At 31.3% G+C, this 140,972-nt stretch overlaps 17 protein-coding genes, 1 long non-coding RNA gene and 2 pseudogenes across 35 annotated transcripts; 11 read left to right on the plus strand and 9 right to left on the minus strand.

Annotated features, from left to right (window-relative positions):
- Positions 1–22,495: 22,495 nt before the first annotated feature.
- On the plus strand, positions 22,496–24,581 carry LOC111283139 (uncharacterized). Its single transcript, XM_022871564.2, has 2 exons — positions 22,496–23,300; positions 24,199–24,581. Exons 1-2 carry the CDS (start codon positions 22,661–22,663, stop codon positions 24,504–24,506), a joined length of 948 nt encoding a protein of 315 aa, XP_022727299.1. The 5' UTR covers positions 22,496–22,660; the 3' UTR covers positions 24,507–24,581.
- Positions 24,582–26,902: 2,321 nt separating this feature from the next.
- LOC111282884 (defensin-like protein 1) lies at positions 26,903–27,843 on the plus strand. The gene is made up of 2 exons (XM_022871169.1): positions 26,903–27,014; positions 27,674–27,843. Exons 1-2 carry the CDS (start codon positions 26,951–26,953, stop codon positions 27,841–27,843), a joined length of 234 nt encoding a protein of 77 aa, XP_022726904.1. The 5' UTR covers positions 26,903–26,950.
- Positions 27,844–29,561: 1,718 nt separating this feature from the next.
- Positions 29,562–30,551, plus strand: LOC111282850 (defensin Ec-AMP-D2-like). Its single transcript, XM_022871112.1, has 2 exons — positions 29,562–29,624; positions 30,225–30,551. The coding sequence occupies exons 1-2, from the start codon at positions 29,562–29,564 to the stop codon at positions 30,390–30,392; spliced, it is 231 nt and encodes a 76-aa protein (XP_022726847.1). The 3' UTR covers positions 30,393–30,551.
- A 2,698-nt stretch (positions 30,552–33,249) lies between these two features.
- LOC111281496 (lignin-forming anionic peroxidase-like) lies at positions 33,250–41,066 on the plus strand. The gene is made up of 3 exons (XM_089760370.1): positions 33,250–33,462; positions 33,581–33,772; positions 39,768–41,066. Exons 1-3 carry the CDS (start codon positions 33,250–33,252, stop codon positions 40,317–40,319), a joined length of 957 nt encoding a protein of 318 aa, XP_089616496.1. The 3' UTR covers positions 40,320–41,066.
- Positions 41,067–41,137: 71 nt separating this feature from the next.
- Positions 41,138–48,323, minus strand: LOC111283020 (PPR containing protein). Of its 5 annotated transcripts, none has more exons than XR_016342095.1 (10): positions 47,263–47,399; positions 46,871–47,076; positions 46,656–46,782; positions 45,907–46,254; positions 45,657–45,819; positions 44,409–44,532; positions 43,957–44,022; positions 43,226–43,483; positions 42,419–42,608; positions 41,138–41,156 (listed from the first exon to the last, which is right to left on the minus strand). XR_016342095.1 is itself a non-coding variant. In XM_089760607.1 (9 exons), exons 2-9 carry the CDS (start codon positions 47,030–47,032, stop codon positions 42,507–42,509), a joined length of 1,350 nt encoding a protein of 449 aa, XP_089616733.1. In that variant the 5' UTR covers positions 47,033–47,076; positions 48,225–48,323; the 3' UTR covers positions 42,203–42,506. The 5 variants fall into 5 exon arrangements, 3 of the variants coding, with proteins under 3 accessions (XP_089616733.1, XP_089616732.1, XP_089616734.1); XR_016342094.1 differs by lacking the exon at positions 41,138–41,156 and adding an exon at positions 41,607–41,871; XM_089760607.1 differs by lacking the exons at positions 41,138–41,156; positions 47,263–47,399 and adding an exon at positions 48,225–48,323 and having other exon boundaries at positions 42,203–42,608.
- On the minus strand, positions 48,258–51,748 carry LOC149518684 (uncharacterized; annotated as a pseudogene). Its single transcript, XR_016342093.1, has 2 exons — positions 49,145–51,748; positions 48,258–48,394 (listed from the first exon to the last, which is right to left on the minus strand). The product of XR_016342093.1 is annotated as an uncharacterized LOC149518684 (transcript).
- A 357-nt stretch (positions 51,749–52,105) lies between these two features.
- Positions 52,106–56,688, minus strand: LOC111283019 (zinc finger CCCH domain-containing protein 17-like). The gene is made up of 3 exons (XM_022871368.2): positions 56,269–56,688; positions 54,884–54,994; positions 52,106–54,314 (listed from the first exon to the last, which is right to left on the minus strand). Exons 1-3 carry the CDS (start codon positions 56,431–56,433, stop codon positions 52,413–52,415), a joined length of 2,178 nt encoding a protein of 725 aa, XP_022727103.2. The 5' UTR covers positions 56,434–56,688; the 3' UTR covers positions 52,106–52,412.
- Positions 56,689–58,886: 2,198 nt separating this feature from the next.
- Positions 58,887–63,132, plus strand: LOC111282497 (uncharacterized). Of its 2 annotated transcripts, XM_022870609.2 has the most exons (6): positions 58,896–59,072; positions 59,289–59,394; positions 59,470–60,084; positions 60,853–61,345; positions 61,781–61,862; positions 62,581–63,132. In XM_022870609.2, the coding sequence occupies exons 1-6, from the start codon at positions 59,043–59,045 to the stop codon at positions 62,779–62,781; spliced, it is 1,527 nt and encodes a 508-aa protein (XP_022726344.2). In that variant the 5' UTR covers positions 58,896–59,042; the 3' UTR covers positions 62,782–63,132. The 2 variants fall into 2 exon arrangements, with proteins under 2 accessions (XP_089616735.1, XP_022726344.2); XM_089760609.1 differs by lacking the exon at positions 61,781–61,862 and having other exon boundaries at positions 58,887–59,072.
- A 105-nt stretch (positions 63,133–63,237) lies between these two features.
- LOC149518685 (uncharacterized) lies at positions 63,238–66,238 on the minus strand. The gene is made up of 4 exons (XR_016342096.1): positions 65,532–66,238; positions 64,637–64,771; positions 63,811–63,867; positions 63,238–63,399 (listed from the first exon to the last, which is right to left on the minus strand). It is a non-coding gene; the product is annotated as an uncharacterized LOC149518685 (long non-coding RNA).
- Positions 66,239–66,703: 465 nt separating this feature from the next.
- LOC111282357 (uncharacterized) lies at positions 66,704–73,479 on the plus strand. Of its 3 annotated transcripts, none has more exons than XM_022870406.2 (13): positions 66,704–66,788; positions 66,941–67,652; positions 67,872–67,988; positions 68,099–68,291; positions 68,519–68,685; positions 68,797–68,971; positions 69,483–69,544; positions 70,349–70,430; positions 71,419–71,476; positions 71,686–71,810; positions 72,474–72,557; positions 72,661–72,731; positions 73,186–73,479. In XM_022870406.2, the coding sequence occupies exons 2-13, from the start codon at positions 67,186–67,188 to the stop codon at positions 73,313–73,315; spliced, it is 1,731 nt and encodes a 576-aa protein (XP_022726141.1). In that variant the 5' UTR covers positions 66,704–66,788; positions 66,941–67,185; the 3' UTR covers positions 73,316–73,479. The 3 variants fall into 3 exon arrangements, with proteins under 3 accessions (XP_022726141.1, XP_089616737.1, XP_089616736.1); XM_089760611.1 differs by having other exon boundaries at positions 66,704–66,783; XM_089760610.1 differs by lacking the exon at positions 66,704–66,788 and having other exon boundaries at positions 66,931–67,652.
- Positions 73,480–74,395: 916 nt separating this feature from the next.
- LOC111282459 (BTB/POZ domain-containing protein At3g19850-like) lies at positions 74,396–76,803 on the minus strand. Of its 2 annotated transcripts, XM_089760613.1 has the most exons (4): positions 76,522–76,798; positions 76,189–76,399; positions 75,266–76,056; positions 74,396–74,975 (listed from the first exon to the last, which is right to left on the minus strand). In XM_089760613.1, exons 1-4 carry the CDS (start codon positions 76,582–76,584, stop codon positions 74,565–74,567), a joined length of 1,476 nt encoding a protein of 491 aa, XP_089616739.1. In that variant the 5' UTR covers positions 76,585–76,798; the 3' UTR covers positions 74,396–74,564. The 2 variants fall into 2 exon arrangements, with proteins under 2 accessions (XP_089616739.1, XP_022726281.2); XM_022870546.2 differs by having other exon boundaries at positions 75,266–76,399; positions 76,522–76,803.
- Positions 76,804–78,543: 1,740 nt separating this feature from the next.
- LOC111282460 (transcription initiation factor TFIID subunit 15-like) lies at positions 78,544–84,155 on the minus strand. Of its 4 annotated transcripts, none has more exons than XM_022870548.2 (8): positions 83,939–84,155; positions 83,472–83,618; positions 83,037–83,383; positions 82,721–82,915; positions 82,424–82,507; positions 80,821–80,902; positions 80,612–80,738; positions 78,544–79,032 (listed from the first exon to the last, which is right to left on the minus strand). In XM_022870548.2, the coding sequence occupies exons 2-8, from the start codon at positions 83,589–83,591 to the stop codon at positions 78,794–78,796; spliced, it is 1,194 nt and encodes a 397-aa protein (XP_022726283.2). In that variant the 5' UTR covers positions 83,592–83,618; positions 83,939–84,155; the 3' UTR covers positions 78,544–78,793. The 4 variants fall into 4 exon arrangements, with proteins under 4 accessions (XP_022726283.2, XP_022726282.2, XP_022726284.2 ...); XM_022870547.2 differs by having other exon boundaries at positions 83,472–83,628; positions 83,939–84,137; XM_022870549.2 differs by having other exon boundaries at positions 83,472–83,615; positions 83,939–84,061.
- Positions 84,156–85,151: 996 nt separating this feature from the next.
- On the minus strand, positions 85,152–89,383 carry LOC111282396 (SEC14 cytosolic factor-like). Its single transcript, XM_022870463.2, has 6 exons — positions 89,015–89,383; positions 88,683–88,938; positions 87,479–87,515; positions 87,189–87,306; positions 85,914–86,024; positions 85,152–85,543 (listed from the first exon to the last, which is right to left on the minus strand). Exons 1-6 carry the CDS (start codon positions 89,084–89,086, stop codon positions 85,406–85,408), a joined length of 732 nt encoding a protein of 243 aa, XP_022726198.1. The 5' UTR covers positions 89,087–89,383; the 3' UTR covers positions 85,152–85,405.
- Positions 89,384–92,221: 2,838 nt separating this feature from the next.
- Positions 92,222–97,894, minus strand: LOC111282734 (microtubule-associated protein 70-2-like). The gene is made up of 11 exons (XM_022870971.2): positions 97,337–97,894; positions 97,113–97,198; positions 95,818–95,883; positions 95,565–95,735; positions 95,275–95,445; positions 94,997–95,152; positions 94,747–94,893; positions 94,588–94,659; positions 93,984–94,499; positions 93,719–93,900; positions 92,222–92,769 (listed from the first exon to the last, which is right to left on the minus strand). The coding sequence occupies exons 1-11, from the start codon at positions 97,593–97,595 to the stop codon at positions 92,730–92,732; spliced, it is 1,866 nt and encodes a 621-aa protein (XP_022726706.2). The 5' UTR covers positions 97,596–97,894; the 3' UTR covers positions 92,222–92,729.
- Positions 97,895–102,503: 4,609 nt separating this feature from the next.
- LOC111282067 (glutamyl-tRNA (Gln) amidotransferase subunit C) lies at positions 102,504–104,412 on the plus strand. The gene is made up of 3 exons (XM_022869990.2): positions 102,504–102,724; positions 102,814–102,890; positions 103,422–104,412. Exons 1-3 carry the CDS (start codon positions 102,642–102,644, stop codon positions 104,231–104,233), a joined length of 972 nt encoding a protein of 323 aa, XP_022725725.2. The 5' UTR covers positions 102,504–102,641; the 3' UTR covers positions 104,234–104,412.
- A 680-nt stretch (positions 104,413–105,092) lies between these two features.
- LOC111282571 (E3 ubiquitin protein ligase RIE1-like) lies at positions 105,093–109,739 on the plus strand. Its single transcript, XM_022870706.2, has 5 exons — positions 105,093–105,841; positions 106,862–106,981; positions 107,434–107,566; positions 107,661–107,819; positions 109,317–109,739. Exons 1-5 carry the CDS (start codon positions 105,327–105,329, stop codon positions 109,476–109,478), a joined length of 1,089 nt encoding a protein of 362 aa, XP_022726441.1. The 5' UTR covers positions 105,093–105,326; the 3' UTR covers positions 109,479–109,739.
- A 334-nt stretch (positions 109,740–110,073) lies between these two features.
- LOC111281870 (protein VAC14 homolog) lies at positions 110,074–118,236 on the plus strand. Of its 5 annotated transcripts, none has more exons than XM_022869629.2 (20): positions 110,182–110,662; positions 110,780–110,893; positions 111,001–111,066; positions 111,394–111,483; positions 111,574–111,693; positions 111,787–111,815; positions 111,939–112,081; positions 112,166–112,260; positions 112,507–112,593; positions 112,814–112,921; positions 113,032–113,123; positions 113,318–113,399; positions 114,065–114,130; positions 115,144–115,259; positions 115,438–115,558; positions 115,750–115,911; positions 116,042–116,170; positions 116,862–116,930; positions 117,192–117,482; positions 117,837–118,236. In XM_022869629.2, the coding sequence occupies exons 1-20, from the start codon at positions 110,573–110,575 to the stop codon at positions 117,930–117,932; spliced, it is 2,166 nt and encodes a 721-aa protein (XP_022725364.2). In that variant the 5' UTR covers positions 110,182–110,572; the 3' UTR covers positions 117,933–118,236. The 5 variants fall into 5 exon arrangements, with proteins under 5 accessions (XP_022725365.2, XP_022725364.2, XP_089616741.1 ...); XM_089760615.1 differs by having other exon boundaries at positions 110,239–110,662; positions 113,032–113,150; XM_022869630.2 differs by lacking the exon at positions 111,394–111,483 and having other exon boundaries at positions 110,074–110,662.
- A 1,113-nt stretch (positions 118,237–119,349) lies between these two features.
- Positions 119,350–121,110, plus strand: LOC111282074 (putative calcium-binding protein CML25). Its single transcript, XM_022869998.2, has 2 exons — positions 119,350–120,573; positions 120,913–121,110. Exon 1 carries the CDS (start codon positions 119,936–119,938, stop codon positions 120,548–120,550), a length of 615 nt encoding a protein of 204 aa, XP_022725733.2. The 5' UTR covers positions 119,350–119,935; the 3' UTR covers positions 120,551–120,573; positions 120,913–121,110.
- A 141-nt stretch (positions 121,111–121,251) lies between these two features.
- Positions 121,252–126,315, plus strand: LOC111282076 (uncharacterized; annotated as a pseudogene). Its single transcript, XR_016342097.1, has 6 exons — positions 121,252–122,220; positions 122,832–123,009; positions 123,360–123,662; positions 123,772–124,031; positions 124,568–124,953; positions 125,835–126,315. The product of XR_016342097.1 is annotated as an uncharacterized LOC111282076 (transcript).
- LOC111282075 (uncharacterized) lies at positions 125,226–125,841 on the minus strand. Its single transcript, XM_022869999.2, has 2 exons — positions 125,491–125,841; positions 125,226–125,385 (listed from the first exon to the last, which is right to left on the minus strand). The coding sequence occupies exon 1, from the start codon at positions 125,791–125,793 to the stop codon at positions 125,542–125,544; it is 252 nt and encodes an 83-aa protein (XP_022725734.2). The 5' UTR covers positions 125,794–125,841; the 3' UTR covers positions 125,226–125,385; positions 125,491–125,541.
- Positions 126,316–140,972: the final 14,657 nt, after the last annotated feature.

Here is a 140,972-nt window from a genome sequence, read left to right on the forward strand (position 1 = left end):
TCAAAAAAAAAAACCGATCTTATGAGATCGGATCGCCGACCCTAATTATAAAGGAATGTTCATATCACTACAAAACAACACAGTTTCCCTCAACTCTCCCAAAGTTCTTTTTCACCGCAAAACACTGAAATCGTGAAACGTGACAATCTCATATCTAGGATATATAATTTTCTCTCATGGATTCAAGTCATATCATCAAAAACAGTAGAAACTCACGGATAAGTGATAAAATCATGCAGTTTCCGACTGTTGCTTCCTACTCAATTCTGTCGCGCTGTGTAACACTTTGTCTAGTATAAAATTTAATTCCTAATATCATTTGTATATGTGAAAAGTGTGCAAATTTGCTGCCTAATCCTAAGGCTGCATGGTTGGAAAAGAAAGACAATGATGATGCACGATCAAGAGAAGACATAAAAACAATATCACCATGCTAGAATGGTTCAAAATCATACTTTTTCCTTTCCGTTCTTTATTGCATTGTGGTTTGAGAGAGTAGCTAGCTTGTTCTCTCACTTGCAAGGAAGCTTCATTGAGCTACTTTTACTACTCCTTCACCACCCCAAAGTGATGAGTATGTTTCTAGTCATTTTTATAGACACGGACAATCTTGTTGGTTTATAATAGAGGGCCAAATTCTTTCGTCCTTTCCTCTGTCAACCTCCATGAACAGATCATGTAAATTCTCTTAACATAAAAAAAAAAATGTATGTATTTCAACAATAGATGGGACCATAGCCGTATAAATGTCTCAATTCAAGAAAGATATACAAAAATTTAGAAAGAAAATTGAGGGTCACAGCTCAGTGGGACAACAGGGTGGGGGGGGGGGGGAGTGGAAAAATCTGATCTAACGATCATTATTTGATGATGGGGGGATCAAATATTTTCCTGTTTGTGGTGTAATTGATTGAGACTTGATAGTCACTCCAAGACAAACAGATTCTTGTGTAACCACCATATCCAGCTACGATTGCTTAATCACTCATAATTGTCACCCCAAACAAGTGGGCCGCGACTAACATGCACAGCTAGCTGTTTTGTTTAGCATCCAAGACAATTATTCTTCTTATCTGCAAACACCACCCATTGCTGCTGCTTCCTGAAGCCTTACACCATTTGTCAGAAACAATGAGATATATATGATAAGAAACTCAAAACTTTTTTAGGGTGGCTGAGTAGCTGCATGGTCATGGTCATTCATAATTGATTTATAATATTTACCAAAGAATTAAATAATCTTCATCATGTTGGTCTCTGGAGTGAGCAACGGTAAGCCTAGGTATATAACTATATATATCAACTCCGTAAGGAAACATGAATTCTATTGTACGGAGCATTTCAAAATGTGAAATTTTAGAAATACCAGGATTTGAATATTGGCCATATTTCGATTAATTCCATTACCTATGAGTCTGTGTCACATTATTTTTTTTTTTATATTTGATTCAATAATAGATGCAATATTCTTATCTCCTCAAGAAGCTAGTTCAAATCTCTTTTCCCTAAGATTAAAAGAAATTATTAACTATTTCACTTCACATATATACAAAAAAAAAAAAAAAAAACCTGCTTTTTAAATCATTTATTCTATTTGTTGAAATTAAGATCTTTTTTATGCTCATCAATACTAGAAAAAAAAAAAGAAAAGGAAAAACAAGAGATAGAACATGCACGTCTGATCGATTATATGTAATTTCATAATAATATTATGATTATGCATGAAATCTCAAATTTATATGTACTTCAAGTACTTTATTATTATTTTTTTGTGGGTACATTTCCAGTATCACTTGAAAATAATGGAAATTAATATCGGAAATGCATTATTAATTACAATTTTTATCAATATTATAGCACCAATTAATTGTTGCCAATGGGACCAAAAGTGTTTTGATTTTGAATAACAACATTTATCAGTGGTTAAAATGTCGATAGTTCAGTGTATATTTGGTAATTATGTTTTCTCTGGATACAACTTATGACAATTCCATCATCACCATAGAAAACATCATGCCAAAATTAAAGAAAAAGTTAAAATTATAATTTTCTAAAAATAGAAAAATTGAAGAACAAATTAATGATTTTAATAGGACAATAAAAAGATTCACTCCAACATTAATGGTGTGTTTTCTCTTCAAATAACTTTCACACAAGTTTGCTTATTTGAGGGAAGTCAACAAGGATCCCATGTTACTCATGACACTTAGTCCAGTTGACAAGAGTTTATTTTTTGTTAATAAATATTGAGCTTCGAACTTGTTTAGCCAACCCAATACCCAATTGGCCTTTTCATTAGTCTTTTTCCAACTTCGCACAAACAACCAAATACTTTAAACCATTTGTCAAACAATAGATTTTATTAAATGTCAAACAAAGAGTCCCATAAGGACTCTTTTAATACGAACTAGTGTGGACACCCGGCTTCACTCGATTTATTTTAATAATTTTTAGCATTCGCATTTGATATCATCAGTTATGGTAGAAATCGTTTCCACATATGTCAATTTTTTTTTTTTAATTCAGAAGAATAAAATCTTATGGTTCAAAGTTCAGTGATGTTCAATAATTAAATTATTATTATAAGATCATAAAATAAAAAACTTTGGAGTGTAGATGATACATCAAAATAGTTACCTTATGAACTGTAAAGGTTTCACCACAAAGCCAAAAACAGCGAATGAAAGCATCAGCAATACCTCTCCTCAGAATGCATAGCGCCTGTGGAAATAGCCCCCATCCTAAATGATAAGCAAGCAGAATTTTTAGTTAATCATCAACCATCCAGCACACATGTCTGCACAGTACAGGACCCCACCAACTACAATTTAACAATACATTATAATTTTCAAATATGAGTATTTTTAACAAACAACTTATTTAAGACAAAAAAACCAGCCACCAAGAATTCCATAACTTGAATTCAGTGACTAAAGAAACTACAGACTGCAGTATAATTATAGCTTCAACCAATGTATCCTCCACTAACAGGATTCATGACTAAAAGTAACAATTCAACACACAAAACCAAATATGTGATTGCATAAAGCCACTTTACATCCAGTTTTATTGGCTAAAAAGAAATTTTCAAAAAATGTTTTTATGTTACATTTCAACAAATATAAAAAATGAAACATCTTACTTTCAAGCTAAGTGACATTAGAAACAATACCGTAAATTTTATGAAACTTTATCACCTATTAAAATTAAAGCTATAAAAACACTGAGCAACCATGTGAGATCAAACTATATACCAGTCATCTCGTATGTAAATGGATGTGGAAAGTGTTGAACATATGGAATAAATCATAGCTCATATTTCTTTCAGACTGCCTTTGTACTCAAGAAATAACAGCTGCTGTTGATAAATTGAAGAAAAGAAGTGAGTAGACAATCATATGAATAGTAAAAGCAATAGCCTATTAATAAAAATAGTAAATCAAAAAAAAAAAATTAGGTAATGTATAGCCACTAACTAAACCATAAGGTTTTTTAGATTACTGTCTTGGAGGGTATTGGACCATGTCCATAGAGTAATGTGATAATAATGCATATATAAATAACCATCAGTACAGCCTGTTATTAGTTCTTAATGAGTTCAATACAAAATATTAAGAGATGAGTTCAGATTGGTACTTTATGGATCTAGCGTGGAGATGATTTGAATTGAATAAGTTTTATCTACATTTGCAGTGATGGAATCCCTGCTCCAAAAATTTTAGACGAACCTCTTGAGATAATTAGTACTATGCATGACAACAAATATAAGCCAAATGTATGTTGAACATGCAATATTATCAACCATGTTATATTCATACAATGTCTTGACACAGAGTATCAAAGCCAATAAAAAACAACATAATAAAAATATATAAATGATAACAGTAAAATATAATCATACCTTTTTCTCTGTCATCAGCACGGGTAATTAGTCTAGCTTTAATTTTGTCCAAGTTAGGAGGGAAATTTTCAAATGATAAATTTTCTCCGTCACTGGGTCTAGCCTTGTACCAACACATCTGTCGATTAGAATTTCATCAGCAACTTGAATGTTACAAAATAAAATAAATGTAAAAAGCATGTTTTTCAGCAATGATTGTCTTATTAAAACGAAAGTCAACGAACTTTTCAGAGATTGAAAAAGATGATCACTATTTTCTCTTTGAATTAAAATGCTTAGAGGCAATATAAATTAAAGATATAAATGCAAAAGAAAAAAAGTTCTTTTTAAGTGTTTGTGGAACAATGCCTTGTAGCATTGAATTGAGATTTTATGCACACAAATAGCCGCTTTAGGAATGATATCATTATTACCAAAAAGTCATTTGATGGCAAAGCAACAATATATGTGAGTGTTTGTGTCAAAAGAGACCGTAAAATATCACTTTATGTGGAACCAAAGTTATTAAAATACTGTTATGGATAGTGAGGCCCCGAATTCGACCTGACCTGATGATTTTTTTATTTTTTATACTCGAATTTGACTTAACCCAACATTATATAAAATCGTACCAGATCCGATTCAAAATTAATAAAATAATATTTTTTAAAAATATATAAAATATTATTTTTTTAATATAAATATAAAATTAAATAAATGATCAAAAAATAATTATATTTATCGAGTCGAGTTTACCTTAAATTCGACCTCAATTTTTTTCTTATATTATCTGATCCGACCCAACTTGATACTCCATTTTCAAAAAGAAAATCGACTTTAAAAGATCGGGTTAGGTCAAAACTTGTCGGATTTAGGTTGAATGGCCTTCTCTAATTATGGAAGCTTATGTTTCTTGGACACGAGTGTCCATGTTGGACTCAGATATGTGTCTAGTATGAGACTATTTAGTTTTTTTCTTTCCAGTTTTTCCCAAAATTCTCTTTTCCTAAGCTGTTGAGTAAAGTCCTATAAGAGTTAGTATCTTATGATACTTGCCGTTGGTAAAAATTCAGTAAATTTCAAACAACTTTTGTGCAATAACATAGAACAAACATAAATATATAAGATACATACATCTAATTCAATGTAGATATCAAGGCTAACATTCAATTCTTCCAAACTTTGTGTTTGGGCAAAACTCATTGGGTATCCATAAAAAAGCTACCTTTTCTCCTTAGCATCTTTCCCTAAACTTCTTAGCTATCACATAAGATTACTTTCTCCTTAACCACCCTTCCACTAATATGGCATATGATTATTTTCTCCTTAGCCACCCTTCCACTAATATGGCATCTGATTACTTTTTCCTTAGCTAAAGCAAAACTCCTTAGAGATAGCAAATGGAATGTGATGGCTCCAAAGTTTCAATGCTTCCAAAATAATAGTTATATAAACCTTTAAGGAATTCATTTGTCTTTTCTGGTGCTGGTAGTAGATAACTAATATATTTAGCTATCACTAAACCTAGATTTCAATTAGATCTACAGCCATGACCAATGTTGTACACCAAATTGAGTCATGCCTTTGTAAATTTTTATATTACCAAGGCAATATGATTTTTACTAAAAGTCAATGGTCTATTCCATGACATAGATGTTAAAGTTGTTTTTACAATCAAACATGAGAAGAAAAGAAAGGGACTCATTTGGGAAAGAGATCCACTCTGGTAAACAACAATAACCATAGTGAGAAGTGAAGCCTAAAAATTAATCCAACTACTCCAACCTGTTTGAAGGGAAAAATGGTAATTAGAACTAGCCCCAAAATAAAAAATTTCAGTAGATAAACCAAACAAAAGAACGAACCTTTAAAATGCCAAATCTTCTCACTAAGATTGTAGATAAGAAAATTGTTGCAACACCTATAAGAGCACATATTCCACTAAACCCCCCAATAATAGATGGATTTAAACCTGTTAAACAAACTCATATAATACTTTGGAGTCAGAAATTTATCTATTATTGCTAATGGTAAAAGATGACCAAAAATTGAACATTGATGAAATAAAGGAATAATCTTATTAAAGACCAAAAAATAGCCAGAATAGTCATAAACCAACATGATAAATAACCTGTAAAATATATCCAAAAAGGAGATAAGTGTCCATTATCTAAAATAGTATTTTTTGTAATGAATCCTATATAGAATATCTGACATTCTAAAAGTCTTCCTCTACAGTTCTTCATTTGAGAAAAGAAAAACCCAAAAAATTAAAAAAATCAAACATAAAAAACATGATTTAACAAAAAATAGCATGTATAAAAAACAATCCAAATACAAAAACAAACCCATAAATCACTAAAGTAACAAAACACCCACTAAAATTCAACTTAATCCCTAGCAACATTCAACAACACCTAAAAAAAAAAAAACACTAATTAAACAAAAAACAGAAACTAATCCATAAAAAAAAACCCAATCTTATTACCATCCATGCAACATAAAATAAATATTTTAGACAAACATTTAAAAAAAAAAAAACATGTAACCTCACAACAAACATTTTAAACAAACTAAAAACCAAAAAAACATAACACCTAAAAAAATTTCTTCAATAACACAATCGTCCCAAGAAATCCACGTCTGTAACACAAAATCATCTCGAGAAAATAATAAAATAAAAACCCACATTTAATTAACACAAAATCATCCCCAAAAAACCAAGAAAAAATAAAACACATATTTAATTAAAAAACCAAAAACAAAGTATTAAACCCAGTTGAAACAAACATAAAGATATCTTTTTCTAACAGACAACATGCAAACCTCAAGTTAGAACACTCTGAGTTTTACTCTACCCTTGCTCTCTTAAAAACCACATAAAACAAAGTCAAATAATACACTTGTCCAACGCCAAAAGAAACACACCTGTCAAGAGAAATAACCTAAAAAAGAAACAAAATGACAGCTGTCATCATTAGGATAATTTTTATGTAGAGTAGTATATATATATATATATATATATAGGTATAGTTAGATGTCAAACAAAGAGTACCATAGGGTCTCTTTAAATATATAGGTATAGATGCAAATCATGGACACTAATTAATGTATCTAATTAATGTATGTTAAGTTATTAATATAACTAACTTACTATTCTTGTGATGCACAAATTAGATATATCTATGTAAATATACATAGATACATAAATTAATATTATTTAATTTTATCAATTCATAAGAAAATTAAAATTTCTAAGAAAAATTTGACAATATTCAAAATATATGATAAACAATAATAAAATTAAAGTTTTTAATAAAAAATGACAAAAATTTACAATCCATTACTGTCCACGAATTTTAAGATTGCCACAATTTTTATTCTCATAAGCATTCTAAAAATCAAATGCAAACCCTCATGATAGATATCCAAAAAAATACTATAATGGAGATTTCTAAAATACAACTTAAAAAAAGAGGTGATGGAAATGAAATGTTTTTGTGAAGGTAATTTAGGCTTAAAAGCCCATTGTTTGATCTATTTGGGTTCATAAACCTAATGAAAATTTAAGCCCAAGCCCATAATCTTTTTTCTTTAAGTTTTAATTTTAATTTTAATTTATTTTTTAATTTTATCTTTTTAGTTCTAATAATAAATAGTCAACAATAAAAAAAAGACTAAAACTAAAGCATTGGGCCATGCACAGCAGTAACCATTCTGCTTTACAGAATTGTCATGCACCACCATACCCTATCATTACCTAACTGCCCACTATTAGCCATAACTACCATAATTGCCTTTGTAGCGTGGATTACTAGGAAACGTGGGGGTTTGTTCCTCGTTTAAGCCTTATAAATTCAATTTCATAAAACATAAATAAAAACAAAAAAAAAATGCTACCATAAAATAACAAAAAAAAAACCCAAAAAAATGCTTTTGTCAAACAAAAAAAAATTCTCTAGTCTATAAAAACAAAAGCCAAAACCAAACATAGAAAACTAAAAAAAAAAAAAAAAAACCACAATCTCTCCAAGCGAGGAACCTAGTGCCAAGAAAAAAAAAACTAAAAAGTAAAACAAAGATTTTTTTTTTGTTTGAACCGAAAGGGGTTTATTTATAGCTAGGAGTTTTATTACGGTTTTTAGTGAAAATGAGGTCAAAACAGGGACCAAGAGACCAAATGAAGTTTTTTTTTATGTTTTTTAACTATCGGAGGCGACAACCAACGACAAACTGGGCGACGGCTAACGCGAAGCCAAACGACCAATTTTTGAACTTATTAGTTGGCTTCTATTTTTGTTTGAGAGAAAAGAAGACTTTTTTTGTGAAGGGGAGAAGGAAATGAACAGAAAAAAAATGGTTTATATATAAGGAGCAAGCTCAAAACGACATCGTATAGGACCTTCAGGGTCTACGTGCCAACTCGGTTGACTTAAAACCCACGTGTTCGACCCTCATTTAGTTAGCCTTCAACAGGTTCAACTGAACTGCTTTCAAACCATTATCGTACCAACCAAATCGATTAGACCAACAGTGAACCATCCATTTTTCATTCAAATTAACATCAGTTCATTCAAATCAGACCAGACCCAGCAAACCACTTCAGACCAGCTGATTTAGGTTATTTTTTCATTTTTTTTGTTTTTGCTATTTATTTTTTTTATTATTTTGTTATCTTATTTTTAATGTTTATACATATTTTAATTTTCAAATTTTCCAAAAAAATAAGAATATATTACCTTTTTAAAAATAATGAAAAAATTTTCAAACTTTTGATAATTTTAAAATTGGAAAAAATAAAAAAATGAAAAATAAATAAATATATTAAAAATAAGAAAAGAAAATTTTTATTCAATGATGAGATTATAAGATATTCCAAGTAGTGATGCCTACGAAATCTCTAGATTATAAGATTTTTTTAAACTATTACTAGTGTAGTGGAGTATTTATAAAAAATTATAATATAAAAAAATCTTCCTTTTTTCTCTAAAATAAAAAAACTAACTAAAAATTATTAATAAAAATAATAAAAATGAGGGAAAAGAAAATTTTAACCGACGATGAGATTTTAAAGTATTCTGAGTAATGATATCTTAAAAAAATCTTTAAGTGAGAAGATTTTTTAAATATTATAAGAGTATTAGAGTATTTATAAAAAAATTTCAATATAATAAATTTTTTTTTTCATGAAAAAATAACAAACTAAAAAACCAATAATTTTTTAAAGGAAAAATAAAATATATGCATCAGTATATTATCATTCACATTGCATGCATGTCCTTGTTTTATGAAAAATAAATACGAGCCACCGAAGATGAAATTTTAAGGTATTCTAAATAGTGATACTTAAGAAATCTATAGATAAAGAATAGTTTTTATAATGTTACCAACGTATTATAATATTTTAAGAATTCTTTCAATAAAAGGTTCTAATTTATTTTTCTTAAATAAAACAGAATAACAATAAAAAACACCAAAACTAAAATCATTTTTGTTAGGATTAAAGAATAACACGCAATTAATTTGTATCATTTTTTAGCGGGCACTGTAAGGATGCTAATCCTCTCCACGCATAATTGACTTTCTGAACCAAATTGTTTTGCAAACTCTAAAATTATCTTTTTAATAAAATTTAATTAATTTTAAATTTTTATTAAAAATGTAAGTTTTGATCAATTGTATCTAACCAAAAAAGATTAATGACGATTCCATTTTCTTTTTGTTTCCAAATTCGTCGATCAATTCCAAAAATTGTTCTTACACATCATACTAAAACTTTATGTTTTCATACTAATGATAAAAAAAAAAAAAAAAAACATATGTGTTTTACAACTAAGGGTCATGCAAAAACCAAAAAATGCAACATCTTGTCCATCAAATTTGCTCACTAATAGAATTTTTAGCACCAAAAAAAAAGAAAAAAAATGAAAACTAAAACTATATAAGCCAACTTTACTTTTCAATACAACGAAAAGTTTAATAAGAAACAATCAACATAATATCATGAAAACCATATCCACTAACTGCTTTAAAAAAAGAATATTAATGTAGAAGGCAAGTTAATATTGAACAGAAAGCATGTAATGGACTGAAAGAGCCCAAATCTTATAGAAGCAATCAAGACAATTTATTCTTGTGTACATAAAAGGATTTATTAGCATCCCAAGCGTGTTATCAAAGAAAAAATAGACAGACTGGAGTTCCACCCTTAAAGATTTTATGCCTTTTTATAACTTATCTTACATTAAGACTTGTCTTAATTATTCGCTTGAGAGTTGCAATTCAAAAAGTTACATTCATCCCACTTCTTAATAGTAAAAAGAACATGTTCTAAGGAAGAGGTAAAAATTTGAAGTACTTTTAGTTGCAAACAATGATGAGAAAATCAGAATAAACAACAAATTGTCCCACCATACATAGATTCGCAAGGCTATATCAAAATCATTATTGGCAGAGCTGAATAAGCTTATCAGAAGCATTTTTTTGAAAAGCCTCTGTTGAGTTTGGCAAATATGGTGCCTATTTCGCTTAAATTATCTTATATTTCATGCTTTTGTTGGGCTAAAAACCTCCAATCCAATCACACCAGCGGAAGTGAAATCAAACATACAAGAGACAATAATTTAACGTGGTTCGATTCAACTAACCTACATCTACGGATGAGAAACAAGATCCACTAGTTGTAGAGAATTACAAACATACATCAAATCATCAACCTCACTCAATAATTAATACTCATAAAACACTAACAATCTACTCTAGTCCTATGGAGTATTCTTAACCCAAACAAACACAAACCCAAATCCTTGTGCACCCTTTCAACATAACCGAATACATACCCATATGCTCCCATACATCATACCTATATGGACCCTATCGGTCTCCTCTAGTCCACTCACTAACAAACATACACACCCATAAGACGTAAAGCCCCAATACTCCTATTAGGTATCTATCCCACAAAATCCGACAACTCTTTTATATCTTTTTCTCATACCTAACATTGTAGAGACTTCACCTATTTATAACCATACAAACTTGTCCATTAAGAATCCCTTTCATCTAGAATTCTTCTCCTGTAAATCAAACTTGCCTATTAAGAATCCCTTTCCTTTTAGAATTCTTCTCTTGCAAGTCAAACTTACCTATTAAGAATCATTTTTCTCTTAGAATTTTTTTTTTGCAAGTCTTCTTATCCATCAATCAATATCTGATAAATCTCAAACAAATCTCAAACAAACCTCTTATGGGATTTGAGTCATTATTTCCAACAGCTTTTTAGTTGGATTTATTGGTAAGTCTTCTAATGCTTGAGATGTTTCATTAAAAAGTATAGTTTAATGATAATGCACATCATTTATATAAGATAAAAGAGATTTATAAAATTTTAAATTAAGAATTAAGATATGTATGTGATTTTACGTTGAGATAACATTATTTTCTTTTATTTTGAATCATAGGAAAGAGAGGTAAAAATTTTGATAAACCATAAGGTAAGTCAACCATAAATTTTATGAATTTAAATTTATGAGATATTGATTTAGAGTTATATGGCTTTTATTGTTTTTAAGATGTAGGGATTTAGCTATTTGAATTTCATATATATATATATATATATATGTGGGGGGGAGGGGGGGGGAGGGGGCAAAAATGAGTTTTGAGATTTATTTTATCTTAATTAAATTCATATTAAAATTTATATAGATTAAAAGATTTGGATAAACTTAATTTTTAAAAATTTAAATTTTTTTAAAATTAAATAATTAATTGAATAAAATTACTTATAACTATTCTATATAAAATTACATGTAAACAGATCTTATTGTATAATTATATATGTTGTAATATATGTATATATATCATAAAAAGAAAAGAAAAAATTTTACAACTAATTTGTTTTTGTGTATTTAAATTTGTCCAAATTGAATTATGAGCATTAAAATTAAAAATTAAACACTTCATCAACTAATTATATGATTTCGTAGCTTACAATTAATTTCATTTCATATAGAGTATTGTAATTAATGTCACTCCATTACAATTAAGGCCCTTAATTTGTATAAAATGTGAAAAAATACTAGATTTTTCTCCAACTTTTTCATGAATCAAATAGGTTTTTCATTTTAATTATCTTTATTAATTTTTTTATTGAAAATTATTGTAATTATAGCTAATTGGTGCCCTTTAAGTACTGTCAAAATTTACTTTATTACTCCATCGATAAATAAGGTTAATATCTAAACTTATGTCGAGCGTGGCTGTGCGCCTTAATTTGGTAGTCTTTCTCAATGAAACTTCAATTTCTCATCCCAATATTAGCTGCTTTATTTAAAATAAATAAATTTCTATAAGCTTTCCTTTTTTTTTCCCCTAAAAACTTCAAAGTCAAACTTTGAATCTTTAGAAAATTCACACTTACTGGCCATTACTGTCAAATTTTGTTCAGAATTTATATCTAGCAAGGATAATTCAGATAGGTATTATTACAAAATGAATTTCTATGCATATATATATATATATATAAGCTAAAAAAAAAAGCAAAAATTAGCCTGACGGTGGGCCCTTGAAATAGATAAATGGGGTGGGATTTGAGGTTGAGAATGAATTAAGCCATCCATATGTTGGCTGTAGCAATCAATTTTCTCATAGTCCAAACAAAATTTTAATCCTTTTGTCCATATATTTGATGCAAGTCTTTGTTTCAAAATTGTCTCATTTGATCTGCTTCATGTTCTTGAACATGTTTTGATAAAAGTATGACTACAACATCTCCATACAAGTGTTTGCTATATTGAAAATTCATGTAACAAAATAGCCACATCGTTATGTTTTCACTAACATTTCTTTTAACAAATCAAAATGTCTTTAAATTGTTATATATATTTGTTAACATTTCTTTTAGCATAGAATAAAACAATTGATAATTTGACTCTTTTCGGTTTTGTGATATGCCAAAGTGATGAAAGTACATTCATCTGCCAAAAAATCATATACCCTTTGAAAGCTTCAAGCTCGGTGGAGCACAATTGCCCATTTTTGAACTTGGATGATCACTGATAGCAATAACAGTACTCGTCTCTTTCAAAAGCTTTGAAAGCAATGAATCGTAATTATTGATTTCTTTTTTTTTTTTTTTTTACAAAAGGGTAAGGGATAGAAGAGGTGGGCATGGAATGGATTTCATTTTTTCATTGTTTTTGTTGCAATAAGCAAATGTGAAAGTGAACATATAGAATACATACAAGAAATGCAGGACGAGAGAGATACAAAAAACACAGGAACATGTGATTTGCCTGCTTTGATGCATGTGAGCCTATGGTGACATTGGAAGGACACTTGGTGTCGGATCATCCATTGGGGTTGGCTCTCTTTTTTCTACTCTGGTTTTCCCTTGGATGCATTCAAGCATTAAAGTAGAGACAGGTTTCTCTTGCCTTTTTCCTTTTACAGGGGTTTAAAACAAAACCGCCTTTTCTGTGTGTGTTTTAAGGGTGGTTATGAAGAGAAGGAAAGGGTTCACGGGCAGCCAAATTCCTTCATCGATCATCATCAAAACCGTACGTAGAAAAGATTCTCTAACCAAAGAGAGAAGGAAAGACTGTCGTTTAGAAAAGATGGTGGCGATGATGCCAGAAATATCTTACTAAGGGAATTATGACAAACATGACATTGCAACTAACAGCTATTCCATTTGTTTCCTTGATTGTCCACACCCAGTTTAGCTATAAGTGTTTTGGAGATCAGATATATATACCATGCATGCATAAAAACAACTTATCTTGATGGACTTCCAAGTTTCTGCTCATGCATCTACGACTACGGGGAGTATGTATGGGCCATTGGTTCCAAAGATTACTTACCCAAAAAAATCCATGACAGCATTATAATTTATAGGCTAGGATTTAATGTTTGGGTTTTTTAACTTTCAATTTGATTCAATTAAAGATTAAACATTTACGAATGTGTTCGAATAAAAATCTGTTTAACGGACGTGATTTATATGCACCATATTGATGATACCAAATCTCATTTTTTTTCTTTGTTTTAGCCTTTACAATCCCAATTTTACCATTTGCAATAACAAGATCTATTTTGGTTTATGAATCAATAGAGTTATATTTTGGTTTTAGTTTGTAGGTCATGTTGAATTTATGAATCAATTGAGGCATATTTTCATCTTCAACAGCATTTTTGGATAAGTTAAGAGTCAAGTTTTTTACCATTTTGATTCTCTCATTTCTGTGTCTAACTAGCATGACAAGCTTCCAAACTTTATTTAATGGTTCTTTTCCATAATATCAGTTACAAAAAGGTGCAAAACCTAAATTAGCCATAGATATCACTGAAAAAGAAAAAAAAGAGAAAAAAATCACCTAAAAAAGGAATAGTGATAACAATCCCAGTTTTAGTTCTCACTGTCGCAATCTTCCTATTCTTAATCTTTATCTTCCCTTTCTTCTTCTTCTTCTCTTTGCCCTTACTGTCCCTCTGACTTATGGGGATTTACTAATATTTATATATTTACCCTCTGAATCAGGAACAAAACTTACATTAAATTTTTTGAGTAAAGTTTTTGAAGTTTCTTCTTAAAAATGATTTAATAAAAATTTTAATAAAAAATTCAAATGATAAATTGATAGAATTCAATGTAAAGATTAATAATATATAAAATAAATTATTAAAAATATTATTATAATTTAAATTTAATTGATACGTATTCAACGATAAAAATTTTATCAATACAAAATTTTTATTAAAAATATCTATCTAAAATTATATATCAAAATTTTTTCAAATTTTATATAATTTATGTAAAAAGATCTTTTAATTTATCGATTTTAATTTTTAATTTTAATTTTTATTTAATCATTTTTAATAAAAAAATTTCACAAATTTTATCCAAAAAATAAAAAATTTCATCTATATTTTTTATTCAAGACATAAACAAAAGACCGAAGGACAAAGGGCCTTTTCCTTTATGTTTTTAATAAATGTCTTTTTTATTGGGCTTTGGTACTGAGACCAGTCCAACAAAGCCCAACAACTAAACTTTTGCTCAATGACATTTTTGTTTTCCTTTTAATAAAAACGAAAATCAGGCAATATTAATGTGTAAATCCCATCCATAATTCCTACATAATACTACATTACTGGATAAAGAAAAGAAGGAATAACTTCAAGGAAAAAAAAAATCCATCCAATATCACATATGCTGTTTTACAAACACGTCTTGATTCATCTCTATGTTCTGTGTGCAATTTAAGTTCATTTGCTCAAGTGTTGACTGATGAAACCATTGAAGACGAGGAAATGCTAAGAGCAGTAGCAGTTTTCGATGGAGAACGTGAAAGACTATTAAAACAACTTCAGATGATAAACTTTTATCCACTACTGACAAGGAGGAACCATGCTCGACTATGAAGCCTACATATCCACCTCTACCTGAAGAACCTAATGGTGATAAGAACATCTTATGGAGGCTTGGATTCCGTCTTACTGATGGACGACGTAGGGAACAGAGAGATTTTCTCAGTGCTGAACCGATACAGGTAAGCAAATTTAGGGAGCTTATGTTTCGTTTTCCTTTACTGTGATTTGTTACCATTTTTATGTTTGAATTTGACTCCTTGTTTTTAACTATGGATTTCCATTGATGATCCCGGTCTGAGCAAATAATTTGTATATTAAACGATATTTCCTTTGGATGCTTGCTGTACGTAGGCAAACTATCAAAATGTGTCAAACTGATTTGCAAATGTTGTTGCCGGTGACTAAGCTAACAAAATCTTGGATCTGGACAATAGGCATCAATGAATCATTTGAACTAATATTTTCTCACATTCCTTCCCCCTCTAGGCTTCTAAGCCCTCTACCCCTTGTTCTATTTCCAAAAGTAATAAATTTAATCCTGTATATTCAAACTATTAGATATTAACTCAAATTTTAATTAAGAATCAATTTAAATTTTAATAAAATTATATTAGTTAAAGAATTATTTGATAATTAAGTTTATTTAAAGATAAATATTCTTAATAAATAAAAATTTTTAGTAAATTAAAATTCTTAACGATCAAGTAATAAAATTTTATAAATATAAAATAATTATTAACTTTTAAAATTATGAAAAAAATATGAAATTTTTATATGAAAGATAAATTTATAAGAATGTGAACAAAAATTTATTTAAAAAAAATCGATTGCATGGAATAAGAAGGTATATTTCATAAGTTATATCTTAAGGAATATAAAAATGTAAAAATTAAAATTGTCTCTATATTTTTATAATAATTTTTTTCTTTCATCCGTCGATTCTGGTAATTGAACCAAACTATTTTAAATATTATCTTTTATATATGATTTATTTTATCTTAATCCCTTTACGAAATTTATTCTACTTAAAAAATCCCAACATGAAGTAATTACAGGTATTGCTTTGACTGACATGTATACTAGTTTAAACTGATATACATGTTTAAATGGATATTTCATGTTATCACCTTTTGGGAGTAGGAAGTAGGGACCATTAGATTTAACTTGAAAATTTGGGACAAAAATGTGTATTGTTTCCTTGGGCAGAGTGATGTGCTAATGTCCCGTCCTCAGGACTGTCCTAATTGATGGGTTTATATATTTCTTTCTCATTTCTTTTTGTCATTTTGCAGCAACTTTCATTCTGCCATTCTCAACTGGGTAAAGCTGAATCAAAGCCATTTCACTTGACCCAGCCGATCCCCAGGAGCTTCAAAATCTCTAGATTATTATAGTAATTAACGTTTGAGGAGTCGGGGCTTGCCATTTCTATAATCTCAGTTGCATGGGAATGAATATTGTAAAGTCGGCAGTGGTTTTCAAGTTTCTTCAACCAGCTAGCACTTAAAGATTTTTGTTTACAAACTCTTATAACCCTGTTTGTTGCTTTGTATTGCTCTTCAAGGAAACCATCAACTTCATTATATACACTCAGAACTCTTAAGTCTTTAATCCTATTGATTTTTACAAAAAAAAAAAAATCACAACCTAAAATTAAGAGATAGGGACACAGAAATTAAATTTTAAATTTTAATTTATTAAATATAGTCTCTTAAACCTAGTAAATCAATTATTCTTTTAAAATCAAACTTGTAAGCTTCATAGGCACTACATTGGTCACCATTATTCTCCGAACAGTCGAAATCTTGTGGATGATATTTAACGCTCAAGGACTAAGCCTTGCTGATAAAATCAAGGGATTTTCACATCCATCTGCTCCCACTATCTCTTCTCCATATAGCTTTTCTGTGCATGGGTCCGACTCAAGACTATTGTTTCCTGTACAAGAAAATAAAGCCTTTCTTTTGCTCGCCATGTAAATCAATCAGCAGTGTTGGTGGTCCTTTTGAAAGTGTGGGACTGTGGGGGCAAACAAAGAAAGTAATGAGAGCTTCCCACGCAATCCCATTCCCAGGGCTGCCCCTCTCAAGGGAAACAGGATAGGAGTTACAGAAGTAAACTAGCATTAGACAAGATGTGGAAGAAAATGCTGTTTTCTCTCATCACTAATCCAAACGAATTGAGCAGGCCGGACAGTGTTAAAAGTGTACTCCAAATCCAAACGATTTTGAAAAGAAAATAAAAGAAACTCTGATGAGATCAAAGTGTGTTACTTTTAGAAGATCCAGCCACGTGATCTTCTTTCTTTCTTTTTCATTTGTAACTGTCCTACTAGCAGTTTTTATTCTTGCATTACTATTAACACAATATTTAAGTCTTAAAAAAATAAAATAAATTTTTAAAATTTTTTGTGAGTTGGCGATTTATCTGATTTTAAAAATAAATTAATTTTTAAAATATTTTTAATCTCAAATAGGATTTTTTTGTTAAATCATACTAAGTAATTATCTTCCAACTATATATCCCATCCCTTTCGTCTTAAATAATTTGAATGATCCTTCATAAGAGAATCTCAAATTCTTATTATTAAGATTTCCTTAGACCGGTTCACGCCCACGGATTGGGTTCTTTCATATTAAGTTTTGGAAAAAAAAAATTTAAAATTTGGATTCCATTTAATTTAAAATACTAAATTATTAATAAAAATATTTTTAAATTTAATTTTACTCTAAAATATAATAAAATCAAGCTTGCTACTAGTGCAATACACGAATTATTTTTATTTTATTTAAATTTAAATAAAAATATAAATTAATATTATTGAATTATTTACATATTCAAAATATATGTAACATATAAATAATATAATTAAAATATCAAATCATAATAAAAACAAAGTTTTCTTTTTAAATTCTGCTGAAAACTATAAGAAATTCTTTGTTTCATAATTGTAGAGTTATCATATGATTCATATTTTCCTTTTCAGAAATCTTGATGAAATCTTTTATGGTTCTAAGATTTTTTTAAACTAAAATATAAATAAACTTAAAATTAATACTACTGATAAGATTATCCTTGAATTATTTCTTTTCAATTTTAATTTTTTATGAAAAATAATCTCTTATTTGAAATTATGTTACATATTTTATAATGGAGATATCAATTGAGAAATTATTCACTTTTTGAATGTATAATTGGTACATAAGTTTATGTTTATGGCACATAACTCTATTATATCAACTAATCAAAGCATCGCTTTTATTTTATACGAATGGAGAATATTGAATAAATAATTAGTTAAAAGATAAAATATATTACCTGATTGAGTGAAGAATTCGCATAAAAATAAAAGGTTTACAGACAACACCAATAAAAATATAAAAATATATGTATTTTTGTAGTTTTTTTTTAAATATTACAACTCAAAAAAATATTATAGCTTATTTGAAAAATAAAAAATCCTACCTGGTGGAACGAATAATTTGTTTTGTGAAATAGTATCTCCTACTTAATGGAGTGAATAGTATGCTTAGTGAAATAGTACCTATAATAAAAAAAAAAAACATGTTAGTTCCTATAGCAAGAATATGCTAATAAAAATAAATGCTCAATTAATAGTTGAAAAAAATACGTTTAATTAAGTGAGACATTGTGAAAGCTATATAACTAAGAGTTATTAACAATGAAAGCTTTCCTAAAGTTGTTATGGTATTTATATTTTTTTCACATATTTTTTGTGAAATATATTTAAAAACTAAAGATAATGCAATAATTGTTTATAAAAAAAATTAAAGATATTAAATAATATGTTTAAAAGTTGTAATAAATTTAAATACTCATGTTAACTGTAGATAAATTAGAAAAGATAAATTAGTTTTAAATTGAGATGAGGTGATATACAGGAGAAACTTGATATACAAGAGAAACTTTCTTTAAGTTGTTTTGGTATTTATATATATATTTTTTTCACATTTTTTCACATTTCTTTTGTGAAATATATTTAAAAGCTCAAGATAATGATTATTTATAAAAAAAATTAAATATATTAAATAATATTTTTAAAAGTTGTTATAAATTTAAATACTCATGTTAACTGCAAATAGATTAAAAATATATAAATTACTTTAAAATTGATTTTAAATTAAGATAAAGCGATGTATAAGAGAAATTTTTCTGAAATTGTTTTGGTATTTATATATCTTTTTCACATTTCTTTTGTAAAATATATTTAAAAGCTGAAAATAATGTAATGATTATTTATAAAAAATATTAAAGATATTAAATAATATTTTTAAAAGTTGTGATAAATTTAAATACTCATGTTAACTTCAAATAAATTGAAAAAGATAAATTACTTTAAACTTAATTTTAAATTGAGATGAGTTGATGTACAGGAAAAAAATTTCATTAAAATTTAAATTAGTTTTTTATTAAATTTTAAAATTTAAGATAATTTAATAATTTTTAAAATGTATTTTTTATAAATAATTTAAAATTAATAAAATCTTAGGTGTTATCATAATGAGAAGTTTTAGAAATTATTTTACATGGCAAAAAAAGAAGCTGTCAATATAAGCATATATGTCAGTAATTACTATCCGATAGTTATGTAAGTTGTAATATAATATATACATATATATATAAATATATTATTTAATATTTTAATATATAATTTTTTATAATTATGAAATTTTTTGGATTTGATGATTGAATCAAACCTTGGACAACATTATTAAAAAGCTTATGAGCATATCGATTCATGTATCGGTTTAGATTTCGTTATGAACACATTATTTTGTAATTTATAAATTATTAGATGAGTTTTAGGACAAATTAGGGGATTCAAAGTGAGGAGAGAATTCAAAATATTACAATGGCATTGCACGTAAATATATAAATTGTAAGGATAAAATTTTAATTTCTTAACTAAGTGTATCAAATTGAAGCAAATCCAATAGGAAGACTCTTTGATATATTAGCAATGAATGTGAAAATATTGTTTTTTGGTGAAATAAATGTGAAAAGTGTTTACCTCCATTCCACTTAGTTACTAAAATTTTTTCATTACTTCAAAATTAGGCTAGAAAATAATTGTGATCATTTTGGAAAAATAGGTGTTTTAAAAAGGCATAAAATTTGTTCATCTTAATTTTTTTTTTATGAGATTAGTATACTTTCAAACTTATTAAATTATTTTTATTGTTGAAAATTTTGTAATGTCATTTTATTAACTTTCTTTTCTAAATTTAATTATTTTCTGTTTAATTGAATATTTAATACGAAAATTAAAATATTTTATTTAGTATTTTACATTAAAATTAAAATTTTATAATATTTAGTGGTTTTATTGTGAAAAAAGTAAAAAAAAAAATGCTATGTTAAATAAAAAGTGTTGATGTAAAAGATTAGAAATATTAGTTGAATTTATTTTTTTTTCTTATTTGATTTTTGATAATTATAATTAAGAATTCAATATTTTTATAACAAAAGTTTATATTTAATGTATTATTAGTATACAAATTCTATATACTGTCAGTGAATAAGATAATACTATCTTATTAAATGGTAAATATCAACTCTTAAAATATATATATAAATTAATATTTAAAAAATTTTACTTATTAATGAGGTGATATTATCTGATTTACTTTATTACTAAAGTGTCATCATTCAATTCAATTACATTGTATAAAATTTATACACTAATAATATATCAAATATAAATCTTTATAACAAATCACATTACCATTGAGTTAGCTAAAATTTTTGGCAAAAAAAATATATAGTTAAAAATATTTTAAAAATAAAAAATTGCCTTGCTCTATCGTAACCTTTAATAAAATAAAATAAAATAAACAAAATAAAAAAATTACCCTTTCTTTCTCTAATCTCTAATGCTTGGATAAATATTTATAAAGGAAATGAAAGGAAAGGGAAGGAAAAACAAGGAAAATAAAGTTTTTTAAAAAATAAAAGATATATGTACCTTTTATTTGAATAATTAAAATTAATAAAGAAAAGAAAAGAAAAAGAATTATAACACTCATTGTTTGGATAAAAAGTGAAAAAGAAAGTAAATGATTCATTATAATAATTTTTTTCAATTATAACATTTCATTGCCTATAATTTTAGAGCGTTTTTTTACCATGATATATTTACTATCTTATATGGCTTCACAATCGTTGCTATATCAATAATTTTTAATCAAGTAAAATAGAAAAATATTTTACAAACATGCATTGATAGATTTTTTTACCATTGCCAAAATTTCAACAAACTATCACTTTGGCAATGTATTCATATAAAAAGTATTAAATATAAAAAATACAATCACATAAAAACATTACATCTCATAAACTTCAAAAATGTCTATGTATATTTAATCATTCATCAAAATCAAATCACCATAAAATTAAAAATTTTTATATTAGAAGAGACATATGAAATTTATTTGAAAAAAAAGATAGCTTTGAAAAAGTTACAGAAAGATTGTGATGTGGTTAGATTTTTTTTTATTAGGTTTTTAATATTAATAAAATGATGGATAATAATCCTTTTATAAAAATAATTTTTTTTAACTTTCATTTTCTTAGCTTTTCCCCTAAATTGGGATATTAAAAAAGTGATGATTATAAGTAAAACCAAAGGCTATTGAGTTTTTACTTATTTTTCTTTCTTTTAAATTAAAAATTTATTCAAACAAATGAAAAATTTTTCTGTTTTTTTTTTACTTTCTTTTATTTTACTTTCATTTCCTTCATTTTTCCTCAATCCAAACATAAAGTAAGGCTAAAAATGAATCAAATATGAATGAAAAAATGTTTAGTTGTAGTTTGTTCATTTTATTTTTAGAGGTGTTTTGGCTTAGTTCTTGTTTGGTAAAAAAGATTACTTTATTCATTCGGACTCAATTTATTTAAATTGTAAAATTCACATTTGGTTCATATTCGATTTGATTAAGTTAAACGAATTCATTAATAAATATTAAATGAATATGTTCACAAATATATATAAATGATTATGTTCATAAATAATAAACAAATCATAATCAATCAAATTTAAATAAATAAATATTAAATAAATATAAATAAACTTAAATAAATATAAATGAACTTAAAATAAAAAATTAAAATATAATTTTATTATTATAAATAAATAATAAATAAATAAATTTTGAATGAATTTATTCATAAATTAAAAGGCCTCTATTCATATTTATTTGTTTAATAAAAAATTATAAAAATATTATTTAACATCATTTGTTAAATTTAATAAAAAAAATCAAATATATTCACAAACCTCTGTTTAATGCTCTAGCCGTTTAGTTGCATCCATCACAAACCAACAAAACCACCCAAACCCAATTCACAGAATTCCCCCCTTTCCTCCCTTTCACACATGCTTAAACCATGTCCAACCCTCCACCGCCTCAACCTTCAACCCTTCACCACCAAGTGCCGTACATCACCACACCAACCACCCTCACCACCACCAACCGTGAATACCGCAAAGGGAACTGGACAATCCAAGAAACTCTAATCCTCATCACAGCTAAAAGACTAGACGATGAACGCCGTATCAAACCTTCAACAAGCTCACATTCAAGACCTGGAGAACTGAAGTGGAAATGGGTTGAAAACTATTGCTGGGATCATGGCTGTTACCGAAACCAAAACCAATGCAACGACAAGTGGGATAACCTCCTCCGTGAGTACAAAAAGGTCCGCCAGTACCAATCATCCCAATCCGAGTCCTCTGATCACTTCCCTTCTTACTGGTCCATGGAAAGACACCAACGTAAGCTCCATAACTTGCCTACCAACATGTCTCCTGAAGTCTTTAAAGCCCTCAATGATGTCCTTCAAAGAAAAAACAACATCCATCAACAGCAACAGCAAGAACAGCAACCTCAGCAACAACAACAACAAAGTACCAGTAGCATTCACCAACAGCAACTAAAGCAACCTTCTATTTCTCAACCAACAGACCAACTAGCTGTCGGGACAGATCAACAACCGCCGGAGATTGAAGCTCCGATAACAGTTTCAGGTACTGTATTTTATTTATTTATTTATAATTATTTTTATGTTGCAGTCCTTGGAGTATAGCATAGTAGTAGGACTGTGTCAGAATCACAAATGAGAAACTTTTTCGTTTTTTGTCTTTCAGCGATTATATTATTTTATTATAATTATATTTGTTTTTAGTCAAATTTGCAGGTTTGAAAGCTCTGCTCCTTTCATTTAGTAGGGACCCCATTCTTTTCACAACTTACATTCAATTTTATTTAGTCCTTATTTGAGCTTAAAACAGTAACCGTTGGATTCTTATACGTTTTCATTTTAACTGTTAGATGGGTTTTTTAGTAGACATGATAATTCGCATCAAATCTAGATTTTACCTGCTAATTTCCTGCAAAAAATAATTGGATTGTTTGATATCAAATCATTTTGGGCACTGGAAGAAAAAGAGAGCTGCCATTGACTTACAGCATAGAAGTCACACTAACATGATTAACCCACCAGGGCTAACCATTTTGTTTTTGGGGGTTCATTTTCCCTAGCTTTTTAGATAAGATTATTACTAATTTGGAAGGGAAAATGAAGTGCAATGTTAATGTCTAGGCACTGTTGCCTTCTTTTTAAGTTTGGGACCAAAGCTTGTGGTATCAGGGTCATGAGTTTCTGCAGATGCTGACCCATCATTTGCAGAAACCTTTATGATCTCAGGGTACCCATTTATTGATCTTTCTTTCATTACCAATAAAAAAAAAGGAAAATTTCTGATACGAACATTCCAAAATTAATCATGAAATTTTCAATCTTAAAATATTTTAATCCTCAGAATTATTTTTTTTGATAGTTTTGCTTGAAGCTGGCAATGATGATCAGTTGATGAAAAACAATGGCTAATTATATTTCATTTTTTTATACATTGTCATTCATAGAGGAGTCAGATTCTTCAGAGACTGAGTCAAGTGAAAATTTGGATTCGGAGACCAAACGGAAAAAAGTTCGGAAAATTGGTTCAAGTATAATGCGAAGTGCTTCAGTTTTGGCCCAAACCCTCAAAAGTTGCGAGGAGAAGAAAGAGAAACGACACCAAGAAGTGATGAAGCTTGAACAACGTAGACTTCAAATCGAAGAAACTCGAAACGAAGTTAACCAGAAAGGAATCACTGATCTTGTTGCTGCCATGACTAACTTATCTGGTGCAATTCAGTCCCTTATTGCCAACCATTACGATCAAACATGAAATATGTTAAAGTTTTACGTGCTCAAATTATTCTTAGACTTAAATTCATTTGGATGGATAATGGAAAATTTTTCATAATACCATATATATTTTTTTGTTTATTGGATTTAAATTTTTTTAAAAATTCAATCACAAAACACAATTATGACGTGGTGAGAGTCCTCTGATCATGCAACAAAAAAACTCTTAATTTGCTTTTATATATATATATATATATATATATATATATTTGGTGATTTACTAACTATTTTTATTTTTAGCTAGGTTTTTAATTAATTATATTATTATATAACATTTATTTATTGGAGAGAGCGAATTTAATTTTGGAAATCATGTCATGCATGGTTATCTTTAATGGCTTCCTTTCCAAGTGCTTGTGGGTATTATAATTGTTGTTTTTCATTTTTAAATAAAAAATTTATGCTTCTACTTTGCTGTTTCTGCAACTAATAGATAATATGTACTGACAATGATTTATTTGCCGTAATTGATAGCTGTGATTAAGGTTTTAAAATTTAAGGATACAAAATTTGAAATTTAATTAAGTTAATTTATTATATAATTATTTTTAAAAAATTATATCTAACAAATTTAATATTCAAATTTTTATACCTGCAATTGTTTTTCTATTCTCAAATTATGATATTTTGTAAAAAAAAAAAAAAAATCTAAGCATGCAGAATGCAATTAAAGTAATTTTTTTGTCATGACTTACCCTTTCAATTTCACATTTCATTTTCTATGTTTGAATTAGTATATTTAAATTAAAATTTCAAATTTTAATCATTAAATTAATAAATCTTGGATGCATACCGTTAAATTAATATTTTCTTAAAAATAATAATACTAATACTTATTTCTAAAATTTAAGATCACAATTAATCCAATAAGAGAAATATAAATAATTAACCAAAATTTCTCCATTGGAATATACAAATAAGAGGATAGAAACACTGACATAATTACCAAATTTGAGCTCATATAGACAATGATTACTACAATGTAAAGGGCAAATGTAACTAACAATTTTTAAATTATAATAAAATATTTAATGTGTTATTAAATTCTAAAATTTTGTGTAATATTTAAATTATAAATTTATTAATTAAATAATATTCACGTTTAATATAATTAATTTCAAATAATAACACATAACATACATATAATTTTTTAATTATTACATTAATTAATGATTTATAATTTAAAAATTTTATTAAAAACTTTTAAAATTTAAATATTATATTAAATATTATATTATAATTTAAATTTAAGAATCATTGTAATATTATTACTCATGCAAAACATTTAAACAATTTTCCCTGTTGAATATACAATAATTAAGAGAGAGGGAGAGATAAGAGTTAGGTTTCTATCTGATATTGCTGCATGAGTCCTCTCACATATCTATGTGCCAAAGTACCCTGTTGTGTATGGGCTATAATAGCTGTTTAGCTCCATGTTCTTATTTACACAGGCTTGGACCTGGAGGATGGATTTATTGGGCTTTAAAATTAATAGGTCAGAGCATGTATAACCATACTTTTAATTTTCATTCATTAATTTTATCTGTTTTAGCTTCAACAATTCTAATTTCACAATCAAAATTCATTAACTAAATGGAATGAACCGAGAACACTACGGAATTTAACCCAATAAATTCTTTCCACCAATTTAATTTACTGAATTTTAACCGACTCATATGCTTTCGCCATTTTCTTATCTCATCACTCATCAATGTATTTAGCCAAATTCATGCAAAATGTATGTATATTTACCTATTTATAATCGTTTTACAACTAACATATTGTCTTTCGTGATTATTTCAAAAAAAATTTAAACTCTTGATTGGAATTCTGTATTTTATTAGTTTCTTAATTAATTATAGTTACGGAAGATGTGACATACTTATAAACCTAATTGTTAATTATAAAAATCCCACCACCTCTATATGAATTATTTATTTTCCATAGAAATTGAGAATACATTAATAAAAAGAAAACATACATAGAAGTAATGGACCAAAAGCATATATTCAGAAAATGATATATTTAAAAATATTAAAATATTATCACATAATTATTTTAATATTTTAATTATATATATATATATATATATATATAAATGTGCGAGGCAGAATTCAAACTTAAATATTTGAAATATTAATTGAGTTTAACCCTGTCCATAAACATTTCTATAAATTAGAAAAGAGCCAATCAACTAAAATGTTGACAAATTAAAATAGCTATATAAAGCCAATGGATGAAACTCCTTTTTTTTTTTTTTTTTTTTTTCCTTTTCTTTCTCCCATCACTCTGGAAAACAACACATGTGGGTTCCTCCCTTTTTTTTGGACCATTGCTTTACTCCAAACCCCTTATATAAAGGCCTCGTAATGCTTTGCTTTCCTTGCATTGAAAACGCTATCTCTCTCATAGTTTTAATTCATGGGGCGTTCCATCCGTTTATTTTCAGCTGCCTTCCTTCTTCTGTTGTTTCTTTTGACAACAGGTTTATTTCTTTTACCCTCTGTAATTTCTTATCTTTTAAATTAACTTGATTTGCTATGATCTTATAATTTTTTATTTTTCATAAAATATTTATGTTTGACATATTTTGATTGACATGAATATGAAAGTTAAAACTTTCAAATATAAAGAAATATTTTGAAAGCGAATACTATCTCAAAACTCGATAATATATATATATATATATATATATATATATATTTCACTCAATCCCAAGCAACATAACTTTTAGACATGATAGATTTTCATTTTTATTAATTATATTAATTCAAATTTAAATTGATTAATTTATGTAATCATTTTTTTAAAGTGAATTGGATAAATTTAATATTTAACTTCTAATTTTACAATTTTTTTTAAAATCTTAAAGCTACAATTTCTTTTATTAAAAAAATAGTTATCCCCTCATTTCTATGTCTTATAGGTAGAGTAATGATTCCTGCAGAAAGACCTATGATTTAGTGTTTAAAATCATCATCATCATCATCATCATCATCATCATCATCATCATCATCATCATCATCATCATCATCATCATCGTATTAAAGGCATCTGATGAAAATATTTTACAATGTTATATTCATAGTATGAAAAATAAGCTTTTTGCATGTTTTTATTATGCGATTGTGTCAAATAAAGCAGAGATGGGAGCTATATCGGTGGAGGGTAGAACATGTGAGTCTCAGAGCCATCGCTTCAAGGGTGCATGCGTGAGCGAGAATAACTGCGCTGCCGTCTGCCAAACGGAGGGTTTCCTCGGGGGAAATTGTCGGGGCTTTCGTCGGCGATGCTTTTGCACTAAACAATGTTAGCCATTTGAATGAACAAAAAATATTTTACTTTCCGTAAAGTCCCCTTTTTTTTTTTGTGTGTGCTTGAGAATTAAGAGAATAAGACATCCCCGGCATATATCGACCTGATCTGTCTTTGTGATTTTATGTCGGATGAAATAATTTTCTTTTCTTTGTAAAATGTAGTGTCAATAATATATGTAATTCTCGTACCCTTTTCCTTATAAAACAATCTTAATAGAATAACAAAGAAAATAAAAATTTAACACATGATGCGAAATGTAATGTTCTATTATTAAGTAACCAAATGTAATTTTAAGGATTACATATGATAATGTAATTAAAATAATATCTATGATGTCTGCTGTGTGACACGAATCCAATATCACAGGATTAAAAGTCTTATTATAATATCTTAATAGCTAAAATTATATTTGATTATATAATTACAAAATATTACATTAACACGTAAAAATATAATACAAACTTTAAATATAAAAATTCTTACAAAGATACCATAAGTAATGCTTGAGATTTTAATTTGAAAGTTTCTACTTCAAATTTTCAAATGTGAGAAGTGGGATTCATTGATGAAGGTGTTACTTCTTTTATATCTTGTAACCTACGGTTCAATGACCTCCATACATACCAAGAGAGAATAAAAATGGAAAAAGTAAACAAAAGAGAGTTCTTGCTTTCATAATCTTGAATTCATGATTTGTTAAACTTACAATTAATATTGCAATATTTGATGTACTTTTAATGTATAAATATTATACACTTAAATATGAATTAATATTAAGTTTTCAAGTTGAATATAATTTGATATGAGATTTTCAACAGTTCTAATTTTAAATTTAATTAATTTGATTATTAAAAATGAAAAATAATGTTATACAAATTCTTATAAAAATTACCTAAAACTAAACTCAATTTGAATTAATTAAAAAAAATCAACAATCCAAAATAGAAGTTATAGACACATAACTTAGGAAGTATTGTTTATTTTGATTCTAAAGATTAATTTCATAAATTTATTTATAAACAACTAATGAATTTGATCATCTATACATATATATTGTAATATATTTTCATAAATTTTTTATGATAAGCTTTGAGGATCTTTACATAAACAAACTAATTTGAGACTTGAAATTTTAAAATAAAATGAACCAAAATTCATAGGGATCCAAATAAAAAAATTTATTTAAATTCAATCAACTTATTCGAAATCAAATATAATTCAACATTTCATAACCCCAATTCAAACAACTTAACTAAGATTTACCAAACAAATTACTCATATTTCTTTTACAAAGTATGAGAATAAAAAAAATTAATTGTTGTAATTTAAATCTTAAATTTCTTGAATATAATTTATTAAAAATGATTGTATGAATCATCTAAAATATTAACATATTTAAAATATTAAAAATTTATCATATAACTATTTTTAATATCAAACTTAAATTTTTGAAATGCTAATTGAGTTTAACCCTGTCCATAAACATTTCTATAAATTAGAAATGGGTCAATGAACTAACATGTTGACAAATGAAAATAGTTATATAAAGCCAATGGATGAAACTCTTTTTTTCCCTTTATTTCTCCATCACTCTGGAAAACAATACATGTGGGTTCGTCCCTTTTTTTCGACACGTGCTCCATTCCAAACCCCTCCTAATGCTTTGATTTCTTTGCATCGAAAACACTGTCTCTTTCTCTCATTGTTTTACTTTATGAAGCGTTCCATCCGCTTATTTTCAACTGCCTTTCTTCTTCTGTTATTTCTTCAGGCAACAGTTTTCTTTACTTTCACCCTTTTGTAATTTCTTGTCTTTTAAATTAGCTTGATTTGCTACGATCCTACAATTTTTCAATTTTCATAAAATATTCGTGTTTGGCAAATTTAGATGGACGCGAATGTGAAAGTCAAAACTTTCAAATATAAAGAAATACTTCGAAAAAAATCAAAAACTATATCAAAACTATAATATATATATATATATATATATATGTTACGTTCAATCCCAAGAAACATAACTTTTAAGTATGATAGATATTCATTTTTGTGAGTCATACTAAATAAGAGATTAATTTAATTAATTCATGTAATCACCTTTTAAAAATGATATTCGATAAATTTAATATTTAAATTTCAAATTTACATTTTTTTAATCTTAAAGCTGCAATTTCTCTTATAAAAAATAATTATCCCCTATTTCTATTTGTTGAAAGTAGAGTAATGATTCTTGCACAAAGACGTACAATTATTTTTATTATTATTATTATTATTATTATTAAAGGCGAATGATGAAAATATTCTACTATAGTATATTCAAATTACCAAAAATATGTTTTTTGCATATTTTTGTTATGCGATTGTGTCAAATAAAGCAGAGATCGGAGCCATACCATTAGAAGGTAGAACATGCGAGTCTCAGAGCCATCGGTTCAAGGGGATGTGCGTGAGAGAGAGTAATTGTGCTACTGTCTGCCAGACGGAGGGTTTCCAAGGGGGACATTGTCGGGGCTTTCATCGCCGATGCTTCTGTACTAAACACTGTTAGCCATTTGAATAAACCAATAATATTTCACTTTCCATAAGGTCCCCTTTAGTTTTTGTGTATGCTTGAGAATTAAGAGAATAAGATATCCCCGACATATGTCTATCTTATCTGTTTTTGTGATTTTTATGTCGGATGAAATGATTTTCTTTTCTTTATAAAGTGTAGCGTCAATAAGATATGTAATTTTCTTACTCTTTTCTTTATAAAACAATCTTAATAGAAGAATAAAGAAAATCAAAATTATAACACATGATGTGCAATGTTAATGTAATATTTAGTAATTATGTAATCAAGTCTAATTTTAAAAATTATATATGATAATGTAATTAGAATAATATCTATAATGTTCACCGTGGGACATGAACCTATGATCACAAAGTTAAGAGCTTAATCATTGTATATAATCTTTAAAATTACATTTAACTACATAATTATAGAATGTTATATTAAAATATAAACATATAATACAAACTTTAAATATAAAAATTCTTACAAAGATAACATAAATAATACTTTGATATTTTAATTTGAAAGTTTCTGAGTTCAAATTTTAAAATTTGAGAAGTCGGATTCATTGATAAAAGGTGTTACTTCTTACATATATATTGTAACCTAAGGCCCAATGACCTTTATACATACCAAAAGAGAAAAAAAATAAAAATTAAAAAAAAAAAAAGCAAAAGAGAGTTTCTGCTGATATGATCTTAAATTCTTATTTTGTTAAATTTACAATTAATATTACAATATTTAATGTATAAATGTTATATATTTAAATATAAATTAATATGATTCCTTTATTAATAAAACCATACCATACTGATTTAACAAAAAAATAATAATATGAAGTTTTCAAGTTGAATATAAATTGATATGAAATTTTTAACTTGATCTCTATTAAAAGCTTAAAGTCGAAAATGATCGAACTCAAAACTTATGGTCCATTTAGATAAACAATAAGATTGATTTCAAAGAGAATTGAAAATAGTGATAGACGTGAGATTTATTAATATAATAATAAGATTAAAATAAATGATAAAATATATATTTAAATACAAATGCAATAGTAACGGTAAAATAAATTAAAATAAAATGATAAAATGATTATTAAAAATATTAAATTAAAACTTATATATAATGAAATTTTAATATATTTTATATTTATGAAATTAATATATAATGAAAAATTATTAAAATTATTTTATATCAAGTAATATTTTTATTAATAAATTGAAAATAACAAAATTATTTTTATATCAAATAATCTTTATTATTAAATATTTAAAATTATTTTTATGTATATTATTTTTTATAAAATAATAAATAATAAAAATAATAATAAAGCAAAGCTAAAAGCTACAAGTGTAAGGGACATTTTGTTCCTTCACTATTGTTGAAGGGGTAAAACGATTAAAAATAAAAAAGAAAGTAAGGGCATTTTAGGCAGAAGGCTGCGGTGGGGACGAGAATTTTTCACCGGAGAGAGAAGTGGACGGTGAAAAAAAGGGATACGGTGCTTTTAAAATCAGCTCCAACTGCATTGATGTTGTTTGCCAAATGCGTTTTCATGGTGCATTTGGCACAATTTTTCATACAAAAAGTATTTTCACCGAGCTTACGTTTAAATCCAAATAGGGCCTTATATTATTAAAATATATATATCTTTAGTTTTTATTTTAAATTTAATTAATTTGATTATTAAAAAGAAAAAATAATGTTATACAAATTCTTATAAAAATCACCTAAAACTACACTCAATTTGAATTAATTTAAAAAGTTTTAAATCTATTAAACAATATTTATTAAAAATAATTATATAAATTAATTAAATTAAATTTGAGGCCTAATTTCTTAATCATTGAAATCAGTAACAGTACAACATACGTCAATACAACCCGGAGGAAATTGGTCTCAAAATCTTTTGACCTTGTACGAGTGGCTGGCACAACACGCTCTTAGAAACCGCGGCATGTTCTATATAAAACGTCGTCGTTACAGCTAAGAGAGCAAATTGTGGTGCACATTTTACAAAAATGCCGCCGCCAAGGAATGAAGCAAATGGTGGCAAATATTGAAGAAAAAATAAGCTCAGACTACTTCAAAAAGTGAACCAACCACAGATTGAATTTACACCAAGAAAGTTAGAAAGGACCAATAGAAAATGAAAAAATTATGGATGAAAAATGTAATATATTTTGATTTAGAGAAGCAGAGATTAATTTAGAATTCATTTTTAAAAAAATAAGTGTTATATATTGATGATAATATAAATTTATTTTTAACTTAAATGTTCACAAAATTTATTAAATATCAATTATAATTAAAAAATATTTGAAATCAAAAGGTGAATTAAATTTTAAATCGATCACAAGTTCAGATTAAATTTTGGCAAGCCAATTTAAAATTAAAATTAAAATTTTTAATTTATAAAAAAAATTTTAATTTAAGATAAAAAAGGGATTACATATACTTTGATTTAACTTTTAGATTTAATGAATATTGTATCTTACAAATAAATGTATAAATTAATTAAATTAAAATTTGGATTCAAACATTGTTAATAATTACATTAAAGAAGTTCCACGTCCAATAGTAACTCCATGCAAGTCAAATACGAATGGGTCATATTAATAATGTCAGCGGCTCCAAAATTGAAAATTCGTTAACAATGGAGCAAAAAGAAAACAGCGACCAAGGCAAAATCTGACCCTTCTAAAATACCCTATAAATAGAAGTGAGCTGCAAGCTCACTTTGTCATCAGCATTCTTCCCAATATTTTCTCTGGCTACGTACCTCGTGTATTAACTCTGCCTTTTCTTCAAACTTAGCTACCTTTCCCTTTCGTGAGTGAATACAAAAATGATAACAGCTGCAGTTAGAGCTGTTGCTGTTGTGATACTTCTGCTTTTGATCTGCGGCAAATGCCAAGCACAGCTTTCTTCTACATTTTATGCTAGAACATGCCCAAATGCACTTAGTACCATTCGCACATCCATCAGATCCGCCATTGCAAGAGAACGTAGAATGGCGGCATCTCTAATCCGCCTTCATTTCCATGATTGCTTTGTTCAGGTACTTGTTTTGTATGTGGGAGCGTATATTATTGTTCTTTTGCATTTCATATATTGTTACCAGCATATGCAAATTGTTTTTGATTGTTTAACGGAGGAGTCTCTTGCTTTTTATTCAGGGTTGTGACGCCTCAATCTTACTTGACAATTCCCCCTCAATCACAAGCGAAAAGTTTGTACTTCAAAATAACAACTCTGTCAGAGGATATGAAGTCATTGATCAGGCAAAATCTGCTGTGGAAAACGTATGTCCTGGAGTTGTATCTTGTGCAGACATCCTTGCAGTTGCAGCCAGGGATGCGTCTGAATACGTAAGTAATTACTCAAATAAAAAAAACCTTCTAAGAGTTAACATCGTTTAAATCCCAACACCTGGGACTTATTCCTTCATTTTCGGGCTACGGCACTTTTGTAACATAAAAAAACCTGAGAATCTAAGTATCTCACTTGTCAACTCTACTTTCGTTCAAATTGCTTAACATCTCTCTTGGAACTAGGGAATCAAATAGCAATTTAATAGTGAAATAGCAGTCACAAAATTACGATAGCACCACCATTCGTCACTGTTATTGGAGAAAATGCGTTGAAATATTCATTAACAGTCAAAATGGTGTGTAACGATCGTAAACAAATGACGTAACAGAAAATAACGATAATAATGGATCGTTATTGCCGTTATTCCCGTTTTCTTACTTACGGATCAACAGTTCATGTTATAAGAAAAAAAAAAAGAAAATTTCAACACTGTCAGAATAAAGTAATAAGCCTACAAAGATAAAAGTAAAAGCAAAAGCAAAAAATAAAACTTAGAACCTCATGTCCTCAGTATCAAAATTAATCTAAAAACAAATTAGAAAACAGACAAATTATTTATCAACCATTCAATCGGTATTTTGGTAGTAACCCTAGCTCAATCTGTAAATTATCCAAATTTAAATCAGTCTCAAATGTTCAATCAACAATCAAGATCAATAAAGGTAAGAAGAAAAAGTTAAATTAATTTTTTTTTTTTTGTAAAATTTTTGTAAAATGAAGTTTGTCTTTGTGAGAGTTTAAAAGAAATGAACGAGGTATTATGTAGGCACTAGGTAAGTGATAGTGATAGTGACGAAGGGATGCGAGAAAAAATGAAAGATGAAAAAAAAAAAAAGAGAGAAGAAGAAGATTCTCAAGGGCTAGACTCCATAAGCATGAAGAGGATGAACAGAAAAGAGCAAGCTAAGTGCTTGAGTCTGTTGGGATTAGGTAAAATTTTGGGATATTTGGGGCACGTGGGTGGATGGGGGATTGGGTGAGGTGGGGGGGGGGATGGAGTGGGGGGTAGGGTCATGAGGGGTAGGGGTGGGGATGGAAGAAATTTTTATTTAATTTTATAATTAATTTTTAAAAATTTTTTAGATAAAATTTAATTAAAGGTTTTGAAAATTTATAATTAAAAAAATTAAGGGATTAATAATTTAATATAATATATATAGAGATTTTAGATGAAAAATTTTGATAAATTTTTTTTGAATAAGTTAGATGAAAAATAATTAAAATTAAAAATTATATTTTAATTTTATTATATATTAATTTATGATTTTGTATTTAAAATTTAATAATTTTTTTGTTGTTTTGATATTTATATTGTTGTCAATTTTTTTTATATTAGATTAATTTTTACTATTTTTGTATAATTATTGAAGATTCTATTTATTATATAATTATTGAAAGTAATTTGTGATAAAAAAAATTTATATCAATTAGTGAATCAAAAATATTAAGTTACTTAATAAATTTAACGTTTTATGATCTATTACTCTTATTAAGATTAAAAACTAAAAACTAAAAAATATAAGTTTGAAAATTTTATTAAAATATAAGTTTGAAAAATTTTAATTTTTAAAACTTTTTAGATAAAATCTAATTAGAGGGATTGAAGATTTATAATTAAAAAAATTAAGGGATTAATAATTCAATATAATATATATAGAGATTTTAGATGAAAAATTTTGATAAAATTTTTTTTGTATAAGTTAAATGAAAATTAATTAAAATTAAATATTATATTTTGATTGTGTTATATATTAATTTATAATTTTTTATCAAAAAATTAATAATTTTTTTGTTATTTTGGTATTTATATTGTTGTCAATTCTTTTGATATTAGATTAATTCTTATTATTTTTGAGTAATTATTGAAGATTGTATTTATTACATAATTATTGAAAGCTATTTGTGATAAAAAAATTTATATCAATTAGTGTATCAAAAAGATTAAGTTACTTAATAAATTTAACGTTTTATGATCTATTACTTTTAAGATTAAAAATTAAAAATTAAAAATTAAAAAATTTAGCGTAAATTCAATTTTTAATGATGCAATAAGTAATATTAATATTTCTAAATATAAGTTTATTTAGTTTTTATACAAAATAACAAGTATGCCATCACGTGAAGAGTTTCTAAGTAAAGGAGTAAATGGCACACTAAGTGAGGATATAAGTTGACATTTTGAAACACCTGTGTTAAATGCAAAAAGAAATATTTCATATAAACTTTATGGTAAAGTGGTAAAAAGAGGAATAACACGTTTTAAGGAATACATTACTCACAAATTTGGTAATGTTGCACCATGCTCTAACGTTACTGATATGTTATGTTTTTATAATTTCTTAGAAAATATTATTGTTAATTTCTCAATAAAAATTATAAAATTACATAAGCATGTGCAATTAATTTTTTTTCTTTTTTTTAATTATATTATTAATAGGTATAGTAAGAGAAAGTATGATGAAACTACTCTAAGAAAGCAAATAAAAAAAAGCTGACAACAAAAGAAGAAAAAATGAATTTTTATCACAATTAAGAGGGAAAGATGATTATAAAAGATTTATTGATGAAGATATCGCTACTAAACAAGTCATGCAAAATAGTATTCAATCACAACATGAGTGGCACAGAAGATTAGAATTCAAACAAAGAACTAGTGGTTGGAGTAACATATATGAAGAAGGACGAAGCTCTCATACCTCAATTACTGAATATTTTGAAGAAAGAACAAAAAAATTAACTCCAAATGAGTCTGAATTTTCATTAAAGGGAGCTATACTTGAATTGGTTAGAAGTAAAAGTTTAAAGCAATCAAAAGGTAAGTAATTCATTTTTAAAAACATTAAGAAGAAAGATAGGTAAATCAATATCAAAATTTTTGATATATAATCGACTTTCTTTTCAATTAGCAAATTCTCCATGGTTGTATAATTTGATTTATGTGACAGCAGAAGTTGGCTAATATGTAAAACTTTCAACATCGTATGAGGTCTCAAAAGTGTATTTAAAGTCTAAATATCAACAAGTTCATGAATGAGTTAATGGATCAAAAGCTCATTGGATTGAATTAGGTATCGTTCCAATGAGCTTTTAATCCATTAACCCATTCATAAGCTTGTTAATACTTAGACTCTAAATACAAATTTGAGACATGAAAGGTATTGAAAGTTTTACATGTTAGCCAACTTTTACTGCCATTTAAATCAAATTATGCAACCATGGAGAATTTGATAACTAAAAAGGAAGTCAATCATATATAAAAAATTTTGATATTGATTCACCCATCTTTCTTCTTAATGTCTTTAAAAATAAATCACTTACTTTTGATTGCCTTGAACTCTTACTTTTAACTAATTCAGGTATAGCTCCCCTTAATAAAAAGTCAGACTCATTTGGAGTTGATTTCCTTATTCTTTCTTCAAAATATTCAACAATTAAGCCATGAAAGCTTCATCAATTTTCATATATGTTACTCCAACCACCAATTCTTTATCTGAATTTTTATTTTTTGTGCCACTCATGTTGTGATTGGATACTATCTCATATGATTTATCTAGTAGCGATGTCTTCATCAATAAATCCTTCATAATCATCTTCCCCTCTTAACTGTGATAAAAAATGATTTTTTCTCCTTTTGTTGTCAGTTTTTTTTTTTATTTACTTTCTTGGAGGAGTTTCATCATACTTTTTCTTACTATATCTATTAATAATATAGTTAAAAAAAAAGATAAAATTAGTTGCACATACTTATGTAATTTTATAATTTTTTATTGAGAAATTAACAATAATATTTTCAAAAGAATTATAAAAACATAACGTATTAATAACATTAGGGCATGGTGCAACATTGTCAATTTTGTAAGTAATGTGTTTCTTGAAATATGTTATTCTTCTTTTTACAATTTTATCACAAAATTTACATGAAACATTTCTTTTTGTATTTAGCACAGGTGTTCCAAAATGCCAGCATATATCATCACTTGACGTGACTTTTACTCTTTTACTAGGGAACTCTTCATGTAGCGGCATACCTGTTATTTTGTATAAAAATAAAATAAACTTATATTTAGAAATATTAATATTACTTATTGCATCATTAAAAATTGAATTTACGCTAAATTTTTTAATTTTTAGTTTTTAATCTTAAGGGTAATAGATCATAAAACGTTAAATTTACTAAGTAACTTAATCTTTTTGATACACTAATTGATATAAATTTTTATCACAAATAACTTTTAATAATTATATAATAAATACAATCTTTAATAATTATACAAAAATAATAAGAATTAATCTAATATCAAAAGAATTGACAACAATATAAATACCAAAACAACAAAAAAATTATTAAATTTCATATACAAAATTATAAATTAATATATAACACAATCAAAATATAATATTTAATTTTAATTAATTTTCATCTAATTTATACAAAAAAAAATTATCAAAATTTTTCATCTAAAATCTCTATATATATCATATTAAATTATTAATCCCTTAATTTTTTTTAATTATAAATCTTTAATCCCTCTAATTAGATTTTATCTAAAAAATTTTCAAAAATTAAAAAATTTCAAACTTATACTTTAATAAAATTTTCAAACTTATTTTTTTTAATTTTTAGTTTTTAATCTTAATAAGAGTAATAGATCATAAAACACTAAATTTATTAAATAAGTTAATCTTTTTAATACACTAATTAATATAATTTTTTAATCACAAAGTACTTTCAATAATTATATAATAAATAGAATCCCTTAATTTTTTTTAATTATAAATCTTCAATCCCTCTAATTAGATTTTATCTAAAAAATTTTCAAACTTATATTTTAATAAAATTTTCAAACTTATTTTTTTTAATTTTTGGCTTTTAATCTTAATAAGAGTAATAGATCATAAAACACTAAATTTATTAAATAACTTAATCTTTTTAATACACTAATTAATATAATTTTTTAATCACAAATTACTTTCAACAATTATATAATAAATAAAATCTTCAATAATTACACAAAAATAATAAGAATTAATCTAATATCAAAAAAATTGACAATAATATAAATACCAAAACAACAAACAAATTTATTAAATTTCAAATACAAAATCATAAATAAATATATAACAAAATTAAAATATAATATTTAATTTTAATTATTTTTCATCTAACTTATTCAAAAAAATTTATCAAAACTTTTCATCTAAAATCTCTATATATATTATATTACATTATTAATTATAAAATTTTAAAACATCTAATTAAATTTTATCTAAAAAATTTTCAAATATTAATTATAAAATTAAATAAAAAATTCATCCACCCCCACCCCCACCCCCACCTCCCACTCTATCCCACTCCACCCCACCCAATCCCCCATCCACCCACGTGCCCTAAATATCTCCCAATTTTGCCTAATCCCAACAGACCCAAGCACTCAGCTTGCTCTCTTTTGTTCGTCTTCTTCATGCTCTTGGAGTCTGGCCCTCAAGAATCTTCTTCTTCTCTTTTTTTTTTTTTTTTTTCATCTCTCACTTTCTCCTGCATTCTCTCATCATTATCACTTGCCTAATGCCTACAGAATACTTTATTCATTTCTTTCAAACTCTCACAAGACAAACATGATTTTACAAAAATTTTGCAAAAAAAAAAAAATAATTTAACTTTTTCTTCTTACCTTCTTTGATTTTGATTGTTAATTGAGAACTTGAAACTAATTTGAATTTGGATAATTTACGAATTGAGCTAAGATTGTTGTCGAAGTGCGGATTGAATAGTTAATAAATAATTTGTCTTATTTCTAACTTGTTTTGAGATTAATTTTGATACTGAAAACGTGAGGTTCTGAGTTTTATTTTTTACTTTTGCTTTTGCTTTTACTTTTACTTTTACTTTTGTAAGCTTATTGTTTTATTATGACAATATTGAAAAAATTTTTTTCTTATAACATAAATTGTTGATCCTGAGTGAAAAAACGAGAATAATGGTAATAATAGTCCATTATTATCGCTATTTCTTGTTACATCATTTTTTTACGACCGTTATATACTGTTTTGACTGTGAATAAATTTTTCAATCATATTTCCTCTAATAACGATAATGGGTGGTGGTATTACTGTAATTTTACGGTTGCTATTTCGCTATTGAACCGTTATTTGATTCCCCGAGGACAAGCTCAATGCGTTACATTCAGAGATAGGATATACAGCAATAGAAGTGACATCGACGCTGGATTTGCTAGCACACGTAGACGCAATTGTCCAGCTACTAATCCCAACGGTAATGGAAATTTGGCACCGCTTGACCTGGTGACTCCTAATTCCTTTGACAACAACTACTTCAAAAACCTGTTGCAAAAGAAACGTCTTATCCAGTCGGATCAAGTCTTGTTTAGCGGTGGATCCACAGATAACATAGTCACCGAGTATAGCAGGAACCATTCAACTTTCAGTTCTGATTTCGCATCTGCCATGATCAAAATGGGAGATACCGAACCACTAACTAGTTCAGCTGGGATAATAAGGAGGCTTTGCAGCGCTGTCAACTAGTTTATGCATCTCACCTGCAGCCCCGATATGAAAACTAAAATTGTTACAATTTAGAAATTCACTTCATGTCCCTAAATTGGAGACGTTTGTCTTATGTGGACTTCTCTCTTTATGTCTTTTCTCTTATTCTTTCAAGTGTAAATTTGTAATGCTTTCTTTCCTACATTGATAGTTGTACTGTGATGCATTGAGTAAACAATTTCTGAATTAATCTCCCTATATTGCGACAGTACTATTATCTCTTCTGAGCAAGCTTTTTTGTTTTAATTTGTACAATTTAATGAAGCTTATCAGTTCGGTTCTAATCTAGATTCTATAGTGATGATTATTAGATAAGCATTTTCAGATGCTTAGTTGTTTTCCTTGTCGTAATTTATATATGTTGCAAGTATTCAATGTTATTTTCAAATGCTGCAAAAGAAGGATGTTTGCAGAAGAAACCTGCACGTAGTGAAGACGGCTGCTTTTCAAGGGAAGCAATCAGCATTCTCAATTAAATGAAGCAACTTTGGAACCCAGGCCAGTTTCATACATTGCCTTACCGATATATAGTTGAAAGATTACATTTTTACACCAAAAGATTTTTGCACCTTATTTCCTTTGAAGTTGAGTCTCTGCGATTTTTTCAGTGAGCTGAAACTTGAAAGCAGCCTTTCAATGATTAGATCCCTTTGCAAGGAGCTGCATTCAACATGGTCTACACTGAAGCCTTTTCTGCAGCAGCTATTCTTGCAGCAAGATATGCAAATCTTATATCTGATGAATCTGGTAGCCAACGTGATGTGGAAGAGAGTAGCAGTAAGGCTGAGGAATGTGGTAAGAGCTGTGAGAAGCCAGCTACAGAAGCTACTGTCAATTCACGGTGTTTGTATATAACATACTTTGCTTATAGCATAGGCCTTTACTTTCTGACGGTTATGATAGAACTTGTGCTATGACTTGAAATCACATCTATTCTTATTTTATAAACCTATGCATCTTTTTATTTTATTTTTGGAAATTATAAGTACAAAAAAAAATTACAATCATAATCATAATAAAGTTTTACATCCATTACATAATATATCATTAAATAATTAACTAATAAATTAAAACACATTTAACCAATCAAATCTATCCACAACAAAACTTAAAATATCAGAATTTTAGGACCTTTTTTTTTTGCCACTAAGCCAAGACTTCATTGGCTTTAGTTATTTTAACTTGCGGTGGAATGTATAGTGTGAAATGGGTTTGTAGCAAACTGCTCAATGTGCATATAACTGCTATCTCGCGCTCTACAAATCTTGATAGATTTTTAATTCTATTGCTAATGAAAGTCAGAAAGCTCCCTTATACACCATTTTGCAGTGTGGTAGACTAAACGTTGTTTTATGATTGGACCCTTCACTGCTTTTCCTTCCCCACAACCGTACATTAACAGCGCATTCTCAAACAAAGCGTCAAATGAGAGCGGATTTGACTGAAGAATTTCCTCGAACACTGTCCGTGCATTCTCCGTTTGACCCATTTCAGTCGATAAACTTGCTATCATGAATTTCCAATCCGTTACCTGTGGTTGAGTAGAAACCAAAAGTTTCAAGATAGTAAGAGCTTCTTCATCTTCGCCATTTTTGAGCTTCTGTTGTAAAAGGGACTTCAATGCCTCAATGGCTTCTAGATGTTTTGGCAAAGGATTGGAGCTTTTGAGTGAAGGGTTGGTTATTGGTGTTAGGATTAGAAATGGGAATGGAATCAGGATTTGCTGAAGAAGCCCAAACCCTTTTTTCTTAATTTATTTTGTTCTCTCTAATATTAGTAATAATTCTTCACATTTAATTTAGAGGATATGTATGCCAAATAGATTTTTAAAAGTTGTGTATGTTTTATTGAAATAAATCAAATAAACAAAAGATAAAAGGATAAATAGTAGATTAAGAATTTAAAAAAGACAAATAGTAGATTATGAATTTTACATATTTGAATGGTGATGATGATGGTGATAGGTGTGTTGAAAGCAAGGGATAACAAAACAATGGAAAACCAAACCTATGTCATCACCTAAAAGAAAAGGGGACAACCCATATTCAAAATCAGACAGTACAATCAAAGAACATCACCTGAGCTGCATGAGCCTTCTGTCTGCTCAAAGAACGAGTTTGAGTTCCCTCTTCTCCAAATAAAAAAGAACATCACTATGACTTTGAGTCATATCCCTAACCTCTTCATGCCACATTCTGAGCAGAACTTGGATGTTTCCCTTACATATGGTGCCCCACATTCATCACAGAATTTCGCTGGACTTGTTGGCTGAAATTGTAAGCATTTCAAAGGAGGTCAGTATGGACTTTTATGTTAACAAGAAGCATAAACATTCCTTTATTATGCCTTTACAATGACAAATTAAAGCATGCAAAAGTAAACCAAACAAACACAGTGCAATCATCCCTAATTTAGTTCAGAGCAGAAATTTTCTTTTGAAGAATTGGAGTCATTTAAAACATGCATTAATAACTATTTCTAGATTTGATCATGGCAGCAACTCAATGAAGACATCTAGATCATACACAAGTTTATGAGCTAGAACTAAATTCTGTACCATTCTTGAGATTAATTTGTACAGCAAGATTATCGTATGGCTGTGGTACCATCAATTTCCACAACATAAATTGGAAATTGAATAAATTACTGGTCTTCAGAAGAATTTCAGCACAATAGTGATAATGCTATTTTTCTAATTACAAGCTTTACGTGTTCTATTTTATGTTCTCTGTCCTCTCCCTATTAAAGTCATCTCTTATTCTGTGTGCTAGAGCAGCAAGATGAAAACAATTTAAATAAGAAATTAGAACAACATGATAGCCACTGAAAAATGAGTAAATTCATGCATAGGAAGAGACTTGTACACATAAAAATAAAACCCTCACCATAACATGCAAGCGTGCTCCAACATGACCTCCTGCTAGGGGTTGTAAGCAAGCTATGTGTTGAGACATGGTTGGTGACTGGTGAGCATGATTAATTTCAGGTAAGTGTGATGGTGGCCCACATTGATGATTCTGGGGAAAATGAGCTGCGTGTTGATTTTGGTGAACTGGTTGGTGATGGTTTTGGTGAATAGGATGAAACTGAGGCTGATGTGACATTGGTGGTATATGATGCTTGGAAGGAGTCTGCTGCTGATTCTGCAATAATTGCAACAGTTTAGCAAAACCAGATACAAATACAACTTGCTGCAAACATAGTCTTTTAAAATAATTATCCCCAAAATCAGCTTGAGTATATTTATAAGAGGTTCAATTCCCTAAAATAGGATATTTGGATTTAACTTGCAATCCCACTTTTCTTCAAATGCTAGAATCCGTGGAAAGATCCAGAATTCATATACAAATTCTTCTCTAGACTGTTGTTTAGGATGTCTAGGTTTTCAACTCACTACAAACATGTCTCTGAAATAGTGTTATCTCCTAGTCATTCTGATCCTTGAACATTAGGCTCAATACACTCTTCTTTTTAGATTCTAGTACTTATAAAACCGATTAACATATTTAATACTAACTGAATGTCTCAATTCAAAGAAAATAAAAGTCCAAGAACAGAAAGCCTAAATAGAAACTCCAGGAAAGAGCTTATATGCATTTCACAAGGGAGCTCTTACTTCATTGACTGTGTGAAACCCTTGAGCATTAGGCATTGGAGAAGAACTATCAGTGCCAGAGAATGTCTGCAAACATATAAAACATTACAACAATATATCTCTACATTCAACTTTAGTTGGTAAGGTTATAGTAATCGAATGCTTAGTGCTTTATTATATTTCATATACAATCTTCTGAAGCAATCCATCATGGGGCAAACAAAAAGAAATTTAACTTACAATAAGAGATGGAGAGAGGGAATAAAACCCATAACATTACATGTAATCCTCAAATAGATAATGCATCATTATAGTATGTATTTAGTGGTCCTATGTCATACTTCATAAGATGGATCTATACTCGTAAATGTTAATGAGTTCTAAGGCAAATTGAAAATTAGATTTACATAAAACATCCAAACTTATACTTCAAATATTCAGAATCAAGTTGGAGAAGAGGGTACAGAGCTTACAGGTAAAGCAGAGATGTTGGATACCGTGTTTGATGGAACACGCCTGTACTTATGCCTTGGAGAATAAAACTTGTAGTCTTGAGCAGAGATAGCAAACTCATTCCGACCAGTTAGTCTTTTAAACCTTCAGCAAATAGAAACCTAGTCAGCAGCATATCGAAAAAATGTCTCTCAAAATCCTGGAAGTCCAAATGTTGTTGCTTGTCAGTAGTTAAGTGTATAGAATAAACTATAATGCATTGGAAAGAAATAACTATTTCTCCAAATAGGAAAAACTAAAAAACTAACTTGTTTCTAAGAAAATAAAGACTAAGAAGAAAATAACGCAGTACACAACGCTTATAACAGCCAAAAAGTTAACAACTCCCTTATATAATCAAGTTGTAACAATACTTGGCAAAACTGCAACAAAGCAAAAGTTATAGCCTCAAAAATGGCAAAGAAAGGGAAACATTGGTTCATGAAACAGAATCATACATAAAGATACTTTAGCAGCCAGGTGCCAACAGAACAAGCAAACAAGGTGATTACTTCCCTAATATATTAAAAAATAACGATAATGATTCTCCAGCCAAGCTAAAAGGTAAAAACCTTGATGAAAAAGGAAGGGAAAACAGTGGTGCATGAAATGAAACCATATATAAAGATACTTGGTATATGGCCAGGTGCCAATAGAACAAGCAAACAACATGAATACTCCCCTCATGAAATTGAGAATATAAGAACAACATAGCAGAACTGCAGAAGCAAAAGATAAAAGCCTATGTTGGGAAAGGAAGAGGAAAATGATGCACTAAGAATAAACTATGCATAAAGAAAACATGGTATCCAAAGAGTAAGCAAACAAAGTGACACATACACCTAGAAGATCCAGATATTCAACCAAAAGCTAGCAGGCCCAAAATCAACATAATTAGTTACTCGCCCAAATGCCTGAGGTAGTGCAGAATAGAGGGGCTCCCATCTGTGTTAAGATAAATTTCTGCCTTACAGCGAAGTGACTCATGTCATTGAGAAATCCAGCTAACTTTTGAATTTTGATTACACGGAAAGCAATAGGTTGATTTTTATGCAACCTCTCCAAGAAGCAAAGTGTGTGCTCCTTGGGGAGGATTAACCAGCCAAATGAATAAGAAATAGTAGACACAAGGCACTGATAAACTATTCAAAAAAAAAAAGCCATGCTGCTAAAAGATCAAGACAGAAAATCACATGCAAAGAAAATAAAAGCCCAAAGGAAGAACTGACCACTCGGCATCTTCAATAGGCACATTATTTGGTCTCTCAACAATATCCAAACCATTGACTACCACAAAACGAACTCGCTTTTCTTCTTGTATAACTAATTCTGGAAATCTTGTCCTTGTTTCATGAGAAGTTGCAAGTTCTCTCCTTTTATACATATAAGAACCTATAATCAATTAAAGGGGCCACATTAATTTTCAAGAAAACATAATAAGACCTTATACTTGTAATGTTGAGGAAAAGAGAACACTACCTTTTTTAGGAAATTTTTTAGCCAAGCTTCTGTACAAACCACCAGCAGCTTCAAGGGCTACTCCAATGGTCTTATCGCGAATGCCATTCAAGGAAGCAATCCTCAAGTTTACATCATGAACTAAAGTTTCATACAAATTGGCAACATACATTAAGGGCAAAGCGAAATTGGGATCACCTTCATATTGTACATCTCTTGTCTTTCTCTTGCTGTGTTTGTCTTGTCCTGACTGAGCATTATAGTCAGCAGGTGACTCATTATCAACCGCTTCAATAACATGGTCATTAATAAAATGATCCACTATGATTTGCAAAAATCTTGCCCTCACTGACTCGATAGGTGAGACATCTGTGTTTTAATAAAATTCAACATTGGAAAAAAAGTCAATTCCCATTCACAGAATTTTATAATCAATTTCAAAGGTAGAAACAGTTTGCTTTTTTACTCTTACTAGTTACTACTCACTTTTTGCTTCCAAAAAAAAAAAGCAAAAACTGCATTTGAATTAAAAAAAAAAAAACTTTAAAGAATTAAAATTCTAGAACATAATCTCAATAAATATATAAATAAAAAGCATGATTTTGCTTTTATATAGAACAATTATGTCAGAATTAGTACCGCATTTTAGTCAATTGCGTTACTTATAGCAATTTTTCAGGAAGCAAAAAACAGATAAATGAAAAGCGACACAAAAACAAGAATTAAGAGAACTCTATACAATTAAATCAGGTTTTTTTTTTTGTATTTACCTTCGATAGTCAAAATACTGAAAGCACCTCTGGAAGAGTCGTTATTGTCTAAGCTAGACCGATCTTCTTCCTCCGCTCCAACGCCGTGAATTGGCAAAGAATTACTATAAGATTCATGCATACACTCCTGGAACAGACAAATATTCGAAATTTTCATAAAAATTTCAAAAACAAAAAAAAAAGGGAAAGGAAATAAAACATTATAGTATGCTGACAACGGTAGTGGAATCGCGGTGATCGTGATCATGGTGATCCAAGGCATCAGCAGCATCAACGGCGTCGATTTCAGAAGGGCGAGAATCAACGGTATTGAGATCGTGAAGAGAGGTGGCGATGAAGGAATTATTGTAATGTTGGACTGGAAGCCGACTCCCCATCCTTTATAATTCAGCAATTTCTTCTTTCGTTTCGTTGTTTTGGGCTGCGAAAGAGAAAGATAAAGACAAAGAGTGAGTGTTAGAGGAGAAGCCATGGTTTTAGCAAGCTTTGGGTTCTTTCTTTTTACTGGTTGGACTGCGAGAGGGAGGGAAGACCAAATTTAGGTATTAACGGCTACTTGCAGAATAAAACTGAAGGGAGAAAAAAAAAAAAAAAGCTGAAACCATACCTGAAACCCAAACCTCGCTCTCTTTTCCACACCTCCTACCAAACCACTAGGGTTTGACTCTTTTTTCATTTATAAACAAACTTTTGGGCATTTAGCTCCCGACGCTGTCGTTTCGATACCCGTATTGTTATATCCTTTTTCTTCAAAACCAAATTTATTTCTCTTATTACTACTTTATTAACCGTAAAATACATAATAACCTAATTATACTTATTCTATTTTACATATAATTTGTATCCGCGTCATATCTATTTCGCGTAAAAAAAGCATATCATAATTCGTGTTAATATAACAAGTATGAATTTTTTTTTGTCAAATTCGAATATTAGAGATCTATATACTTAACATTTGAATACTTCTAAACTTGAAATTTTTAGTTTTGAAACCCCAAACTCAAGAATGAAATACTTGTAAACTTAAAAGTATTTTTTACATAACAATTTAAAAAATAAAGATCAAAAGAATTTCCAAACTTTGATAAAATCATGTTAGGTGGTTTAACATGTGCTCCTCAATGGCTCAAAGGCAAAGCAGAAGGCCCTGAAATCTAGAGTGGGTATCAGCCACATGCCTATGCGACCCTGAAATCTGCACTGACAAACAGACTACAACACTGTATGCTGACGTCAATAAGAACAACTCAAGAAAATGAAACCAATCGTAGCTAGCATGATAAAGGTCAACTGAAAAGCAACTCTGATAGCTAATGAAGAAAACAGATGTCATAACTGACGATAAAGGGGAGAACAACAAACTCTACTCAATTTACTTACAGTTCGACATAAGATAGAAGAAATTTTCAGAAAAGGCTCTTGCATGTAAACACAGACTAGGAGCTCTCTGTCAGGAGAGTGCACATTGTAACCATGGATATTATTGTATTTGTTGAATGTCATATAAGCATATTATAAATAAAAAACATATAAGTATTGGCGAAAACATGTTAAAAGAAAACTGTTTACCCTCTCATTCATTTGCATGAATATATGGTCTTTGTCAGAGAAAAGATACCAATCACGTAAAGAAGCATAGTTATCAATGAAAGCTTGTAAAGCATTAGTTTCTTCCTTTGTCAAAACCTACTTCTCAGCTGAAATCGTCTGACTTCCATGTCACCTTCCAGGCTTGAAATCTATTAATACAAAGGAAACACTATTGAATTGATATGTGCAGCACATAAATATATATTTGAATAACATAAGGCATGTATTATTGGATACAGCAAGGACGGATTTTGGGACAATCTCCTGAATAATATTTTATTAGAACCAGCTAAAGTGACACAGAGAGTCTCTCGTGGTGCCAAGAAATCAATGGCTAGAATTCATATCTCGAGTAGTGTTGAATAGTTTATAAATAAGCACAAAATTTTATTTTGAAAAACTATTCCTGACAGAGAGCTTTGGCACATAGATGTTTGCTCATGACGAAAAAGAAACGGAGAACTTCAATAACCATGGCTATTGTTGGTGCAAAGCAACTGTTGGAGCCTGAAGGTAAACAACCATAAGTACATATATAAAGATCAAAATCCAAATCACCAGGAGAGGATCTATTGTCAAGCCGCCATAATTTGATGTTAGCTGTTTTTAATTCTTTTCTTTTAAATGTTTAGTTGTTTTTACATATTAGAACTCTAAGCACAACCTTTTAAATCATCCAAGCAAGGACAAACCCATCACTTTCAATGTTTCATAGTAATATAAGAAATAAAAGCAAATATATGAGTATGGGAAACAGATCTTGTTCTGTCATTTTTTTTCTAGATGGTCTTATACTGTAATTTCATCCTATAGAAACTATACATTCATAAGATCCACATTTCCCAGTGTTTTTCACATATTGAAAGAAACCAAAATTTTCAGTTGTGACTATCACTCACCAGTCACCATCAATGGATAGAAGATTTGATCTGGGCAAGTATGATGCATCAAAAGCTCATTTGACTCGAAAATGAAACCTCTTCTGGTCGCAGGTTTTGCATCACTAAAAATGATCTCTGGAAGGATCCTTTATCAGTGAACCTGCTTAAATATGTTTGCATCCTCACGACCAGAAATACCTCAGGTTCTTATTCATTATGATGGTACATCCCTGTCCACTGATTCAAGTTTTCTACACAGCTTGAATAAATTATGGATAACCAAACAATTAGACCTTAGTTTGTACACTTGGAACAGCATGATCGATGGGGCTAGTAATTAAACCCCTCTTAGCCATTTCATTTTGCAACTCAATGGCTTCACCAACATGTCCTAGCTCATAGTACTTCCTTAATACACTAATGCAAAGAATCTCATCAGGAACGATATGCTTCCTCATCATCTCATCCAGAAATTTGCTCGCTTGCTGTAACTGACCATATTGGCAAATTCCCCAAACCAGGGAAGTATAAGCTGGCAAATCAAGCTCTATGCCCAACTCAATCATTTCATTCCGCAGATTCAAAGCTTCCTGAAATTTTCCATGATTTAAATTTCCATCTATCAAAGCAGTGTAAGCAGTTTTATCTGGAACAATATTTTTGCTTAGCATTTCATCAAACATATTTTTGGCTGCTTCAATGAAATTATTTTTACAGAGGCCATCAATCAATACCGTATAAACTGCGACATTAGGTTGCAAATTGAACTCTGGCATTCTATTGAAATAATTAATTGCCTCAAGAACCAATCCTGTTTTGTACAAACCGTCAACCAAGACACAAAAAGTCACAACTGTAACTTCAATTCCAAGGTCCCACATTTGTTCTAGCAGATTCAGTGCCTCAGTGATTTTGCCCACCTTAAAATAAGATTCCATAACTGTAGTGTATATGACAGGATTTGGACTCAGTCCAGATTCCTTCATTTCACTCATGACAAGTTTAGTTTCTTCTATCTTATCCTCATTGCAGAGGCCCCAAATGATAGTTCCATACAACAACAGATCAGGTTTAATGCTTTTCTCCTTCATTTCTTTCAAAAGATTCAAGGCATGCTCCATCTTCTTAACTTTCATATAGCCATGAGCAAGGGTAGTATAAATTTGCACATTAGGCATTAATCCAGCTTTCAGCACTGCCCTAAAAATTTCCTCTGCTTCCTTTGTTCGCCCTGCTTCACAAAGATCATCAACTATAGTTGCATATGTAACAATGTTCAAGGCAATATTTGCCTGCAACATCTCATTAGCCAGCTTCAGTGCTTCAGTTAGATTACCCGATTTACAATTTGCATCAATTAAAGAAGTATAAGTGAACTCATTGGGTAAAAGACCAAGCTGCCTCATATCAACTAAGAATTTAATCCCTTGTTGCATCATCCCTTCCTTGCAAAAAGCATCAATTAAAGTGCTATAAGTTACAACATTTGGTTTCAACCCCTTATTCCTCATTTCATGAAAAAACTCAAAAGCCTGAAGCATCCTCTGAAATTTACAAAAGCAGTTTATTAAGGAATTTTATGTAATCACATCAGGCTCACACCCTACATTCTTCATCTCTTCAAATAAGAAAATCACTTCATTCAATAATCCTACCTTTCCATATCCATCAATTAGGGAGTTATATGTGACAACATCCGGTGTTAGGCCAAGCTGTTTCATTTGTCAAAATAACATTCTTGCAGTGTCCAATTCCCCTTCTTTGCACATATAATCTATCACTATATTGTATGTAAACACTGAGGGAGCAACACCAGTACCAATCATTTCCTCCAAAAGCCTCCTAGATTGGTCCCTACTTCCTGACTTAGAAAGCCTATGTAAAAGACCATTACAAGATCGAACTTTAGGCAAAACTCTATACCTCTTCATTTTTGAAAAGCATTGGCTAGCCTCCTCGAGCATTCCGAGATCAACCAAAACACTAAACAAAGCATCAAACACCTCAAACCCATATCCACAAACATTCCTTGTAGACCACAAAACATAAAAAAAAATCACTATCCGGCAACACTACCCCTCGTCTTGAAAAAATTAATTCCTTAAGAATACCACTAGCATGAAAATACATTCTACCATAAAACAAAATGTGCACTAATATACAATAAGACTCACTTGTATGGCTAAACCCTCTCTGAGTTTTCGCCCATTTGAAGAATTTCAATGCCAATTGAGGGTCCTGTTTTAAACCAACCAAAATCTTAGATACCCAAATGGGTGCCAAGCTTGAGTTAAACAACTTTACAAGCTTTGGGTCATTCCATCGGTCTAGTCGAATGATTTTACAAATGGATTCCCTATTGAAATCATCTAAAAATATGATGGTACTACAATTAGACTTGGTCCCAAACGGAAACTTTATCATGTTGAAGAAACTAGTGAATAAAAAAAAAGGGAAAACAATAAGAGACTTATTGGATGGCGGAGAAAAGTTGAGGTGATGAGGGATTTGAAAGAGAGGAAAAGGGTGTCTTACTCTGACAGGGATTCTGTGGTTGATGTGGAAGAGACTGCGGAGAGATAGAAGCATTGTGGTGAAGAAACTTGCGGAGATAAGCTTCATTCTCGAAGCTGAGATTGCATTTTTGAACAAATGTGTATATTATTGAGAACTGATAAATAAATGATGTTTACTTGGTTTTGTTTAGGGTTTAACAGTGAAGCAGAAGCTCTTGATTTATGGGGTATTGACTGTAGGCTGTACGCTGTTCGCTGTACGCCATAGCCTATTGCTGAAGAGATTTTGGGCTTCCGGTGTCTTGGCGACTTGGCCCACTCCTACCCAAACAAAGTGGTTTTTATTGTTATGTGATATTGCGCTTTGTTACGTTATTAATTAAAAAAAAAAAAGAGAGAGAGATTCTATGATCAGGAAGGCCACAGGGAAAAGCTATAGTAGATTATAAAATAGAGAATTGGAGACTAAAAATATTTCTTCTTCCCTTTCTACTTTTCCAGTCATGCACTTCATAATCAACTTCAACTAGTGGGCACAAGAAAAGGCCTCAGGCATAAGAAGAATCCCTATTCAATCAGTTTTTAAATACTATGAGAAAGTTTTGATTTAATTCAAGAATAAAACTTACTGTCCCTACTTCTACATTGAAATTCCCATAATTGATCAGAAAGAAGCAACATAAATAAGCTTCGAAGGCCCTCCACAAAACCACAATAATCATAGGGAAAAGCTGCAACTAGTCTATATGACTATCTCATCTCCCCACTACTCATGAAAAGATGACACCGAGCTTCTTTGCAAAGTCATCACCATCTTCCTCCTCATTGTATTCCTCTTCAGGGTCCACATTTTCATCCTCCTCATAGTTATATTCCCCTTCATCACCCTGATAATAATAATCTGCATCCCTCTGGTCATCTGCCCCAAGCTCATGATCTTCCATTGTCTCATCAGCAATGATCCCATTGTCAGCCTCATGTTCACTTATGTTGCACAGTTGAGAAGATTCACCATTAGTAACTTCTGTTGTTTCAATGCCTGCAGTTGTGGACTTGGATTCTTCCTTTATGTTGGCCTCTTCCGGTGCTGCTGATACTACTGTGTTAGTAGATTGTTTCTGGTTAACATCTTTATTTACAGCTGCTATACCACTCCCAGAAGCTGCAGCTTCAGATTGCCTCTTTCTCTTCAGAATCTCACTTAGAGTCATTGGCCCTTTGAATGAAAGATCACCTTCAGTTTGTTGATAATCCCCTATGCTCTTTCGATTTCCAAGAGACTGGTGCTCCCTATTACCAGTATTCTTCCCAACTTTCAGCTCTGCAAGACTTTTTGGACCTGCAAAATCAGCATTCCTCTCATCCATTACTTCTCTTCTAATCCGCGAAACCCCAAAATTTTGACCTTCTTTATTGTTGAATTCCCCTTCTATCCTTCCTTTTATTCTGTCACGGAGCCTCACCTGGTGAGAATAGGTTTGTGGCTTTCCCGGTGAGAGGTGGCCCCAATTTTGCCCCCTTTCTATCTCTATTTCAGAACGCAAATCAGTCCCATTGACTAGAGATCTCCCAGGAAGCTTTATTCTACCCTGAAGATGACTGCTGAAGGAACTCTCATGGGGAGGTAAATGGTCAGAGTCTCTACGAGAACCCTGGTAATTTCGCTCCCCTTCATGATTTTCTAGAGCATGATCACGACTGAGAACAGATCTCACACCACTAACCCTCCTACGCTTAGATAAACGATGTCGTAGATCTGACTCCTCAATATGATCAGGATTACCAGCTCTTGAGTAACCCCTTGTCTCCAGAGCAGATGGTCCTAAAGATATCCTCTCAGATGAAGCCCTCTGTTGGTCCCAACCATAATTCCCTTGCACATGGTCAAATGAATCACAGCCTCGTGCATCATGAAACCTTTCTCTATCAACATCAGTCATGGCATCAAAAGTAGCAGAGTGACTGATGTCATATTCACTCACATTCCTCCCCTCCTGTCCTCTCGTACCTCCATATTGATCTTCACCATGGTAAAAATCAGAATCTCTGAGCTCATCATCTACAAGAACATCAAAACCAGGAGAAGACTCCCTCAAAAATTCATCAGTGTCCTTACCACCATGAAAACTCAGTTCATCTGAAGCATGGGCCTGATGCAAGCGATGGGAACTGCCCACAGAACCACCATTAATAACTGAGGTAGTATTTACTTTGTGTCTAGGAAGTTCCTCATCCAAGCCTGCCAGACGTGGCACACTTCTCTCAGGTCCAGTACCAGTCCCAGCAAGAGGAGCTTCAACTTTTGGAGCAGGTTTACGTTGAGGTACTCCAACCGTCTTTGCAACATTAGTTGGGGGAAACTTCTGCAACTGAGATGTTTCAAGGGCACCAAAACCCCTTTTCAAAGAATGAGGCTTAGAAGCAGTAGTAGTTGTTGCTGGTTGTGGGGCTTCATTACTTGTAGTTGGACCGTGCAAAAAAGCACATTTGTCACCTTTTAAGCAAAGCCCCTTTTGGAAGAAAATACATGGCACTCCTTGTTTGCTGGTGCTGGAACTATGAGAGGCACCCTGGCTGTAAGGTGTATGACTAGCAGGTGTTGGTGTGGCTGCTGTGTGCAATGAAGAACCAGCTGGAGCGGCTACTTGGGTTCCCAACAAGCTATCAAGCGGCTGAAAAGACAACATGAGAATAACAGAGAACGTTAACACAACTAGTCTAATACACACCCACTACATGGGTGAAATAAATAAATAAATAACTTGATTATTAAAATAAATATTACAAGAATAAAAAATAAAGAATTTATGGTTATCTTAAAATGTAAAAGAAAGAAGTAGGAATAACTGCACATAATTTTTTTTAGTAGAGAAAGAGTAGACATATATGAGGGTTCAATTGTATGGACTCCAACCATAACTTTCAAGGATAAGTAATAACAAATATGATCTTATTGATACATTTTCATTTTATGATTTGTTTTCCTTTTTTGTCAATTCACTAAGTGACTTGTGACACCAAACTCAATCAATGGCTTTATTATTAGTATACAACTACAGCTATTTGTTACCAACAGGATGAAAAAATTCTTAGCAAATATCCTAATTTGATTGTCCACAATTATTCAAACTTCACTTTCAAAACTCGTAATGGGCAAGAAATAAAACTCCCTAGAAAAACCAGTAAAACAAGCATAGCACAGAAATGATGCTGTTGGTACAAAAGAGAAGAAGAAACTTACAGGGTGCCGAAATCCACATTTCGGGTTCAGGCAACTACCATTCAACCAGTAATAACAATCCCTTGGGTTAACCCGGGCATATTCACTATGACGATACTCACATTCACTTCCCTATTGGCATGGAAAAGAGAAAAGGAATATTAGTTACAGAATTCAACAACCATTGATGACGAAAAAGCGCATAACAATGCATCCAATACGCCCACAGCATTTTACAATGTATGAAGTAACCATAAGTCCATAACACGACTTTATTCCACCTAAAATAATTGGTTCTTAGAAACAAAATGGAGCAAGACTTAGATGAAGTTTTTTAGGTGAGTTCATGAAGTTCTCTATTAAGAACGGTCACATAAAAACTAAAATTGAAAATTCAAACTGATACATTGAAAGGTCTTATTATATAGATCAAATGTACAAAATTTTTAAAAAAATTAATAAATTTTGATATATTTTTACTGTAAGTTTTGACATAATATTCACAGTTGAATAAGTACCAATCAAACTTTGATTATAAACTATATTTTTAATAATTGTTTTTGCATACTATTGATCTTCTTATTGAACTCTATCAATCTATAAGTTTTTATTTTCAAATAATTTTTTCTGATCTTACCAAAGAAAATTCATGTAAGTCTTGCCAATGCAGTTGATGAAGACTGATTAACAAAGCAATTTCACAAATGAAAAAACCAATTTCTAGAAAAGAAATTCACAACTAATGCAAACAAACAACAAATACTAAAAGCAAAATTGCAATCAGAAGACAACAGCAACAGTCTGGGACTGACAGTAATAGAGATTATGCAGCCAAACATACTAAATGACAACCTAAATGCATTGCGATGGCAACATTAAACTCTACAAAAACTTTTTTCTTAACCTTCATTAAGAGTTTGCTGACAGGAACATCAATGTTTCCCTGTCTTTTACAACAACTTAAAGTTGTAACAGCATCAGATCAAATACAACACGCAACAAAATCAATGCACCAAGACTAGCAATAATTGAGCAAATAAATACACATTTAACAGCACACTCTTTGGAGTAAAGGCAATCATTTTGTTTAGTATATATCTAAAAGGAACATCAAGGGAAAGATTCCCCAATTTGTATGATGAAATTCACAAGGGTTTTATCGCTAAGAAAATTGGATAAAATACCAAGACCTAACATTTAAACAGCTCAAAAAATAACAAACTTTCATTCTTCAAATAAAGTTAAAACTTTTCATTAAAAAATAAATAAACAACTAAACAAAGAGCAATCAAAAAGAGGAAAATAAAAGGTAAATCAGAAACCCTAATTAAAGTATCATGGTAAGATCCCAGAAAGAACAAGATCTTGTTTGAAACCCAAAAAACCGTAAGAAGAAAAAACCGAACCTTTTTGCAGGTTAAAGGGGAAGCAAGAAAGTAAACGCAATCTGTGTTCCTCTTCAAGGCCTCTTCTTCAGCCGATGTTTTAGTAGCCCCAGACACCGTCGCCGCCGCCGCCGCCTCCGCAGCCTGTTTCTGCTGTTGCTGTTGTTGTTGTGTAGCCGCTACCATGGCGGGTTCTTTAACAATATATTAAAATCCAAAAAAACAAAAAGAAAAGATCCTTTCTTTAATTAGATCGAAACTTTCAAAGAAACCGAAAGAGAAAGAGACAGATTTTAAGATTATGTAAGAAGAGAAAGAGGAAGTGGAGCAGCCGCCGTTAACAGATTGAGATTTCAAGGGATGAAGCGAAATTAATAAAAAAAAAAAATAAAGCCTAAAAGGCTGAGCTAAAGGGATGAGAAGAGAAAGAAAATGCAAGATAGTCGTGATGTTACGTTTTTAAATGTTTTTAAGTTTGAGATTGTTTGTGTTCTGTTCTGTCTTTCCGGTCTGACCGTCACTCGGCCTTTCTTTTCTACACGTGTTCATTTTTAACTGGTTAAATCACTTCCAGATCACAATTTTTTTTTACTTCAAGATTTACTTTTCTTATTTTTTAATAAATTTTTAATTTATCCTTAATACAAAACCATATCTACTTAATTAAGCTGAGAAAATATTACTTTTTTTTATAAATTTTTAATCTATATTTAATCCCAATTATTTTAGTCTTTTGAGCCCAAAAATCTCTAAAAATTTAACAAACACATATATTAAGTGAAATTTTACTAATTAAGTCCCTACAATTGACTTTTTTTCTATTTAGTTCAGGAAAAGAAATAGTCTTTGTAAGAGAAAAAAAATTAATTTCAAACGAGGATCTCTATATTTCATAAAATTTTTTAACCAATAAATCAAGAGACTAAAGATGATAATTGACTTTGTATATATTTTTCATTTTAATGTGTATTTGCTTCGTTTAATTTTTTATTAAACAAATTATTTAATTATCATTTTTAATAAATCAAGTCAAAATTTTTTTAAAAAATGTTTTGAGAAGTTGAAATTTAAAATTTTCTAATCATATTTTTAAATATTTATAGCCGTACAATTTTTTAAAATATAGTAATCTAAATTAAATTTATTTAAGAACTAAGCATTTTTTTAACTTAATTTTTTAATATAAATATATGTTTTTCTATTAATTTTATTTGTAAACTTAAAAAATTTTATTGTCATTATAGTTAATAATTCTCTTTAAAATTCATAAATTATTTCTACACAGCGACAAGTAATACGTGTCAAGACCCTGATAATTGATGGTTTCAATTTTAAGCTCTTCGGATGTTAGAATCATAACAACGATACTATCTGATATTATTTCAACAGTCTATGGATCAATTATCCTAACAAGATAATATCAAATATAAAACAATCCATAAATCATATATATAATTAAAGTATTCTAGCCGGTGTTTAAAACTTTGGCGCTCTCTTGGATTAACATCGAATTGGTAGCCTGATTTTTGTGAAGATATATTTTTCACTACAATAACCTATTTCAGTAAGATCTTAGTACAGTAATTTTTTTTTTTAAGTAAGTAGATTAATGATCTATTTGACAATTCTATAAATTTTTTATGCAAAAGATTTATAGTATTTAGCAACTGCAAAGTATACTCATTTTGACTATGAAATAAATAAAATAATTATGAATATAATGAAACTTTAGCTATAAAAGGAAGAAAAATTACCAAAAAATGATAGTTTTTAGCCAAACTTTATAAGGGAATTTCTTACAAAGTAAAGTTTTTCTATATTCCTTTAGAGGATTTTTATATTTCTTAAGATGATTTTTTTGGGGAGAATGAACACATAATTTATACAACAATAAAGTAAAGAAATAGTGACCTAATAAAATATATTATTATTAAAGTAATGACTTTACAAGTGACTTAATATAAAATTATTTTTTTAAAATTACTTTAAAAAAATATATATGTACTTGTCTAAAACTACTTTAAAAAAATAAAGATGACTCATTAATAACATAAAATAAACTAAACATAAAGTAGATTTAAAATTCGTAATGAGTTAGTAAGATGTTAATATTAGCTTTGGAGTCTTCTAGAAAACATATGAAAAGTATTATCATATATAATTATACATAATTAAATTAAAATATAAAATCTTTTATTTAAAGTATCATGAGTGGATTTCTAACTAAATTAGCATTATTTATGAAAACTACGAGTGTGTTCTATAGAGAAGTTAAGGCAAAAATTATCTACACCTTGAGTGAAGTTATAATCTATGTTTTCTAACCATTTGATATGGGTCACAATCTTTTAGGAGTTCTATAAATCTTATCATTTCATTTTGAGAACTTACGAGGTTTTCATTAAGAGTTATATTCTACTGATCTTGCATAGTTAAGTTTATATCTTGTAATTTACGATGAATTTGATATATATATATATATATATTTTATAATTAGTTTTAATTTATTAATTTTTTATTATAACGTAAGAAATATATGACAATTTTAAAAGTTCGTTTGTAATATTTAAAACTTTTGTTGTTATTATATATAAAACCTTGTAATATTGTCAGAGACGCGCATTCAAGGCTCATTATCCAGAATATGTCAATGTACAAATGTTCTGATCTCTCAAGTAGCAAACAACAAATAAGCAAAATCATAGTAGTAACACTAATGGCAATGGCAGTCCATTGATAGCTTGCTTTTCTTTTTGGAGTGTTCGGATTGAAAGCAATTTTGTTTTTTAATTTTCATGGATTACGAAAGAATCCAAAAGCCTCAGGTACTTACGCTTCTTGCAATCTTTATTTTTTTTGCCTTTTCTTCTCCCAATGCTTTGTTTCTTTCTTATTTTTGGAAGGAAAGAGAAAGAAAAAGGAGATTTCGTTTTGAAATTTGATTTGTTGGTATCTCAAAATTCAACCTTTCTTCCGTTACTCAAATCAAATCTATTCTCCATTTATACAAAAAAAAAAACCTTTGCTTGTAAAATGCGTAGGGAGGAGGTGGATTTTCGCCTTCCAAGCTTAGGATTATAGGAGTAGAGAAGAAAAGAAAACAAGAAGAACAAGAACAAGAAGCTGAATCTTCAATAGATGATACAGGTATTTTCTTTTTTTTTTGAATTATTTTTCACGATGCATTTACTGTGTTTTTTTTAATTGATTTTTTTTATGCAGGGGAAATTGGTTCTGATAGTTTCAAAGATGTAGACGTGGTTAGTGTGCTTCCAGAATGTTCCACCACCACGACGGCTGATTCGATGGCTGCTCTGCAGAATGGCGGTGAACGTAGCTTAAAGGATCATTCTTTAGGCAATACCCGGAACCGGTTCATTGAGGATCATCCTGGTTTAAATTATGATAATGGACATGACGATATGACTGTATCCTCATCGATCTTTGAGTTTCAGAAGACTGAGCGGGCACCACAAAGAGTTCCAGTCGGGCCTTTTTCTAAACCAGGGCCATCTAAATGGGATGATGCTCAGAAATGGATAGCTAACCCCACTGCAAATCGGCTGAAGACGGTGCAGGGAGGACAAGGAGTGGGATCAAGAAAGGGTGGTAATTTTGGTTATGGGAGACAATCATCTACTAAGGTGGTTGTTGAAGTTCCAGATAACAGGATGGTTGCTTTTGAAGAACCGGATACTAAATGCATTGATGTGAATCACTCAAAGAAGGATAATGGGTTGCAGAAATTTGTAAATTGGGAGTGTGATCCATTCCCAATTTTGGATTCATATGGGGAGCCTGTACTAAAGATTGAGAACTCTGTTGCAGAGTCAGCAAGTAAGGATTTATTTTTGTTGAAATTAGTTTATGCTTAGTTATATTTGAACTTAAATGCTTCTGATTGAAGGATTAGCCCTTATATTCTAAATTATTGTCTCCACTCATGCTGTTAATGGAAGGATTAGCCCCTATTCGGCACAAATCATGTTAAAATTTAGATATATCTTCAATAATTAGGAACTGCTATTTTCAGGGAAGCCTTCTATTTAAATCTTTTGTGCATAAAATGAAATTTTCTTCATGTTATTGATACTATCAGAAGTATTATATTCTTCTTTAATCAACCTTGTATTAATTAGTTTTTATATTTTCTATAATATTTTCAAGTAAATATGCAGAATTTTGCTGCCACAAGAAAAAAAATCTCAGTCCTGACCCTATTAATGTCCATACTTAGCTTAAAAGGATTAGCAAGCTATTTTGCCTTTTTTGGTTTCACTGAGAAAGGTGGATCCAAAATCTAATTTACAGCCTTTGGCTGGAGATATGAGGTTCTTTAGTCTTTTAGATCTTTGATCCCTATTTTTTTAAAGCTGCAAGCAGCTCTGGACAGTGAGGGAACTCGGAAATTTTCACACAGAGCAGAGATGGTGAGCTTGCAGTTGTGCTGTCTGAATGAAGTGCCTAAACTTAAATGCTGGTGTATATGTGTTTAGTTATTTCTGAAAAAATCTCAACTTTCTAAAAGCATGGATTGTGTCTAACATCAAGCTTAAGTAGTAATTTGCAATTTACTAAGAAAATTAATTGTTGATTTCCTTGCAGTTAGTCTTAGCCAGCATGATTCATCAATGTCTGTACATGGTGCTACAACATTTATTCCTCCTCTTTCAACAGCTAGATCAGTATCCATGAGAGATATGGGCACAGAAATGACACCTATTGCTAGCCAAGAACCTTTGAGAACAGAAACTCCTGTGCGGCCAACAACACTGATTCGCAGCCCAAATTCTTCCAGGCCATTAACTCCCAGCAGAGCTGTGCCATCTTCATCACCTGCAAATCCACCTTATGACCACTTAGATCTGAACATGGTGTTGTTGGAGAAAGAGCTACAAATGAAAATAAGGAGAGAAATTATGGTTCTTGGGGCCCAGTTGGGTAAAACAAACATAGCTGCATGGGCTAGCAAAGAGGAGGAGGATAAGGATGCATCCACTTCACTGAAAACTGTAGCACCAGAACAACCAGCTAAAAGTGTCATTGAAGCCCGTGCAGCAGCATGGGAGGAGGCAGAGAAAGCCAAGTATTTGGCCAGGTATTTTCTTTCCAAGAAACTGTGAAGGCCCCTTTTGATATATTTTTTTTTTCTTATTTTGAATCATTTTGGTTATTTTATGAAGCTTAAATATTGATCATAAGCATATAATTTACCATTGCACATGATCATGGTTTACAGTTTTCTACGAGACAACTGGCATGGCATTGATCTGTTTATTTGACAAGCTTTTAAATAACACTTACATCTTTTCATTTGGTGCATGGACATGTAGAGAAATATATGCTTCCATAGATGAATCTATATAAAATTTTTCGGATCTTCTTATGTTTTTGGACTGTGGCACTTGGTTGTTAGGGACACTTAGGGTAATTTTTTTATATAGAAAAATCTGCATACCACTTATGCAATGGTAGTTTTTGGTTAACACTCCATCTTTAACTTGAAATGTAAAGTTATAAGGCAATTATCCAGGTTCAAACGTGAAGAAATGAAAATTCAAGCATGGGAGAACCATCGAAAAGCAAAAACTGAAGCTGAGATGAGGAAAATTGAGGTATTATATAGCATCTCACAGTATACATTTTAATTTTTGTTGTCACTCTGTTATTTCTTTTATTGCCTAAATTGCAAATCTCAAGATTAATAAAATCTATCATCTATGAGCATTAATGCAAGAAGTGTTTATTGACTTCTGGTAGTTGTGATTATGCAAATGGCATAGAGTTGAAAGAACATTAAAATGGCTTCAAACTATGAGCAATAATTAGAGTTGAAAAAGAGGCAAGCTGTAGTCCAAGCAGCATACTATTCTATCTCTGCTGGGTCACTCTCTGTTAGCTCAAGTCAAGCTTGACTCACACGTTAAGCAGCAAGATTGAGCACAGCTCATACACTTTTTGCCAAGCTCTTAATATTAGGCAATTGATTATCCTCAATATCCCTATACCAATCTCGTATTACATGTAGATGTATATGACTGGTATAGTGAAGTACAACTGATCTATGGGTATAAGAAACTGGAAAGTGGCTGCCATTACAGAGTATAGACTTAAGACAGCTATGTCATTTTACCTCCATTTTACGAATCATTGTAATCGGTTTAAATATTAAATTTATGCAAATGAATATCATTGTTGCTCAGTTTTTATGTAGAGGTTTAACAAATCTAGATAATTTGCTGTTACTACCTCATGCATGATACTGATTAAAAATTCTATTGTTAATAGTTAGAAATGAATTTATACATGGACTGTATGGTTTGTGGTTTTCAGGTTGAGGTTGAAAGGATGAGGGGGCGTGCTCACGATAAGCTCAAGAATAAGCTAGCAACTGCAAGGTACAAGGCAGAAGAGAAGCGTGCGGCAGCCAAAGCCAGAAGAAACCAACAAGCTGCAAAAACCGAGCAGCAAGCAGAATATATTCAAAGAACTGGACGCATCCCATATTTTTACTGCTGGAGTTGCTGCTTCTGAATTCAGATTTTTCTACCAGATTAATCTGCTCTACCCACAAAGCTTTTTTGCACTTCCCAGCTTCCATGAAAAGTTTCTGTTTGGCTCTTCCACGTCATGCTGTTTCCAGGCATTCAGCACTTCGTACACATGTATATTGAAATATCATACTCCTCTGCACTCCCACTGTAAAGTTAAGCTTTTGTGGCAACCCTGATAAACCTCCACCCATCCACTCCCAAAGAAAAGAAAGAATTCCTGATGGGAAGAAGATTATGCTAATTGAAATTTAAAAATTTTAGGAATTTGTTGTATGAATTGTATGTTTTATTGGATCGATTACAAATTACATATAGTTTCAAGTCTCTATCATTCTACTCTCCCTGCGTTCAAGGCTCCAAGCATAAATATTGTTTATGCGACATAATCATGCAGAACCAGAATGGAAATTGGTAGTAAAACAATGTTCTATGGGGTTGCAATGGGATTCAAGTGAGGCAAATAGATGTTATAAGTTATCACCACAAAATAAATCAGTGGATGATGATGGCTGGGCTGGCTCACTTGAACAGTCTACTTGTAAATCCATTTTTTTGCACGTCCTCCAGACTCGTACATGTCTATAAATATGCTGACTGCCTGCATAACATCCAAAACTCTATGAAAAATGACACAAATCCAACTCAACCACATGTCAAACACACTAAGGGTTAGCTGATAAATCTGCTTAAGCCAGAACCATAGGGTCATTTTGGTCGAGAATATGTGACTATAGACTAAAGCGAAAAGTCTCATTGCAAGATTATATTTTCATCAATCAACACTAAAGGAACAGAAGATTATATTTGTGGAAAACCAAATTCTGTAAATAAGCAAGTTTTTTTTTGCATAAATTGTCTCAAAGAAGCGTTGAAATTAGTGATTTGAAGAATTCTTTATATATAAAAAAATCATAATCGGCTCAACCATTTTCAAAACTTAGTAATATTACTAGTAATATGTTATTATGATATTCCCAACACACATCTCTGTGGCTCAAAATCTGCTTACCTGTTTGATGTATTTCCACATAACATTCACTTCAAGGAGATTTCTTCCCATGAACTCCTAAATTAAGGCATGCAAAGGTAAACTCTTAAGTGACAATGAAAATCTGAAGCAAACACAAACAAGCAACTGAATAAACTGTTAATCCAATCACCATGGCACAACATTGAATGAAACTTCGTATAAGCCCTCAAAGACGCAAAAATGGTGTTGTACTCTAAATTTACACCTATTTAGAACAAGTTAGGTGCACTGGATTCTGTAATAAGCAAAAGCAAGTCCTAAATCATAATCACGTTATGCAATTGCAGAAAAAGCATATTTTTTCGTTTACAAATATCAATGTGTTATCTGCTGTTGCTGTCATAAACACATTAGTCTGCACCCTATAATTAAAGAAATAAGACAATTGTTCACAGAGCTTTCTTGCAACTTTATAGCATTCATTAAGCTTGGCTCTTGAAATGAATCCTTAATAGTTTATAGTTAGATACACCAAATGCTTTTGCATACAATGGACATAGAGATTTTTTCTTTACCCCATTAGACAAGCTGATAAACTTTCAGTAGACAATTTTCAAATGCAATGCAGGAAAAGGGACATCATGGAAATAACTCTATACAATTGGGCTACATGTTGGGACATCATTTAACAACATTCATCTACATGCTACACATGAAAGAACCATCTCAAACTTGTGCTTGGTGAAACCCAAATCTCATTATAAGTTATCATTTCAAAAAGCATGATCAAGAATCTATGAAATTATAAGTTAGAACGAGAAAAAAATAAGCTGATAAAGCCATCCTCTCATTTAGAAATGCATACCTTTTTTATCAATTGAACATCGTAAGACCTGCCATATTTATTCCTAATAAGAGTTGCAAGGTCTAAGCCAGTAAAGGTGGAATCATCAGTGCCAACTATTCGTTCAAGGTTTTCCCGAAGCATTTCACTGTTTATCTGAGACCATTGCAAAAGAGGAGTATAAATAAACACAAATCAAAACAGCACGCGTTAAGATCTTGTATGCAAGAACAGAAACTTGGAAGGCAACTTTGTCCATAAAGAACAATCTATAAAGGAATATCACAAGAATCCACCAAGTTAGCAATCATAGAATAGAACAAAACCAGCTTCTAGTCCATCTACAAATTCTCTCACATTGCCAGTCCACTCCATTGAAGTTGACAAATAAATGCTACCTTAGCCAACCTCACCTGACCATACCAGTAATAACCAGAAAAGTCAAAATCCCAATTTATTCCTTATCCAAATCTCAACTTCAAAAGTCAACCAAAAATTCCAATCCGAAGATAAACTGACCCAATCCACCAAATTGCCAACTCTATGCATATAGCTTTTTACTGTATATAAACCAAAATTCAAAGATAATGCCCATCATTTTCTCCTTCATGAGTAACAAACTCAACAATTATATCAGTAAAAGAGTAGGAAATTGACCCTTTATATATCATAAAGGCAGTAAAATCGTCTAAAATGATTAATCACACACTAACATAGTAAAATCCAATAGGCATGTTCTATGGCTATCGGTAGTTTTACAAGTGTACACAACCATTAACAGCAGACTAAAATATCAAAACCCAACATGCAAATTCAACGAAACATGAATATCTTGATCTCAAACACATCATTGCAACAAACAAAACGTAAACTTTATTAATTTTTTTATTTAAAGAGAAAAGATAAAGCATACTACTTCAGTTTCGCCTTGTGAAGATTCTTTCTCATCATTCCCATCCTCAGCGCTATCTGAGTCGATGTCATTATCATCCACGGCACTGGCAAAGATTGGTCCACATCTCCAACGAGTTTGGGACGTACTACTAGCAAGGTATTGACCCTGGCCTGGGAAAAACTAAATCTTCCCAAAGGAAAATACAGGCCACAACATCTCAAGCTTGGAAGCTTGCAAAATCTTCTCCTGCTGCAGAAATGTTTCGAAACTCCTACCGACCAATTACAACTGTGGCTGGATACAAAGCTTGTCATATCCTGCAAACTTTACCAAAAGTTGAAAGCTTCAAAGGGAATGAAAGAAATGCAGGGCACGGAAGTGAGGTGAAGAAGAAAAGGGAACCCGGTGATGGCGAAGAGTGAGAAGGATTAGTCCCAAAGTTAAGAGAAAAGCAGAAAAGATAAGTGTGGTTTTTGGACACACAGACAGAGACCGTCATTTTTGCTAGGAAATGAACGAAAGAATTGCGGTTTTGGTGTAGGGATAGAGTAACGGTAGACAACTCATCTTTTCTTCTCCACTCAGTTAATCACTATCGTTGCCTTTCCCTTCCAAACAAAAATCGATTCGTTGGAATTTGACTCATTTCATTCAACAAATATGAATAATTAGTTGTTAACTATGATTTGGGATGGTATGTTATTAAAATTAAAATTATCGAATTGAAAGAATTTAAATACGTAATTTTTTAATTAAATAAAATAAATTTTTTTAAAAAAAATAGTGTATTGCCAAAGAGCATGAGCTCAAAATGGTTTTCCCGATCCTGATCCGGTTAGGGTGAAACAACGTTCGACAAAGAGTTTACTTGTATTAGTTTACTTGTATTGGTTTTATTAAGTTGATTCTTTAATTAAATAAATAAATTATAAATATAATAAAATTTATTAATGTTTTTTCATTTATATGTTTAAGATGTAAAAAAAATAAAATGGTCCAAAGATAAATTATAAGTGCTTTTTATTTGTTTATATTTAGTTATTAAATTTTAAAAAATATTATAAATATAGTAGATTATGTTAATATTTAATTTGTTTACATTTTTATTTAATTTTTTAATATTTTAATATTTTAAAATTAAAATTAAAATAAATAATTTATTATAAATAAAATAAAATAAAATATTGGTTTTCGTCCTCTTTTGTAAATTCTATTTTATTCGATTCTCCACTTTAAGGCAGGTCAAAGTCTTTTTCTTCTGACAAAGACAACAGTTAGGTTTGAATTTCATGCAGAATTTAAATATCAAATTTAATATAAATTTTTTATTAAAATTTTTAATTATAATGATTATTTTTAATTACAATTATAATAATCTTATTATTATTTTTAAATTCAAAATTAATTTCATCGTCCAACCAATGGATCAGGTTTGCAATTGCGATGACCCGATGAATCTCTTCCCCCGTTATTCCTTGGTAGAATTAACGTCCGTGCCCGCTCAGATATTCTGATTAGGGAAAAAAAGAAGGAAAAAACAAATAGCAGCAGTATCTTTGGCCTTTGAGAGTTGGGTTTGGGGGCGTCTCCCTCACCATCTGCTCTGCCCAAAATGATTTTTCCAAAACCCTAATTCAAAACCCACCTTTCCTTTTTCAAATTTCAGAAATGATTAATGGCAGCGATGATGATGCAGCAGCCGCAGACGCAACAAGCGCCACAGCCAAACCCTCCACCTCCTTCTTCTGCCTCTTCACTTAGATCCCCTACTCCCAATTCCACTCAATCCCCTCTCCCTATTCCTCCATGTCAGCCCTCCTTCGATCATGTCGCGGTTCCAATCTCGGCCGCCCTTCCTTCCGGTGAGCCTCTCGTAACCATAGGGACCGTCCCACTTCCACTCGCCAAGGTTCGGCTAGCCGATATTTCTCCTTATGATGGTGCCCCTTCGGCTTCCTATCTGAAGGCCGTGGAGGCTTTTTCGGTGTCTTTGATGAGACATAATGCGGCGGTTATTGAGTTTGGGAACGACGACGCTGCATTGATGCGTTGCGGCCTGGAAGCCGCGCGGTTGTACTTTAGGAGTCGGGTAAATACCGTTGGAAAAGGAAGCCGTGGGGTTTATATGTATAGGGCTGGAAGGTATACGTTTTTTTCTGTTTGCTTTTTTGAAATTTTATTGCCTAATGCCAAAGCTTGTCTTTGCTATGTTTAACAATTATTGCTTTAATTTATCTTATTGCTAAAGCTCACATGTAATTGAGAAAAGTATTTAACAATTGCTTTTCTCATGCTTGTTCATATTAGTTTTTTTTTTTTTTTTGCAAAATTGGTAACACATCATTTGCTTTATTGTAGCAGGGCTTTGGAAGATTGGGACTCATCTCCACCATGCATGGCTGATATTTTTAGGTGTATGGGGAAGGCAGCTCGTGTTGCTTTATGTGCAATAGCAAGGCACCTTCGTTTGCGAAGCGAGTAAGGATGGTGATGGCTGTTTATCAAATTACTATTTGGTTTCCTCATATTTCTTTTTCTGCCTTCAACCTTGGGTAATGATATCAAATTGCAAACTATGTATTATACAGTGTGTTCAATCATTTACTGGATGATACTCCATTACCTTCTAACGAGGTGTCTTCATCGGTCCTTGTTGCAACCTACTCTCATGTGTCGTTGCAAAACGGAAAGGGGGCTATTGGAGGAGGGAAGCCGGGAATGGGTGGTGAAGTCGAGAAGGGGTTATTGACATTGATTTCTTCAGATGCTCCTGGTCTTCAGGTTTCTCTTTTTACTTGACAGACAAAAAGTTGATTCTTTTATGTAGGAATTTTTCATTAATCAAGTGCTTTCTTCTGAATCTGATACTATGCATATGCATGCTTGTTTAAACAAAGACACGTGGAAGCAGGGATATATACTTACCTGCACATGTATGCATATTTTGTTTGGAATGTTCGATTATATGATTTTTTGCAGTCATCTCTGTTAAATATTTTCTGCCTTAGGTTTGTGACCTCAACGGTCGTTGGTACCTAGCAGATGGTAGATTGGCTCCTGGGGATATGTTGCTCATTACTGGCAAGGCACTTAGCCATGCCACTGCTGGTCTTCATCCTGCTGCTTCATATAGACCTGCTCCTGAGTACCTGTCAGGCATTAATAATGGTGGCAGGTAGATGTAGTCATGTTTGGCTCTTGCTTTGCTTCTAATGTGGTACCAAAGTTCTTCAATTGTTGCAATTCACGACTAAAGTGAGTAACCCTTTTCAGCATTTGGTTTCAGGACATCACTTGCATTTAGACTCATGCCACAGGGCAATGCTATATTAGATTGCTCTCCAGTTGCAGCTGCTGGTCATGCAATTCCACAAAGCTATGTACCAATATCTGTTAGCCAGTTTATGGATGAACTCTCCGCTGAAGAAGATGTAGTGTGCAATCGTTTTGATAATACTTGTGTAAGACTTTTAGAATCTCACACAATGATTCTCAGGTGGAAAAGTAGAATATAGAATAAAATAGGAAAGTGATGGTAAATAATCCTCTATCTCATTTAATATATTTTTTCTTTTAACTGATTTTAAGGTGTTGAAACAGTCCTTTGCGGAACTGATAGCTTATTTAATGTACAAATTTAATTAGTACCATTTTAGTTGCTCGTCATCTTATTTAGGAAATTAATGTTTTGCTTTCTTTAGGTCTCTTGGTAGGCAAGGTTTTCAAATACATGAGTTGGGTGTTTGAAAGTGAAGTTTGATTTATTGACTTTCATTCTTCTTTGGTCTTGATTTTATTTGATGGCTATTTTTTTTTTCTGGTTATTTCCTTACGGTTTCAGTTTATTGCATAGCTTCTTTTTCCTTTTCAATTGAACCTACTTTTATTTTGTTGCTTGCAAATTTCAATTTGAATTCATGTTTTGGCTACAATTCATGTTAGAAAACCTTATTATGAATTTTGGATTCCCAGGGAGCAAAAAACAATTTGAATAAGGAGCCTTCATTAAGAAGTGTTCTCTCGGATCCCTTGTCGTAAGTTGTCTCACTTTAACTTAGCTTTTGTCTTTGCTTTCGCTTAAGCTAATTGGTATCCTTTCTGAAGTTTTTTTTCGAAACATATCTTAAGTATGTCTTAGTATTGTTAAAATTGTTTTTACCCATGTCGTGAGCGAATCAGTATAAGTAAATACTTGTAGAAAGTCCCAACCTTGTTTTGCCAAGTCTTTCCCTCCATCTTTGGACTTTGGACATCTTCCACCATCTCACTAGGGCTTTTCTAGGCCTTTGTCCCACATATATTATCGACCTTAAATATGCTTATCTCATTTTGTGCTTAATTGGCACTAATCCACCTTTTCTAGGATGCATTATCCTTTTTCAGCCTTTCTATTTTTTCGTACTCCAAAATACCATGAACCTAGATATCTGTATAAAACTAGTAAGAAGAGAAAACATTCATTTTGATACCTTTCCCTATGCATGTGCACCATGGAAGGAAGATTCTGTTGATCTATTGTCTTTTTCTGCATAGCACAGACACAAATACTGAAATACATAAATACATAGGTTTTTTTTTTTCTCATAATTAATTTATATAGTAAAAGGCTAGAAGCTCATATTTAGGATTTTATAGTTATATCCTTTGACTTTTTGAATCATTTTCAATCACCCTCTTCACCTTGTTAATGCTGATTGGGTCAGTTTTATTTCTTTCACATAAAAAAATTGCACAGATGCTATACATTTCTGAGATTTCTTACAAGAAAATTGCTTTCATGCATTTTATGTGATACTTAATGGATCCTTTTTTTTCTTTGGTTTTTCCTTGATGCTTAGTGGTGCATTCCTTGAAGACGCTGTGGTTGTTTCTTGTGGACATTCATTTGGTGGTCTCATGCTAAGGAGGGTCCTTGATATGGTAAGCTGGATATCTTCTATTGGGGAAAACATAAATGTTACGTTGTTTTCAAGTTGCATGGTTTTCGCATTAAAATGACTGTTCTCATCTTTTTTGGGGATTTAGAGGGTGAATCATTGTTTAACTGTAGGATGAGTTACAAACTAGAGGTTGAACAAATTATTTGAAAAAAAAAATCATCTGCATGCTTTTTCAGAAGGATGTAATGCTCTTTGGCCAACCACTACCAACACTCTTTTTCTTCAAAAAGAGAGCAAATGGAAGGCAGACAAAGGCTAATGCCTACTAATTTGAAATCTAATCAATACTTCAATTCTCTAGATTTGTTAGGAGGCAGTTGCATTTCCTGTGTTTGAGGAAAATACTAAAACCTTTTATGCGAAAAGATTTTCAACTTATTGGAATTTCTTGAGTTTTCTTGGAAAGAATAATTAAGAAGCAAGTTAGATCATTAAATGTTGGTTTTCTCATACATGCAGGTGTGTGCGCACACCAAATCCAGCCTTCTAGGAGGATGTGTCTGTTGGTAAAATTGAATCATATTTTATCACCTTATACATTCTTTAATCACCTTCAAAGTCTACTTAAGTCTAGTTAAAGAATGGGATGAAATTCATATTAGGAAATCAGCAAACTCATAAATATTGAAGGAGTTTAGTATAAATCAGAGGTGCTAAGAGAAACTCTACCAAGAATTTTTGAAGGAAAGGGAGATCTCATCATTTTATGGCTTGTAAAGGCTGTTAAAGGCTGTTTTTATGTTAGCATGCATCTTTTATTTGTTAGTATGTATGCTTGCACACATACATTCGCTTAAAGTTGTCTGCTTTTATGAATTTCTGGCTAGATCACTGCTGCTCTGTAGATTGAGGCTTATCGTTATGGGATATTCACTGCTGTTTCCTTTTCATTACTGTTTACAATGGATTTATTACCTTTAGCTGGGAAGAGACAAGAACCATAACTACAATTATTGTTTGCATCACAGTCAAGATGTACGCTCTGCAATGCAGACATTGACACTGGGCCTTTGATTCCTAATATTGGTACATTCTGATAGCTAAATTAATTTTCTCCAGCCTTTTGTGACTAGTTTTGTTATATTCCCTTTCATTATGCCTTGCTCTTTCCCCCCCTCCCCACTCTTTTCCTTTTTGAACAATTTGATTCTCTGTGTGCGTGAGTGTTTCTCTTTTTTCTTAATTCTTCCTTTTCTTTTTCCCATTTCTTATATTTTCACTTTTGTCCCCAACAGCTCTAAGAGCTGCTGCTGTAGCTGTGAAGCAAGAGGATAATCGAAAGCTATTCCATAATGCAGCTCTCCGTAAACGACGAAAGGAAATTGGCGAACAAATTGATTCATCAAGAAGATCAAGCAGGGTATACTCTAAATAGACCTCTTCACATTGTCCTTCCAAACTTTTCGTTGGGCATGCATAAACTGTCATAAACATTAATGATATTAAACTTTCAGTCTTTTTGCAAATAGAAATGGGAGGAGATAGATGTAGGATGGTCCACTGTCCACACAGGCAAAAAATGTTCCTGGAATCTGATTATTATCTGAAACATGTTGTCTCTATTGTGAAAATGAGAAATAGGTACAACTGAAGCACAGTAATTTGATTTGTTTTAGTTCGTTGTGCTAAAACGAAAATATCAACGCTTGATGTTATGAAGGACTCTCAACTGGGCATTAGGTGTGAAATGATTGCTATGTTGACGAACTTCCTATCATGTAGGGTAGCATGTGGAAGCCTCACAAATTATATGCTTTCATGCTGGGTGATGACTTAATATACCTTACAGATAAACCATTTTATTAGAAGTCAGATATGATATACTTAGGCATGGATAGTTGCTTTTGGGATTTTAGTTTTTAATACCTTATGAAACAAATGTGAAGCAACAATTCATTAGGATAATGATAAGTTAATTTTGTAGACGTTTGAGAAAAAAACACAATGTTATGAGCACTGGGACTTTCTAAATGTAATTTGTTTTTAACTTCAAATTTGACACTGGCTGCATACTTGTCTGAAGGAGAATGGAGATGTTGGTGCTGATGATGGGTTGCATAGGGCCGTGCAATATCCATTTTCGGTGAATGAGAAGGTGTTAATTAAGGTATGCATTTTGCCGTCTGTTTCATTGCAAATTTTCAATCATGACTGTTTCAACTTGAAAATTAGACTGAAGTCTGAAATGGAGTGTACAATGAAATATACAGGGAAACAGGAGGACACCAGAAAAATTTGTTGGGAAGGAAGCGGTTATTACATCCCAATGTCTCAATGGCTGGTGAGTTAGCTTGATCATGATCTTACACATGCATAAAACTATGCCTCTAGAAGCCTTCAATTGCGTGAAAATATGCTCTTCAAAACACTCTCATAGATTCCAGTTATGAATGAAATAGAGGCTGTAAAAGCTAAGCCAACCAGAGCTGCTGAACTTTGATTGGCTTTAAAGCCGATCTAACCCAACCAAACTTGAGGTGAAAACTGAAGTTGTCCAAATCTTAAGGATTCAGAGTTTGAAGCGACATGAACCAACTTTAAGACAACTTAACACCTGAAATGCTCCAAGGCCAAATCCCAAAATGACCTGAAATGTAGTCTAAAGCAACTGAACTACAAACTAAAAAATTTTATGGAGTATAATTTCGTTAGAATTTTAGTATGTTTTGTTCTTGTCATTCATGTTGAGTAAACTACTGGTGAGTATCCCCTTTGGTTTTATGACTTTCTTGCAGGTATTTGCTTAAGATTATTGGAACTGGTGAGAATGTTCGTCTGCAATATCGTTCTCTTTGTAAGATGTTGAACCCTCAGCTCACCGAAGAAAGATGTCCTTCACAACCGATTCAGAACAGTAGCTCTTAGATGTAAATTTCTCTTACACCATAAACTTCCATAGCGCATACCTAGCGGAAAATGAACTTGTCTGCCTGCCAAAGAGATGTATTCTGCCTTTTTTTTTTTTTTATTGGTACTTGTATTTGAATGTTGTTTATTTATCCAAGAAAAGAAAGTTATTTGACTCCCTATATCATGTTAGCAGCCCTGCAAAGAAAGTATAATATGCAACCGTAATGATCTATGCTAGACGCCAAATGCCTTCTGACTTGGGTTAGACTCTCGGTAAACTAATGGTGCATTTGAATGGACGAGTAAAATTAATTTCGATAAAATTAAAAAAAAAAAAAATAATTATTAAAATTATTATAGTTGAGATTAAAATAATTTTAATAAAAAATTCCTGTTAAGTAGATTTTAATTAACATTTAAATTTAATTTATGGTAATTAAAGTTTAATTGTATCTCGTTGGTGGTGTACTTATATACAAACGTTCATTAAGTTTCCAAAAATTAAATGATATTTTTTTAGACAATTTAACATGTTCAATCGTTTAATTTAAGTTTCAGGATTTGATTCATTGAATACTCTTAATTGAATCAAAGTTTTAATAATAGTATATATTATTATATAAATAATAAAAATATTATCTTCCAAGTTCCACCGCTCATTGAATTATTTGTTTATTTAATTAAGATCACGGGATCGGATATGTACCAGTCTAATTTGGCATTATTAATCACGTGAACTTATGTCAATTGTATCAAATCAAAACGTTCTCATCAACTTAACAATGGAAAAAATACAAGTTCTAGTAATCGAAACCGTCCCACGGTTTCCAAATTTAGAATCTTGGCCTATACAATTTTAAATTATTTATCTCATATACTTCTTATTTTTCATAAAAAAAAGTCATAATTTGATATAAGAAAAAAATTACAAAATTAAGTTTTAATTTTGTTATATTATTTTTAAATATAATTATATGAATCAAGTAAATTAAATTTTAATTTTATGTCAAAAGCATTGATATAAAAAAAATCATCTTCAATTATAAAAAAAAATTTTGGTAAAAAAAAATTATAGAAAAAATTTGCTAAAATCTCTTGTATGAAAAAGATACATTAACATCTTTTACTTTCAAATTTACTTTACAATAGGATAAAGTAATCATACATTTTCTCAACCCTTAAAAGAAAAAAGAAGAGTGTGAATCTCCCTTGACCCAATCTCTCCAAAACTAATCCCTTTTTTCAGCAAGTATACAAAGATATTTCAGCAAAATCTAGGCAAAGTTTCATTGTCAGAAGGGGTAATAGCAGTAGAATTATGCCCCACCAACCTTGACATCTGACCCATCATTTTCCTGCATGCTTTCTCCAACTCTACCACTCTCCATTGCATCTTTTGCAAATTGAGTTTCAGACCTTCATTCCCTTCTGAGTCTATGCTGCCATTGAACAAGACCAGATGGGAGTGACTGCCCTTGCTGCCGCTGCTGGGACTCTGATATACAAACTCATTTTGGGGTACTTTGGATTGCTGTGACATGAGTGCTTGAACAGCAATATTTGGTGGGATTCTAGGATTCTTGGCCAGGTCTTTACTTGCTTCAAATGTAAGCTTTCGGTAGTTGAGGCATCTACATAGCCTTGATCGCTCCTCGAAAGAGAGAGTAGGATGTGACTGCAATAGCCATTATCAACAAAAAATGTATTACATTAGTTATTAATCGTTGCATGATACACAATATGAATTCATAAATTATCGATGTTTTACACGAAAGTAATATACAAATTGTTATGTCTACTTCATCCTATTTTTAATATTTTCTCTCAATTTCAATTCTTTAATTACATTAACTTTATGAATTACTTCCTTTGTTTTTTTGGACAAGTTCTTAAGACTTCCTTCAATGTACAGAAAAAGCATCAAACAAACCAAATTGGAGGAAAAAATACATGAAATATAGTCACCTGAAAATACATATCAATGGCTCTATAGACCCCATCAAAGCAATCTCTACAATCATCAGGTAAACTCTCAGCAACTGCAAGAAACTTAGAGATGTGGAGGTTCTGATCAGGAGATATTTCTCTCAAGTACTTATCAATCAATCTTCCAAGCTTCTTCATCTTCTGTAAAGAGACTCCTTCACCTCTGACAAATACTCTTATCAATCTTATTACAAGATTAACGTCATAAACACCCTTCTTATGTCCAGATACCAATAAGTCGTCGACAGTTGCTTCATCGAGATTCTCACCAATCAATCTCTCCAAGCCTTCCCTGTAATTTTTGCTAAGGCTAAAAGCAGATACCACTCTCAACACCCAAAACAGTTTCCTGCAAGAAAATTTAGTTTTTCCTACCCGGATGACCCCATGAACAGCTGTGTCCGCCAGACCACTATATTCAGATTTTGAGTTTGGTGAACCTTGGGGTCTACTTTTCAGGTAATGGAGAAGGAACCTTGTGAATGTAAAACTGTTGTTCTGGTTCCCATAAGCACCCAAATTCCTGATGATTTTTTCAATAATCTTTGGACTTAGTATTGTCAAGTCATCGAACCACCAAGGATTGCCTGATATATTACTTGGACTAGTTGACTTAGGAGTCCCTTTGGAGGTGCAAGAGAATCTGATGCCATAGCTTGTTTCAGGAGAAGATGAAGATGAAGATGAAGATGTGATGAAATTCACATCTAAATTCTGAGCAATCTTTGCTAACAGTGCAAAAATGAGCTTTTGGATTAGACCATATGAATCTGCATATGAAAAAAATGATTCACAGCTCCTTAGACTCATAACTATATCATTCCAGGACCAAGAAAACATTCCTTCAATGAACTTTTCTGTTTGTGTCAAAAGATTGTTGGTTGAGGCTTTCTCAGTCATACCAAGAAAGAATGCACAGCAGTAAAGTAGTGACACATTGGAAACTGTGATTGTAACTCTGCCATTGCTGTAGCAGAATCTTGAAACTTGCTCAAATCCATTTGGACCTCCTGGAAAGTTATTGAGTTCTATAACTGAATTTTCGATCTGGGTTCTTCTCTTTTGCTGCTTAATGATCTTCTTCAACGTTCCTGAGTAAGCAGATATAATATTCTGGCAGAAACGTTCAATAATAAACATATTCAGAGGAGTGGTTCTATGTATTGAAGGTAAAACGAAAAGTTAAAAAAAAAAAAAAAAAAAAAAGCAAACAAACAAAAGAAGTTTGAGATTACCTCATTAACAAAGAATGCTTGTTGATCATTAATGTGAATTTGAAGATGGCTCAACTGAGGCATTGCTGCTTTCCAGGTTTGAGATTTGCATTGAAAGAATAAAAGAAACACTGTAGGGTTTTGTTGGTATGTGACAATGGAGAAACACTGAAGGGTCTGCAGTGACAGAAGAGAAAGAAAGGAAAATGTTTATATGGAGAGTAGCCTAGAAATGCAAGTAGAAAATAATAGCGCCATTTAGGCATGGATTAAACCTGCTACATGATTTCAAGTGCACAATATGCGCCGGGATGTGCGCTGGCAACTATATAAGAAAATAAGATGCTTTATCCACTGTTACAAAATTAACGATCTTGTCTAACTATACATATACAATTGTCAAAAAAACCCTACTACTAGACTATTAGATTAAGACAAAACCCACATAACCCTTCCAAATAAATGTTAATTTTTTTTAATTAAGGGAAAAAGAATTAGATTTTTTTAAATATAAAAAAAATCATAATCTAAAAAAAATAAATATTAAAATTAATTTTTTAATTAAGAGATAAGTATGTCGTTAATTGTTTAGGTATAATGCACTAAATATCAATTTTAATATCGAAGTTTTGTTAAGAGCTTAAATTCAAATCTCATTGGTGTGTTTTAATTAATTAATTAATAATTAATAATTGATTATATAAATATAATATTATAAGTTTGATTATTAGTGTAATTTTTAAAAATAAAAAATCAAAGTTTTGTTTAACAATAATATCAAATTTTAATGTCGAAGTTTTGTTAAGATCTTAAATTCAAATTTCATTGTGTGATTTAATTAATTAATTAGTAATTAATAGTTGATTATATGAATATAATATTATGAGTTTGATTATTAGTGTAATTTTTAAAAATAAAAAATCAAAGTTTTGTTTGCCAATAATATCTTCACTTTTTTTTTATTTGGTAAAATGTGTTTATTTTCGATGCAAGTCCAATTTTGCACAAAATTTAATTTCAAAAGATTTTCTCAATACCTTTTTCAGAATATTCTTAGGGCTTGGTACTATTTCACTGTTTAATGTATCGCATAAGTACAATTTTTGTGTTTATTAAATATTACTATTAAATAATATTACTAAAATAAAAGAAATTTATTTAATAAATACAATGTTATATTTATTTATTTTTTAAAATTTTATTTTAAAATTTTAAGTATTTGATACCAATATGTTATAATATTATGAAAAATAATCAAATAAATTGTCTGTATAATTTTTTATTTTACATAATATTATTTACCAAACATTTTTAATGTTTTCAAAATTTTGAAAATAAAAGGGATACTTCTCTGTTTTAGACCTTTCCTCACCACGCCTCTGGCTTTCACATGGCTGATGGCTACGAACATCTGTCTGTCCCGCCCGCCGCCTGAACGCCCAACGCTAAGACACAGTCAGCTCCTAGATTCTAGTTCTAGAATCTAGCTCCGTATTGGAATGACCTAAGTCCATTTCTGTAAGTCCACGTGAAATTCAACAAACTTGACATGATCTGATCTCAATCAGCCACAATCCCTGGTTGAACCAGTTAACCTGCATGTGTCACAGATCGCGCACAAATCCTAGACCAAAAAGATCGCGTTACGGATCCCACCTAAAGCTGCATAGTAACTAGACTTAGGCTTCCAGCCCGACACATGCACCGCCCCCTCATGGCCGAGGCGCCTCTCCATTTGCTTCATCACATTTTAATTTTACACAAATCCGATCACCTCTTTCAAGGCCTTGTCAAATGTTAAACATTCCTTACCGAGAGAACCTCGAAAACTTTCGCTGTCATATTAAACCAAAACGAATGCTTGGTTCTATGCTTAAGGCATTTTCAAGTTTATTTCACTAAGCTTCATAAACTAATAACTCTTTCTAATTAATTCATTTTCTATTTCTATTGTTGGCATGTGCAGGCGAAAATTTCCGAAGTTCCATCTTTAAATAGTAAAAGATTTTGCCATAGTTCTGTTAAAAAGCTCCGAGAGGATCATTAATGCTTAAAAATAGCCTGAGTTCAAAATTAAGGAGATAAAAATAAAAGGTTGCTTGAAAAATATTCCATCCTCAAAATCTAAGCCAGCAATGATTCCTACAGTAGCACAACAGTAAATGTAGAAATACATCAAACTGCAGAGAGTAGTATTAAAGATGCCAATTCAACTCCAAAGTTTCAATCAAGTGCCATCTTCCGGACCAAATAGGACATATCAAGCACATTAATAAGACACTGATTCTTCCTTTCAGTAAAAGTACCTGCTTCGGTCTCGGTCTCGATCTCGATCTCGTTCCCTATCCCATCTATAATCTCTATCTCGGTCATAATCATAATCACGGCCGCGATCCTTTTCCCTATCCCTCTCTCTGCTTCGACTATGCCGTTTGTCCCTATCTTCACGATCTCTATTCTTGCTACTTTCTCTATCATCCCGCTCCCTTCCCTTATCTCTGCTTCTTTCTCTTCCATCCCTGTCCGTCACACCTGCCAGGCAATCACTTTTATTAAAACATTAAGATACTCCAAACACCAATACACTGCAGCTGAAACAAGGAAATCCTTTTATTTATTTATTTATTCATTTATTTAAGTTGAAAAAAAAAAAAGACCACTTTTTTTTACTTGAAATTTACGTCAGGTTGAAATTGTTTAACTCTCAGGCCATTTCATCTTCAAGCATCCAAGTAGCATGGTTGATGACGTAAGGGAAAAAGAAAAATAGCACCCAAATGTCACATAACTATGTGCTGAAATATGGAAGAGGGCACAGTGGGAACCCAATAAGAGAGCAAGCCAGGGCGCTAAGTGTTCCTTTGCATACGAACAAAGCAATTGTACAATCCTTAACAATCGGAAAAAGAAGAAATAGAAAAATATATACATATATACATAAAAACACACACAAGTGCACTGTGTGCAACAATAATTCACACTTGAACACTATCTCTAGATCATTGACTACGGTCGTTTCCGCATAAGGAGTGAAGTAAAGGACTCATTTAGCCAACATGAACAGTTTGTAATTAAAGGTTGGTTAAATAGAGCCGAAAGCAAAGTTGCTACCAAGGTGCAAAAGAAATTGTCGGAGAATCTGAATCTAGCTATTCCTGATAAACTCACTGGTTTGAAAGGCATGCAAAAGATCTAAGTTATATACATACATAAATATGTATATATACACAATTATTTTAAAATACATGATAAAATACAACAATAATACATTATAAGTAAATATATATCTTTTCATATTAATGCTAACATTTTTTTAACTCCTACGGTATTCTGCATTTTAAAGTTGATTGTCGATTGATTTCAAGAGCCTTTCTTCTCATTAATTAGCTAAAACTTACATATCATTCTCTTTCTAAGTTTTTATTTACAAACTCATACGCTATTTACATTGGAAAGGTTATATTGCAGTTTGATTTAAACCATTACAAACTCGTACATATATGTTACCGATTTATTTGCGTGCATTCAAGTAATAAATTTTTTGGTCACAACTAATGTATACCATATACACGGGCAGGCTTGTTCATCGAGAAAGCTTAACTAAAAGGCCAAAACAAAATTACAACTAAACTAACACAAAACTAGGTTTAATCTGGTTGGTACAAAAAAAAAGGACAACAAAATTCCTTTTTTTTTTTTGGTTTCATTGTTTTAAATCACCAATAGACAAAACAAACATGAATAGGCACAGCCCTACAGTGTCTGATATGTATAAAACAATAGATAAGTTTTAGAGGTATACCTTACGTTGAAATTTTCTGCCCTTAAAATTTTAGATGTGTCAAGTATTCTACACCTATACAGAAGTTTTGGACAAGTATCTATCTGTCTAAGGATGATATGAAACGAAGTTACCTCCCACATATTTTTAGTAAAACATAATCACTAGTCAAACTAATGTGGGGTGCCTAGCAAGCCTAAGTAGAAGGGCCATAAATCTTTCACTTGGTCTTGCTGTCAAAATTGTAATAGCCTTAACATGTATGACAATCAGTATCTTAAAATACCACAACCTAACATGAACCAGTTATTTAAGTAATGATCCCAATACCTAGTTCCTCAACCTCCCAGCCAGCACGACCTGAACCTGGTAGCCCTCTTCTAGCTTCAGCTTGTTGTGTTTTGGCTCGGAACTTTTTCTTGAGATTGCCAAACTCATCATACATCTCACCATCATCCTGAAATTGGATCATAATTGCCATCACATTAAGATACATAATGAATCAAGCTTCAAGTAATGATAGTGGAGATTTATTTTACTTCTTCTGCCTCACGTCGACGTCGCCTTGTTTCCTCTATCTCTTCTTCATCAAGTTCCTTGTAACCACCACCACGTCCTCCTCTGTTAAACACAAGTTTAAAGCAAATGTAAGAAGCTTTTCCATTACATAAAAATCAAAGAACTAAAAGGGGCAAAAGCTTTGGTAGAACTGCAGTAAATTGGCATAATGACATAAACAACTTACTAGCATTTCACTCCACTTACGACAAGCACATTAAATGAGTCAAACCAATGGAATGGTGGGAGTGAAAGTAGGTGAGGAAACGAAACTAATGTTCGAAAAAATCGATTAACCACACCATGGAATGCTGCAGGAGCACAGAACAAGAATATATATGCAGTAACACTGCTAACTGTTTACAAGAACTAGAATGCACTGTGTTGAAGAATAGGTTCAATTCAGGTCATAATAGTAAAACTACTTGCATTTTCAGTTTTCACTCAACATTAGTGAATGTGTACGTCATTAAATATATGAAGTCATGAAACAGCTATTTTCTTCAGGAACAAATATCCTGCATCTTATAGTCTTCTTGCTCCACATATTGATTGTAGGTAGCCACCAGCACAACATACTAGAAATGAGTAGTCAATGGTAAAATAATGGGAATGAACTTTTGAGCGTTAGATACCAATTGTACTAACAAAAATCAATCACGCCATTAGGAAGTAGGATCCAACCCAGCACATTGAACCCTTACTATTACCAAATTTTTCCATTTGCATGGAGCCCTAAACAGAAGCAAAATAATTGAGAAACATATCTAACAGAAATGACTAAAACCAGAGTTCTGAAGATCACATTGGAAAAAGCAAACAATATCAAAGCATAAAACATTTATTTTCCACATAAAGAATTTTCAAAGGGATACTTAAAATAATAAAAATAATAAACTAGTTTACATTTCAGACCATTGCTTGTCCTGTAATCAGGAATAAAATCTGTTAACTATGAAAGAGGAAGAGCACATGCAAAAACAAGAATTAGAATGTGTAATGAATTTGCTTTTATTTTTCCACCCATTCCAGTAAAGGAAGCACAAAACACTTTATTTTTAATGATAGGTAAGCAAAGGAATAATGCATTCCAAAGAAAGCATAGCAACATTTTAGCAACTTTATTGGGAAAGGCAGGGATAGGAAGGAAGTCTGGCATGCTTCATTGGTAATGGTAACCCCAATAATATCTCCACTATGAGTGAAACATGGTTCTGAGCTTTGTGAGCAATGCTCATCCAAAACCAATCAAGCATGACCAAAGCTCATCCAACACCAAAGACAAATCATATTTTGGGGTGGTAGAGAGAGAGAAAGGAAAGAAGTGTGACCAATGCTCAGCCAAAACCAAAAGGTAAATTAAAGAAAACAGAAATATTTGCAAGATTACAGGGAAAAAATGATTTATTTATATATAAATTAAAGGTCAAAATTACCTCAAGGATACTCTAACAGTAAGAATGAAATGAAGCAAATGATACAGCTATAGCAAAACAACATAGAAAAGTAAATCAATTTTCAATGAAAATTTCCCAAAGATTTTAATTTTCTAAGATTAACACAGGTCAAATAGTTAACATATACCTCACACCACCCTCATTGTGACCAGGTTTATTGGTGTTGCAAATATTGCATTTTGTACGCTTAGCCCAGTTGATGTTGCCACACCTATAAAACAAAAGTTGGAAGAACTGACATGAATAATGCTGCTTTTAAGAGACTTTTCATTCGAATATAAAAAATGCCCATTTCTGAACATTTGCACAGTGGAAGTGCTAAAAAGTGTAAACACTACATAAAGGTGGAGAAACTAAAAATCTATGCCTAGACCACACAAGGACCAGAAGAAAAGAAACATTTCACAAGCACTAAAAGTCATACATAGGACAAGGCCAGTCATTCGGGCCAAAAAGTCCACCAGTAGCAGCCACCGCTTGCCCATGACTTCCAGAGTCAGGGGCACCACGACCCCTCCCACGACCAGCAGCCCCTCCACCACCACCGGATGCACCTGCAGGTCGAGCAGTTCCACAGCGGTTGCACACACCACGGAAGGAAAAATTGACATTGGAACAACTGCAACCAGAAATTTTTGAATGAGGAAGTATCTACATAACAATCATAGTTAGAGACAATAGAAAGAAAATGTGTTATAAAAGAGCAAGAAGAAGCTGCTCACCAATATCACATCACAGACCTTGTATTTGGACAGAGCCAGTCTCCCTCTTGTTGCCAGGTTTTTCCTGAAGCATCACCCCGACCTCTACCCCCTCCACCACCCCCATTTATGTCCTTAGCCACATCTTCCTCCAATCCAACACCATCACCAGCCACAGTTGGAGGATCTCCGCCAGCATTACTACTCTTACTCTCTGCTATAAAAACACCAATTGTGTTCCCATGGAAATCCTTGTTGTTAAACCATTCAACAGCAGCCAACGCAGCATGCGGATCCTCATAAGTAACCGTAGCATCTCCTTTCGGCTCATTCGTCGCCTTATCTCTGTATAACCATATCTTAGGTCGACCAGTTCGCTTATCTTTCTACAAAATCAGCAAAAACACAAAAATAAGCGATCAATTACGCACACAGCTGCATATCTTTTTTTTTTTTTTAAGTAAAAGTTTATACCTTTAGCAAGCCAATAGTCCCGAAATATTCGGCTAACATAGTGTCATCGGTTCCCTCAGGTAAATTACAAACATAGATGGAACCATTTGCAGGGGCTCCTCTTCCTGAATGGCTTGCCATTGTTTCTCCAAACTCATCAAAAGCCTTCTAGAAAGTTCTAAATAAAATTATACACTTAGATAAATTTACAATTAGCAATAAATGTAAAAAAAAAAAAAGAAAGAAAATTGGTTAACTGATGTTATATGGTGGCATTAACAGAAATGTTATCATATTTATTATTATTACAATAAAAAAAAGAAAAGATAGATCGCACCTTTTAAAAAAAAAAACTTTAAAAAATTGAACTTTGAGAGAAAAAATAATTAAAATCGCAAAAAGTTAGGGTAATCAGGAACAGGAAACAGAAGGTAAAGATCTGAAGCTTAAGAATTAAAATTGAGGTAAAAAAGAAATAGTATTCTCACTGGTTGTGTTGGCGGAGGCGGCAGTGGCGGAAGATGGAATATGCAAATATTATGACGACGGTGATTTTGTCGCCAGCGACAACAGTGGTTTCTTTTCTCTTCCTCGCTGTGACTTACGAAAGAATAGCGACGAAGGCTTTTTTTTTATGACGAGCTCTAGCGACCGCTTCGATTTCGTTGATTAATTCATTGAAAAAACTAACAAAAAGGTTGGGACTTTTTTTTATATTTTATTTAATTTTTTAGATATGTACTTAGTTTTTTCATTTTGAGTTCAATTTTTAAAATTCTTTTTTTTCTTGTATTTATTTAATTATGTCATTAACAGAATTCAATATTATAATTTGATTGCGCTTCTTATTAGTTAAAAATGTTTAAATTACTAAATTAAATATTAATATTTTAATCTAATAGTAATTTTTTTATATAATTTCATTCATGTCCCTAAATTTGAAGGATAATAACTCCTTTTCACTAAATTATTTTAAAAAAATTAATCATTTGAGTTCGAACTGATATAATATTAAGATCGAATTTGATTTCGAATTCGAGATTCGAAATTCAACTTAAATTCAATTAAATTTTACTTTTTTAGCTCAAATTTGATTCGAGATAAAAATCAAATTACTAAAGTTTATTTAATTAAATTTGATTAATATGTAAAATAAGCTTAATTATTATATTCAATAAAAGCTTAATTATTTGTGTTCTAACTTGAACTTGAATTTGAGATATTTTATTAATTAAATAATTAAAATAGATTAAAATATAAAAATTCTATTAGACTCGTAAATTACTCGAATTAAATATAAAAATGCTCGAACTCAATTCGATTGATAAATCAAACTATTCGAACTCGAATTTGATTCAATAATAACTAAATCGAATTTAAATTTTATTCGAGTCAAACCTGAATAATTTACGAATATTAATGTATTATTTACATCTCTAAACAAAACATTATCTCTATTTTGAATTCAATTTTAGTGTAAATTTTTAATTTCATAAATAAAATTAAAAGATTGATACATGTTTTCTTTAAAAAAAATTTTAATTATTAAGATTTGTGTCCCTGTAATCCTGTTTATAGAATCTAAATACTCTATTAACAAGGATGAAATAATTTTCACATTTCTAATGAAATCAAACAAAACATCATCAACCTTTTGGCAGATTGAAATATAATAAAATATATAAAATAAGGCACTAGTAATTTGTTTAATAAGATGATATTTCCATTAAAGAAGGTCATGAAAAGGTTATTTTTCAAATGGTAGCTATAGAATAAGATGATAAGATACTGTATTGAAGCCAACATCATGTTGGAACTATGATTCATACATAATATTCGAATTAGGTGGATTAATGGCAGCTGCATTGATTTTTTAAGGGAAGTTTAACCCTTCAATGGCTGCAGTAACCATATTAGTCAACTTGAACACTTGCTGCCTGCATCTTTTGTTGGGATCAACCTTCCAATGGGGGCGCTTCTACATCTTGGATAGTTGTCAGCTTTGCTTTACCGCCATACTCGACTGGCACAGCTTCCTCACCTATCTCCTCTATAAAGGATTTATTCTCATCCTCATTGGTCACAATTACAATCTGCATTCATTGTTTGCAAAACAAGCCAAGTTGGATATCACAAAATATAATCTGGTTCACTACAACATAATCCAAATTAACTAAATTCCATGTTGGGCATAATAGACAAGCCAAATTAGGCAGTTGGGGGCATATTGATCCTTATTTTTCAGGTATAATAATGCTCGAAATTGCATGCGGCAGACATATTATCCACCATGAAACCTTTCCATATCTCAGACTATGGTATCCTTTGTATCAAGAAAACATGTTATCCGCTACCATTAATAATGCATAAGGGCAAGTGAGTTTATTACCAATCTAAAGAGTTAACACTTCTGCTAAGATTCTAAAAACCATCATTTTTAAGGAAAAAATATATAGTACATACCTTTTCCATTGTTGCCTTCTCAATGAAGCGACAAACCATCCTCCAAACACTAACAAAAAACCGTGGCATATGCAAAATGTAGCACTTTGCTAAGCGCTCTGGGAAATAAGCCTGCGCGAAGTGAATATTAGGACTAAATAACTATGAAAAAAAAGGCATTAAGTTTACAAAACGGAGCTTAGACTTAGATATAATTCACTTTATTATCGGTCAGGATTTAGGGGAGTTTAGAATTCATCCCATATTATTCTGTAGCCCACATGGAACATTTAGCTTGTTTGCACGCATGATAACTGAGATCAAGAACAGCTCAGTAACTCAAAAGTGACCATCTCCTACATGGAAATAATGTCATTGAATGATATTTTGGATGAAGTAAGCATTACCTCCTGCCATTCTACTTGGCATTGCTTCTCATGAAAGATTTGAGGCCAAATTTCATAACAGTAAAAGATCAATAAAAAGAAAAAAGAAAAAAAAACATAATAGAGTTTATTTTGAAGTTAAGATTTTTAGATTTTAATCATGAAACTTTATTAAGAGCTTTTTTACCAGCTTGATAGGTAAATGAATGTCATTTTCAAGGAGAACCAAAATGAATTCAGTTTCTATTCTCCATACTGTCAAAATAAGTAGCCAGAACTAGCAAGTTTCAAGTAGCAGAATGTATTACCAACCACAAAAATCCAGACATATAAATAATTTAGATAAGAGAATTAGGGAAAAGCAACTGTGGGACAAAAAGATTGGCTCAAAAAATTGTATACCCGTTCATTTTGGAGGGAAAAAGAAAGAAAACAACAGCCATTACCAACCATTCCAAAAGTAGGGTCTAGAAATGGGAGAGCTGGATAGAACTATAATTTCCAGCATTTTTTGCATGTTGTTGCCAGGCCCACATTGCATGCCTCATTGCCTCACGGCCTGAGAGTTATATTTTACCTTTCACCTTTAAAATATAAATCGACTGGGGAGGTGGAATCAATTTCTATGGAGTCAACCCTACGCTCAGGTCATTTCTGCATTTGTTTAGAATATGTACCGGTATTCTCTCACTTTTTCACCCTTATATTCATTAAGGGATGACAGGTGTGAATGACAAAACTCTTCTAACAAGTATAAAAATTACCATTAATATTAATAGATATCCAAAATACTTTCAGCAAAATTTGACAAGCTTTCTTTTTTTTTTCCTTATCAGCCGTGCACTATCCTGGTTCTCTTTCTCTTATATAAGCCACATAAAGGAATGTTCTTTATCAAACAGAGGATTACCTGTAAGAACTGAAATCCAGTTATCAATCCACGTGCATCAACATTTTTGTACGTAATATGTTGAAAATCAAGAATGACAATCAACTTTCCATTTCCTATTTCTCTTCCTTTCACAGAGCTGAAATATTGAAAACTCACTGGTTCAAAAAATATAATAATAAAGCAAATAAAGGGCATCAAATATATGAATTTATGAGCCTTTGAGCTTGTATTCCAAAACAACCTCCTTTGTTTGTTTTTCTTTTTTTTTTACCGCAAAAACATTCTTCATGTTTAAAAGGGAGAACTACCTTGCTATGGCTTTGTCCAGAAGATAAACCACAAACTCTGCATCAAGAGATAGAAAAAGTTAATCAAACTTCGCAAGCTGCCAGTGCTATGAACATATAATGAGAGAGAATCAATTTCAAATAATTCTACCATTTTGGTAGTAAAATTCTTTGGCAGAAGGATAATGCCTGTTACCAAGTGATGTAGGCTTAGCACGTTACATGAAGTCAATGGAGATTTCTGCTCCCAATAACCAAAGAAACCATGGTAAAACATCTGATAACAGAAGGGCATATGCAAATAACCAAAGAAGCCACGGTAAAACATCTGATAACAGGAGGGCAAATGCAAGGAAATAAGCATATCATCTTATGATGTTACACATACACCATAGCAGCAGCATGGTACCATCCATAAACTGTCATACTCAGTTACTCACCAAGTAGTGGCAGAGCCAGTCATATAACTTTGTTAAATCTTCTGTTCCTCAAGAATTGAACACCAATATATTTATGTAGTCAGATGTTACTCTGACATTTAATTCAAAGGTTGTTGCACTAAGGACCCTAAAATTCCAGGTTTTGTTTCAATTCTCAGGTCATTACAAAGAATGAAGTAGTTGAAATATGCTTGAATATAAACTCAAAACCCTCAGCTAACAAAGAGGTCTCAGGGATATGTAAAGAATAAAATTCGGAAACATTAAAATTTAAAAAAAAAAGAAGAAAAGAAAGATAAAAGGAAACTTGCATGCAACAAAAGACAAACAAAAATGTAATAGAATCTTGAATAAGCTACATTGTAGTATCTTCTAATTTATTAATAACTCATAAAGTTTATGTGCAAATATAGAATACTTTAAACTTCAGAGGCCACGGGTTCAACTCTCTAGAAGGACATTTACGGGCTACGCAAACAACAAACACGATTTTAAAAAAATTGGACGGCAGTTTTCTGTTGGCTTCCCTGTCATGTACCACCTTTATGATGAAACCGTTCTGACATGACCCCTTCAATTTCATATCAGGACAATCCAGATGAAAAGTCATCATTTCAACAATCGGAACAGAATCAAATTTCAGGCAAGCCTAATCATAACTCCATCGATATGCATGAATTATGAACAATTTTCTTTCCTTATGGATAACCAAAAATTACAGTAAAGTATAAGCGAATTGATCAATCATGATAAAGAAGAGTGAAACCAATGAGTTAACTAATTACTCTTGAACTGGAGATGGTCCTTGGGAGGAAAATGCTTGCATGCTTTGACAACCATGACTGGATATCCTATCTTTGATGAACCTTGCAAAAAAATCTTTCTGGCTTCCAATTGATCAGGCACTTCAGATTCTGATATGAATCCATTTGGAACGAAAGAAGATCTCCATTTCAGCCACTGAACAAACATCTTAGCAGCTTTTTCTGTGTCCATTGATCTTGCAATCAAGAACCTCATCAATGTTGGATCCCCGTATTTCTACAAAAAAAAGAAAAAAACTAAATTGAAGTGTAAAAAAATTGCATTTACATCACAAAGGGTATTGGTTATTTACCTCTGTTGAAAACCCAAGCTTTTCAACTGATTTCCTCATCTGGGTCAGTGCAAGTTCTTGGCTTTTCTCCATGTTAGCTAAAAAAGAACCTGCTTTGCCTTGTTAGAGGTAGATTGTGAATAAAAAACTTGAGATCAAAAAAGAAAAAGAGTTTGACCCAGTTTTGCTTTTTGTTTTTCAAACTTTAAATGCAAAAGAGAGTAAGGCAGATAGGTTAGATTTGAGCTTTGACAAAATGGAAGAAACCGGTAGAAGATGACAAAGAGAGATTAGGGTGCGTAGAAGGCAGAGGAAATGTGGATAGCTGAGAGTAACATAAACAAATGGTTGGCTCTTGCCTGTTGCTTTGAGAGTTAAAGTTTCATTTTCAAAACCTGAAGGCAACATTTCTCCATTTTTATAATAAATAAATTCTTCTTTTTCTTTCACAAAAAATATTGTGATCACGGAAAATTGGAAGATAATTGAACCGATTTGTTGGGAAGCTATTCCAGTATTTGTCCACAGAAGCAATATATATTTTGGTTTGAAAAATATTGATGTATAATATACGATGTAAAAATTATAAATATAATATAATTTAAAATTTTAATAAAAATTATAAATAAATTTAATAAAATTAAAAAAAATCTATTTTTTATTTTTTTATTAATATAAATTTTTAAATATAATACAAATATAATATTTTACACGATACAATAACATAAATTATCAAATTTAATTTGTGTCTCTTCTTACTTTATTTATTTTTAACACTGAATAAATTTGAAACTTTTAAAAAATTTATAAAATTAAATTTTTAAAAGTTTGTTTTTATGGATATGATTTAAAAAAAAAAAAATAAGAGTATCAGTTGAAGATTATAATTTGTAATTTTATTGATACATGACAAAGACATGTCAAAAAGTCAATCCTCTTAATATGGTGGTTGATTTGGTTTATCCTTTTGAAAATCTTTTTAAGTTAGTTAATTATTGGTCTCAATTATTGCAAAGGCAAGCTCCAACATACTTTCCTTTGCCATATCAAATGAAATCTTTATATGTATATATAGGGGAAAGATTGTATTAGACCTGTTTTATTTTTTTAATATATACTAAAAATATGTATCATTAATTCATTTATGAAATTTAAAAATTAAATTGACAATTGATGAAATAATATAATATAACCTGTCTTATCATCTATTTGTCAGCTGCAAACATGAACGATCAAAACCAGCCAAAGATATGTTCCCTAATGAAATAAGCTTATACCAGAAAAGTTGGAACTTAGCTCGATGTCGGTAGTTGCAGCAGAATATATACAACTGTTTCTTCGGGATCTTCACATGGGGGAGGAGACAGGATGAGGACTTTTCTACCCCTCTCTCCTACTCAAATTGAGCCTTGAGAGCAAAGTGTCATGACAAGCCCACCATGAAAATACCTTCATCCTATTTGGCTGTTTCCAAGTTTTCATTTAAATTGCCAAATACTATTGTCATCGCCCAGTAGAAGAGTTCCCATCACTATTAGCTAAATTATAGGCACTCTTAATTGTAATGGGAAAGAAAGAATGTCGTGAAATACATCCCAAATTTTATAATTTTTCAAAAATAAATTTTTAAAAAATTATATAATTTTTTTAAAATTAAACTTTTAAAAAATTATAAACCTTCTTGAAAATAAATTTAAGAAAAATTATGAATCTTTCTAAAAATTTAATTTTCTAAAATTTTATAATCTTTTGAAAATTTATATAATTTTTCAAAAATTTATTTTCGAGAAAGTTTATAATTTTTTCAAAATCTATTTCTAAAATTTGTATAAAAAATAAAAAATAATTAAATAATTTTACTTACAAAAATTTTAAAAAATAAAAAAAAAGTTTTATGTGAACAAAAAGTGGAGTTACATTTGGCAGCACTGAGTGCCAAACTTCCTGATATTAGGCTCCCGAACCTTAATTATTTTCTTGACGCCTTACTCTCAAATATCTGATACCCCAACCCCAAGCACGGCTTGTCCCGTCTCGTTAGCATTTGCTGGCTACCTAAAGAATCATCCCATGTGTGTAAAGTCCTGTCCAACTAATCATCCAGGAACTGTACGTGTCCATCTCCATTCCCAAACCAGTCAGCGCAAAATACTAACTGACTCATTTTGAGTAATAAATAATGAGAATTCTAACATTACTAAACCCAAATACTGCACAATTATGTTGGTGAGATACCATTATATCGGACATAGTTTCAAGCTACCAGTCTGACACAACTTGTTTTTCCTACCTGATTGGGATATAATTATTCTACGCTAGAAGTGAGTAGAAAACGTCAAGATTTGAATTTTACTGTCATTTATTAGCAGACGATTTATAAATTCGAAAAGTTTCGAAGAATTCGTAAATCTTTTTATGGATTCGTAATTTGTCTTAAACTTAGAGATGGAATAACCTAATCTACTTCTAAACTTTTTTCGGATTAAAAAAATACAAAAGAGGGCAGAATTAAATTGATAGCACTTTAGAGTCACATATACCAATTGGCTTCACAGCGCACCAGTCTGGTGAAGGTACTAGGATTTCCGTCTATGGTAAAAAGAAGACTTCAACCTGAACCGTTCTGAATAACTGATTCTGCAAAACAATCTCAACCCACACGAAGAGCTAAGATGGCAATTGATCCGATTTACATATGACTTCGTGTGCTTGTTCTTTAGAAGTTAAGTTATTCCAAACAAGAATAAGCTGCACTTTTCTGAATTAAATATAGACTATAACAGAAATTACAGAAGATAAAAATGATTTTATGTATAGGAGATTAGAGAAGTAAAATGATTTTGAAGAACTCTACATAAAGTTCTAAAAGGATCTTAGACGACCACCATTTATGTCAGTGTGAGCAAAACAAAATCAGAAGAATAGTAACAAAATCAACTATTAAAACTTTATATACCAATTCGCTAAGCCTCGACCGTTCAACTCCGATGGCAACAAATTGTTTTCTTGGTATAAATTCTGGATTAATGCTTTCTTAATTAGCAAAAATACATCCAAGATCTACCGGTGATGGGGCTAAGCCTTGTTCAACTCTGATCGATGGCAACAAGTGCTAGCTCCCGGATGAGATGATCGACATTCTGCCATTGCCTATATATTGTGTTTTTCTTGGATAAGGTTTAATTTCGTGCCAAAATCAAGCACAAACCAAGTCATTATTGTTCCAGATTTATAAGCAAGTAACTATTGATGAATAACACAACCAACAGGATCTGATTACAAGAATATTAACAAACTTGAACGACAAATCACACTAGCTGCAGATTACAAATATGAACTGTAAAAACAAAAGGGGGATGAGTAGACGATGGAAAAGCCAATAAAGCTACCTATACAACCACACAACCACTGGCCACTCAAAAGAAAACCTGACAAAAGGTTAGCCCACAGTCAATAATGTTCCTCTTTATCTTTTTTTTTTTTTTTGCTGATCTCTAAGCAGAGGAATAAGCAGTCTATGTCAGAAGCAAACCGATTTCTTCCTCTGAATTTTACTCTTCTCCCAGATTTCTTCTCCTTGCCGATTTCAGTGAACATTGATTCATCGGCATGCAAGTTATAATCTTATAACCAATCACCAAAGGAGAGGTAAAAAAATATATAAAAAAACAAAACAAAGGACCCAGGAGACCTGTGCAAATTTACTCCTTGCCACTGCTTCAATTAAAATTTGTTGTCATTGGGTGCTGCGAGTTAACCCACTTCGAGACACAGTTCTGCATGAATTTGAGTACTAGTTAGCTATATTGCATATCGGTATTCACAATAGACTACCTATATAATCAATGAAAACTAAACTAGCATGGTGACATTAATATCTTACAGGCCTTGAATCTTAGTCAGCAAGTCATCCAAAATCAATTAGGCAGAAAATCAAAAAGAATTAACAAGTGGATCCGTAGAATTGATCACTACAACTTGAAGTACCAAATCCATTAGAATTGATTTTTCAAGATGTGAAATAAAAGGGTACCACTAAGTAGACATGTCCGGTGCCCAAGCAAATGCCTAAATTACTAAACTTTTCTGAATGTCAACAAACACTGTGAACCATTTCAAAGTTGAGGGTTTTGCAAGATCTACTCAGATACTTCTACAGCACAATCCAGCTCCTCGCTTGCACATAAATACAAAAAAGCCAAAGTTTGTTTGGCTTAACCTAATTTACTTTCTTCTTATTTACCATCTATGACTATAGGTTCAGAGATGTTAAGAAAATAGAGAAAATGCCAAGTTCATCAAACGATTCACATGTGAGTCAATTCTATATTTGGATATGGGAATTAATATTGCAGTGAAGTCAAGGAACTAAAGATGAGGCTAGCTTGAGGTATCACAAGATTTAGAAAATGCATGATAAAGTATGTAGAGATGCTCCATACTTTAATTTTTTCAAAAAAAAAAAAAAAAAACCATTAGGTTGATCAGCTAGATGACAATTTGTGCTACCACTTCAATTCGGTCATGAGCAAGCAGCAGAATGGGCATGGACCAACAAGGTTACAAGTCCACTATCTTTTATTAAGACAGGTGACACCATGGCTGCTAACCCCACATTTTATAAAGGATAAATGCAATAAACCAATAGGGAGACTAATTTTAGCCTAAAGCACTATAGGAAAATGAGGAATATAAAAATCTAAACTATATAAACGATAAAAGCACCTTCCAGTAAGCAGCTGAGCAGCAGATCCCTTGGAGTTACCAAACCGCTTGGCCCTATTCTCATGTTCTTTCTCCACACGCATGGCAGCAACCTCTTTCTCCATAACAGCTACTTCTCTTCTCATCTTTTTAGCCTCAACTTCCATTGCCTTTGTCAATGTTTCCACCTTCTTAGCAAGCATCTGAAAAATACAAGGATTACTAGAGCATTTATCCATAAGGATAAATTAAAACGGTATTGGCTTTAAAGAACACAAGTATCAACCTCAATTGCATCATCCTTATCCTTAAGGCTTTGACCTTTCTCGTGACCAGCCTTCCTCAAAGCTATGACCTCTTTCTGCAGCAAATCATACAATACTCCTGGAACATTATCCTCTGTGTCCACTGGCTGGAAATCATTGGGTTTTTCATTATTTAGTGACTCATCCTCCTTGGTTTCTTCAGAAGGCTGGTTGAATGAAATATTTGAGCCTGTTCCATTTAAAAGCACTTTAGCCCTGTCTAATGATCTTGTGCCTCCATCAAATGACTTGGATGTTCCTTTAGCATGCTTCAACACTGTACTAGAAGACAAAGAGGATCTCAAATGAGAGCTTCGGGATCTCTTGGATAAAAACCCATTGGACGTAAGTTTGGAGAAGTTATCAGCTCCACCAAGAGACTGACGCCTAGAAGGCCCATTGCTCATGCTTCTTCCATCTGATGTACTGCGACTAACACTGTTAGAAGATCCTCTCAAGCTCTCTTCTAGAACTCTAAGCCGCAATTGATATTTCTCCTGGCAAATCAAAACAAAAGCTCTTATTTGAAAACCAGCAGCATCAACATAGAGAACAGAATGGTAATTGTCACAATCAGATTATTACTTTCAACTGTGCTTCAGATTTTGCAGCTCGCTCAGTTATAGCAAGCTTGTCACGAAGTTGCTGCATTTCTCCCTGGAAGATCAAAAGCCCACAATGAATAGAAATTATTATTTTAGGTGCCTATAATTTTATTCAATGGGAGAAACCATCCACAAAAACCTGCAAGAATCTCCGCTCTTCAAGCCATTGTTTTACAGGCATCACTTTGTCATTGGCATCTTTCCACTCATTTGCTACAACCGTGGCCACTCTATTAGCAGTTACTTTTGCACGTGCCAGCTCTCGATCAAGAGTTTTTCTTTCCTCCTAAGGAACACAGAAACAATCATTCATTTTGAGAAGAGCTTTAAGACTATATCAACAAAAAAGAATCAGGCAAACTTGGACACTTAAATGCTGGGTACATTACATTCATCTCCTGAACTTTCCGTTGGTAATCCCTAACTGCATTTGCAGCAGCACCACCAGAAAGAACAGCCTCTTCCAGTTCCCTTACTGTTTGTGTAAGCTTTTCAACCTCTGCAACCTTTTGGCGAAGCATTTTGTCCAAAATTTTGTTTTCTTCCTACCATAGACAAGTCTAGACAGTGACTTTCTTCATTATATAATTTACAGACTAAGAAAAAAATATATACCCCAACTCCTGATGCACCTGAAGAAAGGAAACACGAAGAATGATTGAAATACCTGGCAAATTTCTATTTGTTTCATCAATTCCTGGTTTTTATTCTGGAGATCATCCACCATTGATGCTTTGGCCAACGCAATCTGTACAGTCCTTTCAGCATCCAGTAAAGCAGCTTCTTTTGATTTAGTTAGACGATCAAGGGCTTTATTATCATCTTGAAGCTTTGCAATCTGCAAAGAGCCAAAAGAACTAATCAGTAAGAGGATAATCAATCACATAAAAGTTTATAAAACATTCTCTAATTCTCTTTGTGAAACAGAATCAATAGTTGAAAAGACGCAATAAATACCTCTTGCCGAGCAAGCTTCAGCTCAGCCTCCAAGGGTGCAAGAATTGCTTCAATTGGAGGCATATCATCATCCTTTTGAGCAGCATGAACCCTCCGCAGAGTGGCCTCAGCTGCAAACTGAGCAGCCATGGATGCCTTCTTCTCATCATTTATTTTCTTGATTTCAAGGTTCTGCAAAACATGTTTATTAACTAAATATTGCAACACAAGAACAGAAAAATAATAAGGCTTCAAAAGAATTTCAAACCAATACCTTGCTTTCAAGAAGAGATTCTGTCAATTTAAACTTCTCCTCCATTTTTGAGAGCTCATCAGTGAGCTATGGTACAAAAGAAAAATAAAAGGCAAAGTCAGTATCCATCTCAATCACAAAACATGTTACAAGAATTCCAAGTCAGATGACCAATGTAAAACCACATGTTAGATCTGTCCAACACTGCAAACAGTCATAAGCTTATGTTATATATTGGATTACTACCAAAAGGTTGATAAACTACAGTCTTTGATGCAAGAGCACTGAAAAACCTAGAAGTGCAGTAAATTACATAAAGATAATGAGTTTTCCAGAACAAGACTAGGGATCACTCGTAATATGCAGAAATAGTAAGTCATAAAACAAAGAGGGCAACTGACCATCTGAATCTCTAAACATCAAAACAATCCATTCAATCACAAGATCAAACCCTAAACCCCACTAGATAATTAAATATAGAAAGAAAACGTAAACGGAAGAACATTTAATCTAAAAGGAAAACTATGACACAAGTTCTAGATTACAGCTACACATGAAATCTTGTGACAGCTTCAACAGTGACAAGCCAACACCATTAACAGGCGGGACATAAGCTACTGAACAGATGCAAAACATTGAAATTAATTTGTCATAATCTATAATTTTAAAATCATAACATACAGGTACTGCAAGGCATCCTGAAAATGAAGTTGGATAAAGCATCAAAAAAGGATTCATGCTGTTAGATGAGACAATCCATCACTTACTTTCTAACATTACTAAGCAACAAATAACAATAATGAAAATTCTACCCCACATGACTTTGACAGAACAGTTATGTATTATGTATTTCAGCAAGTTATATCTCCAAAGACCAGGAAACCAACTTTCCAACCATCAGAAGGAACATAGATTTGCTAGTATCAATGAAGACATAGGCAGACACAGATATTTAAATATAAAATATACAGCATCTACTTTTCTTCAGTAAAATAACAATACACACCAAAATACAGACAACCTCATCTACCATCAATTTCTTATTTTGTAACAGTATTATCATCTCTAAACTTCAAACAAATCTTAAATTTTCCCAAAACTCAAACATCCATTAACGGGGAGCGAAAATGAAACAGTGGACATCCCACTAAGATCAGACATAAATCCACTAAAAATTAGCAAATTTCAAAATAAATTACTACTTTAACTACCACTATTGCTAAAGCGTTTTCACCAATCAGTTAAATTCAATTTCTTACATAAATTAAAACACAATAATATTTTTTCAAAAAATAAAAATAAAAATTTTGATCAACCTCTTCGACGGCCTTTTCTCTTAGCCTTTCAGACATCCTTAATGCCTTAATTTCCGCTTGTGCTTCTCCCAATTCTCTATCTTTATCTGTAATCCAATCCAAAAAGAAACACGAAATATTAAAATAAAATAATATAAAATAAAAACAGTTAACTGTTAACTAAGAAGCAGCTAAATTGGACCGAATCAAGGCAAAAAACAACTAGATCAGGCCACATTGCTCACCTCTAACTTCATTCTCCAACCGATTAAGCTCTACTTTCACCGGATCCGACCCGTGAAGCAATGTAATGAACTCATTATCCGCATCGAAGCTAGGTCTAACAGGTCTCCTCCTCGACGAACCTTTCCCTCCACTCTCCTTAAACGATGCCGACACCATCAACGGCGGAGGTACTCCCGCCGCGGTCGACGTCATCCTCATCGGCGACTCACTCCTCGCATTGCTTCCTACATCCGCCGCTTCGACGGCAATCTCCGCCATCTCCGATGCAACACTTCCCCTCACCACTTTAAGCACAATATGCAACCAAAACAAAAAAAAAAATCCTTTTAAAGAGAGAAGTTTCCTTTACATCTAAAACTTCAAGTGGATCCAAATGCTAGGGTTTCAAAATCAGTTATAATACAGCTGTTGAGCAGATTTTCAGATATAGAACAGAAAAAAAAAATAAAAATAGGAGAGACAGTGAAGAAGAGACAGTATGAGCTGAGAGAGGAAATAATGTTGCTTTTTTATTTCTCTCTAAATTGTGGATTTAAATCTGGTTACAACGACAGAGTGAAGAGAGAGATTAGTAATGGAAATTAATTAACTAATTAATCATAGATTAACTTAATGGGGTTGGTGAAATTACAGATTAGTGCATGTTTAGAGAATCAAAGCTGTTTAAGCAGACAAAAGCTGGGGACTGTGTATTATTATCCAGTAAAATTTTACTCCGCTATTTTTTAATTAAAATTTTAATAAATTTTATAATTTATGTATTTATATTAAATATATATAAAATATAAAAATTATCATATTATAATTTATATTAATAAATTAACATAAAATAAATTTTTTATTTATAAACAAATTTTAATCAAAATTTAATATTTTATTTTTTTATTTATATTATTTTTGTGTCATTTATCTTTAATTTTTTAATTATGTATCTAAATTTTGGTCTAAGATAAGTGGGGGTGCATTGCGCATCGGGGTTGCTATAATGGGTGAGGGTGTGCAATGCGCAGCGCAGGTTGCGCATTGAGAGTTTTTTTTTTTTTTTTTTCTCTTCCTTAGTGTTTTTTTTTTTTATTTTAATTTTATTATAAAAATTAAAATTATTAAAATAAATAATTTCTGGGATTCAAAAATTGTTATTTTTGTACTATGCTTGAAAAATTACTTTAAGACGTTGTTACGTCTTATCGAAAGTAAAAATATGGCTCAAAGAGAAGCAATTTAAAAAAAAAATGTTTTTCATGCCTAATAATTTCAGATGAAAAATTTTAGAGATTTAAAAATTTTTCATAACAACAAAAAAAAAGAAAAAGAAAAAGAGGGCATGAGAATTTTAAATTAACCAAATTATTAATCTCATAATTAATGGCATATTAGCATTTGAGTATAGCCATTCAATCAATTTGAAATTTCAAATTTTTTTTTAAATTTAAATTTGAACTCAATTGATTAAATTTAAATAAATTCATAAATCAAAATTAATTTTATTGATATTTTAAAGGGTTTATCCAAAATTCAATACACCCAAATTTAGATTCGTTAGAATTTAAATTATGCGTTATTTATTTATATTTAATTTTTTGCTTTTATAAAGTTATTAAAAATGAAAAAGAAATTTAAGCAATTATCATATCTTTCAAAGACATAATAACTTGCTTGCCCGTCCGACAATTTTCATTAAATTAATGGAGAAGATTACAATTAACTTCTTATTACTATGATATTTAAAATGGTTGGAAGATATTTTTTGACAATTTTCATTAAATTAAAGGGGAAGATCATAATTATCTTTTTATTACTACAATAAGATTTTAACAAATTTAAAATTCGAATTTTAATATTTATTTATTTATCCAATGCAATTTTTTTTATAAAATATATATTATAAATTTTTTTTTGTTTTTGTTTTCATGAAATCCCTTTACATGCACTCATGTAGGTTTATCTCAAATTTTGATCTTTTCACTATATTCCTTAAAATTATTTACTCATTGATGAATGATGAAAATTTTTAATTAAATGGATATATGACAAATTTTTATTCTTTTCATGTGAATTCTCTTCGCATATGTGGCTAAACATGGCAGCCATATCCATTTTCTCGGGCAAAAGTCTTTCGTTGTTTGGAAAGAAAATTGGAATCGTAGCTTAATTGGATACAGGGATGTTACATCACCAACCAAGTAAGTTCATTGTTGTTAAGACGAAACAAAAAAACCACAGTAGAATTTGAGGGACCATTTTTTTATTATCGGAAGAAAATGACATGCAAATATAAAATATTAGGAGAAGTTATTACTTGTCATTGTCAATATAATATTGATAAAGAAAATTTGAGGATTCCATCCTTGATTTGTGACCCAAATCCATGTGCTTAATTTTTCTACACAATATCAAATATAATTGGAATTTGGAGAAAATATTTTATTAACGTATCAAGTTTAGAAAAATGAAGATTAATATGCTGCCCTTTGCGGTCATTTTCAATAGTTAATTAATTAAATACTGTCTTCAGTTTATATGTCAATTACATAAATGAAATAAATATAGCTCAATTACAACCATGAACAAATCCTTTGTTTGAAACTTGTATTGTTTCATCTCAACGATTTTGATGAGCTAAAATCTTTATTTGTAAAACTCGAATTTGATTAAGTGATTATCAAGTAGAGTTCAAACTTAAATTTAAATAATTTGATTTATTAAATGAGTTGAATTATATATTTTAATGTCATGAATTTAATTAAAATTTTAAATTTTAATGTGTTTTTATTATTTTAATTAATAAATTATTACTTTATTTATATATATTAATTTAAATTCGATCACGTAATTAAACTTAAAATTAAATATAAGAATTGAATTAATTTTTTATTAAATAAATTTAATTAAATAAATTTGAGTAATTTTGATTTTTATTTTAAGTCAAATTTAAATTTAAAAATTAAAATTCAATCAAATTTGAATAAAATTTTGACCAACAAATTTTTAATCAAATATAAATTCAAATATTTCATTATCTCAACTTAATTCGATTTAGTTCTATTACACCTTTAGCAGTAACCCATGAACATGATTGTCTGTTTCTTGCTGTTAACTAAATATACAAATATATATAGTGTATATCCATTTTACATATGCAAAGGGGATATCTACGTAAGAAAATCAATGTCTTTGACCCTTTTCCATAGTTAGGAGTTAGGATTAGGGGTGTAAATGAGTCGAATCAAGTCGAATAGTAAGAAGTTTGAACTCAAGCTCGACTCATAATTCGGGGTTCGATATTCGATTATAGTTCGATCGAATTTTATTTTTCAAACTCGAGCTCGATTCGTGATCGAATTTGAGCTACTCGAGCTCGTTAGATTAAGCTCGATTAATATGTAAAAATAAGCTCGATTCGTATACTCGACAAGAGTTCGATTATTCATACTCGAATTCGAACTCGGACTCGAAATATTTTATTAATTAAAATAATAAAAATATATTTAAATATAAAAGCTCGATTAAGTTCGCGAGCTACTCGAGTCAGATATAAAAATACTCGAATTTAACTCGATCGATGAGTCGAACTACTCGAGCTCAAACTCGACTCGACAATAATCGAATCGAATTCGAATTTTTTTCGAATCGAACCCGAATAACTTATAAATACTAATGCATCATTTATATCCAGAATTACACTCAAACCATTCTCTCAAAATTGGTGCACTTTTTAGAGGGAAAAAAGAGAGGATAAATTAAAGAAAACAGAAAAAGAGGAAGCAAAGGCGGCAGCCTTAAAACTTTGCTATCCCTTCAAGAATCAACCTGAAAGGTGACAGATCGGGCCATACTCAATACTGCATTAGAGGGAGAGATCAGTTCAAACCTTTAAAGCCATATCTCCTTTAGCATCCAAAGGGATGCCATTGAAATCTCTTTCACCAACGAGCGATCGGTTTAATTAGTAAAATTATTTTTTTAATATAAATAATTTTAAGTTTGCATTTAGTTAATAATTTTTTATTAAAATTATCTCAAATATAAGATTTATGATCATTATTTTTTTAAATTATCAAATATAATATATTTTATTTTAACTTAAAATTAAATATCTTATTTATTTTAGATTTTTCATACTAAAAAAAGAATATCTTTCATTATGAAATGGTATTAAGATGCCATGAAAATGTATCTTATTATTCATTCAAAACAAAACACTAAAACGAAACGTTTGATAATCAAATTATTCAATTATAGAATAGCATAACACAATGAATTTGTTTAATGGATGTTTATTTTATAGATAATTTTTAAGGTTAGCTAATATGATTTCAAAAAATAAAAATTTATTTAATGCACTAATTTTATCGAATTCAAAGAAAAATAATAAATTAATTATAATTTTTTATATAAATGTTACCTTAACAGTATATTAGTTAACCTCCATTAACATTTCCTATATTTTGTTGAAATAAATTCAATTATAAAAGTTGCAATTAATTCAACATATACATTAATGTTTCATTCTGAATAAAAAAATAGCTTGAAAATGATGAATTACAAAAATTATAAACATTTTTGTTTATGAATTATGGGTCCTATAAATTTTTTTTTATTTTAGGGTATTTTTCCCCTTTCAACAGCTTTTTTTTTTTTTTTTGCAAATCAAAAGCATCTTTGAGGAGTATTTAAAATTTAATTTTAATTGATCGAATCGATTTAATTTAATTAATCGCTTATTAAATTAATTTATTTGAATTATTAAAAATTATTTATAAAATTTTTAGTTTTTAATTAATTTGATTAAAAAATTAAATTAAATGAATTAACCACAAATTTAATTAAATAATACTGATATATAAAATTGTTCATTTCATTTTTATGTTTGAATATTTTTATCGGATAATTTTATTTAATTTATTTTATATAAGAGAAATTAAAATCTTAAAATATAATTTAATATATTTTATTATTTAATTAACTAAAAAAATTAAGATGAAATTAATTTGGATCAACCAACTTTTAAAATTAAAAAAATTAATTTCATTAATAAAAATAAAATAATTTAATTAATTTAATTTTAAATAATTTCAATTCCAAATTATCCAAATGAACAAACACCGCCTCACAAAGAAACGCATAGAGATATTTATATATTAGCTGCTGGGGATGCAAACGGCACTCTGATGCTAACACCATACCAGCTCATTATACGGCCTTGGGGGATTCCAATGGGGCCTTCTCATAAGTTTCTACGTTGATTCCATTTGATTGTTTTGTGTTTTGATTTGGTTTAGCTTTGCCGCCTTATTGCAAACGATGGCCCGTAGGCTTTGTTCTCGTCTCTTTATTTTCAAAACTCCGAAGCCCTGTTGGCTGCCACCACCACCGCCCTTTTCAAGGTCAAAATCCATCTCTCTTTCCGTATTTAATTTTCTCTTCAAATTCTGGGATAAAAAGAAAAAGAAAAAAAAGCCCATTTTGTTTGCAGGTCAGAATCTCCTTTTAGATTAGTGCTAAGCGCTTCAACAAGTCATATTAATGGTGGGTTTTACCCAAATTTGATAGGTAAGATTCCTTCTCTCTTTGAACTTAAGTGGTACGATTTATGTACGTGTCAAATGTCAGTTTTCTGGTACTGATTGCTTGAATTTTATCTTTTGAATGTATGTGAAGAAGCCATTAGTCATTTGTTTAGCTTGTTACTTTAAAGCAGGTGCATTGTAGTCAATGTATTTGTAAAAAGTATTAAGAGAAATAAGTTGATTGATGATTTTTCAACTGACCCTTTTTTAGATATTGTTCATATTTGGTTTTTCATGGTTTAAATATGATAGCTTCGAATTACATTTTTTTGCTTTTTTTTTTGGATATTCCTTTTGAAGAACCATGACCCTTAATGCCACGTTTGACATTGGCAATCCGCAATCTTTAGTTCTTCACTGGTGGAATAAAAGTGTGCTAGAATTTGGTATTAATATACTAGTACACAGCTTGGGAATGGATTGATTAGTTTAATTACATTGTATTTCACAATTGGGGCATTGGTTTAGCTGATGTAGTTTTCACCATTCACAATTGTTGTTGAACGTTTGCTAGTGTTGAGATCATATGCTCGTGGAGGACGCAAACATTATGATCTCTTTGGGAGCAAAATGCCAGGTGATGAAGATTTCAGGAAGGCCTGGCAGAAAGAGATGGATGAAGATGAGACGCTGTGGACTGGAAGTGAAGACGAAAGTGATCCTGAAAACGAAAAAAGTGATTCTGAAAATCATCAAAGTCGTCTGGAAAGAGAGATACGGAAAGTGAGACAGCAGGCTAAAGAGCATTCAGAGCTAATTGATGCTGATGACAGTGATGAGTTGAGAAGCATATGGTCTGGAAGCGATGAGGAGAAGACTTTGTGGACCGGTAGTGAATGTGACGATGACGATGATATTCCTACAGAAGCATACCCTAATGAAGCTAGTGATAAGTATATTGATAAACTTTTCGAGTTTGAGGAAAAACCCAAGTACAGGACCATGTCAGAACTATTAAAATCTGAAAACGAACCCGAGGAGTTATCCCCAGGTAAGAAAGCAAGGAAACTGGCAGTTGAGAATGCCTTGAAAAAACTCAAGAAAGGGCCAGATGGGCGTTATACTAATGTTTGGGAAGTCATGAGTGATACAGACATTTTGATCGGAGCATTTGAGAATATTGTTTCTGGACCAGAGTATGAGGAGCTTCGACAAGGGGGACCTAAGAAATTGAATATGCAGTTCTTCAAGGATATTCAAGCACGCATGAGGGATCCCAACTATAAGTTCTCACCAGAGTTAAAGTTGAAACCAAAAAGCAAGCTGGTTCCTAAAAAGAAATGGCAGAAGGCACAGTCTAGACGCAGGAAAGCACAAAAACGCTAGGCAACATCTTCTGCTCCTCTTTGACATCAATTGGCTTACCTGTACATTACTTGAATCCCAAGTTTGTGCTATGAATATCCACATCTCTCTGTATAACAAGATATTTGCTTCATTTATAACATTTTTGTGCAATATTTTGATTAGAAATATGATTTCTATGTCTTTCTTTACTTCTCAAAGATTTCCCTGGTTTCTTTCATTACTTGTTAAGGCTCCTCTAACTTTCAGTGTTCAATCTTACTTTGCTTCTCGGATGTATGGTAATGTGGATATGTGGAAATGCTCTCCCCCTGTCCATATTTTATAATTATTATATTTAAAATTTTAATATGTTGAATTTTAATATAATAAAAACATTAAAAAAAAACTCCTTATTACTTATTAAAGCACTTATCAGTAAAATTCATAAAAAGAATAAAAGTTAACCAAATTAAATTTTCAAAATTTCATTGTATTTCAGTACTTGAAATTTTTAAAATTTTAATATATTTTCAACATATTATGATTATTGATTTATTATTTCATTAATAAAAAACATTAGCATTCTATTTAATTTGATCCACTTCTTTTATTTCCTTAATTTTTTTTCTACATTTCTAATAATTTGACATAAGCAATTTGTTCTATATAAAAAAAAAAAAAGGTCAAAACCAAACAAAAGGTCCCAGATTGGAACATCAAATTCGGTTGCGTTGCGGTGCGGTGCGGTGCGGTGCCAATCACGTAAAATTAAATAGAAAAATTAAAATTAAAATTAAAGCTAGCAAAAAAAAAAAAAAAAAAAAAAAAAGAGAAAACAAAAATAGCAAAGCGGAAACAGGCGGAAATATTATATCTTTTATCTTTTCAACTTTCAACCAACAACAAAACCAAAAAGAAAAAAAATCCTTTTACCGTATAGCAGTCAGTTCTAAACCAAACTATTCGTCCAAACACTCCCTTCTTTTATTTTCTTTTCTATAATTTTCCCTTCAAAAACCCCTTTCACTCACTTTCTCTTCTTCTCTCTTCTTTCTTTCTGTTTTTTGAACAATTTTTTTGGCTAAGAATTGTTCAATTATGTGAATTTAAAACCCCAAAATCAAATTCCCACATGTCTTCTACATCTTTATCTCAAACAGCAACTACGGCGGCGTCTGATCCCCACGCGCCTCTCCTCCGCCCGCGCCAGCCTGATGCCTCAACGGCTCGCCCTTCTACGCTGGCGCTTTTGTTGGGGCGGGCCACAGGGCGGGGTGGCGCGTCCATGCTGGTGAGGGAGACAGCCGCACGTGAGTTGGAGGAGCGGCGGGTGGACTGGGGGTACTCGAAGCCGATTGTGGCACTGGACATGCTGTGGAATACAGCGTTCCTGGCTGTGTCGATCGTAATGTTGATCTATACGATGGATGAGAGGCCTAATACTCCTATTAGACTGTGGATCTGTGGGTATGCTTTGCAGTGCTTGGTGCATGTTGTTTTGGTGTGGTTGGAGTATAGGAGAAGGAACAGTCGAAGAACATCGGCTAGGGATGAGGAGAGACGAGATGATGCTGCTGGAGATGTCAATGATAGCGAAGATGAAGAAGATGGAATTGAAAGGGGTCCTTCTGGTTCAAATCAATCAAGGTCAGTTTTTTAATATGGTTTGACTTAAATTTTGTTGTGGGTTTTGTTTCTTTAAGCTAAAATTTTCATTTGGGTTTTTTTTGTTTGTTTAATTTTAGATTTTTGAGTGGTTAATTAGTTTGTTAGTTGAATTTAATGAAGATTCATGCATCTTTTTGGATCGAATTTGTTTTTGAGCTTGAATTGTTGTGTTTTTAAAGTTAGAATTTTGATGAAAGTATTGCTTTTTTGTGCTAAACTGTATGAGGGTTTTAGTTCAATTTGGCATTTTATTGGTTTTTGAAATGAATTAGATAAGGGTTTGAGTATGATCTTGGCTGTCTGGGTTTCTAAGGATTGAGTCTGTGGTTATTCTAAAGGAATTGGAAGAATTAGATAAGGGTGGCATGAAAAAGTTATGGCACATTGTGATTGGTGGAATTGTTATTATCCTTTAGTCTTGATTTCGAGGTGAGTGGAAGCCAATGACCTAAATGTATGATTCTCTTTCAAATTTGTGTTGGAAATTTAGTCTTCTCTAAGAATGTCTGTCTTTGTATCCAACAAAACTGCAATTGTGAAGCTCTTAATTGTGATTTTCTTAATGCTGACAATAACCTTTCTTAGACTCTAGTTGGTTAAATTATGGAGAATTTCCATTTGAAGATACCTAAATTAATTTTAAACCAGGAAGCTCGGTTATAGAATGGATATAAATAATAAAAAGATGTGAGCAAAGTCCTGATTTTTAGGAAGGTAAATTACTAAAATATTCCTATTTCATTATTTATCTCTTTTTTCTTTTGGTAATTTTACAAATTGAGTTGATGTCTTAACTCATCACACCAATTTATCAACTGGGATTATTTTGATTACAGCTGAGTCTAGTTGACCAAGCTGTAAAATTGTTACCATGCTATCATTCAAGTGGATCTTTTCTAATATTTTTCATCTGGATTTGCATTTATTTTCTGTTTTAGAAACTTTGATTTAGGATGATTAAAATATTATTCTTGTACTGATTTGATGATGAATGTGCAGTGTAGCTAGACGGTGTGAATCATTGAATACCATGGCATCATTTCTTTGGTGGATGGTGGGCTTTTATTGGGTAGTTTCTGGTGGTGATATCCTTCTGCAAAATGCTCCACGTTTATACTGGTATGCATTTAACCAACCTCTTATTTGACAATTAACATGTTTATCAGTTTAGGTGACATTCGTTAATAGCATATCTGGACTTCCACCCTGATGGAGACAATAAATGTGTAGAAGAGTTTGCTACCTTCAGTTGCCAAGTTATTGAAACGTTGCACAGGAGTTATTATCTCATTCTTATATAATCAATCTTTGATATTTTTTTCCTTGAAATGCAATCACAATCTAGCTGCCATACTTAGAATATTTTTCCCTGTTTTTCAACCCGTGCCATAAATAAAGTTGATGTTTTAGTTAAGCCAAAAAGGAAAAAGCAGAAAGCTTTTACCTGTTAATCATTTCAGATTTTCAAGTATAGTTTTCAAAAAAGTATGTCTATACTTTTCTTGTGGCATGTTTTATGCTATGGTGTTTGCAAGAAAGACTTCAGGATCTTGAATTTGTGACATCTGCAGGTTGGCTGTGGTTTTTCTGGCATTTGATGTGTTCTTTGCAATCTTTTGTGTTGTTTTGGCATGTCTGATTGGGATTGCTCTCTGCTGCTGCTTGCCGTGCATCATTGCAATTCTTTATGCCGTTGCAGGGCAGGTATTGAAAAACCCTTATTGGTTACACTGACTGAAAAATCTTCAACAAATTGGTAATAGCTTAATAGCATCTTCCTTTCTTGTGCTTTGATCAGGAAGGTGCATCAGATGCAGATCTTAGTATCCTTCCAAAATATAGATTTCAGACTATAAACAATGCTGAGAAACCTAGTGTGGGGGCAGGAAAAATGGTCCCCATAGAAACTAGCAGTGGATACTTGGCAAATGAGCACATACTCTTACCTGAGGATGCAGTAAGTTACAACTTTATCATGGAATTTCTAATTTTCATTTCACAATGAAGCTGATTGATCACATTCTTGTTGCCCCACTCCTCCTATCTTGCACACATTTATTTATTATTATTATTTTTTGGGGGGTAGGGGGTGGGTTGTGCGGATGTTAGGTCCAGTGGTCTGTTTTCTATTTGTTTCCTAGCATGAATATACATGTATGGGACATGGGCAATTGAGTGTTTGAAGTTTTGTTATAAGGAGCACTCCATCTTTGCAATGTTTCAAATTTTCTTTTCCCATTCTTATGTTCCAAAAAGTATTTGTTCATTTAGATTTTGCTTAAGGCCCCAATAATGGTTTAGTCATTTATGTAACATGTTTGTCCTGAATATCATCTCTATGTTGTTTGACAAAGCTTAATAAAGGGGGTAGTTAAAGATTTATTCATTTTGTGCGGAGATTAATTAAAAGCTCTTTTGTTGATAAAAAAGAAATTATTTTTGAAGCTTTTCTTATTCTTGTTAGAGAAGAATATAAAGCACTCTGTTTGAAGTTTGTGAGGGGGAAAAATGGTATTGTGAAGGGGGAGGGAGAGGAGGGGTAGAAATTAGAGAACATGTAAAAACAGATGCGGCTAATTTAAGGCAAGTTTATTCTCGGAGAACAATCTGAAATGCATGTTTGGTGATCTGAGCCGGTAATTTGCCATACATTATCAGAAGACTGGAATTGCATATGCATATTTGCATTGGCTGGTATCTAGATCTGTCATCGTGATAAGATTTTACATATTATAAATGGCTTCATTTACTTTAGATATCAGTAAATCACCCCGAAAAGACATTTTTCTGGTTGAGAAATGAGATCAGAATGGCACAAATTGTGTGCTTAGCACGAATATTGGATGAAGTTGCTACATTTAGATGGATTTCTCTGATATATTTAGGGCTAAAATCCAATGAGCCTAAACAATCTGAGGAGCTGGATGTGGAGGACTTGTCTGATATCTGGTTTGAGTTTTGAGTTTTCAGCTAGTGAGGCAAAGCTTTTTGGTAATGTGCCATTAATTGCTATTTTCAGTTTATAGTTCTCTTAATATATATATTGGAATTGAAACCAAATTGAAACCTGCAAATATCCAAATTAGCAAGGCTGGTTTGTTTAGAAATGCATCAACTAGTATTAGTGCTGTCTTAGATGCGTAAGTCAAGACTATTTACAAGCAAGAACTCCAGACAGTGTTTGACACGGTTTTATGAAGAGTTGCATAATATGCGGCCAATGATAGATAACAAAATTCAAGCATGCAGCCCATGTTTGTTACATGTTTGCTGGGGGATGGCCTTCCTTTTTATATTCTTTTCTTAATTCTGGCATTGCTTCCCCATCCCTGGGCAGCCAAAAGGATGATTGCACTCAACAAATTTCTTTTCTGAGTTCATTGGGCATTTTTCTACCTGCTATATTACAATGAATGTGTGATTGCTTTGCTACCATTCCCCCTTTTTTTGGTAGGAATGCTGTATATGTCTAAGCTCATATGAAGATGGTGTGGACCTCCATGCTCTCCCTTGTAACCACCATTTTCATTCAACATGCATTGTGAAATGGCTCAAGATGAATGCAACATGCCCTCTCTGCAAGTACAATATTTTGAAGGGAATTGAACAGGTATGAAAGAAACGAAAGCAAGCCCCCAATTTCCCCAGTTGACTTGTCAAAACTCTCAACGTATGTACAGAAGAAACCAAATCATCAAGAGTGACACTCCTTAAGCTTCATTTTTCGTTTAACTGTTCTTTTGGTGTTGATTGGATTCCTCTTGTGAGTTCTTCCACGCAGTCTGCATGAACATGGAGATGATTTTCATACTTGAAAGTGTTGTCAATTGTACTTTGCTTCATTATTTGATAGAATGAAAAATCAGTTCTTATTGTATATTTGTCTGGGTGCTTTCTAGATGCATTTATTTTTTCTTTTCACATTTTTTTAAAGATTTTTTAAAAAATTTTTAGATAAAATTATTTATTTATTTATTTTAATTTTAAAATTTTAAAAATTTCGGATATTCATATTTTATAAATTTTATAAATTATCAGATATAATTATAAAATTAAAAATAAAATATATCAAGAGAAAAAACGGATGCATTTATAATTAAAAATAATTAAAGATAACTAAATGATTTTGTTTAAAGATAATTAAAAATAAAATATATAAAGAGAAAAAACGGGTGCATTTATAATCAACGTAAAAAACTTCAATTTATTCTAACGCCTTGAAATTCTAATTATACCCTTAAGACAAGACCCTCCAACGATCTTGGCTTGCTCTAAAGTCTGAACTAATACTTACCAAAGACTGGAAGAGTAATTTGGTCATTTCACTTTAACCCGTCACTTCCAAAGCTCTTACTCGTATCCTCCAAACGTTTAACACAAACAAAAAACGACACTGTCCAAAACCTCAAATTTGCTCCGAGAGTTAAAAAATTTTTAAAACAATTTCACATATTCAAAAGAAGTACGGAAGAAAGAAAGAAAATAGAAAATCCGATCTTCTTCTTATAGAAACAAACAACCCGATTCGTCTCTACTCAATTTCACCAGATCTGATTTCCCTCAATTTTCAATTCTCGATCCCAAAAGACAAACAGCAAACCCTAAAAATATCAAAAGAGGGGAAACCGAAAATAAAAAAGCTAAGTTCAGGTTCGAATTTGATTTAATCGAAGGAATTTTTTTTGTTTGTTCTTTTAAAAAAAATCTGTTATGGCCGACGCGCTCTCCGTGATTCCCGCCTCCGTTTTACGCAATCTCTCCGACAAGCTGTACGAGAAGCGGAAGAATGCGGCCCTAGAGGTTCTTTTTCCTTTTCTTTTTGAATTTCCGTGGAATTTATTTTCTAGGTTTTTTTTTTTTTTTTAAGGGTTGAATTGATTAATTTTTTTTTATCATAATTATAATAATTATATGTAGGTTGAAGGAATTGTGAAACAGCTGGCGTCGTCGGGAGATCACGAGAAGATAACGGCTGTGATCAATTTGTTGACCACTGAATTTACCTACTCGCCACAAGCCAATCACCGTAAGGTTGGTGGATGATGGATAATTTTCAGAATTTTGAAAGTTTTGATGAGATTTTGTATCTATTTAATTTAAATTTTGGCTTAGTAAAAGTTTTTGTTGTGTTTATGTAGGGAGGATTGATAGGTTTAGCTGCTGCCACTGTTGGGTTGACTTCTGAAGCCGCCCAGCATCTTGAGGTAAGGATTAGTTTGCCTTTATATAGCCGTCTGTTAACATGTTTAAATTTTATTTGAAACATGTGTAGAATGATGTTTACCGTGGCATTCTTATTTGAGAACCAATAATTACGTTTCAAGTTTTAAAGAACTTTGCTCTATGATTGTGATATTTTAAGGTTATTGATGTGGGTATCTTGTTTGTTTGTTAATAAGAAAACAACTGCAGTAGGAATCCATTTGGTGTGCTTTATTGGTTATTCGTGTCAGTTTTTTTTTTGTTTTTCCAGTTAGTTGTTCATTTTGTTAACTTCTTTTCTCTCCCCTTCTTTTGATGCAATCTGCCAGCAAATTGTGCCGCCAGTGCTTAATTCTTTTTCTGACCAAGATAGCAGAGTTCGTTATTATGCTTGTGAAGCTCTATATAACATTGCAAAGGTGGAAGGAGATTAGTTTGCTTATATATATTTATCATTTCTTGTTTTCTTGACTAATAGTGGACATGATATGATGTCTTCTGCTGTACAGGTTGTCCGAGGAGAATTTATCATATTCTTTAATCAGATATTTGATGCATTATGCAAGCTATCGTTTGATGCTGATGCCAACGTACAGAGTGCTGCTCACCTTTTAGATAGGCTTGTGAAGGTTAATAATTTCTCCCTCATCTGAATGTTGGCATCTTGGTAATTATGTGATATATGGGAATTTATTGCTCTTCCGTTTTACCATGTGAAACAGGACATTGTTACTGAAAGTGACCAGTTCAGGTGTGCTTTATTCCCTTCCAATTTCACTTTATGAATCTTGTTGTATTTAGAGGTCTCATTCGAATTTTCTGGGAACGATCTTTATATAGTTATTTATATGGTTTCTTTGTCTTCACTCTTTAGCATTGAAGAATTTATACCATTGTTGAGAGAGCGCATGAATCTCCTGAATCCCTATGTTCGTCAGTTTTTGGTTGGATGGATAACTGTACTAGATAGTGTTCCAGATATTGACATGCTGGGTTTCCTTCCTGATTTTCTTGATGGTAATAAAGTTATGGTCTTTTAAACTAGCATGCTACTTCTTTATGAGAAGTTATTTTAATTAATTAGCTCTTGATAACTTTCAGGTTTGTTTAATATGTTAAGTGATTCTAGTCATGAAATACGGCAACAAGCTGATTCAGCACTTTCAGAGTTTCTCCAAGAGATTAAGAACTCCCCGGTAAGACTTCTACTAATATTTTGTTCTTTGACTGTTGAATTGGCTCCATGGCTACATGTCTTAAAGTTTCTCATGCCAAGATTGTTTTTTTTTCACATCTTTATGGGGATAACATGATTGATACCTCAACTTTTCATTAAAAAAAGTTATGGCTTGATTATGTATCATATACCAAAGTATTTCTCATAAAATGAAAATCTTTTGTTCATTTGTAATTTTCTGACTCGAGCAGTGCTACTCTTGAAGTCTGTAGATTATGGTCGCATGGCTAAAATACTGGTGCAAAGGGCCGCTTCTCCTGATGAATTCACTAGGTTAACAGCTATCACTTGGGTAAGTAGAGTTGGACTTTATGTTGCTATAGAAATGGGAAGATTTTTAAAGCAGAAAAGAGGAAAAGAATCTTGATAATGGATTCTTCCCCTTGTCAATATATTTGTCCAAATGTCCATTCTATGATATTCTTTATTTTTCTTGCTATTCTGAGACTAATTATTCCATCTGGTACTTTCTTATCATAGACAGAATCTAATTTGATTTTCTCATTATACAGATAAATGAGTTTGTAAAACTTGGTGGAGATCAGCTTGTTCCTTACTATGCTGACATACTGGGAGCCATTCTCCCCTGCATATCTGACAAAGAAGAGAAAATTAGAGTGGTAAATTTATTTCTCCTATAGTCTTCTTAATGTATCTTAAGTAATGATCTACAATGTCTTTTAGAAACTCATGTGGAGTTCTTTCCTTTGTGTTCATATTTTTATATTAGGTTGCTCGTGAAATCAGTGAGGAGCTTTGTGCAATCAAGGCTGATCCAGCAGATGCTTTCAATGTGGGAGCCATTCTCTCCATTGCGAGGAGGTGTAGTTTCTGTTTCCTGAGAAAAATGTTAGGTTTGAAATGTTACTAGCAGTTTGTGCTTATATGGCTGTATATAGTGCTTCTTTATTTGGAAGAGCTATAGAAAAGTGCTTAAAATGGTGTCTTGTTTTGCTACTGAATAATTTAACTTTACAATGATTTTGTAGTAATTACCATATTTTTTGACTGATTAGGCAACTGGATAGTGAGTGGGAGGCCACCAGAATTGAAGCATTGCACTGGATATCAACCCTTTTAAACAGATATCATTCTGAGGTGAGGAGGCAGTTATTTTTTAATTTCATGTACGTCTGGTAGTGTGCATGTTTTCTCATATTTTTTGTTTTTTACTATCATCATCTTACTTGGTCCAAGATTTTATTATTGTTGAAGCATTTAAAAGCTTCTTGTGATAAATCTCAAATCTTTTAGCATTATAGCTCATACGGTGTCTCTCTTCATGTGTGTGTTCCTTTCTACCATTGTCTCTTTTATATGCATTGGTGCTTGAAGATGTGTTTAGTCCTAGTAATATTTCTCATTAATTTCACTAAAGATGATGGTTGTTAAATACAGGTAGATGCAAAGTACAAAAGATCTTGATCTAAATTTCCATGAGCCTTTGTATTCTGAATTAAAATGCAAGTAGACTTGATATTAGCCAAAAGAAACCTTCTTGACTTCTTTTTCTGGTACATGGATATAGTTTCTGCATCTCAATAAAAGTCCTAATTGACCTGCACTTTTGGTGGAAGTACATCTGATGCTGCATATGTGAAATCTTTTCATGTATCAAAAAGATGACATTGTCTGTGCAAGGGCATGATAATTAAGTGTGTAACATAATGTAAAATTTGTAATGTGCATGTTATATTTATTTGCAGTTTATGATGCCAGTATTGCTCCAATATGGATGATGGTTAATTTTTCACCTGAAACAGGTCTTGTGTTTGCTAAATGACATATTTGACACCCTTTTGAAAGCTCTATCTGACTCTTCTGACGAGGTAGATTTCTGCTGCTGCTTATGTGTTTCATATTTAATTGTTCCATTAAAGGCTTATTTCATTTTATTTGTTTATTCGTGTTCTGCTATAATTTCAATGGGATATGCCCTATATTTATTATTTGGTTTCTTGGATGGAACTGTTATTGAAATTTCTAGCTAACTCAGCTGTTAATATCCTTATATTCATCTTCCCATGAACCTAGAAAGAGGCTTGCCTTTGCAAGAGTTTTTCCTCCTCCCCTTTCTTTCTTTCTTTCTTTCTTCTTTTTCTTTTGGAAGGAATTGAGGATTATAAGGATGGGTTTGCTATATGCCTATTGTGTTGCCAAAATATCGGACTGAAAAAAAAAGGGGGGGGGGAGGGGATTGTAAAATATAGTACGTATGAAGAAGTCTAAAATTCCTATTTTTCACTGTGAGTGTGATGTCTTCTGCTTTGGAATCAATTAGTTTGCTTTGTTGCCTTCCTTTTGGTTGTTTTCTTAATTTTGTTAGAAAAACTATTCTCTTAATCCCTCTGACATTATTCCAAAATTTGGTGCAAGTTACAGCTAATCATTCTGTTTTTAACATCCATTATTGAGTTTCATTTGTTTTATTTCTAGCTGTGCTTTTATTACAATAATTGGTCCTGGTTACCGCTCTCTTTATCTCCAATAATTGTCCTTTTATAGGCTGAATAGATGATAATGGAACAATGCTAACTTTTTCTTCCTGGGAATGTATTGGGAACATCTCAGTCGTTACTAGTCCGTACTTTTTCCATGTATTAAATATACATGGATGTTATTATGTTGGATGTATCTAGTTTAGCCTCTGCTCTTCCTCTCAAATACCTGTTATTTAACATAAAACTGAAATTTAAAACTGTGAATTTTTGATTTATGATTTTTGAGTCCAACTATTTATATATTTTGTCTGTTAGGTAATATATATGCCTGTTTGGTGTTCCTTAAAGGTGCTTTTGTTTGTATACACTAATTTATCTTGCAATTTGGATTTTGCCACCAGGTGGTGCTGCTCGTTCTTGACATTCATGCATGCATAGCCCAAGATCCTCTACAGTTCCGCCAGCTTCTTGTTTTTCTGGTGCATAATTTCCGGGTTGATCATTCTCTTCTGGAGAGGTGATTCTAGGCTGCTCAAGCCCCTGTTTCTTTTTATTATTATTATTATAAATTGTTTTGTTGAGTTGAGCACTCATGTAGGCTACATGGTCAACTAGCTATGGTTATTATAATTATGTACTTGTGTCTCATATGTTTCCTTTGCAAATAATTTTCCTGTTTTCTCCTGTTTTCTTAGGCGTGGTGCTTTGATAATCCGTAGACTTTGTGTTCTCTTGGATGCTGAAAGGGTCTACCGTGAGCTATCCACCATACTAGAGGGAGAAGCAGACCTAGATTTTGCCTGCATTATGGTTCAGGTTCTGTCATGTATTTAAGAGCAATAATGCTCCTCAGTTAAAGTTATAAAATGAAGCAACTCCAGAACTTTAAATATGTGATAGCCATCACGTTGTTATTAAAGTTGAAAGTGTTTTTTTCGAATCTTTTTTTTAAGTAGAATGTTATTTCCATTAAGCACCCTGATATTAAGTTTTCTCTTGCGTTTCAGGCTTTGAATTTAATTCTACTCACTTCTTCTGAGCTATCCGATCTTCGGGAACTTTTGAAACAGTCACTGGTTAATGCTGCTGGAAAAGATTTATTTGTTTCTTTGTATGCTTCATGGTGCCATTCGCCCATGGCAATTATAAGTCTTTGTTTATTAGCTCAGGTAATAAACCATAACTCCTTTAAATGGTTAGCTTGTCTCTATTTTTTGTGTGTGATGGGTTGAGGTAAGAGGTGCAGGGTTGCACCCTCTATTTTAATGGTTGTTAATCTAGTATTCATTTGCTTGATAGATGTACCAGCATGCAAGTGCTGTGATTCAGTCCCTGGTCGAGGAAGATATTAACGTCAAATTCTTGGTCCAGCTTGATAAATTGATTCACTTGCTTGAAACTCCAATCTTTGCTTATCTGAGATTGCAGGTGCTTAAATATATAGTAACTACTTGCCTTACAATCTTGTCCTTTTAATAGCCTTGGTATACTTGATTTGTAGAGAATTGTAACATCACATATTTTCTTTATTTAGTTTTTTTTACTTACTGATATTTGCTCATGTTTCAGCAAGTCTTAGGCAGTATTTTATTCATGATTATTTGTTTACATACAATCTATCTCTGTCTCTGTCTCTGTCTCTCTCTCTCTCTCTCTCTCTGTCTCTCTCCTTTGTCTCCCGCTGTTATGCACTTTTGTATTTCACTTATTAAACTAAACTATGGTATAACTTGCTTTTTTTTTTTTTTGCCATAATATAGATGCATACTCATATGGTAACGTCTAAAATTTTGCTTGAGCTCAATGGATGTTTTGATAATGACAGGCATTATGAAGCCTTCCTTACCGAAAAGGTTATGCGTCCAGCATTTTAGTGACTGGTCATCAAACTTTTATATGATAAACAATTGTCCTTATCAGATAGTTGCATATCTTCATGCACTTGCAGCTTGCTGGTGATTTTACTGAGCCAAGATATATTAGCTTTAGTGAATTCATTAGTTGTCATTGTAATTGCAATTTTCTTTGTAAGTAATAGGTTTATTTCTATTTTCCTTTTTGTCATTTGAATTTAGAAGATCTGTTATGTAGCTGATCCTTTTCTTTTTTTTATTTCCAGCTTCTTGAACCTGGAAGATATATATGGCTGCTGAAAGCATTGTATGGTCTTTTAATGCTGCTTCCACAGGTATGTCTGTTTACTTTCTTTTTTAGGCATCACTCCTCCAAACCAACAAAAAGGAAAAATATAATTTTGGTGTGAACTTGACTTCATGAAAACGGGTCAAACATTTCCTTTTACTTCAGTGTCGGGTATGGGATGGATAATTGGTTTTGAGGGGACATCTCGTGTGTATTCATGCCCATCACAAACCAACACACATATACACACATATTGAGCACTAGTTTTTCATTGTTAATTTATACTGACCTTTTGATCTAACTGTAGCAAAGTGCTGCATTCAAGATACTGCAAACTCGTTTAAAAACCGTGCCATCATACTCCTTCAATGGTGATCAACTCAAACGAGCATCATCAGGCAACCCATACTCCCAAATTTTACATCACAGTGGATCCCAAATCACTGAGGATGGTGACGTAAACCAAGATAATGGGAATGTACCCAATGGAATTAACTTTGCTTCAAGGCTGCAACAGTTTGAGCAAATGCAGCAACAACACCGTTTGCTTGCAAAATCACAAGCACAATCACGAAACAGTTCCACTTCATTTTTCAAGGTATGTGAGCTGCTTTTTGAGCAAGTCTCATTTTCATCGTCTTGCATCATTATTTTGATGGTTGTGTTAGACATATGGCAGTCTATTCTGAATTATGTTAAAAGTGTGGAATAACTGCAAATTAGAACATTTCATTGTATGTTAGGGAAAAGTTGAAAACAAAACCTCTCCTGTAACAAGAATTTACTTCAAACTCTCTAATTATGCTTCATGATGGGCTATTAGCAGAAAAAGGAACCTGTTGGCTGTCCTTATAATGTTTTACCTTTATACATCTTTCCTGCCTTCACAAAGTCTTTTATGATTTTCTACTATATCAGAATCAAGTTGTCATATTTCTCTTTATGTACGCAGGAGGGGCCAAAAGCTGAACCCCGGTTGTTGGAATCTTACATAAACAGGCCTCGTTCAAGATCGTCTGGGAGAGGCCCAGGACAATTGCAAAATTAATAGTTGTTACTGGTGCCTATTGATAGTTCAAGGTCAATTGTACTATGATCTCAAGATGATTGAGCCACAGGTGAGATATCGTATAGTTTGTAAAAATTGTATATCATAATAGTTTGCTTATCTCAAACTCATGGAGGTTGGGATGGGTGAAAATTGGGTTTTGAATATAAACTTGGGGCTATTCTTTTTCCTTTGTAAACAGGATACGCCCATGTGGTTCTGTTATTTTTTTATTGAAAAACCACATGGATTAGAGGCAGAAAATGAATTTAGAAAATATAGTGGATATATGCAACATTAGAAATGGATGCTTACCTTTTATTGAAAGTTGATGAAATCCATTAAAAACCCTAGTCAACACCATACTGCTACCTTCAAGTTGGGCGATTAAAGTGTGTATAGAATAATTGGGTTTTTCTCAATTGTGTATTTTGATAATCTATCTTGCATGTTTCATGACAGATGCATGGTGGTTAAGGAAATATCAATAGAGTCCTTTCACACTTGCCCGAGTTTTAATTTTTTATTCTATTTTTGGTCATTTAGGTTTCCATTATGAGATAATAACCGTTATTATATAATTTATGTTATAAAATTTTGATAGAAAAGTAGTGGAGAAGACCCTTATCGTAAGTCATTTTTATTTCGTCGAGTGATGAAAGGTTTGAATTTGATTTTTTGAATAAACAAACATCTACTATTAAGTCATGTTAATGATTATGTTAGAATAAATTTCAATAAGACTTTGGTTTAGAGGTATGTTTGATTTAGTTTAACAATTTTTTTATATTGATATAATATTTAATTATGATTTTTTTTTTTGTGTATGAACTTTTATTAAAAAAAAGATAAATTAGCCAAAATCTTTTAGATAGTTTTTTCAATAAAAATAATGTTAATTTTATCAGATGATCGGGGTGTATTATGGTATTTAGTGAATTTCACATGAATCTTGCCAAAGCTTTGCTTGGGAGTTGATAGAAAGAATAAAAAGGTTTTGTTAAATTTGTGTTACTGTATTTTTGTTTATATATTTTTATTTAATGTATTATTTTTATCAAAATCAAGCAGAGATAATATACTAATATATATTTTAATAAATATTACCGTAACAATATCAATTAGTACTCGTAAACAACTTCCTCTTTTATATCATTGTTAATAGTTTGTAATAGTGAAAAATTAAAATTTATCATCTCTTAAAAAACAAATTCATAATAAGATAATTTTTTAAACAAAAGAAATCATAATTAGAAAATATATAAAAAACCTAAATGTGTTAAAATTTGAATATAAAATATTTTAAATGTAATTTCATAAAAATAATTGTATAAATTAATTGATTTAAATTTTAGATTTATCGTCAAGATGATATTACTTTTAAAATCTTGTGATTATTTTCAATATAAAAAAGCATGCTTATTTTATTAGTTCACTTTTGATTTTTTAATCTCCTCTTGTTTCATTTTATGGTTCTCAAATCTATTCCATCAAGAAAAAAAAAAATCTTAAATCTCCCAATTACTTGGTAGCATTAAAAATTCCAAAGTCTAGGGCTATCATCACGTTTGAATCTTTTTATAATCTAAATATAGCATGCTAAGCAGGAAAGTAAAATTAATAACTAAAAAAAAAAAATTCAACAACCCAACCCAACAGTCGGATGTTGAAAAGACGTGCTTCCAAATTCTTTTTTCTCCACAAATTTTATGATGCAATCACGCCTAAACTCCCTCTATAATAAACCGATCAATCCTCCCCATTTTGCATCCAAAAATTCAAAACGAAAAAATCAATTACAAAATCAAAAATCCATTTTTTTTTTCTTTCCAACTCCAATTCCATTGGGATTAGGAATCCCCACTTTCTTCAATATGTAACCAACAGCCCTTTTTTTTCTCTTTTTTTAAACCATTTTTTTCTTTCTTAATCTCTCATTGCTTTTGTATTTTTCTCCTTGTTTTTCCCTTTCCCAATCTCTGAAACAAAGAGATAACAATCTAATGGGATTTGGGTCGATTTTCAATCGAAAGAAGAAGCAGCATTCCCCAATTTCAACAGCTTCTCCAGCTGACCCTCCCATTGGGTCATCGTTCCTTCAATCTCCAATGCGAACCCCATCGAGAAATTTTAGCCAAACCCAACTCAAAGAACTCGAAGAAGTCTTCAAAAAGTTTGACGTTAATGGAGACGGTAAGATCTCATCATCTGAACTCGGTTCCATCATGGGTTCCGTTGGCCGACGGCCCTCCGAAGAAGAACTCCAAAAGATGATCAAAGAATTCGATGCTGACGGTGATGGGTTCTTAAATTTCAATGAATTTGTCGAGCTGAACACCAAAGGAGTCGACTCGGACGAGGTTTTGGAGAACCTGAAGGACGCTTTCTCGGTCTATGATATAGACGGGAATGGTTCGATTTCTGCCGAGGAACTCCATGAGGTTCTGAAAAGCCTTGGAGACGAATGTTCCATCGCTGAATGTAGGAAGATGATAAGTGGAATAGACAAGGATGGAAATGGAATGATTGATTTTGAAGAGTTTAAGGTTATGATGATGGCTGGGGCCAGGTATGATTCCATGGAATCTCAGAGAGGTGTTACTGCCAAAACTGAATGATGATTTTTCTCTTTGTTTGGAGGGTAACTCTCTTGTTTTTCTCTCTGCTTTCTCTGTTTAGGATCGACTTTTTTCTTTCTATTTTCTCGTTGGTTCTATGCAAAATTGTGTATATTTTTGGATCCTTTTGAATTTTACTTCCTATGAAATTGAAGTTTTATTTTACTAATTCTATATATTTATTTTTCATTCTGAATTTATTTGCTTCAATGGGTTATAGAATATTGTTTTTGTTTCTTTTGGTGTTTGGGTCTCTAATATTTAATGAATTGAAGGTCAAAGTTGCTTTTGGATGTCTAGAACATGAAGAATTGGATATGGTAGGGTCAAATAATTAATAGCTTTTTTTTTTTTCATTCAAGGGGCAGAGTCCTAAGGGGAGGGGGGAAAGATGGGATTTGAGCTCCGACCTTAATGTCTTTTTTAAGATTGGTTTGATTATTAGGTCAAGCAGCTGAAGATAAATAATTAATAGCTTTGTTTTTTGATTATGAACCATACAATATTTTGAATACTATTTGTAATTAAACTATTCAATAGTTCAAATTAAGATATGTTGCTTCAACTATCATACATAGCATATATATAGATATTGATATTTGTTATCTCTTATTAGATAACATTAAAGGCTGCATTGAATTATCATTTGAGTCAATTTTAACAGTTTTGTTGCTTTGAAAAAGCATATGAAAAATCCATCAATAACTAATTGGGAATATAAAAAGAAATTGTGTGATGAGATTTGAATCCAAAATTTATTAAATGTTTCTTTTAAAGATGGTCAATTGGATTTAACTTGAGATTTTGATAATTACAAAAATAAGAAATTTTTTTTATAAATTTCTAGCACACTATACAATGAAAATTTATTAAAAAACAATTCACAACAAAAAATTGTTTTCTTAGATTTTATAAGTTGCACTTGCATCCTTTTACTGTAAGCTATCCGTATATTTTTTTTAATTCAGGATGAGATTTGGTATAACTTTACATGTGTTAAAGATAAAAAAAAGCAAACTTTCTGAGGATGGATTGATCCATATTATTTGTTCACTCTTGGTGTTACTAATTCTTAAAATAAATTCAACTACAGGATAACAATGAATAGTCAATGCGTTTGTGTCACAAAATGATCAGTTTCATCTTTCAATAATTTACAGGCCATTGAAAGGGACTTCTCTTTCCTTTAGGGAAAAAATAAAAAAAAAAATTTATTGTAAACATAATTCAAATTACGAAGTTAATCTGCAATTTGGTAACCAAATTATATTATTTTTGTTAATTTAATATAAAAAAAATAAAAATTTACAATCAGATAGCACCAGCACCCTGGGCAGTGGGCAGCCTGCCACTTGAAGCATGGCTGCTTCTAGGATGCTTATCCTCTCTCTCACCCACTTGGCTACATCCACCCACTAAGATGCGTCGCCGCTTCCTCATATCCAGCGTGGCTGGTCCCTCACCCACCCGACCTCCTGAAGTGGGTCAAGGAGGAAGGTGGGTTCGTGCAAGAGGCACTGAAGATGACCCAGGACACTACCTACGGGCTAGGCCTTGTAGCCTCTGGAGAAATCCCCAAAGGCTCTGATCTTATTGTCCTCCCTGATCACGCGTCCTTGAAGTTTCAATCAGACAAAGAAGATGCGTATGCCTCTGTCTTTGCTCCACTTGTCTAACGAAGTTCCTGGTATGTTTGTTTTTTTTTTCCTTAGCTTTTGACTTTATAATAATAATTCAATGTCAAGGTTGTTTTATTCATGCCCTCTTAATAATTTAAACATTGTTAAGACATTTAATGCAAAACCAGGAAACAAAAAGATAATACAATTTACAACTGAGTCTGTTTCTAGACATTGTGTTTAAGATTATAGCTCATGTAATACATTTTTTAGGGAGTTGTGTATCAACTAGAACTGATCTAGTGTTTCAGGAGCCTATGAAAATATACTAGGTTTTAAGGCGGTTCACATTGCAATATCTTCGGAGAATTTGAGGGTCAAAGTCCAATTACAAATGAAAAGAATAGAGTTTGATGTATCCATTACTGGTTCCTCCGTCCTTCACCTGTTTAGTGAACATTCCTTTCTGCTTGTTTACAAAGTTAAATTATTAGCTTACTCACTTGCATCAGAGATTGGTATCAGGTGCTGATATCTCCAGACGCTACTATGGTTTCAGGGAGTGGTATCATGAATTTTTTTTTTTTTTAATTCATATAGGTTGATAACTACCAAGTTTTGTAAATTGGGCTTTTTAGAGTTTTAAAATTGAACTCTAAAAGGGATTTGACATAAGAACTACGGGCAGCGAAGTTGGCTGTGAAGTGAAGCTTCTGCAAGAAAGAGCAAAGGTTGGATCCTTCTGGTGGCCATACATCAGCCGTCTCCCTTTAACTTACAATGTACCCATCTTCTTTGCTGGAGAGGATATAAAGAACTTGCAATATGCTTCTCTGCTTTACCAGGATATATTTCATCATTTAAGTTACCAGAAAGGAAATATCTTATTTTCCTTGTGTGAATGAAACTTCATTGACCCAATCTTATGGAAGCTAGTATGACCAACCACCCTCCCCCCCCCCCCCCCAAAAAAAAAAAAAAAAAAAGATGTAAGCCAGTATCTTTGCTACATTAATGGTTTGACAGATTAAATTATGCACTGTGTTGAAATTGAGATTTGAAAACACGGTGAATGCTCAGTGTTCACATTCCTTTGGCCCATTTTTGGGTATACATTCCCTTGTTTTTGTTTGCAAATTTCATTGATTTCTGCAGCTAGCTTTGAAGTTAATTGTGATTTTCTGCCCCCAACCAGGTGAATAAAAGGTGCCATTTTCTTCTGGAGTTTGGGCAAGAAGTAAAAAATGCTCTTAAAAATTTGAAACCAAGAGAACATTCTTTTGGTGGCCAAGATGTTGATGCATCCTCCCTTGGATGGGTAATGTCAGCAGTCTCATCCGGCATTTCATTTGTATGGGAAAACACTTCCAGATGGAACCCACAGTGAAATCCCAATGATGCTTCCACTGAGTGATATGTGCAACCCTAGCTTCAATCCAAATGCCTGAATTCTGCAAGAACAAGATGCTGGGAATCCAAAGATGCTAATAAAGGCAAGTTCTTTTAAATAATTTTTATTGTCTTAATTTCAACCAGTTTTAATTTGATGAAAATCTGAAATAGCCCATAGTTTTTCTCATACATCACACTTTCTCATATCAGGTTGTAGCTGAAAGGGAGATCAAATAAAATGATCCTGTTCTTAATTATGGCTATCTAAACAATGATTTTTTTCCTATTGGATTATGGATTTGTTATACCATCAAACCCGTATGACTATATTGAGCTCAAATTTTGGGGCTCTTATGATTGCTGCAAGTATGGCTGCTGGTGTTTCTTCACCCAATTGCTGCTCACCAGCTCCATGGCAGCAACAAATTCTTTCTTAGCTTATGTTTGATGGAGAAACTCCAAATTTCAAGGTCATTTCTTCCCTTTATGTTGTTTTAAATTGTTATTGACTTTTGGATTGTTTTCAACAAACTGAACAGTACTTAACATGATGCTTGATAATGCTAAACAGTTTATGCTTTGTAACAAATACTTCTCATATTTAATTATTACATGCCTTTACTAAGAATTCTCAAAGTTCAAATCTGACCACCTGGTTACATTTTGATTTGTCTGTTTCACATTGTTGACATGGGTGAACCTTTCCTCTCTTTGCTTCAATTTAAAAAAAATTGGAGTAAGACTGCCCTGGTAAAGTATTGAAGTAGTAAAAACCTTCTGTAGTGCGTGGCTTGAAGAATGATTAATCTTTAATATTGCAGAAAGATCAAGAAAACTGCCCTTGTTCATGGCAGCTTAATTCCCTGATGTTACATTTTCAACTCGCCCTTCCAGTTTCATGAGTCCTAAGTTGTACCAAACTCAGCTGACTTCTAAATTTTAGTGTTAGTTTTAATGGTTTTGGTCAATTCTAATATATATTGACCCTGTTCTTTATTCCTAACAGGTAATCATAGGAGGTCCTAAATTGTTAGTGGGACGATTATTGGCTGCTTTAAGAGTTCTACTGTCAAATGACGTGGAATTGGTGCAGAGGTATGATTTAAACGTCCTAAAGTCCTTATCAGCTGAAGCTCCCCTTGAAGTTGCCAATGAAATAGCTGCTTTTCACAACATTATTGCACTTTGAGTGATTGCACTAGGACACTTCCCCACGAAAATAATTGAGGATGAATCTCTATTGAAACAAGGTCTGTCTGTTTCAACTGAGTTGGTGATACAGTTCCGGATACAGAAGAAATCCATGATTATAGATGTCATGAGAGATCTTACAAAGAAGGTGAAGCTTCTGGTATCAAAGGGACCGCCAATGCTTAAGGCTAATTTCTTATGGTATAGAGTCATTCAACTGCTGTTTATTCGTTCTCTGACACTTTTGCTGGTTTTATATTTGTTATATAATTTCCTGCTGGTTTCAGTTATTGAACTTTTTACGTTTATGGAAAATTTTGACTGCTTTTATCCGGTGGTGATATTTGGTGCATCCTTTTTGCATTTTATATCATTATATGATAGTTATGGTGTTATCCCTGTTATCCTTATATCTTTTGCAGGCAATATATGCTTAAAAAGCTCAAAAAAAAAAAAAAAAAACTTAAAAGATGTTTATGGTCGGAGAATTTAATTTTCTGAGAAACTGGGGAAGGAAACAGAGGGAGGTTTAATCCATACAAGGTGTTCTATTAGTTATTAACAGGGGAAAATTTATTATGAATAGGGAAGAAAAAGCAAAGAAAGAGAAAGATTTTCTCCATAGAAGGATATCTGCAACAGATAGAACAAAGATTCAGAAACTGGCAGGAGAGAAACCAGAAACAAGATAAAAGAAAATTGTTTCTAATACTAAAAGCCTGCCGCCATGAGAGTAACCTTTTCTCTTTCTTCTCTTTTACATATCATGTGCCATACTGCCACGAGTTTCTATGAATTCCCAACTGATATGGGTCTTTCAGCTAATCCCAGAGGGGACCGGGACCGTTGCCTGGTGATCTCCCGGAGCACCCTTCTCATATCTGGCTGCTGCAGTGATGGTTGCTTGATCTTCTCAAACTCTTGCTTTATCTTTATAACTTGGCTATGAATTGGAACACCTTTATATCCATCCTCATCTCTTATATCTGCGTTGTTGTTGTTGTTGTTTTCGTAGCAGCTGCTGATCTTCTTTTGCTCCATATTCTACAGTTCTAAAGCTAAACTCACACCCTCTTTTTCAGACTGCAAATTGCAATTTCTTCAAGCCTAAGGCCTTGTATACTTTTTTTTGGAGGCTTCCTGGGGTGTTTATATATGGCATGAATAATGAAAAAGACGAGATTTCTTCATGAATAGTGTGGAAAAGGACGCTGGTGGGCAAAGGGTATGTAACTTTCACCACTTGTATTCATTTAAAAGAGTTTCTGTTTTGAAAGCATACTTTTATTTACCAAGACTGCCCTTTATTTTTTGGTACTTAAAGTTGTCAAAATTTGAAAGCTATCAGAATTTAAATTTTGATCATTAAAATTAAAAAGTTAATATTCTATCAACAGTCGTTGACTTGCTATTTAAGTTATATTGGATTTTTTTTTTCTTTCAAAGAATAGTTGAAGTGCTAGATAGGATAGTTGGCTGGGCTGCTCAACTGCTTCTTCACATTTGTAAAGAGGAATTACTTATTTGACTGGTTCTATATTTTATATAAAAATTTTGTATGCATGCAAACTTTGGTGAATGCTACAATGACCTCCTTTGCACTTTCATGGGAATCATGTGGAAAATTATTTGCAAAATATTCTGTACAACATTCATGAACCTATTGGCCAACTTAGAAAAGGCAAGGATATTTGATGATTTATGTTTTGAAATTTTACCATGTTTTTACCTCATTTGCGGACTAGAATTTTTTTTTTTAATAGCAATTTCTTCAATTTAGAGAAAGAATTTTATTTCTTTTTATTTTAAATAAGAAATATTCAAATTTGATTTTAAAAAAAAATATATATGTAAACTTATCATTGATTAAGCTAAATACTTTTGTGCTTTTAATTTCCTTTTCATTGTTGCAATTTTGAGGATGGCCAAAAGGATAAAATGAATTAGTAAATATCATCCTTGGAAGGAAAATCTAATTTAAATAATCATACAAGATTGTTTAAATTCTTCTCTATTGAATCCAAAATAATAATTAATATAAAAAATTTCACTTATTCATTGTTGATTTGAGTTTGTCATGATTACACAATTATTTTTAAATAAATATTCTTTTCATTAAAACTAGCAACAAAAATAATGGTAAAAACATCAATTCATTGTATCAATAAAATTCATAGTGATAAGGCTAATGTCACAATTCTTTGGTCTAACAAATGTAACCAAAGCACATTTTTTTCTCGTGTTACCAACGTTAAAAGCTCAAGTTTCATTATTGTTTATTCAAGAATAAATCTGATAATTTTAAATACGATACGATGATACGAAATAAAAATAATATAAAAATAATATAATTTAAAATTTTAATAAAAATTATAAATAAATTTAATAAAATAAATTTTATATTTTATATTTTCGTATGATATAAATTGTGATATATAATTTTTATATAAATATATAAATTATTAATATTTTATATGATATAAATATACCAATTATCAAATTTATTCACGAGTTTTATTTTTCAGGTTAACGACAATCTTATGGCCTTGATTTTCATTTTCTACTTACCTTATAAAAACAAAAGTTGTTGGTCTTTATTTATTTTTGGGTCCACATTCCATTTGAAATTAATTCTGACAAGCCAAAACTTTCCAGACACCCTTCCACGTGGTCCTCTCTCAATATCTGAAAATTTGATGAAAGTGAATCGAGGAATTTGGCACCATTATCACGTTTTCAAAAATTTAATTAATCTTGGTCTTATCTAATGCGAGAGATATAAATTTTAACATCTATGTTTTAATTATAATTTAAGTTATTATCTGTAATTTTTATTAAATTAAAATTTATTCCTAAGGTCTTTCTTGAAAAATTTCTTACTATAAGGGATATGGTGATCGGTTGCATATGACTTACGCGAAGCATGAGGATAATGTGGAGAATTTCAGACAGCCTCAAAACCAATAGGATTTCAACTCGTGTCCAATCAATCGGGGTATAGTTTTGGTCAATCAAGCAAATGGGGAATTGACTGCTTTGATTTTGAATAACAAATCCTTCTTTTATAGTTGGATAAAATTTTTTAAATCAAATTTAAATGAAGTTATTTAATTGAAATTTATAAAATTTTTTTCTTAAAAATAAATAATTAAATAACTATTAAAATAAAAATTTAAATTAAAAAATTAAAAAATCCGGATAAACTTAAAGATTTTTTTTATCTAAATGATATTTTTTAAGTATTTTTCCCACAAATGTCAAGAAATAATAGGTCATAAATTGAAATTTTAATTACATAAATTAAATATCTAATATTTTAAAAAAGATACTATTGTTTGTCTCATTAAATTCAATTAATTTATAAATTTTAATTTTTAAAATATTTTTATATGATCAATTTAAAAAAAAAAAAAAATTCCCGCCCAGAACCTTCAACCTTTCTAGATAAGTTTCATTCACAACAAACCAGCTTATACTGTGGGTAATCTTTGGTAAACCACTCTTTCCTTCGAAAACTCGTTTTCTGTCCTGCTAACCATTCCTCAAGTCACTTCGTCAAGGATTAGGAATTTAGGATAACCTTGTTTATCAAGTCCTTAACTTTTGTACTTTTTAAACTTTCTGGTTTGCTTATTATTTTGTTCAATTTTTTTATTGTTTATTTTATGGAAGTACATGGATGCGTATAAGAAAAATGATTAGAGTAAGAATGTAAGAATGTAGCCAACAAAGTTGTAATGGTGGGAGTGAAGCAATGAGAAAAAAAATTGGTAAAATTGAAGATGTTTAATAAGATATATAATACACTCGTGTATCCGATTCAGTAATTATCACATATATGATTTGAAATTTAAAGTGTAATTTAATTGATTCATATGATTATTTAACATATTTTAAATTCAAATATCAATTTTTGTAATTTTTTTTGCTAAAAGGTATAAAAACCTTCTTAACTATAATTAAAAAATATCAAACCTTTTTTTTTTATTGCTATCAATCAACTCGTCAAATATTTATTTGCATTTAATTAAATATTCATTTAGATGAAAAAGTTAATATCATTAATATTTTTTAATTAAGACAAAATTTTATATGACAGTAATAAAATAGATGAAAATTTATTACATTGCGTAATTGATATATGTAAACTAACATAAAATAAAATAAAATATTCTTATTTTTCTTTTTTATTTTAATTTTTATTTCGTCCTTCATTTTCTCTTTAACAGTATGTTTGGATTGAGGAGAAAAGAAAGAAAAATAAAAGAAAGTAATGGAAACATAAAAACAAATTTTTTGTTTGGATAAATTTTTAATTTAAAAAAAAAGAGGTGAAAACTCAATAACCATTAGTTTCTCCTATAGTCTTCACTTTTTTAATACCTCAATTTAAGGCAAAAGCTGAGGAAAGGAAAGCTAAAAAAATTTTATTTTTGTAAAAAGATTATTATATCAAACTTTTTATTAATACCAAAAGTCTAGTAAAAGAAAATCTAATCACATCACAATCTTCTTGTAATTTTTTCAAAGTTATTTTTTTTTTTCAAGTAAGTTTCACATATCTCTTCCAATATAAAAATTTTTTTATAATTTTTTGGTGATTTGATCTTGATGAATGATTGAATATGAATAAACATATTTTTTTAGGTTTATGAGATGTTAAAATGATAATGTGCTAAAATTTTGATAATGGCCAACAAATCTATCAATGCATATTTATAAAATATCTTTTTATTTCACTTGATTAAAAATCACTAATATAATAGCAATTGTGAGGCTAGATAAGATATCAAACATACTATGATCCAAAAGTGCTTTATAAAATCACAAGCAATGAAAAGATTATAATTGAAAAAAATTATTATAATGAATCATTTCCTTTCTTTTTCACTTTTTATTCAAACAATGATTGTTAGAATTCATTTTCTTTCATTTCATTTATTAATTTTAATTATCTAAACAAGAGGTACATGTATCCTTTCTTTTCGTTTAAAAAACTTTATTTTCCTTTCCTTTCTTTTCTTTCTCTTTATTAATATTTATCCAAACATAGTGTAAGATCTTTAAAAGTTTAATCTAATGCAAAGTTATTTATTTATGTGGTAATATATATATATATATATATATATATATATATTACCACATAAATAAATAACTTTGTCACATAAGCGTCTATATGGATAGTTTTCTTAAATGATACATAGGATAGTTAAAAAACAAATAAGATAGTTTTTTTAATTACAAATTAGATAATTTTAAATTTATTCAAATATCAAAATAGTTCAAATTATAATTGAAAATCAAATTAATTTAGATATATATTTTTTAAAATTAAAAATATGAAATATGGATTTTATTTTTTTAATAAATAATTTTAGTTGTTTATCAAATAACCTTATTAAAAAAATTATTTAATTATCAAAATCTTTCAAACATATTTAAAAATTACAAACATTAAGTTTATCCAAATCTTTTAACAATTTTTTTTATCTTGATTTAAAATTTTTTTATTTAAAAAATTATCTTTTTAAAAAATTTATGTAAGATATTAAAATTCAAGTAATTTTATATAAGATTTTGAAAATTCAAAAAATTTTAATCTTAAATCTTTAAATAATAAGATTATCAAAATGATTACATTCATTTGAACTCTAATTATCAAATTTATATTTTAAATAAATGAAAAAATTTTAATATTATATTTATTACTTATTATATTCATTTTAAAATTTAAAAATTATCTATTTAATCCTAATTGCCATAAAAAAAAATTTTCTACAAATTTAAGACTACAAATGTAATTGTAGACACCAGATTTTGTCCGGGTCTATATTTTTTTTAATAATAATAATTTTTTTAAATAATAATATAATAATAATATTGGTTTAATTATAATTAAAAAAATTAATTAAAAAAACTTAATAAATTAAAATAAATATAAAAAAAGAAAGAAAGACAAAAAAAAAAGTCAAAACAGAAGAAGAAACAAAAGGAAAGAGCTGGTGCCAGCGGGTACCGTACACGGCACTGCTGGCCACCTACGCCCTACCAAGTCGGCCTAGCCATCATACCACCCCCTTCGTCCAGTCCCTTCACTAAGACCCTATGGCTCTATCAGCACACGTTACCATCATTTATAACCTTATAAAACACTCGATCTCCCTCATCTGGAACTCTCGGACATCCCTTCACTCGAGAACACCAGAAATACGTGCATTCCACTCCTATCAAAAACCTCTTAGACGAAAAAAAATGCAAACAACCCCCTCAAATACCCATACAGAAAAACAAACAGATTTACGAAAATACAAAAAATAAAATAAAACATAGTCCTCCCCGCAGGGAGGAACCCAACGCCGAGTCACCTGCACAAAAAAAAAAGGGTATCAACTAGTTTTTTAAAAAAAAAGGAGAAAGAAAAGAATACCAAAAACTTTAAAATCAGATCTACGTGAATCGAGGCTATTTTTAGTGAAAGAGGCAACAGATATGTGCTTAGGAGGTTGAACGAAACCTCCTAGTCAGTTTTAAAGTTTTCGGCCACCGACGACCACTGGTGACAACCACCGACGGTGAACCAAGCAGCGACCGACGCAACGTTCCGACGGTCGGACGGTGAGAGCTCGAAACTCTTCCCCAGAGCTCTCTTACCTTTTTTTCTCTGAAACAAAAAAGAATGAATTGAAAAAAAAAGGTTGACTTTTATAAAAAACATAGAAGCAAAACGACGTCGTTCTGAGCATAGGACCAAAACGACGTCGTTTCAAACATAAGAGGATCTGTCCATGGATCGAATTTGACCTAAGATTCGCATAAATAGACCCGTCGACTTGCCTCAGCCAACCTCCAGCCAGTTCAGATGAACCGTCAGTGAACCAGTCGAACTGGTTCAAACCGCTAGATCACCTGAACCGCTGATTAAACCGTCAAATTGGTCAGACCGATCTAGACCAATGTTGACTAGATCGTTGATCGATTCGGTTCAAGTAAAAAAAATTTTTTTTTTTTTAATTTTTTGTTATATATATTATTATTTTTGTTATTTTAAGTTTTTATATTTATGCATGATAAAATGTTTAAATTTATTAGGATAAATATCTAATTATTTTTTAATAATAATAAAATGAGAACAATATAGGATAATAATTAAAAATATTAAAAATGCTTAAATAATCATAATATAATTTTTTTTTTTGCTTAGATGTTGGAGGTAATTAAATCATATTTCAAAAATAATAGTTTCGTCTAGATGTTGGGAAATTATTATTATAAAAAATACTAAATAAGTTAATAATATTTTTGATAATAAGTTTCCATAAAAAAGGAACCTTTTAAAAAAATATTTTTATAAAAAAATTATGTTTCTTAAATTAATTTTTAAAAAATTATAAAAATTAAACTTGCTCCAAAAGTCTGCCTAGATGTTAGGGATTTTTAGAGATGTTCACATTTTCTAAAACCCATAAAATCCAAAATCCTTTAAATTCAAACCCCAAAATCCAAAATCCCTAAAATCATAACTCCAAACCTCAAAACCTAAACCCTAAAATCTCCAAACTCTAAAATCAAAACCCTAAACCTTTCATATCCTAAAATTCAAACCTTAAAACCCTCTAAACCTTAAAACCAAAATCTTTATTCAAGCCCTTACTAAAAACCTTCTGAAAATCTTAAGAATACGTGTGAAAATCTCATTTGAAGTAATTTGTTTTCGAATACCGCCTAGATGATGGGGTATTTAGAAAACTTTACTTCGTTAAGTCTTTTCACATGATTTCGTAATTCGCATTAATAATAAGATTAATAATAAAAAGTATAACAGTAAATTGAGATCTTAAATATACACAGTCGCACCTAAGCTCTGCCTAGATGTTGGAGAGTCGGGGTTGCCTCATTATACTTAAGAATCCAACTTTTAAATTGCATCTTATCCTACATAATATTCATTGGCATACATACGTTAGCATATTATTATCAGTAATTATTTGCTCTATTTTGTCTTTAATTTTTATTTACTACTTGGTGATAAAATATTTTATAATAATAAAAAATAATAATTTTTTTTAAAAAATGTGATATTACAAAATAAAATAAAAATAATATTCCAAAAGAAATAATTCTTGGTACTCTGCCTAGATATTGAAAAGTCACCAATAATTTTCTATAAAGAGTGTTATTTCATTTTAAGGATTGTTGTATTAAATCTTAAGTGAAAAGAGTTATTTTAAATTCTACCTAGATGTTGAAAAATTTTAAGATAATTTTTTAACTTAAAGATTTTCTTAATATTTCTAAATAAAAATTTTAGCAAAAATATTTTTTAAAATGAAGGGAATTAGTATTAAATTTTAAGTCAAAACCATTTTTATCTAACATCGAAAATAGTACATAATTAAATGGTACCAATTTATAGGCGTTGTGGGGGTGCTAATCCTTCCCCACACGTAATCGACTCCTGGACCCAACCTGATTTTTTATAGACTAAAATTTATCTTTTTGATAAACTTTAAATCCGTTTTTATAGTTTTATTAAAAAGATAAACTTTTGGGTGGCTAATCACACCCTAACAAAGATTGGTGGCAACTTTCTTTTATTTTTCTCAATTTTAAAACACATTACGTCTGGCGGTCCCAAAATTGTTAGGACAGCTTGGCGACTCCACTAGGGACTTTAATTTGAGAGTCAAGCCAAAACTTTTAATTATGCGCTATTAAGAATTGTTGGATTTAATTGGTTTTATTTGACATTTCATTTAATCTCCTTTATTTTGCTTTTTCAAAAAAAAAATGCGTTAATGAATAAGATAAATTGTATGTTAGTTGTTATTTTATTTTAATTTTGTATTTATGGTGTTTTGATTAATACATTATTTTGCACATACTTTACATATTCATGCATGAGCTCTAGAACCGGGCTCTATCCTTTTTAGGAGGAAGCTAAGTAGCTACGCCCTCGTGAGGTGATAACCTCCATATTTGCTAGCGAAACACTTCCACTCAAATTAAACCCATTCCGTTAGTAGCCTGTAATGGGTGAAGATCGATGAGCCTTACTAGTCTATAACGGACGATGATGTGAGGAATAGTTTGGGAACCTTTAGACACATAAATCTTAACTCGACATATAGTGAGCCATAAGGGCCAACTTTAGGATAGTGCCATGCTGTCCCTTTTACGAAAAAATTATCTAAATTAGGACACTATGTATATTCTGTTATAACGCATGTTATACTTGTTCATTCATTTACTCATTTTTATTTATTTGTTTTATTTACATTATTGATTTGTTTAATTCTTTTGTTATCTTTAATTTTATTGCATGCATCATATAGGTACCATATTTTTAGAGGGTATTATTTTGGACCAATCTTTAGCAAGAAAAACTTTTAAAAAACCTAAAAGATGTCATCCGTGTGTAAGAGCTACTTAGAGGTTAAGAGCCATTCAGAAAGTACTCAGGGAAAAGAAAGAGATTGCTTAGTAGATGATCACATATCGGTGCTACCACAGTCAGTGCATATGGATCTTAGTCAAAATAATATATCATAATTGGAAGCTATTTGAAAATAATAGAGAATAGAGAGAAAAGAATCTTTTTCCAAGAAATACAGGGATGTGGCACTGCTTATGTTAGTAAAGGTTGATGAATAGTTGATAAGAGTAACAATACAATTTTGGGATCCATCTTATCGATGCTTTATATTCAACCAAGAAGACTTGGCCCCTACGATCAAAGAATATTCTTCTTTACTCTGGATAGAGTTTACCAATCAAGATAAGATCTATTGGAAAGAGCATAAGACTATTGGATATAGAAAAAAGTTAGCCAAGATCATGCAAGTAGAGGTTGAAGAGATAGACAAGCACAAGAAGGAAAAAAATAAGGTTAAGACCATTCCATCAGCTTTTCTGCTCGAGTATATAAAGAAGTATATTGAAATTGATCATAGATTGGATGTGTTTACTTTGGTTGTGTATGGATTGATGATATTTCCTAAGGTGTTAGGACATATAGAAGCATCAGTGATTGATTTTTTTGAGCAATTAGATAAAGGAATAAATTCTTCACTAACTATTTTGACAGAGACTATTAGATCACTTAATTTTTATCAAAGAAAGGGTGAAAGATGATTTATAGGATGTGCTCAATTACTTTTTGTCTAGCTCAAAAGCCATTTTTTGAGAAAAAAGACATCATTTCTGCCATTCTTCGTTCATTTCAGTTCTATCAAGGAGTTTATGGCTAAAGAATGAAGAAAAGATTGGACAAAAGGTCAATGGTTGGCATTCTTTCTGAAGCTCACTAGCAAGGATGTAACATGGAAAGCACCATGGATACTTTCGATGGCCATCTTGTATAGTTATAGAGATGAGTAATGGGTACCTTTGTTAAGAATATGGGGGGCAGTGAGTTATGTAAAAATAATACGACTCATAGTAGTTTATCCCTATGACTCATGGATTCAGTTCACTCGAGTTTGATTATGGGACACCCGATTATGTGAAATCATCAAAGCATGGAAGCAAGTCAATCGAATGAGTCCAACAAGATTTACAGATAATATTACAGAAGGTTACCTTGCTGGAGGATGAAAAGGGTTAACGAAATTAGGCCTCTACCAGTCGAAGTTTCAAAAAAGTTAACAGTTTCTATTTCAGTATCGATATTGTCGACTTTTGAGATCACCCAACGAGAGTTTGAGATTGAAAAAAAAAAGGTTAGAGAAAGAGAAAATGGCTATAATGGATCAGGTTAACCAATTGAGATATGATTTAATAATGAGAGATGATGCAGTACAAAAATTAACCAAAAAATAAAAAATATTAAAAGAAGATCTGTAAAATCTACATCAAAAAAATAAGAAATTGAGGTTAGACAATAAACCTTTGAAGGGATCCAAGAAAGATGTGGAAGAACTACGAGATATGGTAGAGTATTGGAAGAATAGAGCTTGAAAGAACAAAAAAATGATCTTTGCACTCGCCAAAGAACAACATGAATGGAAAGAAAAACTTTCAAGAGCTTCTAAAAATGTAACAAGGCACCAAAGAGAAAGTGAGAAGCTAAAAGCTGAACTAAGGAGGGAATAAAACAGGAACTCTGATTTACAAAGTAAGAAAAAAGCCTTAAAGTATGAATTAATGAGCTTGAAGCTTCAATTAACAAGCAATCAGAGTCACACAGATAAGATTTTGACTGAGTGACAAGAGAGAAAGATTATCGAGCTCGTATTTGTAATATGAAGGTGGATGCTAAAGAGATGTGAAAAGTAAAAAGTTTAGGGAGACAGTAATACATTGAACATCTGACTGCTTAAATCTACAAGGTTGTTCGAAAAGCATGCAACATGGTTGAAAAGGTGAAAGCACTGAAATGAAAGATTGTACCAACCCAAGGCCACAGTTAAAGATTATTGCACTTTTTGTATGAAGTTAGGGAACAATATGCTCAAATCAAATGTTTTTATGATTTTAATGCAAGAATGATCGGATGATGTATAAAGACTCCCATGGTTAATGAAAGTCTCTTTTTGTTTTGATCGATCCAAGACAATACCTCAATTTACATTTCATTCATTTCATGCATACATTTTAATAAATGTAAATACTAACAACAATATCAATGACATTATATCATGTGATCTAATTTATGGTTAATAAACTAAGGTTCAAGGATAACAAAGTTGAAGAATCAAAATCAATCGATTTCGCATAGATATAATACTCGTTCTCAGACTCGAGCCATGAAAAAAGAGAATACAGCTAGATTTGAAAGGATCGAAAAGGCACAAGAGGAGATACGAGAAAGAGTGATGGAAATACAACAAAGCATCGAAGCACAAATGACTAAATTAAGATAACTGTTGCTTGGTTCAATAAAAGAAAAAAGAGTTGCTGGCACGTTAAGGACAGGGGATGAAGTCAACATGAAAGAGCCATTATACCCTCTGGGATTCACTCTGCCTCAGGTTCAAGTTCAAGTTCTTCGAAGTATACACATACAACCACTAAGTGCACAACCATACCCCTATGTCAATCATTTTGTAAGTTAACAATCGATCCACTTGAATACTAATTCGGGACCCATCCCAATCGATCTTATTATGATACTAAATCTTGATGACCTTGTTGAACAAGAGAAGTCTCACGAAATGTCAGAACCTATTATAAATTTAAAAATTTGAAATAAGTATGATCAACTTGAAGAGAGGCTCAAAGCGGTTAAAGGTAATGACATTTAAGGGGTTGTTGATGCCAATGAGCTAAGCCTAGTGCCTGACTTGGTTATCCCACCAAAATTCAAGGCCTCAGATTTTGAGAAATACGATGGAACAAAGTGTCATTTTGCTCATATTATCATATTTTGTAGAAAGATGACAGGTCATACTCATAATGACAAACTATTGATACATTATTTCTAAGATAGTTTGATTGATTCAATAGTAAAATGGTACGTGCAGTTAGATCGAAGTAAGATCCGTTCGTGGAAAGACTTGGCTAAAATTTTTCTTGCTTAATATAAACATGTCTTGGATACAGTCTCAGATAGGCTGGCATTGCAAAATATAGAGAAAAAATAAATAAAAACCTTTAAGGAATATGCGTATCGATAGAGAGATACGACAGCCCAAGTCTAACCATTATTGACTGAAAAAGAGATAACTGTATTATTTATCAACACATTGAAAGCCTCGTATTATCATAGATTAGTAAAGAATACCACGAAAAACTTTTTTGACGTAGTAATCTTGGGAGAGATGATAGATAACGCTATCAAAAGTGGTAAAATTGAAGGGCCTAAAAAGAAGACAGTAACTTTAAAGAAGAAAAAGTAAGAGACACATGCTGTCACTAATAAAAATCTCTCACACCATCTTTTTATCCCATATAATCCATACCCCTTTTACTACCCTGTCACAAACCAAATTTTTCAACAACCATATTATTACCGAACACCTCAACAATCGTTATCCAGACCAAGCTTTAGCCCTCAACCATCCAATTACATATCTGCACCTCTAACTCGACCATTTACCTAACAAACCTACCTAAACAGCAATAAAAAAAACTCACAGAATAATAACAATCGAGAAAGATCTCATTTTGACCCAATTCTTATGTCTTACATCGATTTATACCCTCAATTAGTGAGAGACCACCTTGTCACTCCTTCTTATGTGAAACCAGTAAAACTACCTTACCCAAGTTGGTATGACCCTAACATCAAGTGCGATTATCATTACGGAGTTATGAGACACTCTATTAAAAATTACACGGCACTTAAACATAAGGTGCAAGGTTTGATAAATGATGGGCTTTTATCTTTTGATACAAAATTCAACCCAAATGTCAGTGGAAACCCTTTGTCAGATCACACTGAAGGGAAAATCAATATGATGGGTAAGAAAAAATATGTGAAGATCAAAAGATGTGCGAATGAAGTGAAGACCCTTTTTGAACGGGTGTACAACTGTTTGTATGAGATGGGCATGATTTAACCATTATTTTTGGATAACGAAAGTCATGAAGACCCTGACCATTTTTGTAAATACCATTGGGAAACAATTGGACATTCGATCCAAAGTTATGAGGTTTTTAAGCGAACATTACAAAACTTAATGGATGAGGCCATCGTTGAGTTCTATGATAAATGTGATGGAAATAGTGTGAATACAGTGGGTGACGAGCGACTTGGCAAGTCTTTTATCCCTAAACCTCTCACTGTCTACTATGATGAAAAATTGAAGCCCCTAACTGAGAAAATCATATCCTCTTTCAGGACACCAATGACCATTTATGTCCTTAGTCCATTCTCTTATCAGATCGACAAAGCAGTCCCATGAAGATACGATTATGATATAGTGATGCAAGGGCTTGATATGACCTTGAATAATCCAAGTATGAAGAATTCTGCCAATATAGCGAGAATAAGAGGAATGACCCGAGTGGTCAAAATTACACTCTTGAAATGTCAGAAAGGGTCAGAAAAGGGAAAGTCAAGATTCTTAACCGGTGGTAAGCTTGAAAGTACAAGTTAACAAATCGGTGTCAGAAAAAAAAGCTTGTGAGTTTCTAAAGATCATTAAACAAGTGAGTATAGTGTGGTTGACCAGCTAAATAAACTGTCAGCTCGTATTTTTTTACTGTCGCTACTATTGAATTCTGAGCCACATAGGAATGCTTTGCTGAAATGCTTAACCAAGCTTATATCAAGCATAACATTTTTGTTGAGAAGGTAGATCACATGGTTAGGAAATTATAGCCTCAAATTTTATTACCTTTAATGATGATGAAATACCTCTGGAAGGACGTGGTAGTGTTAAGGCTTTACATGTTACTGTTAAGTGCAAGTCTCACACTATGACCAAAGTGCTGATTAACAATGGATCATCTATTAATGTTATGCCTCTGATGACATTGTCAAAGCTTCAAGTGGATCCCTTTCACATGTGAAATAGCCATATGATTGTAAGAGCGTTTGATGGGGCACAAAGAGAGATAATTGGCAATATATAGATCTCATTGTAGATCGATCTTTATACCTTTAATATCATATTTTAAGTAATGGACATAACTCTTACATATAGTTATCTACTTGAAAGATTTTGGATTCACACGATCGGAGCTATACCTTCATCTTTACATCAAAAGGTAAAATTCATCATGGAAGAAAAACAAGTCTGTGTGGATGGTGAGGAGGATTTATTAGTAACAAAAACCTTAATAACTCTCTACGTTGAAGCAGTAGAAGAAGTAATCGAATGTTTTTTCAGAGCTTTTAAAGTAACAAACACTACTTACATAAGAGAAGGGTTAAAGATATCGATATTTCAATTGTCAAAAGCTACGAATATAGTGATCAAGTAAACTACTGGCAAGGGTTGGCGAGTCGGGCAAGGCTTAGGAAAAATTCTACAAGGAATCACAAAAGCACCATGCTCGATTGAAAATAAAGAAAGATGGAGGTTAGGCTATAAGTCTACGGTTGCTGATAAAAAGAATGTAATGCTAAAGAAGAAAGAAAAAAGAATGGCACGCCTCAAAGGACAAAATTTGATTGATGAAAAAATGGTATTCCCTTATTTGTATGAAACTTTTCGTTCAGTTGGGCATGTTTATCCTGGGTCGACAAAAGTTGAACAAAGGGGACTGGTAATGGGATTAGAGAAAGCTTTCTAGCGATTCTAAGTTGAAACAGATTAAGAAATCATGTAAGATGAAGAGATCTTTTTTCCTTCTTAAGAGACTCAAAGAATGGTGTATCGTTTTTGTTATCCTTGAACCCTTTAACTTAAAAATTCCAATTGCTTCTGCCCAAGAGCATGTGGAGGTTAAGTATATGGGTTTATTTTTATTATCTTAATAAAATGATGATGCAACGCATTTTATTTATACCATGTTCTCTATTTTTCATTTTTTTTCTTTCATTACCATTCTCTTTGCCCTTGCTAAGATCAATATTTTTTTTTTTTGTGATTATACCCATTTTCAGGTTTTCTAATAATGAACATTATGGATGACCAAGGCAATAACACCAAATTTGATTTTAAAAATTTGATTCACATTAGCGACCTTGATAATGATGTTAATTCATATGACTATGATTTACCTCATGATCTATTGAAATGGATGGAACAAGAGAAAAAAATTATAGAACCCTACTAGAAATCAACTGACCCATTAAATTTGAGAGATGATGATAATAAGAAAGAAGTTAGGATCGATACTTCACTATCACCGATTGGGAAGCAAAAATTGGTGAATCTACTGCAAGAGTGCATGATGTATTTGCATGATCTTACCAGGATATGCCAGGACTTAGCACAAAGGTGGTTGAGCATAGGTTACCTTTAAAACCAGAATATCGACCAGAACAGCAAAAATTGAGACGCATGAAGCCAAAAATGTTACTGAAGATAAAAGAGAAAGTAAAAAAGTAATTTGACGCTGGTTTCCTAGAAGTAGCCAAGTACCCTGAATGGGTAGCCAATATAGTCCCAGTTCTTAAAAAAGATAAAAAAAAAAATTAGAATGTGTGTGGACTACCAAGATTTAAATAAGGCTAGCCCAAAGGATAATTTTTCATTACCACATATTGATACCCTTGTAGATAACAATGCTAAACACTTCACTTTTTCCTTCATGGATGGGTTCTCCGGCTATAATTAAATCAAAATAGCTCACAAAGATATGGAGAAAACTATATTTGTGATAATGTG

Source organism: Durio zibethinus, chromosome 5 (genome assembly GCF_047325235.1).
Source record: "Durio zibethinus cultivar Kanyao isolate XHJ-2024 chromosome 5, ASM4732523v1, whole genome shotgun sequence".
Taxonomy (NCBI): Eukaryota; Viridiplantae; Streptophyta; class Magnoliopsida; order Malvales; family Malvaceae; genus Durio; species Durio zibethinus.

Coding starts and splice junctions, on each gene's coding strand:
- LOC111283139 (XM_022871564.2), top strand. CDS start 22,661: ATGTCCAACCCTCCACCGCCTCAACCTTCAACCCTTCACCACCAAGTG. Junction 23,301..24,198: donor AGCTCCGATAACAGTTTCAG/GTACTGTATTTT, acceptor TGTCATTCATAG/AGGAGTCAGATTCTTCAGAG.
- LOC111282884 (XM_022871169.1), top strand. CDS start 26,951: ATGGGGCGTTCCATCCGTTTATTTTCAGCTGCCTTCCTTCTTCTGTTG. Junction 27,015..27,673: donor GTTGTTTCTTTTGACAACAG/GTTTATTTCTTT, acceptor CAAATAAAGCAG/AGATGGGAGCTATATCGGTG.
- LOC111282850 (XM_022871112.1), top strand. CDS start 29,562: ATGAAGCGTTCCATCCGCTTATTTTCAACTGCCTTTCTTCTTCTGTTA. Junction 29,625..30,224: donor TGTTATTTCTTCAGGCAACA/GTTTTCTTTACT, acceptor AATAAAGCAGAG/ATCGGAGCCATACCATTAGA.
- LOC111281496 (XM_089760370.1), top strand. CDS start 33,250: ATGATAACAGCTGCAGTTAGAGCTGTTGCTGTTGTGATACTTCTGCTT. Junction 33,463..33,580: donor TCCATGATTGCTTTGTTCAG/GTACTTGTTTTG, acceptor CTTTTTATTCAG/GGTTGTGACGCCTCAATCTT. Junction 33,773..39,767: donor CCAGGGATGCGTCTGAATAC/GTAAGTAATTAC, acceptor TGGTAATAATAG/TCCATTATTATCGCTATTTC.
- LOC111283020 (XM_089760607.1), bottom strand. CDS start 47,032: ATGGGGAGTCGGCTTCCAGTCCAACATTACAATAATTCCTTCATCGCC. Junction 44,023..44,408: donor CCAACATCTCTGCTTTACCT/GTAAGCTCTGTA, acceptor ATATGTTTGCAG/ACATTCTCTGGCACTGATAG. Junction 43,484..43,956: donor GGTTTCACACAGTCAATGAA/GTAAGAGCTCCC, acceptor CAATTATTGCAG/AATCAGCAGCAGACTCCTTC.
- LOC111283019 (XM_022871368.2), bottom strand. CDS start 56,433: ATGGTAGCGGCTACACAACAACAACAGCAACAGCAGAAACAGGCTGCG. Junction 54,995..56,268: donor CCCCTTTAACCTGCAAAAAG/GTTCGGTTTTTT, acceptor CCATGCCAATAG/GGAAGTGAATGTGAGTATCG. Junction 54,315..54,883: donor AATGTGGATTTCGGCACCCT/GTAAGTTTCTTC, acceptor TTGTCTTTTCAG/CCGCTTGATAGCTTGTTGGG.
- LOC111282497 (XM_022870609.2), top strand. CDS start 59,043: ATGGATTACGAAAGAATCCAAAAGCCTCAG. Junction 59,395..59,469: donor ATCTTCAATAGATGATACAG/GTATTTTCTTTT, acceptor TTTTTTATGCAG/GGGAAATTGGTTCTGATAGT. Junction 61,863..62,580: donor CTGAGATGAGGAAAATTGAG/GTATTATATAGC, acceptor TGTGGTTTTCAG/GTTGAGGTTGAAAGGATGAG.
- LOC111282357 (XM_022870406.2), top strand. CDS start 67,186: ATGGCAGCGATGATGATGCAGCAGCCGCAGACGCAACAAGCGCCACAG. Junction 72,558..72,660: donor ATGAGAAGGTGTTAATTAAG/GTATGCATTTTG, acceptor TGAAATATACAG/GGAAACAGGAGGACACCAGA. Junction 72,732..73,185: donor TCCCAATGTCTCAATGGCTG/GTGAGTTAGCTT, acceptor ACTTTCTTGCAG/GTATTTGCTTAAGATTATTG.
- LOC111282459 (XM_022870546.2), bottom strand. CDS start 76,584: ATGCCTCAGTTGAGCCATCTTCAAATTCACATTAATGATCAACAAGCA. Junction 76,400..76,521: donor AAGCATTCTTTGTTAATGAG/GTAATCTCAAAC, acceptor CGTTTCTGCCAG/AATATTATATCTGCTTACTC. Junction 74,976..75,265: donor CCATTGATATGTATTTTCAG/GTGACTATATTT, acceptor TGGCTATTGCAG/TCACATCCTACTCTCTCTTT.
- LOC111282460 (XM_022870548.2), bottom strand. CDS start 83,591: ATGGCAAGCCATTCAGGAAGAGGAGCCCCTGCAAATGGTTCCATCTAT. Junction 80,739..80,820: donor GTCGACGTGAGGCAGAAGAA/GTAAAATAAATC, acceptor ATCCAATTTCAG/GATGATGGTGAGATGTATGA. Junction 79,033..80,611: donor CTGGGAGGTTGAGGAACTAG/GTATTGGGATCA, acceptor ATTGCCTGGCAG/GTGTGACGGACAGGGATGGA.
- LOC111282396 (XM_022870463.2), bottom strand. CDS start 89,086: ATGGAGAAAAGCCAAGAACTTGCACTGACCCAGATGAGGAAATCAGTT. Junction 86,025..87,188: donor CTGGATTTCAGTTCTTACAG/GTAATCCTCTGT, acceptor CACTTCGCGCAG/GCTTATTTCCCAGAGCGCTT. Junction 85,544..85,913: donor AGAAGGCAACAATGGAAAAG/GTATGTACTATA, acceptor CAATGAATGCAG/ATTGTAATTGTGACCAATGA.
- LOC111282734 (XM_022870971.2), bottom strand. CDS start 97,595: ATGGCGGAGATTGCCGTCGAAGCGGCGGATGTAGGAAGCAATGCGAGG. Junction 95,153..95,274: donor AACAAATAGAAATTTGCCAG/GTATTTCAATCA, acceptor TGTCTATGGTAG/GAAGAAAACAAAATTTTGGA. Junction 94,894..94,996: donor GGAAAGTTCAGGAGATGAAT/GTAATGTACCCA, acceptor TGTGTTCCTTAG/GAGGAAAGAAAAACTCTTGA.
- LOC111282067 (XM_022869990.2), top strand. CDS start 102,642: ATGGCCCGTAGGCTTTGTTCTCGTCTCTTTATTTTCAAAACTCCGAAG. Junction 102,725..102,813: donor CCACCACCGCCCTTTTCAAG/GTCAAAATCCAT, acceptor TTTTGTTTGCAG/GTCAGAATCTCCTTTTAGAT. Junction 102,891..103,421: donor GTTTTACCCAAATTTGATAG/GTAAGATTCCTT, acceptor AACGTTTGCTAG/TGTTGAGATCATATGCTCGT.
- LOC111282571 (XM_022870706.2), top strand. CDS start 105,327: ATGTCTTCTACATCTTTATCTCAAACAGCAACTACGGCGGCGTCTGAT. Junction 105,842..106,861: donor TCTGGTTCAAATCAATCAAG/GTCAGTTTTTTA, acceptor ATGAATGTGCAG/TGTAGCTAGACGGTGTGAAT. Junction 106,982..107,433: donor AATGCTCCACGTTTATACTG/GTATGCATTTAA, acceptor TGACATCTGCAG/GTTGGCTGTGGTTTTTCTGG.
- LOC111281870 (XM_089760615.1), top strand. CDS start 110,573: ATGGCCGACGCGCTCTCCGTGATTCCCGCCTCCGTTTTACGCAATCTC. Junction 111,484..111,573: donor CTCTATATAACATTGCAAAG/GTGGAAGGAGAT, acceptor TCTGCTGTACAG/GTTGTCCGAGGAGAATTTAT. Junction 114,131..115,143: donor TATCTGACTCTTCTGACGAG/GTAGATTTCTGC, acceptor TTTTGCCACCAG/GTGGTGCTGCTCGTTCTTGA.
- LOC111282074 (XM_022869998.2), top strand. CDS start 119,936: ATGGGATTTGGGTCGATTTTCAATCGAAAGAAGAAGCAGCATTCCCCA.
- LOC111282075 (XM_022869999.2), bottom strand. CDS start 125,793: ATGGAGCAAAAGAAGATCAGCAGCTGCTACGAAAACAACAACAACAAC.